The following is a 144,179-nucleotide window of genomic DNA, read 5'->3' as shown; positions in this document are numbered from 1 at the left end:
AATCATAATAGTGTGGGGAAATTTGGGTGATTATATATGCAGCCTACTAGGCAGGTGGCTAACTAGCCTTTTGCTCGTGCTTTACCTTATGTTTTGTATGCATGGATATTTGCTTGTAGAAACGTGTGTAAGATCTCCTGGGTGGATATTTTAATGAGCGGTAAGCATAGCAAGTTTAATGTTTGGTTTGTAATACAGATTGTACCCAATATCGATATGAGGCTCAAAGGGGCCAGCTCCCAGAAGTAAAGTTAAGAAAGAGAGCTGGTGGACTAGTTAATCTATAGGGAGAAAATGAGCCCTGAAGTCTTCACAGACTCAAGAACCCTTCCTGTGTATCGTCAATCTCCCTTGCATGGGAGAAATTGATAAGATTAAGAGGTGAGCCAAATCCTAGAGGTTAGATGTGAGGGATTTAACTTTGAATACTAGCTATTTTGCATGAGGCCATTTAACACTGTACTGGACCCAAGTAGATGCCTAGTATTTTGGAAGTAGGGTTTAGCCTCCATCCCATTAAAATTGATTTCATAGTTATGGCTTTCTACCTTGAATCCATCCCACTGCCTATGTCTCATTCTTATGGTGGCATGATCAATCCCAATTTCAGTTCTTTACTGTTTGTACATTCATAACCTTAACATTGTATTCACAGAATTTTTTGTATCTAATATGCTATGTACCTGTCATATAGTTTAAGCAATGTTCTCATTTAAATAGAATGATAAAACGGGAACTAATTTAGCCTAATATATTTCTATATCTGTTCATAATAGATGAATAGCAAATTTTATTCAGGAGAACCTGTTTAAAGCTTCTCATTTGGCAAACCTTTTAATCTAAAATGTGCAGATGTTAGTTGTATCTAATTGTTTGACTCCTCCATCACAGGGCACTCCAGAGCCTGATCACTGTCTGCTGCTTGCCTGCATGCCTTGTGATGGCTTCAGCATGAGTTACTGTATTATGTGTGGGAAAATGTAATTGCTTTCTCTCATCACAGAAGTGCAGCCACTTCTAGGGTGCAATACGGTTGCTGTTCAGGAGCACACATATAATTGCTAAATGATAATTTAGATTAAAAAGCAGAACCTTCTCTGCACTCGCCTCTCCCCACATTGTACACAATTGAAACTGTAGGGGAAATTTAGGTGGGTACAATGTTATTCAAATTTGAAGTTGATGAGGTAGCAAGACCTATATATAGACTCCAGCAAAGAATGATATGGCATTTTTAATATTGAAAGTGGTCAGGGCCTCTGTTTTGTATCATACTTGAAAGACTAGATGTATAAAACAATCTATCGTCCCTCTATAGTCATTGAAATATATTTCAATTCAATTCTGATAAATTAGAATATTTTATTTTCCAGCAGCATCCATGCAAATGTATTGATTCTAATACATTTATAACTTCATAAATTAGTATCTCAAGTCACAAATGTTTCTTTATAAGTAATCCATTAGGGGTTAATTGTCTTCTGTTACAGAGATTGTGCATAAATAAGAGTAAATGGAGACATTTCCGCTATATCTACTGAAGAAATACTACAGTTATTTTCTGTTTGCATACATTCCTTAAAGGTGGAATAGTGAGAAAGAGGCTGAGAAGTCAGGGGAGATATGCAGGATTTACACCAGCTGAATATTGGTTCCGTAATGTTTAGGAGACACATGAGCTTGTGAAAAGTTCAAACCAGAACCAAATAGCCAGGCCCCCCATATACTCTATGGGATCAAGTACCTTCTCAACTCCTTACCCCCACCCTTCTTTTATGGCAAGATCTCCTAAATTCTGCCGCAGTGTTAGTTTATTGTATCGCCATGAAATATCCTTCATTCCAATCCTGCTCACATCTAAACACAGCCATCCCCCACCAAAGGCTCATAGCTGAAAATACTTGTTGGTGTATAATTTGTCAAGATAACCTCAAAAGGGCGAATGGAATGTTACTGATGCCTGAGCTTGCCAAGGGCCTGAAGCAATCGCTCTGAAAAGTGTGAATTGCTTCAATAATCTAACGCAGGGACCCAGGGACTCTGATTCTGCAGCTGCAGAATTTGCCGTTTTCCCAAGTTACCACAGACTTCAGCATTTTTACGGCATAGGTCATTATTGTGTGGCAGCCAGGCAGCCAGCATTTTGTTTTCTGTCTACCTGCCTCATTAGGACCCCCAACACACAACCACCCTCCCATAGTTACTTGTTTCTTTGTGTCTTTCCCCACAAGAGGTCATTACAGTACATGCTTTCTTCAATGCTGTGCAGAATCAAGGAGGCAGAACTAGAGACCAGCTTGAAGTGAGGGAATGGTGGGAGCTAGAAGTATAGGCTGGGCAGGTAGGCTGCCTAGAAAAGAGAGCAATAGCCAAGGCCTAAGGAACTGAAAGATAATAAAACTCTCTTCTTCCTTTCCTGAATGAGGTGGCAGAAAAAGATTTTGAGCTGGATTATCCAGAAAACACTGTAACTGCTGAATTTTACACAATTGGTCCATTTGGAAAACATAGGGAAAAAATCCAGTGTTGAAAATCATGATTCACAACTATCAAAAATTAGAATTTTTTTCAAATAAAACTGGAACATGCTCCTGCAGCAAGGGGAAAATTCTGTGGCAAATTCTGTCTCAGAATACATAAGGCCCTGCATACAGCAGATCTTGCTGGTATTCTCTCGAACCTTTTAAATAATGCCCAGAGTCCAAGGCACACACTGATCCCTCTAAACAGATGTTTGTAGATCTTATAATTGAGAAGGAATTTGAAAGAACTGATGGGGTTTGAATCTCTCAGGGAGATGGATCAAATAAGCAGGATAAGGAATTTTAGAAAACATGTTAAAACTTTTCCTTTTTGGGCCACACTAGTCTGGCCAAAGTCCTGTTCCTAGGAAAATAAGTCTTCTTCAGGATTATATGGATGCAGATATTGCATTTAATTTTTTCTTTGCATGTTCATACAATGTAATTGCGGGTGCATGTGAAGTTTTAATTGTGAAGGGGGCATTCAGATCCGTTTGGGTTATTTAACTGCTTCTTTGCAGGGCCATGGTATGGGACTTGGGGGGTTGCAGCCAATTGCTTTTCCAAGAATTCTCCCATCCCAAGAAAATAGACCAATTGTATTTCATTTACTGGTGTGTCATTTTCTGTCATCATCACAAACACTACCAGAGTAATTGCACAGGTGCTATTAGCTGTATAGTTTGCAGTCGGATTCTTGTCTAGCTTGTCTCTGTGAGAGGACTCTGGTGAGTGGTTTTAGAAATTTGAGTCATCTCCTGTGGAAAATAGTGTCCCATCCCATAAAATTAACATTTCTGGTACCAATAAAAGTTAGGTTTAAAATCTATTCACTTTGAATGCAAAGATGTCACAGGGTACCTGGCCCCTTTTGGGGAGATGAGCCTCAGTCCTACCTATGACAAGATCTGCTCACCTCTCCAAATGGGAAAAATGGAGAAGGCCATGTGACCAGTCAAGCCTGGGGTATATATCAAAAAAGGCCAGTGGAGAATGCCTGGGGTCCTTTCCAGGACAAGAAAGCCAAATTCCAGGGCAGGAAGGCCTGGGAATGACTGGGAGGAGAACAGGAAGACACTCTCAAGAAAGACAGGCTGTGCCCAGAAGAACAGTGCACAAACTGTGAACGGAAGACAGCATCTCAGGGAGGAGAGGTTGGGCCCAGCCTGATACTGGGGTGAAGACTCTTTTGTTTTGATTTTCATCTGTTTTATGCCACCGCATTGGCAGGAGGTAACAAATTGGACTTTAGATGTGGAGTCTTTTAAATATTGTTGGAATGTGGTGTGGAGGGTTTAAGAAGCCCTGAAAAAAGGGAAACTGAAGCAGGGGTCTGCAGAGCCACCACAGGTCACAAGGGGGTGCATGTTACATGGCAACCCATTTACAAAGGGCAAAAACTTCAATTCACTTTTCGTAGCTACTTATGTAAGTTAGACATATTGTTGCAATGTTCAGAGAGAACAGAAAAGAGGCACCCAAACAACATAAACAAGTTCATTTTAAAATTCAAGTAAGTACTTACAGAACAATTTTTTCAATATTCATCTAGTTGTAGTTGCATAAGCAATTTTAAGCACAGTGTTTGGAAATGTACCACTCAAACACAGTTTGCTTTAAGGCTCTTAAACCTACCAGTACTGAATTTCTGCCAAACCCATATGTTTGGCCCTAATAAATATGGTATTAAGAAGGCAATTATTTGGTTGTGACTGAAAACTATACACTGGGTAAATCCTTCAGCTGTTTCTTCACTTAGTATTTCATATTCATATACAATGTGACAAAACCAGTATTCAAATATAAACATATTTATTATGCATTCAAATTAACTTCTACTTCAGTTTTCCTGAAATACAGGAAGGCTAAAAGAATTATATTGAGACTATTACTGCTGAAATGCAGGTGTGAAGTCTTTTCATGTTGCTAGTTTACTATCAACAGCATTCAGATGGTTTTTGCAGCTTAATTCATTTTGCAGTGAGTGCACTCAAAGTAATAAAGGAAACATCTAAATAATGCTCCTTCTAGGCTTTACACAGTCACTTTCTGGTTTGCCTTAATAACAAATGTTTTTATTATTAATGCATATGATAAATATTAAGGGCCACATTCAACAGCCTTCGAAGTAGATGGAAGAACAGCCCCCGTATGAACAGAGTACCTAAGTCTATAAAAGATTATAACACTGGGCTCCTTTGTCTTCGAATATGGCTTCTTTTCCCCTGTGCCAATCAATCGGTAATTTGCTTGTCCATTATGAGCAAAGTCCAAGCTTGTATCATATGAATGATCTCACTTATCCATTGATTCAGCATTTCTTTTCCCATGCTAACAAAATTCTACTACTCTTGGTGGGTTTGCACACATTTATGGTCAGCATTATGCCAAACAAGCAGGATTTTGAATCCTGAAGGATGACTGTGTTGGATCAAGATTTTCAGAAATGGGTAGCTTAGGTTAGGCTCTAAGCCCTCATTTAGAAACATGAATAGGTAGCCTGATTTTCAATGACCTGAGCACCTACAGCTCCCTGTTAAATCAATGGGAGCTGCTGGATGCTCAGCATGTTTGAAGAAACAGGCAACTTATTTAGGTGCTTAAAAATGGATTTAGGGTTTATTTTTATGTATTGAGCCAAATTTACCCTTAGCGGAAAATGAGCATTTTTTTTATGTCATCCTGCAGTGGGTTAGACAATGCACTTCTTCCAATATCTCTGATTTGGACCAGATATCTATAAATTGTGGAATAGCTTCCAAAGGAACTCAATTCATTGATTTGTTTAAAACTGGACAGTACAAATACACAAGACTTCCTAAGGTGCTGTAGTGAACCATCTTTCTTTGGCTGGGGTTGGACTAGATGACTTAACTAATCTTTTCTTAACTTTCATTTCTGTTATTACCTCAACAATAATTTGCAATATTGTATTGAATGGATTTGTGTTTTAACACCTCCCAGCAATGCTGAAATAAAGTACAAATATCTGGAATTTGCCATCTTGCACTGAGTGTTAGATTTGAGTTTCCAATATAGTTGTTTCAGAGTAGCAGCCATGTTAGTCTGTATCTGTAAAAAGAAAAGGATGCATACAGTGGAAAATATAGTGAGGAGATTTTATATACACAGAGAACATGAAACAACCCTCCCCCCCCCCGCTCTTCTGCTGGTAATAGATTACCTTTCCTGATCACTCTCGTTACAGTGTGTATGGTAACACCCATTGTTTCTTGTTCTCTGTGTATATAAATCTCCCCACTGTATTTTCCACTGAATACATCTGATGAAGTGAGCTGTAGCTCACAAAAGCTTATGCTCTAATAAATTTGTTAGTCTCTAAGGTGCCACAAGTCCTCATTTTCTTTTTTCAATATAATTGTGACTGGCATTAAGTTTTATATTATAGTTGTCTTTGAAAGTTGGGAGGAGTTAATCAACTGAAGAAAGCTAGGATAGAAGACACTAGATGATAAAAGGACAGGATGATAACAACCATTAGATTAGAACCAATAAAAGCGGTTGGGTCTAATTTACCGATAACAGTTAAGGCTGGCTATAATTGGTCTGTCATTTTTTATCACTGCAAAATACATTCCATTCTCATTACAAGACTTGTTGTTACAAGGCAGTTCTGAGCTGCCTTACCTTGATTCATTACTCTGTTGAATTCTATTAAAACCATAACCTTCATCTTCAGCAGAAGAAAAACATAATGGGACAAACGTATCCCTGATGTAACTCGTCAGAAGTAAACAGCTGTACCATGGATGCATATGGCCCAGTGTTTCTTAACTACATAGTATCTTCAGAGGATGTAGCTGCATGCCATTCAAGATTAAGAATTGCATTAAGGTTCAAATACTAAAGTCACATACCCATGTTTGAAAACTAATTCTTGAGGAAAGTGTGAGGGGTGGATGAGGTAAGAGAGGGATGGGGTAAGAGAGGGCTTTGAAACGCTTCTGCTTCAATTCTTTCTTTGCTAACAGACATAGCCACTAATTGAACCATTTTTCTCACATCAACCCATGATTTTTTTAAACTTGGCTCCTGTTATGTTTCAGTAACGTGCCAGGCACAGAGAAGACAGCAGAAGCTTTCAGAAAACACAATACAAAGGGAAGGCAGCTGATGTGCTGGAGCAGAGAAACACGATATGTTTCCATCCTGACAATCACCACCTCACCTCTTCATTTAAACAAAAACAGCTTTACTATGAGGCTGTATTCTAATTAAAGCTTTCTGAGAATAACTCACACTGTTGATAGGTACTAAATATTCCCAGTGTTGCAGGTAATTAACAAAGATGCCGTACTGTACAGCAAGAAAGTCAAGAAATCAGGGCAGCACTTGAACTAAAATAGGAATAAAGGGAGTAAAGCAGGTTATCCTGGGCTGGAATTTGAGTCTTTAGGCAAACTTTGCTGCTGAAGCCTCTTGTTATGTTACAACATTCTGTTTGAGATTAATAATGGAACATTACATTGTTATTGCCTGTCATTTTAGTTACTAACTTTTTATTAAAGATTAATAGAACTGTTGACAGTTCAGATTATTCTTACATGAGTATTAAACCAGTGGATGAAAAATACCAAAGATAATGGATACAGTGGAGTTGAGGCAGCACGGGTGAGGCTCTGAAACTCATGCTGTAAAGCTCATGCTCTCTTTGTCTGTAAATAGGGTCAACAAGCAGCTAGTGGTTGTATTGTTAATTCTGTTAATGTAAGAGGTTTTTGTAGCAGTTGAACCACAGCAACCCAATGCATATTTTGCATGACTTGTTACTTCTACAGTCTCACAGAAAATAATTGGATGCCATGAAAACTTAGCGAGCCTGAGACATGAGGCAATCATGGGATACAAGAATATTCAAGGCTTCACTGAATCCATTTACACTTTGAATTATATGCCTGTATCTATAAAATGCATTCTGGTGGTGTGCGAAATACAGCTAGCAAAAGTGTAGAGCAGGGCAAATAATGAATAATGAATAACATATCTAAAGAATTCCAGCTTTTTTTCTGTTTGTGAATTGTCTGTGAACAGATTGTTTTATTGAATATGTTTATTCCAAATTAGTCCCAGAATACTTTGAGAATAATCCTTGCTCTGTAGCTTGTACACGAGCAGTTCATTGAAAATATTCACTATTCAACACTGTACTATTTAGCCAGGGCACATAGATCAGATGGTACATTTCTGTCCCTAGAAGGGATGTCGCTAATTCTGAGAATCAGTGCAAATAGTTGAATTAAATATCAAATTCACTTTCTGATGTTTCTGTGGGAAAAAAAATACTTCCCTTTTTGCTCCTCTGTATATTAGCAGCTCAATTATCAGCTGCTCTCAACAGCTCAAAATGCTTAGAAAGGAGTACGAAATGGGAATCCTTGGGTGATATAAATCTAAGGTAAGATGGTTCTATGCCATCAATTGCTGTCTCCCCATTGCTGCACAGGAGTGTGTTGAGCCAATACGACACTAAAATATTCCAGGCTGATGTTGGGCCTGAACCAACATCGGGGGAGTGGAAGAATGGCTTAGAGGCACTTTTCTCCCTGCTTTCCTCAGCTGTTCAGCACTAAGCTATGGTAGGAACTGGCCTGAGATTTTAGTCTGTGTTCAATAATGATGTCTAAAGGAGCATTTAATTCTGCATGTGAAAAAATAAGTCTATTTTCCCAAGTAAACCCAAAAGTCAGCTGTGTGTTAACAAGGTTATTAGGCCAATGGGGTCTTTAACATAAACTTTACAGACAAAGATTGTTAAGGAAAGAGACATATTTGCTATTTTTAACCTGACACTGTCAGTGAACACAAAAGAGATAGTGTCAATGTCACTTCAACTTTAAGGGCAAGTTACTGCCAATTTGATATTAAAACTTCAGCACAATGTAAACAGAAATGGAATGTCATGCACCAGTAGGTGAGTTACAGCTGAATTATTCAATATGAGTTTGATCTAAAAAGGGGGAGAAATAGTAATGCACAAAATGGTTCAGGAAAAATCCTTAACATTTAGTTATCAGATTCAATAGTTTCAAGCTGTAATAAAAGGGTCTCTTAAAGATAAAAGTAGTGTTTTCCTATGAAACGTGAAAGTAGATATTTTGAAATATCTAAATAAAATATGAAACCCAACATAGCCAATATTATACCAAAAATTACATTAACAGAATGTTAAGATTGCAAAGTCAAGCACTCGAAAGTTAGGAAATGCTCAAATTAAGGCTGCCCGTGCAACCTGAATTTGGCTCCCATGTGCATATGCATTATAAAACAATCTCTGATTACATGATCACAGTATCATAGGTTGCACAAGCAATCTTAATGCTGGTATTGGGGAGAGGGATAGCTCAGTGAGTTTGAGTGGTTGGCCTGCTAAACCTAGGGTTGTGAGTTCAATCCTTGAGGGGGCCATTTAGGGATCGGGGCAAATATCGAGGATTGGTCCTGCTTTGAGCAGGGGGTTGGACTAGATGACCTCCTGAGGTCCCTTCCAACCCTGATATTCTATGGTTTCCTAAATTCTGACTGTTTGCTTTGCCACCTTAATAATGTTCTTTTTATATAGTGTTTGCGTGCAGTTTCCTAGATTTTTATGGAAGAAAGCTAAATAGACTGAAATTCCATCAAATGGCATCACACTGAAGTGACATAGGTCATCATAAGAACATAAGAAAGGCCATACTGCGTCAGACCAAAGGTCCATCCAGCCCAGTATCCTGTCTACCAACAGTGGCCAATGCCAGGTGCCCCAGAGGGAGTGATCTAATGATCTCTCTCCTGCCATCCATCTCCAGCCTCTGACAAACAGAGGCTAGGGACACCATTCCTTACCCATCCTGGCTAATAGCTATTAATGGACTTAACCTTCATGAATTTATCCAGTTCTCTTTTAAACCCTGTTGTAGTCCTAGCCTTCACAACCTCCTCAGGCAAGGAGTTCCACAGGTTGACTGTGTGCTGAGTGAAGAAGAACTTTCTTTTATTTGTTTTAAATCTGCTACCCCTTAATTTCATTTGGTGGCCCCTAGTTCTTATATTATGGGAACAAGTAAATAACTTATCCTTATTCACTTTTTCCAGAACCTTTAGATCCACTGCACAGACCTCTGCCACTTGAACTAATGGACTAACTGATAGCAATAGTAGGTTGTCATCCTCTATGTGGACTAGCTCTAGAGGATTCACTTTACCAATGAATTTCACAGCTGAATGCTGATAGCAGAGGAATGTGGCAATTCAAGAGGAGTATCCTCCACCAAGCATAGACTTTTCTGCCCATTTCCCCCCACCGAAGCCTGACCCCTTCTGTTCCATTTCCTCTAGCCTGTTCCTGTTCCAGTTCTGCCGTACACCACATTTATATGCTCACCCCCATACTAAAAACCTAGATATTTAACCTTACACGAACTCTCTTCATTGTAAAACTGTCTTGTAGGCCAGATTCTTTCATGCAGTTTGGCCACATTGCACTATGCCAACAGCATAATCTGGTCCTAAAGCCTGGGAGAGTGATCCTCTGGTAGTGTACAGCTGATGTACAGGCTCTTACACCACTCACCCTCTTTGTTGGTGGCAAGCAGGATGGAGGGGTAGTGGTTAGTGTACTCAGACTCTGCATCAGTACTTGGTTGCAGTTTGTTCCCTTGTGGCCTTTGCAGTCTGGCGTAAATTAGGACAAAGCTTGCAGGAAAAAACAACCCCCATTTCAATATTTTTAATGCTTCTTCCCTCCTAAAATTATGGATATGTATTAACTTAAGGGTTACTCTAGAAATTCTTGGGTTTTTGATCAAGTTGTCAAGGCAACTAATAGCCCAGACAAATGGAATGATTTTTTTCCCTTCTAGAAATACGCAAATTTAATCCTAAATGACAGCCATGATTATTAACCAACATTGTTCTCCTGCTTCCTAAAATGGTACCAAAATATCTTCAAAGCTACATTTGCCAATTTCCTAGTGTTCTTTAACTTAAACGCTTTTGCTTAGGAGCTCTGCAGGCCTCTGCACTTGGCTTAGCACCTGTGAAAGTTTGCAGAATTCAGATGTTCTAAGTTCTGTAGTAAGTAATTCCAAAATTAAACACTGCAGCTTTTAGGTTAAAAAAAAAACAGAATGTCTGAACCAGCTAAGATAAGAGGGAGAACAGCTAAGGAGCCATTTACTAACAGAGGACAAGCTAAGTTAGAAATGTAAAGAGGAGTTCGAGCGTGGACAATGCATAGACAGAGCATGCTGCACAGGGATTGCTTCCTGCAAAGGCAATCCAAAAAAATGTGTGATGTAATGTATGGTAAATGTAATGAGATGTATATGAAGGGAGAGGGATTTCTGGGTAACTTTGGATGTGTGGTATGCCCTGTACCCACCCCCTTATGCTTGAGTCTGATTAACTCAGCGTAGCTTTGCTGTGCGCCAAATAAAGGAACCCAAGTAATGGAATCTGGAGTTGAATTGAGCTTTTTGGATTCCAGAGAACTGGATGAAGTGTTCTCCCAGAACTGGACAAGGTATTCTGGATAAGCTACGTGGAAAAGTTCTCAAACAGTATATTTAGACATGTGATGTTGACAATTTGTGTTTTAATGGTTATAAAGCTTTAGGTTTTTGAACCTCAACATCTACTGTCTCTAAATAATTATTGTCTGACCCTCTCTCCCCAATTTTCACAACTGTGAAAATGTAATGGATTAAAATCTAAAAATCTGCTTAATTGATATTATACATCAAAATTATAAAAATAATTGAATTTTGCCTAATTATAAGTATACCCCAGAGAAGGAAAACAGCGACAATGTTATCCTCTGTTTTCAGAGTAGCTTTGTCCATTCTTTCCAATTTCAGTATCAGAGCTCTCTTTTGATTACATAAGTTACAAAATGTTAGAGTGTGTAGAGAGAAGTGTTCCTCAACACTTCCCTTTATATTTGAAAGGCTATTGTAACCTTAATTATGTGGAGGCTATTGCTTGATCATAATATATCTGGTAATTTCTTTATTGCTGCGTATTTAGTGCATTTTAAAGAGTGGGTCAAAGGATAACCAAAGGAATTTAAAGCTGAAGAAAAAGAAGCCTTACCAACAAAAACAAAATTATCAAGAGTGTTCATTTGTTCTGAACTATATTATCTCCCAGGCAACAGCCTCCCTCATTGCTGACATGAAAGCATTGTTATTGACACTGCCACTTACTAAAGGAGGTTCTTTGGTCTACTAGGTCAAATCTGCTATCAAACCGAATAGGTCTGGGTTGTTGTCGGTCTCTATCCCTCACACATGGCTTCAAATTATACACCATGCTATATTACAAACACACAGTACAGCTTTCAGGACCAAAATATAAACATTTTCAGCAAGGTACTAAATAAAGGTTTGTCTGCAAGTGACGTTTCCTTCTTTGGTTATGGAAAAGCATTTCTTTATATGGGACAAGAGCTTAATAAATTTCTCAGCTGGTCAGCGATTATACATAGAATCATAGAATATCAGGGTTGGAAGGGACCTCAGGAGGTCATCTAGTCCAACCCCCTGCTCAGAGTAGGTCCAGTCCCCAACTAAATCATCCCAGCCAGGGCTTTGTCAAGCCTGACCTTAAACCTCAAAGGAAGGAGATTCCACCACCTCCCTAGGTAACGCATTCCAGTGCTTCACCACCCTCCTAGTGGAAAAGTTTTTCCTAATTTCCAACTTACCTCCCCCACTGCAACTTGAGACCATTACTCCTTGTTCTGTCATCTGCTACCACTGAGAACAGTCTAGAACCCTCAGCCTCTCCTCATAAGTCATATGTTCCAGTCCCCTGATCATTTTTGCTGCCCTCTGCTGGATGCTTTCCAATTTTTCCACATCCTTCTTGTAGTGTGGGGCCCAAAACTGGACACAGGATTCCAGATGAGGCCTCACCAATGTCAAATAGAGGAGAACGATCACGTCCCTCAATCTCCTGGCAATGCCCCTACTTATACAGCCCAAAATGCCGTTAGCCTTCTTGGCACCAAGGGCACACTGTTGACTCATATCCAGCTTCTCGTTCACTGTAACCCTAGGTCCTTTTCTGCAAAACTGCTGCCTAGCCATTTGGTCCCTAGTCTGTAGCAGTGCATGGGATTCTTCCGTCCTAAGTGCAGGACTCTGCACTTGTCTTTGTTGAACCTCATCAGATTTCTTTTGGCCCAATCCTCAAATTTGTCTAGGTCCCTCTGTAAATACACACCCACCTACCCCAGTAAGGGTATGTCTACACTACGAAATTAGGTCGATTTTATAGAAGTTGATCTATAGAAAGCGATTTTATACAGTCGATTGTGTATGTCCCCACTAAGCGCATTAAGTTGGCAGAATGTGTCCTCAATACCATGGCTAACATCGACTCATGAAGCAGTGCACTGTGGGTAGCTATCCCACAGTCCCCACAGTCTCTGCTGCCCATTGGAATTCTGGGTTAAGCTCCCAATGCCTGATGGGGCAAAAACATTGTCGCAGGTGGTTTTGGGTACATGTTGTCAGTCTCCCCTCCCTCCATGAAAGCAATGGCAGACAATTGTTTCACACCTTTTTTCCTGGGTTACCCATGCAGCTGCCATAGCATGGCAAGCATGGAGCCCGTTCAGCTCACCGCTGCTGTTGTGAGCATTGTAAACACATTGCGTATTATCCTGCAGTATGTGCAGAACCTGGCTAGGAGCCGCCAGCATGAGGACGATTTGTGGGAAGGACATGGACACAGATGTTCCTGAAAGCATGGGATGTGGCAATTGGGACATCATGGTGGCAGTGAGGCAGGTTGATACAGTGGAACGCCGATTCTGGGTCCAGCAAACAAGCACAGACTGGTGGGACCGCATAGCGTTGCAGGTATGGGATGATTCCCAGTGGCTGCGATACTTTCACATTCGTAAGACCACTTTCCTGGAACTTTGTGAGTTGCTTTTCCCCACTCTGAAGTGCAGGAATATCAAGATGAGAGCTGCCCTGACAGTTGAGAAGCGAGTGGTGATAGCCCTGTGGAAGCTTGCAACGCCTGACTGCTACTGGTCAGTCGGGAATCAATTTGGAGTGGGCAAATCTACTGTGGGCTGCTGTGATCCAAGTAGCCAATGCAATCACTGACCTTCTGCTAATAAGGGTAGTGACTCTGGGAAATGTGCAGGTCATAGTGGATGGTTTTGCTGCACTGGGGTTTCCTAACTGTGGTGGGGCGATAGGAGGAACACATATTCCTATCTTGGCATTGGACCACCTTGCCAACCAGTACGTAAACCGCAAGGGGTACTTCTCAATAGTGCTGCAAGCACTGGTGGATCACAAAGGATGTTTCACCAACTTCAGTGTGGGATGGCCGGGAAAGGTGCATGACTCTCACATGTTTAGGAACTCTGGGCTGTTTGAGCAGCTGCAAGAAGGGACTTACTTCCCAGACCAGAATATTACTGTTGGGGATGTTGAAATGCCAATAGTTATTCTTGGGGACCCAGCCTACCCCTTGCTCCCATGGCTCATGAAGCCTTACACAGGCAGCCTGGACAGCAGTAAGGAGCAGTTCAACTATAGGCTGAGCAAGTGCAGAATGGTGATAGAATGTGGCTTTGGACATTTAAAAGATTGCTGGCGCTGTTTGCTGACTAGGTTAGACCTCAGCGCAACCAATATTCCCATTGTTATTGCTGCTTGCTGTGTGCTCCATAATATCTGTGAGAGTAAAGGGGAGACATTTATGGTGGGGTGGGAGGTTAAGTCAAATCGCCTGGTGGCCGATTTTGAGCAGCCAGACACCAGGGCGATTAGCAGAGCACAGCTAGGCATGCTGCGCATGAGAGAAGCTTTGAAAACCAGTTTCATGACTGCCAGGCTATGGTATGATAGTTGTGTGTGTTTCTCCTTGATGCAAACCCGCCCCCTTTGTTGATTTTAATTCCCTGTAAGCCAACCACCATTCCCCCTTCGATCACAGCTGGAAATAAAGTCACTATTGTTTTGAAACCATGCATTCATTCTTTATTAATTGAAAAAAAAAGGTGAGATAACTGACAAGGTAGCCCAGTTTCAGTGTGGGAGGAGGGAAGGACAAGGCCACATTTTTGATTTGCAGCCACACTACAAATGAAAACTGTTTGAATGACAGCCTTCTGTTGCTTGGGCCATCCTCTGGAGTGGAGTGGCTGGGTGCCCGGAGCCTTCCCCCCCCCACCATTCTTGGGCTTCTGGGTGAGGAGGATATGGAACTTGGGGAGGAGGGCAGGCTGTCATACAGAGGATGCAGTGGCAGTCTGTGCTCTTTTCCTTTCCTGCAGCTCCACCAGATGCCTGAGCATGTCCGTTTGCTCCCCCATTAGCCTCAGCATCGCCTCCTGCCTCTTCTCATCGCGCTCACTTAATTCTTTCCTGGCCTCTGTCACTGTATGCCTCTATGCATTCAGCTGTGCCCTATCAGTGTGGGAGGACTGCATGAGCTCCAAAAACATGTCATCGTGAGTGCAGTTTTTTTCACCTTCTAATCTGCAATAACCTCTGGGACGGAGATGATCAGGGGAATGTAGAAACATTTGCACCTGCGGGGGGATAAAAAGGGAGAGTAGAATTTAAGAAGATACATTTCTGAGAACAAAAGGGAGACTTTCACAGTGAATCAAGCAATTCATAGCAGACAGCACGTGCTTTAGGTACAAGGTCACATTTTCCCTTTTATATTGAGCTCATGCTGGTATGCTGACACATTACACACAGCTGGTCAACAAAATTCAGTTTCCAGGCAGCCTTGGTAAGCCAAAGGGTACACAGGGTTGGCTTCTTCCGCCTTCATAACATGTGGGAATGGTTTCAAACTGCAGCACCCTCCTTTCCCATAGCAAGCAATGCTTGTTGGGTTTCACATTTAAAAGGAGGGGCTGTGGTTTTTGGGTGAATGTGCAGCACACCCCTCCCCCCACCCCACCACATGGCTATTCTCAGGGATGATCCCTTTTAGCCAAGCGCAAACATCCCAGCATGAATGGGGTCCTTTTACTGTTCCCTTACAAAAATTCCCCTATTTCAACCAGGTGACCATGAATGATATCACTCTCGTGAGGCTAACACAGAAAGATAAAGACTGAATGTTGCTTGAATGCAACCAAAACTCAGGACCATTTACTGCCATGCTTTGTGCTGCAATGAGTCCAGACTACTTGCTACTGGCTTGGCATGGTAAAGTGTCCTACCGTGGAGGACGAAATAAGGCAGCCCTCCCCAGAAACCTTCTGCAAAGCCTTTCAGAGTACCTCCAGGAGAGCTTTGTGGAGATGTCCCTGGAGGATTCCCGCTACACCCCCAGACATGTTAACAGACTTTTCCAGTAGCTGTCCTGGCCGCGAATATATCCCGATTCTTCAGGGCAAATCAAACATTAAACACAATTGCTTTAAAACCCTGTAGTGTAGTTACAAATGTGCACTCAGCAGAGATGCCTTCTCCGGCTTCAGGGTCTGGGAACCCGCCTTGGGAGGGTATTGGCTCCAGGGTGATGAAAAGGTCCTGGCTGCCAGGGAGAACGGATTCTTTGCTTGCCTGCTGCACATTCTCCTCCTCCTCCTCCTTCTCCTCCTCCTCCTCTTCCTCATCCAAAAAAACCTCCTCCCTGTTGTGTGAGACTCCTCCCTTGCAGATGTTCACCGATAGTGGTGGGGTAGTGGTAGGGTCCCCCCCTAGAATGCCATGCAGCTGATCATAGAAGAGGCATGTATGGGGCTCTGATCCGGAGCGACCGTTTGCCTCCTTTGTCTTTTGGTAGGCTTGCCTGAGCTCCTTAACTTTCACATGGCACTGCTGTGTGTCCCTGTTGTAGCCTCTCTCCACCATGCCCTGTGAGATTTTGGCATATATATTAGCATTTTTTCTTTTTGATCGGAGTTTGGCCTTCACAGATTATTCTCCCCATACAGCAATCAGATCCAGTGTCTCCTGTTCAGTCCATGCTGGAGCTCGTTTGTGATTCTGGAACTGCATGGTCACCTGTGCTGCTGAGCTTGCCATGCTGACCAAACAGGAAATAAAATTCAAAATTTCCCGGGGCTTTTCCTGCGTACCTGGCTAGTGCATCGGAGTTGAAAGTGCTGTCCAGAGTGGTCACACTGGAGCACTCTTGGATTGCTCCCGGAGGCCAATATCATCCAATTGCTTCTGCACTACCCCAAATTCGACCCAGCAAGGTTGATTTTAGCACTACTCCCCTCACCGGGGAGGAGTAAAGCAGTTGATTCTCAGAGCCCTTTAGGTCAACGGAACGGGGTTGGTTGTGTTGACGCATTGCTTATAAAATTGACCTAACGTGGCTAAATTTGACCTAACCTCGTAGTGTAGACCAGGGCTAAGAAAGATTTATCATAAATTAAGAGGGAAATTGTTAAAATGTTGACAGCACTGCCACTGACATAACAAGAAAACATTGACTGAGGGAAGTGAAAATGGTCCAGTATTATTACATAAATAAATCCCAATGGATATTTACAGATACTTATTTAAAGTAGGAGAAATGCTGTTTTGAATCGCTAATTTTCCAATCTCACCGATGTATATAGCACTGCATGGGAAATGTGTCAATGCAGAGCTTGATCCTATGTGCCTATAAGGAAAGTACTAACCTAACCAAAATGTAACAGTGAAACATTGATAGCAATATTTTGGCCAAAATATTTACATAATGGACTATGTGATTCAGAGGGTAATTATTCATTCATATCTACCTTGGTATGACTACTTAAAATGTAAAGGAGTTTTTTATCTAATCAGTCTTAATGCATAGTGCCCAAGTACACTAAATAGGTTATATTTATAAAACACCCATGCACCATGGTGTCCTAAAACAAAATCATGGACTGAATTCATGAAATGTACAGTTGCACTTTGCCATTATTGCAAAATTAAGTGACTTCCCTTCTTCACCATCACTTGCCCCTTTGTGAAGAAGCCTTCTGTTGGCCTTTATTTTGAATGTACGCTGCATATATGTAGGGGCTGGTCTACACAGTGGGGCAACGTGCTCTACAGGGGTATGATTTCTAGAGCGCACTAACATGTTATGCTTTAATTGGTCTGTGTAGATCCTGCTGATGTGCTTTAATGTAGTGTTGTTTGAAACAGCACTACGTTAAAGCACATTAGGGAATCTGAAACTGTGGGAGATCAGACTATTGTTTTTAAAACAGCGGTAGATCCTTGGGATAGCCAAGAGACACGAACACCTTCTGTCTTCACATTGCAAATGCCACAACTGCTGTGTAAAAGTGAATGGATGGGAAGGATACACCAACACAAAGAAAAGTGTGGTCTTTAGCAGTGTATGTGGGAAAATGTGGGGCACATTTCGATGTAGAACTTGATCCTATAAAGAAAATCCCGACCTGAACAAAATGTAGCAGTACCAGTGGAGCAATGATACCAGTAAAATTTTTGCCAAAGAGTTTTACCTAACAGAATTCCACTCTCATTATGTCAAATCTTACAAACCTTTAATCACGGGTTTAGCCTGAGTAAGGTTTGTATGATTTGGCCCTCTCCGTATAAATGAAACATTTATTGTAAAGATTTACTAACTTTTTAAAGGAAACTGGCAGTGTGTTTACTTTATAGTCATTTTTAAATGTTTTAATTCCACCACATACAAAGGTGGTTTTAGTTTCACTGTAGGGCTGTCTCCTTATGATAGAAAGTGTACCCGAATAGCCTTAGAAAGTGAACAGCAAGAAGCAAATATTTAAATGTGTTACCAGTTAAAGAGGCACCAGATAAATACAGAAAACGGAATCCTTTTTGAAAATAAAAGATTGTAAATCCAGAGGGTAAACTGTTGAAATGGCCTTACTTTAATATCATCTCTGCCCTGGTAGAATTATGTTGTGCTGTAATCTATGTGATAAAAGTTTCACATGAGAGACCAGAGAAAATTATTTTGAAGAAGCAAACTATGTATGCACTGTAGAATGATAATGATAAACTATCATTGTTCATGACTAGATTATTACCAAGAAGTGACATTGGTTATGCATCAAATTCTATTCATTTATATTCATTTATAACCCATAAGTGCCTCATTCATGCTACAACATCTTATAATGGTGTATTTATAGTGGGCTGCCTTATGTGAGAAGTATGAAGTACAACCTAATAACAGTTGAAATAATATGACCATATTAATAAGGATGGTTCTGCTTCTTCTCCATAGTTTGAAGGTATAAGACACATCAATATATTTTACATTCATTGAATAATACAAACAGGTGGAGGCCCAGACTGTATATGCACATAGACCATTTGTGAGTCTAAGTCAGGCCTGTAAAAAGTGTGCACCCAATTGGGTGCACTTAACTTTGACCAACATGTCTCAAGTGTCCACAGCTGAAGAAGGAGTGATGTAACTATTGGGTTGCTGCTGGACAGCTAAAAACCTCTTGAAGAATAGACGTTAATGTTGCATTCCCCAAGTTCAGAAAGCAAATGAAAGCAAAGCGTCTACTCTATCCTTTTCCTCACTTGTTTAGAAAATTAGAGACCAAAACTTGTTTTGAAGGATGAAATAAGAAGAAGCCTGTAAATATTGTTGTAAAGTTGTGCTGAATGTCATGGTCAAAGCTGGTCATAAGTATGTGCCAAGTGTGAGTGTAGACAGGGTTTGGGGGTACCCGTCTAATACCATCCTTCACCCAGTATGCCCAAAAGGGGGGCATTACAAGAACCAATGGCTAGAAGAGGAAGTCAAAAAAGTTCAAATTGAAAATAAAATGCATATTTAACAGTGAGGGTAATTAACTACTGAAACAGCAAGTTCCAAGGGGTCTGGTAAATTCTCCATTACTTAGAGCCTTTAAAAATCAAGTTTGGATGACTTCCTAAGAAATATGTTCTAGTTCAACTACAAGTTCTTGGGCTAAATGCAGGAATGACTTGATGAAATTTTATGGCCTATGTTATGCAGGAAGTTTGACTGGATAATCATAATGTTCCATTCTGGTTTTAAAAATATATGAATCTACAACTCCACCTGCCTACTTTTGAAAGACTTCTTACTTTTGAAAGATTATCCCAGCTGTTCCTGAAATTTTCCATGTTCTGTCACCTTCCGGAAGGGGGGACTTCTAAAAACCTCCTATATCTTCTTAAATTACAAGTTTCCACACACTCTGAGCCAATCCACACAGTTGCCAAACTCTCTCATTTTCCCAACTTTGATATGTTGGTTATGAAAAGCTATCAGTTACCCCGTTTCTTTTTTCAGATGGGGCAGTGCAAAAAAATTTTATCCTTGGTTATTTTACTATTTGTTTTCTGATTCAAAAAATAAGGTTTCTTACTGAATAGAGATGGGCTTCAACTGAAATCACTAAACTGCTCAGTTTTGATAGTCCATCTCAATAGATAAATGAGAAGCCTGATGTGTGTTCAGGAACCCTACCAAACATTGGTGAAAGAATGACATAGAAATAGTATACAAGAGACTAAGAAACTTTCTAATCTATTTACATCTCTTAGATCATAAGACACTGTTACCCTTCCTACATCATGTAGCAGGAGTAGGCAGCACAATACTACAATAACTTAACTCATTTTGTTCCAGAAGAACACAGAGAGTGGTGAAGAAAAGTCCTCTTCTTCTCCAAAGGCTTTCACCTGAAAGATTCTGCAGGGATGCATACCACCTCCCCTTCTCTTCAAAGTCAACATGAGATCTCTTGGAGAGATTCTGAGACACTGCGGTCCCTACTGTCAACAATATGTCAAGGATACCCCCTTGTATATCTCAGTTTCTACTGACTCAAGCAACAGCTATGCTAAGATGCAATCAAGGAACTCTGGGTATGGATCAAGCTTCTAGAAATGATTAGACTATACCATAGTCTGACCACCTTTAGGTCATGCTGCAAGGCCTTCATCTCTGAGAAAGCTTTTCCATCATAATATAAAATGAAATTTATAAACAACTTCATCTGCGACTGCCCCATTAAAAACAAGCAAGAACTTCCCATAGGCAGGGGAGAAGAGTGGCAGACTTCATAAAGTCCACTAAAGACCTCGCTATGCCAGTCTATTAACCTTTGTGACTCAGATATTATAATTATGGGTGCTCGTCCAAAATGATAAAGATATACTCTGATGTAACTGTAACACTGAGCAGTTTTCACACAGGACCTAATTTTCAGAGGTGTTGAGCTCCCACAACTCCAGTTGAAGTTAATGGGGCATCTCTGAAAATCAGGCCTATAATGTACAGTTTGTGTTTTAAATAGCTACTTAATGATTAAAGCATTGAGCACAGATTAGTTTTGCTTTTGTAGCATCTACAAATACCATTAGGACAAATACTTTTTTATTGACACTTATGAATAGAACCTGATATTTCAAAATAAGACCTGTTTTTAGATTGTTCTTTGCAAGGTTTCTATATGCCTGAAGGCATAAAATAATGTCCCGTTATGAAAGTACTTTTATAGACACAAGGTAGGTGAAATAATGTATTTTATTAGACCAACTTCTGTTAATGAGAATGACAAGCTTTCGAGCTTACACAAAGCTCTTCTTCAGAGATGTACGCAGTGTCACAGGTAAATGCAAGGTGGAACAGATTGTTTAGCAAAAGTGGTCAACAAATACTTCAAGGGACCCCATTGGTGAAGTGGTGAGTTAACACCTCTCCAGTCAAGGGGTGGGAGGAGGACAGGGAAGAGATGGGGGGAAATTTTTATAATAAGCCATAAATCCAGCATCTCTATTCAGTCCATGATTTTTAGTATCTAGCAAAGTTATGAATTTAACAGGCTCGTGTTTTGAAGGTGTTGTGCAGGTTTCCTTTGAGGCTGAGGAGAGAGAAGTCAGATATAGAGTGGTTGCTTTGTGAAAAGTGTTACCCACAAGTGAGGTGGTGTTTTTGTCTTATCATTTTTCTGTGTGAGTTCATTTGAGAACGTAGTTAGAGTCTCGTTTTACAACAAAGTTGTTGTTGGGGCATTTAATTATATTTACAAGATCATGGAGAACCCTCTGATATCCCCCTCAAATACACTGTCAAACTCATCCATAACAATTTTACATGCAACCAAAAACACTTTGTCAAAAAACCATAGTTACTAGGATGACTCCCCAATATTCCAACCTGTTTATGAACCACCTGGAAGAAGAATTTTTGGAAAAATGCACCACAAAACCAGTGATATGCCTGAGATGCATCAATGATATTTTCATTCTCTAAACAAACAACCTAAACTCCCTCATGGATTTTCATCACATTTTATTAACTTCCACCCATCCATTAAATTTTCGCGAGGACATTCTCACACTAGAATCATCTTAATGATACCATGATCAGCTTCAACAATGGAACCCCACAGATAACTACTATATAAGAAACCTGGGGATCACCACACCTACCTTCACAGATCCAGTAACCATCCCAAACACACCAACAAATCTGTTATCTACACCCAGGCACTCAGATATCATAGAATATGCTCCAAGGACAAAGCCTGGGATATATTCCTGGATACACTCAAAATTGCCTTCACTAAACAAGGACACTCCCCTACAGAAATCTCATCATTGAATGAGCCACCCAAATACCCTGAGAGGACCTGCTTCAATATAGGGGCGGAAAACACTCTCCGACCACATACATCCAGTTGTCACCTACAATACTGAAACCTATATGGGGTGTCATCAAACAGCTACAACCCACACTCAATGGGGACTACATCCTGAGAGAAATCTTTTCTGAACCCCCTCCTCTGGCCTTCAAACAACCCCAGCCTCGCCAACCTAATTAGAAATAAGCTCCCTACAGACCGGGGCACAATAACTCAAAAAGGGACCAGACCCTGCCAGAACAACAGATGCAAAACCTGTAGACATCATTCCACCGCTACAATGATCAACACCCCTCACAACAAATTATCAAGATTAATGGATCCTACACACGCCTAACACAACCTGTGGTATACCTCATCTAGTGAACTAAGTGTCTCAACAACAACTAAGTGGGTGAAACCAGACAATCACTATATTTTCAAATGAACTCACACAACAAAATGGTAAAAGACAAAAACACCACAGCACCTTCAAAATATGAACCTTGGAGCTTAAATTCATAACTTTGCTAGTTACTAAAAAATCACGGATAGAATGGAGACAGTGGATTTATGGCTTATTACAAAATCTATAATCCACTTCACCCTTTCCACCCGGTGACTGGAAAGATGTTAATGGGCCACTTCATCTTGAATGGTCCCTTGAAATATATTAACTACTTATGCTGAATAATCTGTTCCACCTTGTGTTTAGCTGTGACACTCTGAGTACATGTTCCAGATCTGAAGAAGAGCTCTCTGAAAAGCTTGCGTCCCTCACCAACAGAAGTTGGTTCAATAAAAAGATATTACCTCACACACCTTGTCTCTCTAATATCCTGGGACCCACATGTCAACAACACCACTTCATACAAGTATTTTTATTGTTTGAACGCTGATATGCCGTATGTTGGATTTCTAAGGAAACATACCTATTTATACTGCTTGTGGCTGATAATGCCATCAGAACAAATTCTATTTACTGCCACATACATGGCAAATGGAAGCTGACACTTCTAGATAAAATTAATTTGGTTCTTGTAAGTTTCTTTACTACTATATCTCTGTGGCAGAAAGCAGAAATGCTTAACAATAAATATATATGAATGTTGAAACGTTATAGTTTAAGGTAATATCCATGTAAAATATAAATTGTAAATATTGTAATTCACAGTATCTCCTGCATCTGATACTGCCCACACATATGCACAGCCAGAGATTTTTTCAAGGTACCTGGCTTTGTTTGCTTACACAGACCTCAGATTACAATCAATACCAAAATATTTTCATTTATGGGTTAACACTGATGCCAGCCCCAGCTGTATTTTCAATGTAGTTCAGGAGAAATAGGGGTTGCAGCTGATCCAGAAAGGAACCTCTTTGGTAGGCAGCAGTTCAGAAAAGCATTACACTTCCCACCACAACACTGATGCACAGGAGGCTACCACAGCTGGCTTGTTCATGGGGAAGGAGAAGGGGCGGAATGGTTTCCTCAACTGGAAAACCCATTTATAGGTGCAGCTAGGGAGGGTCAGCATCCGGGTCTCCACCACCTTACATGTTCTACAGAGCAGGTGGAGACCTCTTTTGTGTCATCTCCACCTGCTTCTGAACACAGAAGTTCTAACTGTAGTAGCATAACAGTACCATGCCGTAGACACCCCATATGACATTTTAAAAGCATCTCAATTACTTAGCAGCCTAACTCCCACTTTCAAAAGTGATATAGGAGCCTTTGTCACTTACCTCTTAATCACATACTTCTGACAATAATGTAGGCCAGAATCATGGTCCACAGTTCAGGATTAAGGTCCAGAGGACAGATATACTATTCTTCCACAGGGGCTCCCACAGGAACCATAGTACAGAAGTTCACATAGTGGAGGCTAGGAATGATATGCTGCAACTCAAGTCAGTAGAGGATCGTAATGGGGGACCCAGACAAGACTATCCAGGTCAGGAGATGAACCAGTGGAGACACAGCTATGGCATCAAGCTCTCTAATATAGCTGCTCTAAGATGATGGGAGAGAGCTCTTCCACCAACTTAATCCACCCTCCATGATTGGTGGTAGCTATGTCATCTGGAGAAGCTCTCCTGTCAACGTAGCGCTGTCCACACCAGCACTTAGGTCTGTGTAACTTATGTCAGTCAGGGGGTCGGCTTATTCACACCGCTGAGTGACATAAGTTATGCCTACATAAGCAGTAGTGTAGAGACAGCCTAGCAAGGGAATAGATGTTGAAGAACACAGAATTGCCAGAAGAAAGAGGAATGCTAGCTAGAGATGTAATCCTCAAAAGCTGGGTATATAGGGTTCTCTGACCTGGAAGCTCAAGATAACCTTCCAGAGAAAGCTGTAAGCCCTGTAAAGGCAAAAATACCACCTTTTTACATGTTCTGTAAAGCATGCTGCACATTTACAGTTCCAGATGTTACCTTTGATCCCTCTCCCATACTCTAACTTTATTCTGATTTTAGAAAGATAGAAAATATATGGCACAGCAGGGGCACGCATGGAACTTTAAATTTGACCACTTTTGGAGGGGCATATTAAACACACACAAATGAAAGATTTGCATACCTCCCCCCATCACCTGCCTCATTTCTCAGGATTCCTGTGGCGGGGACACCCACAGCGGGGAGGCAGCGGCTCCCCGACAGTGTGTCCCTGCAGCCCAGGGCGGGAGGAAGCAGCAGGGCAGCTGGTTACTGCTGAACTCCTTCTCCCCTCACCCCTACAGCTGCTGCTTCTCCTTCCCTGCTGCTGGAGTCGCAGAACTGCTGCCTGCTTTGCAGACTGCCCACTAGGATGAATCAGGGCAGCGTGTGGAAATCCAACAGCAGGGAAGAGAAAGTTGGAGACCTGCAGTAGGAGTTCTGCTGAGCAGAAGTGGTCTGCTGTACGCTCCTCACATGGAAGCCCACAATGGCTATTCAGTTATAATAGTGGTTTAAACAACACTGAGACCTTTCTTCTGAATAGACCTATCTGTCTCTTCATTAGGCTTGTGCTCAAAAACAAACTGTAGTGGCTACTAGTTCCAGTACTTTTTATTCAGAATTATCGAGGCAATCTAGTCAAAACTAACTGCAACCTAATGTACTCTGCTTTAATTCATTTCACAATCATGTAGGTCACCTTAACCCACTCTGTAGCTTTAAGGAAAATCAATTTTCAATTATACTAGATTAATGATTGCAATATTTCTTTGTTAAGAATTTCATTTTCCCAGACGGAAACCAAATTATGAATAAAAAGAAACAGTGTTTATATTAAAAAAAAACCTTGAGGTTAGTAACAAGCTTCAGGTTCTCAAAGGTATAGCTTTAATGAAGAGTTTATATGAAAGATGTTATATAGAGAGAATTTTGGAAAGAATTTGGTACCATTTGTACTATCAATCATGCACCTAAAATATACCTCATTCTCAAATATTTCCTGTGTGAAGGGAAGTCACGCATTTTAATCCCAAAGTTACTGGCATTCCACACAAGTTTGGGCATGTCACTTTTATTGGAGATGTAAATAAAGAGCCATTTTAACTATAGGAATGACAATCCCAGAACTGAATGCCACACCATTTTAAGCTTCCTGCCTGGTAATTTTTTTTTCTGTCATTCTGGATCTTTGTCACACACAGTGAATCCCACATTTGTGTCTTGTGCAGCACAGATATCTATTTATAAACAGCACTGTCAATTTTGTTGGGAACATAAAAGGAAGTTTGGTTCAATTAAGTGCTTAGTTTCAGATGCTTGTCCGAAGTTTACCTGAGTTATAAAAATGTCTTGTCTGAATCTTGTAATGAACAGAATGTTGTTGCTTCCTGCTTTCAGTTGGGCCAGAAATACTTTTCTGTGGTATTTCAACACTTCTGCTTTGGGTTCCAACAGGAGCCCGAAAGGGCAGAGGTAAATGAAAATACAATGGGAAAGGTTTTGTGAGGTTTTTTGGTTTTGAGCATCAAGAAGAGTTCAGGACAGTTATCTGAATCAGATCCTTGCTCCAAAAATCCCCAGTCATACACAAATTGGGAGATGTGTGTCTTGGAATTCTGGAGGTAAAAACTTTATTAAAACATTACAGATACCTAGCAAACAATTATCCAAGTACACAGAACATACAGTTTCACCTTTTATAGCTAATGGTAGCTAGCTAGCTAGCAGATCGTGGCCACCTCCACACATCTATTTATGCAATTGAAGGCATTTATCACCACAGGATCTTGAGATGTTACTGGTCTGTACATTGTACAGTGCTGTCAAACTTCAGCAATCAGTGCAAGTTTCAGACAGTTGCCAGTAAGTTGGGCCTGGGGCCATACATTCTAGTTTATTCAGTTTGATCCCTGGCCTTGCACAGTTGCTTTATTTACTGAGACATGTTCATCCTGTGTACTGATAGAGGCAGAGGTACTAGGGGAAAAAATATATTGTGTTCAGGACCAGCTGGGGACCTACCCATGACCCTGACATATTTCATCACAGAAGGGGATGCAGAATTTAGGTTTCATCTTTACCCTTAATTTAGCCCCTTTGTATGTATGCATTTTGATACAGTCTTTGGTTATATGGTCACCTACTGCTTTTCCCATATGGCATGGAATGGACCATGCTCACTGAATGAGTAACTGTTCAAGGTTTTGTTTTCTCCTCATAGTTGACTTCTACAAAACAGACCCCAGGGTCTCAAGAGAGACACCCAGAAAATAAGCACATAATTAGTGACTACTGCTGAAAAGTTTGGTTTAATTGGCTTGCCTCACATTCCATAGGAAATCTGGCAGAGGCAGGGATACAATCTAGTTCTCCAGGGCAGTATTCAGCTGTCCAAACCATGAGACCCTCTTTTGTCCTCCTGCAGTCCTCATCCTCATTCACTACAAATACCCCTGTGAATGAAGCCGAGATCCTACAGTCAACAACCTTCTTCACCCTGATTCATCTGCAAAGCAGGTCCCTCCAGTGCACCAAAGGAGGCAGCGGTCCTGTTGGAAACAAAATAGCATGTGATAATGTGATGAAAGACTGTCATGATTAGAGCTGATTAACAATTTGTTGGAAATTACCCATCAAAAATGCCAATTCATCTAAATTGAAACTGTTTGTGGAAAAGGGTTAGGTTCGATAAATTTTCCGACATGAAAAAATGAGAAGGAAAAACTGTTGAAATGGTCAGAAAGTTTCATTTTGACTTTTCTAAATTAAACATTCTAGTTTTCTAGTCAAAATGTCTTTTCATTTCAAAATTTATGCTAATTAGACTGACAAAGGGCCAAGTTGAAACAGTGGTTTTGATTGACCTGAAATAAAAACAAGATGAAAAAACAAAAAGGTTTTTTTGGTCCACAGATATTTGATATTAGAAGAGAACACAAATAATACTAGCAGGAAACCCAGAGAGTTTCTGTAAATAATATAGCTCATAGTATAATATGAAATATTTGGCTTCTACCTCTCTATTAAACCTCACTGTGGGGATTTCACCATGCATTAGCATATCTGGATGGTTATGATATCAGCAAGTGTATGCCTTTTCTCATGGTAAGGCATCCAAATAAGGGACAGGGGAAGATACTATGAATGCACAATGCTTGGAATTTGTATTGGGCGATGTTTAGTTAATTTTAACATTTTACACACAAAATAGAAGAGAGTTCAATTAAGACATTTCACATAGTACAAGATATAAGACCAGAGTAGAAATTAAATTAGAAAATTGAATTTATTTTTTTCACTCCCACATTTTAATGTAACCGTCAAAATTAAAACACTCTCCAGAAAAACAGTTGCTTATATCAATTAATGGATAATTTCCTATATCATAGGACCAAATAAAATACAGCAAACCTAAACTTGTCACATTTGCAATCAAGTCTAACCAAATCAAATTCTACAGAGTCATTTTCCAATTTTGTTGAAGTGATTAATATTACTTCCTTCAAAAAAGCAATTTACATTTAGAATAGGTATTCCTATCAGGCCATCCTGAAAGATCCCCACCAGGCCCAGGTACCCCATGATTGCCCTAGGGCTAGTCTGTCACACATTCATATTTGGTTTGATACAGCTACTAATCAGGTCAGACTCTCATATGGAGAGCCAGTGGCACCTACATTCACTTATAGTTCCATTCGCTTTTGAGTTTGTAATCATCTCAAATCCAACAGCGTTTTAGGTAACTGAGTGGTGATGATATACCATTGCAATAAGCACCCTAGAAATACCTAAGCCCCAATTCTACAATGAAATCTGCATAGGCAGGCCCCTGCACTTGTGGGAGCCCCAGTGACTTCCTCAGTGAGGTCTGTGTAAGGCATGCACAACAGGGAGTGCACAAACAACACAAAAAGGAGTGCACAGTGGTTGAACTTTCTGGACAAACTACCCTCTGCCACCCTCCCCCCCCCCCGGTGTTCCCCAGAGGAGGAAGTTTTTACACACTCCCGGCACTTGCTGGTTGGGGTTGCTGTGATATGGGGGTGGATATGTTTTCTGGAGCTCTCTTTTCCTGCAGACCTCTGACACTCTGCTCTGTGCTGCAGGCGTGTACCGTACATTTGTATTGAGTAAGAATTAAAAATCCTGTGTTTTCAAATGACAGAATCTGCCCAGAAGAAGCTCATTGAGGATCAGGGCTTAACACAGATATTGGCCCTACAAAGGGAGTCAGAGCAGTTCCCCAGCTCTCAGTCACAGCTACATTTTATAAGGCGTTCTGACTTGTTCTCTACAGGTAATTACAGCAGCCTGGATAAGAGAATTCTCTTACTATTATTCTATCATTGGCTTATGCTTCATAGCTCCTAACCCATGTATATTTTTAAAAAAAACTTTTCTTTTTTTGAAGGATCAATGAGTTAGGGGCTCCACAAGTGGTGGAGAGCTCTTGCATGGCAGTGTGCCAAGCCCAGCAGACAATCTTCCGTCACTAGTGTCAACAACTACGGTTTGTGTTCCAAGGAAGTTTTAATTGTGTTTGCAGTAGCTGAAGAACAAGCTGTTTATAATCTATTCAAAGATTAAAGACATGCACTATCTCTGCCTGGGAGAGAAGAGAACAACCTGTAATAAATGGCTGGCGTATAATGAGTTGGTGGGGGCATTTTTCAAAATCTGTAGTATCAGTTGAATAGCATTTCTTGCAAGAAAGTGTAATATTACTGATTCAGCTCTGATGGTGTTTGGGTAATGTGAGTTTACTGACAGGTTTTAACTCCTTTGAGTCCAGTACTTTTGTGCTATTTGGGTCTAGGCTATTTTATATTTTGATGATTTGGTGCTATATTTGGAATAACACCAAAATCAGTTTTGTAAGGTTATTTTAATAGAGGGTTTTTCCTTTGTTTCCAGTGCTTTATCAGTGTCTATTCTGCTCACATGAGGCCCCCATAGAGGCAGTTGTCCCACTGAGGTCAATTAGGGTGACTAGACAGCAAGTGTGAAAAACTGAGACACTGGGTTGGGGGTAATAGGCTTCTATATAAGAAAAAGCCGCAAATATCGGGACTGTCCCTATAAAATCAGAACATCTGGTCACCTAAGGTCAATGGAAGCAATGCCTCCATCAAAGCTGAAGGATCCTACCTAGATGGAAAACAGAACTTTGTTTTTTAGCAATTTGAGAAAATGGGCCATTTATTACAGGTTGTTCTCTTCTCTCCCATGATAGCTCATGATAACATGAATGATATTCTTCACTGCAGTAACAGGGCTTGGATTTTTGGAGCCAGTTTGGTCCATCTCTAGTTCTAAGGATCAGTTTCAATAAGCCCCTCTTAATTGTTACATCAGAATTACTACCACTTTGAACACAGCCCACAGAACAGTTAATTTCCGCAGTCAGATATTTACATAGAACAAAAATGTTCATCTAGCTTTATTTGTAATAGCGGTAAATGGTTTCAATGAAGTAGGGTTTTTCAAAAGTGAGAAAGTAAAGGATATTGAAAATACAGATGTCATCCTATGAGACAGTAGGTTCTTTCCCCACCACCTCACAGCCAGCAAAATAAAGTCACTATTAGAATCAACATGCAACCCCCATAAGCCCTGCCCAATGTTAATGATACCTAAGAAGGAGCCTAGCTATCCTTCATGACAGCATCAATGTGTGCTGAAGAGGGGAGAGTAGGAAGTACTGAATGAAAACACCTAAGGTCTCTTCAGCTAGTCTGAGATTCGGAGATAATAAGATAAATCTCTTTCAATCTCATTTACTCTTCCCCAATACACAAAATCTTTGCTTGTAAGTAGTACAGGTGGGAGAAAATCAAACTTAGGAAAGAGCATAAATTCAGACTTCAGGTGTTTTTCTGCAGTCCTATTTTTATATCGGGCGGCAACAGATGATTGGACCTTGCACATCAGTTTTTCATTGGAGGAGAAAGCAACACCATGGAGTCTGCATATTTCCAGAATAACTTTATTTATAAACATACATCACTCCTGAAACAGAGTTAGTCACCAACAGTACTCAAGCAAACCCCTTTTTTGGGGATATCAGCCCAAACACAAATCCCTAGTTCCACAGGAGCAACTCTGCCTCAAGATTTGACTACTGTACTTAGAGATATTACATCAGAGAGCAAACTCCCTTGCTGCTTGCAACAGTTCCCATCCAAATAAACGGAATCAGAAAACAAAAACAAAAACCCTCAGCATTTTCTTTTTAAGCTAAAAACTTGCTTGCATGCTAAAAAACTAAACACAACACAACAGAAAAACAGCCTGCTGAGCTAATATGTAACATCACCCTTTGGTGGCTCCTGTCATAATATGCATCTCTGGAAAGACTAAATTTCATCATTAATTTAAGGGTGTGAAAAGGGGTTATAATGGAAAGTGTTTAGCAACTTTGACCACAATAGTTACCATCAGCACCTGTTACAAAATATATATTGCAATACACAATCAGTTAATTTAAATTTCAAAAATTCAATGAATAGGCCTGGAAAATGGGACCACACCAAACTTCTGAGTTGTCCTGGATCAACAACACAAAATCTATATTCCTTCAAAAACAGCCTGAAAATTGAATTTAAAATAGGAAACATACAAGAGTACCGTATCATGTAATTTTTTTAACAACTTACAAGTGAACACAGAAAATCAAATTAAAATGTTTTTTTTTGCCTTTTTTAAAGGGGGCATTGCCTCTTTTTACCATTACAAGAAAATTCACTCAATATATATTTTATCTGATGCTTCCACCATTGCAACTCTACTGGGAGGTAATATCCATAACTTGAATTGCATCCCTGACAGAGGACCGGATCATAACTATGGCCTTGATCTTGCAGCTGAGCACACGGGGTCTGTCTGAGCAGATGTCATTGAAGGGTCATGTCGTATGTCATCATCTCCTAACTGAAAGCCTGCAGCAAAGGCGAATACTGATAAGACTGAATAATTTTAATATTTAAAACTCTTTAACAATGTTTACTTATGTGTATTAATTTTACAGTCATGGCAAAAGGCATAAGTTATATGCATGTAGTTCTAATGCCAATAAATGGCAAAACAGTAATTATTATTTTTGTACTCAAGTGCTTCCTCATTCTGTCTTCTTTACATGTATGTTTATAGAAGATGTCTTCCTGATTTTCCCCAGCAGTAATAATGGCTGTATTTTGAAAATTACTGAAGATTCTAAATATGGTCCTAAAGTAGATCGCAACACTATAATTCCCAGAGCTGTTTATTTAAGTAAGAGGAGATTCCAGATATTTAGTAAAGTCATCCCAGTTTTCCCTTTCCCCTCCTCATGACAGGATTCCTAACTTGGCCTCAATCCTGCAAACTGATGCATTGGGGCAGACCTCTGTACCTTTCTGGAGCCACTTTGAGTTCAGTGGGACTTTCTGTGCATATAAAGGTCCACACTAGCACATCAAATTGCAGGACTAGGACTGTAGTTATTTTTTTTAAATATTATTTTATTTGTTGTTTAAGAGATCACATTAAATGATCAAATTTGTCCTTTTTGAGAATATATTCAACATGAAAAGGCAAAGAAACACATGGCTCAATGAGTTACAATGACTCTTCTTTAGTCATAATTAAGACAACAAAGCAGCTCACAAGGGCCTCAATCCAACCTATAAAACTGTGCATGTAAATTGAATCTTACCTACATGCCTCCAGCTTTCATCCAGACCACACCACATGATCCATTGTCTACAGCCAAGCTCCACAATACAACCGCATTTGCTCCAACCCCTCAGACAGAGACAAACACCTACAAGATCTCTGTCAACCGTTCTTACAACTACAATACCTACCTGCTGAAGTGAAGAAGCAGATTGACAGAGCCAGAAGAGTACCCAGAAGTTACTTACTACAGGACAGGCCCAACAAAGAAAATAACAGAACACCACTAGCCATCACCTTCAGCCCCCAACTAAATCAGTGCATCATCAAGGATCTACAACCTAACCTGAAGGATGGCCCATCAGTCTCACAGATCTTGGAAGACAGGCCAGTCCTTGCTTACAGACAGCCCCCCAACCTGAAGCAAATACTCACCAGCAACCACTCACCACACAACAAAAACACTAACCCAGGAACCTATCCTTGCAACAAAGCCTGTTGCCAACTGTGTCCATGTATCTATTCAGGGGACACCATCATAGGGCCTAATCACATCAGCCACACTATCAGAGGCTCATTCACCTGCACATCTACCAATGTGATATATGCCATCATGTGCCAGCAATGCCCCTCTGTCATGTACATTGGCCAAACTAGACAGTCTCTATGTAAAAGTATAAATGGACACAAATCAGACGTCAAGAATTATAACATTCAAAAACCAGTTGGAGAACACTTCAGTCTCTCTGGTCACTCAATTACAGACCTAAAAGTCGCAATATTACAACAAAAAAAATTAAAAACCAGACTCCAATGAGAGACTGCTGAATTGGAGTTCATTTGCAAACGGGACACAATTAATTTAGGCTTGAATAAAGACTGGGAGTGGATGTGTCATTACACAGAGTAAAACTATTTCCCCAAGTTTATTTCCCTCCTCCCCCCCCACCCACTGTTCCTCACATGTTCTTGTCAACTGCTGGAAATGGCCCATCTTGATTATCGCTTCAAAAGGTTTTTTTTCTCTCTTGCTGGTAATAGGTCACCTTACCTGATCACTCTTCTTACAGTGTGTATGGTAACACCCATTGTTTCATGATCTCTGTGTATATAAGATCTCCCCACTGTATTTTCCACTGCATGCATCCGATGAAGTGAGCTGTAGCTCACGAAAGCTTATGCTCAAATCAATTTGTTAGTCTCTAAGGTGCCACAAGTCCTCCTTTTCTATTTGGGATTGTATGTTAAAACCTGGCTGCTGCTTTCATTCGGGCTGGAAGCCATTCACTTTGCAATGAGGATTCAGGATAAATTACTTGAGTGCTAATAGTCCTCCAGTGCCTTCCCATAACTCCTTCTGTATGCCAAAAAAGATAGACAAGTTCTCCCACAATTCACTAGGACAGAATCAGTGACTCATCTTACTGCAGCACAAAGAATTATGGGATATGCTCCCAGAAGTACTAGCAACACACATTGGGAGTGTAGCACCAGTGAGGGCACAGCAACTGTAGGGCTTTGGCTAACCCAGGCTAGGCTAACCTAGTTGCTGTTCACCTAGGCTAATGCTTCTGTGAAGACTTATCCTCACCCTCACTACAAGGTACATGTCACATCACTGATAGTAATCATCATCATAGAGGTCACTATTGAAAAGTAGTTTGGTTGAGATTGCTTGCCCAGATTGCTTGTTTATGCTATGGCTAAACTTGCTTGTAAAAGTGAATATAACTTTCCTGCAATACAAGGGCAATCATTCATAAATGGCTCTGCATAATTGCTAACATTTGGAGAACTCTTAGATATGCTTTAAATCAGTCCATTGAGAACACAGAGTAAAACTCTCCCATAGCTATTGGTTTCTTTTAATGTAAGACTGATTATTCACCACACCCACCCTTATTGTTCACTGTGATTTTTTTTTGTAGCCAGTTAGTATGCACCCAGTTTTCTAATGTGAGGCTTTCATTGCAGAGTATAAATATCCCACATTTGGATATTTGTTTCAACCTGTAGAATAGACATTTATACGCCATGCCCCGAAGCTGCTCTGAAGTCAACATTTGGGTACCTAAATAGTGGCCTGACTTTTTGAAATGTTGAGCATTCATTAACTCCCACTGATGCAATGCTAGGCATTCAACACATTGGAAATGCTGATCACTAATTTAGTCGCCTAATTGTGAATTTGGGAGCCAACTTTAAACCCTTGTTTATTTTTAAAAATCCTGCCCTTAAACTGTATTATAAGTACCCAATGTGGTATTTGGATGCCCTGTTTTAAGGATGCCATGCTTTAAACCTGGGCTTTGCATATAACCCAGTTGTCCTTGTATGTTACATCAGCTGATTCAAAACTCCCTCTTGTTCAGTCTGGTTGGTAAAATTGTTCAATCTTATCTTGTCTATTAGTGATACATTAGACCCAAGATGGCTTTTTCTGATAATTAAATTCTTCAGCTTTATCCTTTCCAGATGAGTCTTGGCAAGCTCTACTAACAGCCATTTGAAGATTAAAGGTCTCAACTTCTTAAGTTATTGTTGATTTGTCCTTATAAGCATACGTTTCTTAAGTCTTTCTACAAAGATCGCAATCTCATAAGCATTTATGACATGGGAATGGGATTCAAACAACTGGACTTTTCCTTTTTCAAAGTTAGTTGTTTATGAAATGTTTTGGTTCAGTAGCCAACCCAAAGAAAAAAAATGTTTTGTAATGACCCAAAAAGACTTATTTTTTTGGCAAATCAACAAAAGTAAAAGAATAAAAATTATTTCAGATCAGATGAAAGGAACGGTTCATTTAGTTTGACAGGTTTTTTAAAAAACCTTTCTGCATTCTAATAAAATTGAAGAAAAATTCCAAATGAAGAGTCTTCAAGTTGTAAAGCTGAAGCAAAACATGTTTACTTTTGGAATTTTTGGAGGGGGCGACAGAAAAATTGGGCAATTTGACATGAATTCACAAAGTGTTTCAGTTGACCCAAATGTTCATTTATTTGGAGAAAAAACAATCGCCTGAAAAAATGTTCCCAGCTCTGTTCAAGAAAGACTCCTAGCCCAAGAGCAAATTCTGCCTCTCTGCATGGGCATGAGAACCCATCATAGATGTGATGTAATTGGCATGGCTTCATGAGGAGTTGGCAAACCTATACAGGGAGACTACACTACCAGAACAACCAAGCACAGTTCTATGAGCACTCATGACATACATGGACAGTAAGGGGCAAGAGGGGGCAGGGGAAGAGAAGTATTCAGGGGAAAGCTGGTTGAGAAAGATGTAAAGCTGGAGAAACCACAACTCATTGCAATTGTTTACACCAAGACAGCAAAACTGCTACAGAGTGGGTCCACTGATGCCACACAGCTTGCTGGTAATGATTCTTGCCCTTTCCACACTTCCTGCTCCTGCAGCTCCTCATGCTACGCAACCTAGTTACTTGGAAACAGAATTTACTTGCATGTTAGAAGTTTCCCAAACAACCAGCAGTGAAGAGATTTCCATGAAAGCTCCCTTATTTTGCTATGCTATCTGCTGAGAGTTACAGAATAGAGTGGCTTCCCTTTCCTAAACTGAAAAGTGTTACGAAATTTGGCGTAACAAAAATTCATGAAATCCTGTTAAAGCTTTGTAAATGTTAAAAAAGGTATTTAATTGTGAAAGACAAACTGGGAACAAGAACATCCAACTTCACAGCATTTCCTCTTGCAGTGTAAGAGCAAACTAACAGGATTTGCTCTTGTACAGTGCATGTGCGAAGTACTGCATTTTACCATATGCTTAAATGTGCAGTGATCCAGGACAAGGAGTGCAGGGAAACCTTGTTTTGTATTAATGAAAGCACTGCTGATCAGTTGCCAGATTACTCAGAAGTAACATCTAGGGCCCTAATTCTGCAAGTTACTCCATGCATGTAGATCTATGTCCCAACGTGAAGCCTATATGACATCATTAGGACTCTGCAGATACAGGTGCATGCCTGCATGGGGTAACTTGTGAGATCAGAACATAGAGAGAGCGGCCTTGTTAGCTGTGTATTGGGGCTAAAAAATAATTCTTAACCAACCTGGAAAGTATGTGTGTGTTGGCGGCGGGAAGGGGGTGGAAATAGCGTGCAGTTCTATCTCCATTTTACAAATGGAAGGGAAAGGTTAAGTGATTAGCCTTGGAGGTCCTGCAGTCCAGGAACTGGACTTTCACCAAATCTGAAAGCCTACATTCTAGTTCTGGTCCAGACACTGATTTACTGCTTAAGCTCTCCACGCCATAGTTAACATCTGTAAAGTAGAGATAATACTGATTTAGCTGACTACTTCATCTGGGAACTGTAAGAATTAGTTAAGTATGCCCAGATTTTCTCCAGTCCCAAAGTGCACTTGGCCCAGTGTGGGGGAATTAAGAGAGCCAGTTGCCTATAGGCTGCTCTAACTTACACTAGCTAGTTATGGCCCACAAAGCACCATACATCGTTTGAGAGTTGGAAAAGTGTAGGCATACCCGACCCCTTTTGACAGGATGCAGAAGATAAGAGGGCATGTGGTACAGGAGATGGCTACACTGGGCTCACATCAGGTGAGACGTGTCCCATGGTGGGGAAGTGACTGGTTAAAAACAAGTCCTAGGCTTCGCACCACCTCAATAGACCAGGCAACAGGTTTCGAATGAGCATTCACTGAAAAATGCAGTTTGTAGAAACCAAAACTTTCTTCAGATTCAGCACAAAGTTACTGAATAGTTTCAGAAAAAAAAATTCTTGGCGATAAATTCACAGGGAGATTTGGGTGCTACTGCTTCTCCCCCTTCTTTGTGCCCTGTTGCCTCATGGCTGGAATACTCCCCTGGGATGTGGGAGTCCTGGGTTGCAGTCCCAATTCTGAGTGAGTGCAGTGAGTGAGGCTATAGAATCATAGTTCCACTCTCGGAGGCCCAACGACTATTTACGCAGTGTATACAAAATAGAGCAGCGTCAATAGGAAAGATTTAGAAAGACGCACCCCAGAATACCCTATAGACCAGTACTTGGATCATTCACCTCCCAGGGGAGAACCCTAAATCCAAGTCCCTTTTTTGAATCATGCTGAGGGGCGGGGAGAGGGGAGGACTTGCACCCAGGTGGTTGTTCTAACTGCGGGGCTATAGGGGGCAGTGATACCACTAGTTTTGTGAGTGAGTTTCCAAATTTCCTTTGCTTTAATAATAAAGCAGGTAAAAATGCCTGAAATGGAAACAGTACTTTGTCAGCCCAGAATGAATTCTTTTGTTCTGCTGAACATTAGTTGCAGATCGATCCAAAACAATGTATTTATTTAACAGTTTCACCAGTGAACTGGAAAACAAAACAAAACACAGTTATGCACTTAGCTCTGCACCGGAGGAACACAAAGTGGCCAGAACAAGGGGAAACAATCGGCCACTTAGTGTCTATGCAGTGCTTTGGAAATATAAGGCAAGGCAGATCTGTAATTAAGAGTCCTCTGCACATTCGAGACTCAGAGAACAGCATTTTAGAGGAAAAAGCAAACAGCCAATCCTGTATCCTGCCTCTATTGCATTTCACTGAGCCTGTAGCAAGTGGTGTGAAATTCTCAAAATATATAAGCTGAAATGCAGTGGGAGAGTGTGTCAGGAAGAGTGAGGGTTTGGCAGAAACATTTTTAGCAGAGATAGAAGTTGCTTTAAAAAGAGGAAACACAGAGTTGCAGTGAAGCTTTTTTGATTCTTCTGCATGAGACGGTCTAAATACCAGCTTTTAAATATATAGTCTGTTAGGCACCACATCTTCCAAACCTAGTAGCATTGGAAGTCTGCGCAAGGGTCCTGTTGATTTCAGTGGAGCCAACATATTACCCCATGGGAACATTCTCAGAGTCAGGGTTAGCCCCAGCATGACTGCACAGAATTTTCTTTACCCACTGGGGGTAACATCCTGGCCTTCAACTGGCTATTTTCTCTATCTCAGAGACTGCTGAAGCTCAGTTATGCTGATTGTATATCGTTTTTGAAAAAAAAAGTTAATATTGTACTCATTCTCTACACATATGCAATCTTAATATGGATTCCCACAATCAGGAGTGCAGCTTTAATTGATGTCTACCCAAAAAACTGGTTTAATCAAACTGGTTTAATGACTGGTAATGACTTGTTTAATTGCAACAACATAAATTCTGCTCAATGAGGTAAATTCAGCTAGTGTCAAATAGTTAAATGAAGTAGGTTTGAAATTCTATTCTCTTTTCCTATACAAGCTGCCAAACAAAGTGTTAGGGGCTCCCCAAAAATAATCTTTCCATCTGTGATAATGGCTGTGTACCAGGTGCATGTGTTTATGAAGGGGAGTGAGGGACTGCAGAACCTATTAATTTGTCTTTCCTGTTTAACCAGAACACTCAGTCAAGAAAAGCAGAATAATTACTTTGCAAACAAACATTAAATATGTACACTAAATCTGTTTATAGCTTCCTCCTAAAAATTATAGTGTTTGTGTATATTTATACACATTCATATATATAATGGTATGTGTGTGTGTGTGTATGCACACACATACACAATACTACAACAATTGAAGTGGTTGACATTGGATCAGGACCTCATTAAGACATCCACTCTTGGGAACAGTATTGAAAGTTCCGATCTTCAGACTGCACCAAGAGCCAAGCAACTTGCTCTTCAATAAGTATGTATAAGACTTGCTGGATGTGTTAGCAGCATCCAGACAGGATGAACTTCAGAGGCATGAATCAGGAATTTTAAACAAAGGATTCCCATGGGCCTACTCCAGACTATCACTGGGATGCTTCAGGGAATGGAAGTGACAGAGGCTTTAATCTTCAGTCCACCAGTTAAAGAATGGCTCAGCTTGATAAAGGTAACCCTACCAGATGCTTCACCATATGAAGTGAACAGTTGGTCTTGTTCAACAGCAACTGGAATAAGTGCCCATATCACACCAAAAATTACTACAAACAGTATTTAACTCCCTTTCTAGGAGCCTCAGCAGAGATCAAGAAGAAGGATTTGTTTGAGTTCCAAACTTTGATTAACCTTTACGTAAATAATCAGCTGAGATGTCCCCTGGTGATTTTAATTTGCTAGGAAAAAATTGCTCCCCTCAATCCATTGAGGTGAGGGATTTCAAAGCCACAGTATAATTAGCTATCAGTATTAGAGTAGCAGCTGACCAGCTCTAAAAATAAACTAAATTACCCAGGGGATCGCACGCTTCTTAGCTTCTGTAGTCTGAGTGTAACACTGTACGGAATTGTGAGACACTTTATGTTATTATTATTAATATCAATATTATAAAATTGCAATTACTCGTGCCAGATATGCCATGTAAGGTGTCAGTGAAAATCCTGTGATTTGCCAAGCTTGGTAATCTTGTTTATATGTTTGTATGACCTTTGTTTTGTGAGTTATAGATATATATGGTATATCTGTATTTCAATTCTTGTGCTGTGTTTCTGGGTGACACCCCCAGACAGAGTGGCATCCACATTAAGCTTCCTGAAGGCCCATCAAGGGACATCAGCTGTACAAGGAACCCATTGAAAAAAGCCTAGGGCTACACCTTATGAGTCAACAAGAAATGTAAGGGCATGCCTCTGGATAGAATTCTAAGGCTTTTCCAAGCTGTGTGCTGTGAAGCTTGTGTTTGGGACAAAGGAAGTACAAGCCACATGGCAAAGGATATAAAAAGGTAGCTGTATCATCTCCATTTTGTCTTCAATCCTGCTTCCTACCTCTGGAGCAACTTCTCTACACACTGAAGCATTCAACAAAGGACTGAATGATCCATTGAAGGTGTGGGTGTGTTCCAGAAGTACTTTCAAGCCAGCAAATTCACCAATACTGCTAAGAACCTGATATATGGACTTTGAAGTCTTATGTATGTATTTGATTGCTACGCCATTTAGCAACTCTCTTATTGCTCTTTCTTTTCTTTTGTAATAAACCGTTAGTTTAAGACACTAAAGGATTGGCTGGCAGCATGGTATTTTGGGTAAGATCCAAACTAATAATGAGCTGGTAATGAGGCTGGCCTTTGGGGTCAGAAGAATATTATGTATAGTGAGCAGAGTTTTTAAATAACTTCTCATTGTACTGGACCTATGTGCTGATTGGGAGCCAGAGAACTGGAATGAAATAAAGGGGTCCGTGTGATTTCCTTTTTTAGCTTCTTGATAACCAGTGTGGGGGATCAGGAGCACAGTTTGTGACTAGTTGGTGCAGTGGTAATCCACTCGCATGCCGCAAGACAGTTTGTTTACATTGACCGTCCACAGGCACAGCGACCTGCAGCTCCTGGTGGCCACGGTTCTCCATTCCCGGACAATGGGAGCTGAGGGAAGTGGCGCAGGCTGCAGGGACGTGCTGGCCACCACTTCCCGCACGTCCCATTGGCTAAGAACGGCAAACCGCAGCCACTGGGAGCTGCAGGGGGCCATGCCTGTCGATGGTCAATGTAAACAAACGGTCTCGTGTCACACGGCCTGCAGGTTGCCCACCGCTGGGTTAGTGAGTCTAACTTGAGTGTTAACCACCAGTTTTTGGGAGAATCTGCTCTCCTTTTTGCAGCCTGCCCTCACCTTGGCATTTTCAGTGAGGACTACCTCAAGTACCAGGGCTCACACCAGCGAGTCCTTGAATTCCTCCATTTCCCCCACAAGTCCCTCATGCCATGGTCTCTATGCCTCCCATTCCCTCCTCCACATCTCAATTCCCTTCCCCAGGGGCCCATTTTTCCTTTCCCCCCTCTCCATTCCACATCCCTGAAACTATACCCATGCACCCAGTTTTCCCCTCTGAGTTCCTGTTTACCTTATCACGATCACTTCCAATCCCTTGCACGTCTCTGCTTCCTCCACCATCTTTCTCCCTCCTCACAACTTCTTGCTTCCCCCAGCACTACTACTCTATCCCTCCAGTCCCTGCTGATTCTCCCTACCCTCACTCTTTCCCCACTCTGCTTCCTGCCATCCCCTATACAACTCTTATTGCTAACAGAGTCCAGCCTACAGACACTATCTTCACAAAGCAAGTTCAGCCACTGCCTCAGATATGTTTGCATATCAGCAGCAGACAGAGATTTCTCTGTCTGCAGTCTCAGGCAGTCTATGGCTTTGACCCTCCTATGAATCAGGCTTTTCTGGTGTTTCAATTTGCACCAAAAATCAATACAGTTGTGCCCACTGATGCCTAGAACATTCCCTGGAATTTTAGAATTGACCAAATGCAGCATTCCAAAGGTTATAAATAGATGCCACTGCATGTCAGACATTATCATTCTGCATCAAGTAACTAACAAAGACTGGACCCAGTTCTTGCACTGAGTGGGTAATTACTTACACCCATATAAAGTGAATTCACCAGTGGTAGCATTTTACACAGGTGTGAATACTTAAGTTACAAGACAGTAAAAAATCAGGCTAGAACAGCTTTTAGTGAAAGCTCAGCACTTGCTGCATACAATGAAACCTCTGACAAGATCCAAAATGAGGACTGAATTTTTGTTTCCCTTTCTCAGTTTTCTCCTGTTTGGGATATTAAACCAGTACATTGTTGCAAGATTATGCGGTGCGAAAGTTACACTCTCCAACATGCAGAGTCACCCCAACAGCTGCATTTCCTGTGTTTGCTGACACCTGGGTAAACCAAGCTGGTGTCAGAGAGCTTCATTCACCTCTGCTTAAAATAGTAACCAGGAATGCCAACTGAGCATGCTCGGCAATCTTTTTCAGTTGCTTATAACTTTATTGTTCAATTAAATTTCAGACTTGGTAGAGACATGGGGCCTGATCAAATGCTCTATTAAGTCAGCTGAAGTCTCTCTGCGGACATTAACAGGGCTTGGATCAGGCCTATATTTCTTACATTTAACTATTTACCAGCCACATTTTTAAATTCAGTCGGTCTTGAATTAAAAGTAAGAAGATTAACCAAAGTGAAAAAGTACTTTCCCTAAATTTAAACTAAAGTGTGACTGAAAGATTTTGCATACAAGGGGGAAAAATAAAATAAAAATTAAATTGTGTGGAAAACTATTGCCTGAAAGGTGAACACAAATGATAAGAGACTCTTTTTTCAGTCTTAACTATAATAATAGAATAATAGATATGAGGAGCTGGAAGGGATCTCAAGAGGTTGTCTAGTTCTACCCCATGCTGAGACAGGACCAGTGCAACTATTATAGTACTGTTATGCTGAGAGGTATTAGTGGCTGCATGAACCACAAACCCCTTTCAGATTGGATGTGAACACACCCTTAATTAACATAACTGTGAGGATAAATTATGCACAAGGTGCTCCCTTCCCTGCCCTATGATACAAAAGGGTAGTGAACTCAGCCAGCATTTTGGACTCAGTGGGTGAAGGGGTGTGGCTGAGTATTTTAGGTGTGTGGGAAGGCAGAACAGAGAGAAACTGAGACCAGACAAGAAGAAGGAGAGGCAGAGGCAAAAAGCAAGAAAGCCAAGCAATAGCTGGTGAGTTCAGTGTCACTCTGGAAAAAGCTAGCGAGAGAGCTTTTGCATGTGTTGGCTAGAGAGGCTAGGGGTAGTAAGCTAAGAAACTGCTGTGATGGGATCCCCCGGGGTGCAGCCTGGGACTGTAGGACCACTGTGCTCCCTTTAACTTCCTCCTTCCTGGGCTGTCTCTCACAGTGCCTTGCTAGAGACCAGCAGAAAACCCCTTCAGATGCTGTTATCACTCAGAACAAAAGCATGTGGAGCCCCACACCCAGCTATATTGCATGAATGCTCCCAGAGCCACTCATGAATCACACAGAGAAAGACACCAGAGCCAAATTCCCCCTAGCACCATAGCTCAGGAATATACTATCTTGCACTGCTCAAGATGGGCAGTGCAGATTTATTAATTGGTTCACCTCTTCAACAGTGGAAAATGGTTATACACCAGCCTTTGTCAAACCTGAGCAGATTTGCCATACACTTCATACAAACTCACTGGTAAAGATAAACCATGAAATAAATTTATTGACTATAAAAGATAGATTTTAAGTGATAGGCAAAAAGTCAGAGTTCGTTACCAAAAGAAACTCTCAATCCTATTCGACTGGGCAACTTCTAGATTAAGCAGTTTTTCTCACTTCACTGGATATTGCTTAATATACAGGTTTGTTCCTTAAACCTGGGTCAATCTCCTCTATTGGAGCCTTGTCTTCTCAGTGTCTTAATTGCTTGCAGTATAGGTCGAGGCAGAAGAGTAAGCCAAGCCTGGGCCCCCTGTGTTCAATTTTATATCCTCAGTCCATGTGCTTGTAGAACAGAAGTCCAAGTATGTCTGGGAGGCATTGCTGAGTCTCCAGGCAACGTTGAGCAATCCCCCTGGTGTGACCTCATGCAGGTGAGTCATTGCATTGTAGCTCCCTTGATGGACAATGGTTGTTGATGGGTTGTTTCACACCCCGTCTGGGTATTGGTTACTTTCCTTGCTGTTGCCTCTGGGGAGCTAATATCTGGCTGATTCCCCAACTTACAGCATGTTTTAGCTACAACCATAGAACACAATTCTCATAACTTCACATGCAATAATAATACATATATATGGATAGAGAAATGACTTTCAGCAAATCATAACCTTTCCCCCTGATACCTTACAAGGCATGCTTTATATGTAATATCACAATTATATACAGACGAGGAATATGGAGGGTTACAGGATGCTCCCACAAGGTACGGAACGTCACAATTGCTCCTTTAGATCGTGGTTCTTTCTACATTTGGAGAATGTATGTTCCTTATAAATAAACCAGATTGTATCAAAGGAGATACCAAACTCCAACATTTTCTACTTCCAGGTGGAACATCCCCAGACCCCAAACGTTGACTAGCTTATAACAACCAACCTATAGCACCTTTCCCACCTCTGATTAATACAAGTAGGAAAGGAGGGTATAACTACTGCTGCATGAAACTGCCACTGTAAGATACATTCAGAATCTTAATATATAGCCCCCTCCTTCTCTACAGTATGTAGGTTGTCCTATCAAAAGGAACTGTCTGTTCCAGTAGTGTGACAACTCTTTTCTTCAGCACACCACTCAATCACAGGTAACTGCTGATTTTAGTTGCTAGAACTGTATCCCAAATTAATAAGAAAAGATCTTGTTATATAGGCATATTGCATGTCTTGGTTCTGCAGCTCATTATAATGTATTCATTCTTATTTAGGAATAAGTGTTTCATTATATTGTTGTACAGTATTTTAGAAACAGTAGTTTCTAAATGGCTGACCTCTGAATTTTCCATCTTTATAGTGTGCAGTTAATTAGGATGGTTGTGGAAGTCCTTACCTAACATCTGCTAGTGGTAATAGGAAATCTTATAGCCACTGTGTTGGCAATTTTTGTGGTATCCCGTCATCATTTTAAGTATAAAACTACACTGTGACTATTTTAAGGAAATACAGCAGAATTACTTCCTGTGTGTATAAGAGAGATCTACATATTTTGACTCAGTTTACAGATCCACAGATCAAGATGCAGTCCACAGTTTACACTTGCTTCTCTTGGTCTCTCTAGTGGCGCCATCTGTGGAGGTTATACCACCTATTAGGCAGGAAACTCTAGCAGGAAGAGAGATGGGAGGCAGATCCAAAGACACCCACACAACATGATGCAAGAGAAACATTGAGACATGATAGAAGAATAAGAGGAAGTAGAAGTTAAAAGAACATATTTAACCAAACAAAATACTTTTACACAGGTCAAAATTAAACAGCGGACCTCACAGCACCAAGATAGGGGCAAAGATTAGAGTGGGACTTAAAAAAAAATAGTTATTTAGAGGGCTAGGACTATTCACAGTTACGCAAAGCCAAGATAAAAAGGATCAGGAAAATAAAGCCTGACACTTCTCGACATTAAGCAAATATTTACTGGCTGGATTAATAAAGAGCTTCTTCAGCATGTATCATAGCAGGCCAACATATACAAAAAGGCCTTGACATTGGAATTCTTAAAAAAAACAAACCCCTCTTCCTCAAGGTTTTGTCCTCTCAAGTGTACGTGTTAAGAATGCAACTTCTTCCCCAAACTGGTAACGAGTCTCACAATTTATGCCAAAGTCTTCCATCATTTTGGAAAAACCTACCCAAGACCCTCTAACTCCCTCCACAGTATTTCCTCTGTTGAAGGCAGTTTATATCCTGCCCTCTTTCCCAGGATTCCTTCTGGATGAGTGAGAGAGACAGGGGAGCCTGTCCTTGTTCCCTCTTCAGGGCTCTACTTTCAAATCCTAGCTAGAATTAGCAGCCTCAGTCCACCATCTGCTACTTTGCAACTACTTCCACTGTCTCAGTAGTTGTTTCCTTTGTTCTCCACATTCACATTTGTAGTGAAGAATCTGGAGACTTTACCCCTTGGTCTTAAAGGGACAGTATATCATTACAGGCATGTTATTGCATAAGGTTTTCATGAACTTCTGTTGCTCCTTTTAGAGGAGTTTCCCCTTCCCCACCCTGTTTTGCCCATCAGAAGAGCCAGCTTCTCATGGTTTGGAAGGAGGAGCCAAGAGTTGTGTGGAAGCCCATTGGTTTCCATGCAACAGAAGGGGCTGAAGGCAGCTGTCCATCAGGCTGAACAGATTATGGAAAGAAGGATAAATGAATCGTACAAATTATTGTCAGATGGTTTCCTTATGAATTAAGTTAAGGCCTAATCAGACCACATCCCTTGTGTCTTGTCTTTCTTCCTGCACATCTGGAATAATTTCTGTCTATTCCCTTTTCCTTGAGCAACCCTGGCATTTCCACACACAAAGCTTGTCTCCTGGGAGTTAGCTCACAGCACAGTCCCTATGTGGTCTCCTGGGACTTGTATGCCTCAGAAAGCTCTACATATTTTCAGCAGGCTGGGCCAATAATGGTGGAATAAAGCATGCCTTCTTTTGTTGTTCAACCATTTTCACTTGTATAATGATGTGAAATGACGATGAAAAGGGCTTTGGGTATCAGTTTGATTTTTTTGTCTGCTGAGCTGAATGATTTCATCAGAATACTTTTTAAATGAAGCCCAAAATGAAAAAAAAAAGGACTATTAAATTCTGAAAGGTAAAAGTTTGAAAATATGAAAGAAGGTCTCTGACTGTGATTGGGATAGGGTGCACCGATGAGAACAGATGCTCTCAATGACCATGTTCTATGTGATTTCTGACCTTAGACAAGCCCAGCACTGTTATGGAAATAAAGATAAATTATTCTAGCTATCTTTGTTGCAGTCTGATGTGCAACATCAAGGATCATCTTTCATGAGTTTTGATGGCTTTTAAGTTTATTACCACTTGATAACTGAGAACTGTAGCACACCAGAACAAGAACATCATAATATTAACAATAATTAGCTATACGGAAATGTTTGTTTGAAGCTCAACTTTACTGGGGATTATGACTTCTTGGATTCAGTATTTTACATTGGAGCTAAGTCTATTTCATCTGAAAAATAGCCCAGCTGGCCATCAACTGATGTACAGTAATGTAGAGTAGTAAAGACCTGAACATTTTACAGTGAGAAGAAAACTTGAATATAAGCACTAAACTATAATATTGCAAATCTCTGTGGGAGGGCGCGTAGTATAGCTGCATCCAAGAATCCCATAGGGATTGATGTGACATTGGTATCTGCTATGAAGCAGAGCTGTAGGAGCTTAGAAAAAACCTGCCTGGTGAGCAAAAGCTCTTTAATAAAATAAAATTCTCAAAGCTGTTAACTAAAGAGAGTATAATTAAAGATACATACTGTTAATCTAAAATATACCCAGTCTTTTTATAGGCACAGTATGTCAAAGTGGGAACCAGCATATTTTAAAGTGATAGGTTAAAAAAAAATAACACTCAACTTTTCGCCTCGCCCACCCCAGCCTAAACTGTAGGATTCCAACACCTAGGCTCCCTTTGAAATTTAATAAACACATTTAAAAATGTCCTGCTCTGTCTATGCCCCCTAGCCAGACCTTTTCTCTGTATTCTCCTGTTTGAACCGCGGGGATTTGTAAGAGCAAAAATAGTGGGCCTGATTCTCTCTAAATTATACTGCTAAGTATCAAGAGTAACTCTATTGAAACAAGTGTAAAAACAGTAGTAGTGAGAAGAGAAACAGGCTCAATTAGAAGATTATGAATCAATAAATGGTATTTCTAATCATTAAAGTTAAAAAGGCAGATGAGCAAAAAATATGTGTTGACAATTTATTAATGTCAAGTTGATTTGGTGCCAGTGTCCTATCTGTATTGCAATTCAATAGTTATCACTAGAACTACTCCTTGTGTTGTGTTTACCTTTGAAGTTTATCAGATGTTTGGCAGCAAGGCATATTAACCCTTTAGAGCAGTAAGGAGGAGAGCATGTTGATAAAAACAAAACAGATATGGGGCAAAATTATCTTGAGTTTACCCAACTCTATTCTACAACCCTCCTATACATGCTCTTTCTAACATATATATGTAGAACCCGACATGTTGCAAATTTATGTTAGGGTGCTTAGAGTACTGGAACTGAAATATACTGTGTAGATGTGAGAGAAGAATTCAGCCTGTGGAATGGAAGGCAACACCCATGCTGAAAGAGAATTGTGGAAAGCCACTTTAATAAAAGTGGAAATTGTCCTTGATCACAGGGCCAAGGGTAGACCATTAAGACAGAAAAATTCACCCGGGGCTCAGCTTTCTATTCTATTCTATTCTATTCTATTCTACAGAAGTTCTTATGCCATCCTCATCACCACAGTATATGAACACTTTCCAACAGTGCATTAAGCAATATGGCTAACATCTGTCATATATTTCTCTCACCCTCTCCCTAGGGAGAGAATTGTCTGTGTAGTGGAGTGTTTGGTTTTTGTAGAGATTTTTTGTTTTATTTTGTTATGTCTTGTTTTATTTGCTTAGCAAACGTATACACTGCTGCATGTTTGTGTTAGAGAAGGCAAAACTGAAGAACTGCACTTTGCACTTGGAGTGGAAGGTGGTAGTTTTCCATTCTTGTGGGAATTCCACTGTCTTGGGCCAGCCCCTCCATGTCTCTGTCTTCTGCACAGACGAGCTTTATCCTGATGGTAGAAGGTTCTATTGTGCCAGAGGACTGGAATTGCTGACCACTGACTTCATCCCAAAGCTTTAGTTAATCTTTAGATATCCTTGGTCCAGGCCATTGAGCACCATTAAGACTAAGACTGAGACCTTGAATTTGACTCAATACTATATAGGAAGTCAGTGCAGAGAGGGTAGGGCTGGGCTGATAGGCTTGGGGTAACTTGCACTGCTGAGAAGAAGCATTGCAACATTCTGTATGAGTTACAGTTTCCTAAAGGCTTGGATTTATGTCCAGATATATTGTATTGCTGTAGTCCAGCTGGGAGATGACAAAGGTGTTTAGAACCAAGGCCATGGCATTGGCCACCAGGATGGGAGAGAGTTTACAAGCAAACCAGAGACGGTAGAAAGTATTATGCATAGATGCTGCTGTGTAAGAGCTTAGTGTCAGCAAGGAACCCAAGAGCACTTCTAAACTACAGACAGAATTAACCACTTGTGGGTGTGTACCTTCAACCAAAAGAGAGTACACTGTGGCTGCAAATTCTTCAAAGTGATTTCTTCTGTTCATCAGTATAACCTCTATATTGTTTGGATTAAGCATCAAACAGCCATTTTTCATTTCCAAGCACTGGGTTATCTGATGGTGGTGATATGGTTTTATGTAATGAAGGATAGGTAGAACTGTGTGTCATCTGCATATTGACACAACATTCAACATTCAACTGATGCCATCATTCTCAACTGATGCAATCACTGTCACTTACTAAAATGTCAGAACACCTACAGGAAATCAGCACTAGGATGAAGAGCAGCTTGCTCAAGGCAAGACAGAAGGTATGGTGGTTGGAAAAGGGAAACACTTTGAAGTAGTAGCTGCAATGTTAGCTCCATCTTCCATTGAAAGCATACTGTCCCCATTCGTCAGATTGGTGTGAAGCCTCAGGGTTCTCTTGGACTCTTTACTAAGCTTGGAGGACCAGGTAGGATCAACATCTAAAAAATACCTTCTTTCAAATCTAGCTTGCTAGGAAACTTTGTTCCTTCCTCCTGGACCAAGATCTGGCCAGAGTTATCCATACATTTTCTTTTCCCGGATGACTACTATGCATCACTGTGTCTAAAGTATATGTAAAGACAATGCACAAGCTCCACCTCAGAATGTGGTTGCCACCTTCTCTATGGCGTAGGCCAGCATGAGCACAATAGGCTCATCCTCAAGTCCACCCGCTGGCTGTCAGTCAGTTTCTGATGCCAGTGTAAGGCTTTGATCCTCATTTTCAAAGCAATGAATGGATCAAGACCCATATATGTTCAAGACTGAATTTTGATCTATCAAGCACCATCTGTGCTCCTCTGGGACAACACAGATCTCAAAACCCAAGGTAAAGTATATGAGTGCTGGGAATAAAGCATTCTTGGTCAAGGGAATCCAGCTATAGAAGTAACTTTGAGGAGATTATGTAAATCCAGAGTTGAACCATCTTTAGTAAACACAGCAAAACCTTCCTCTTTGAAAAAGCCTTTCCACCATAAGAATGAGACTCTCAATGTTGACATTCCCTTCATGTCCCTTCATGCCCCTGCCAAATAACCCAGAGAGAGAGAGAATTAATAAAATTTTAAAAATCAAAACCAAAAACTGTACCCAGCAGATATTTTATTTCTAAAAGGGAGAAGTGTCCGAGACTCTATGAAACCTATTTGTGACTTCGCTATGACTATTGATTTTACATGGAAGATGCCCAGATACTATGGTGATAGGCAGTAGTAGAAAATCCTGAAATAGATCAATAGATAGATATTTCTGGCAGCTGAGTCCATGTCATCTTACCATTTTACTTAGTGGCTGCATGTTGATGTTGAATAGGAGCAGAGAGAGAATTTATCCTGATGGAGGAGATTTAGTTTTTCATCACTGATCTTTGGATGCATCCCTGCAGGAAGGACATAAACCATTTTAGCACATTTCCCTGGACACCTGTCACCTTTTCAGACAGGACAGCAGTATATCATGTGCAACAATGTTTAATACTGCAGAGAGGTCCAGGAGGATGAATAAAAGCTAGGCAGTCAGCAGGCAAAGGTCAGTCAGTCAGTCAGTCAGTCAAGAAAATTAGGAGCAGGAGAAGAAGAAGAAGAAGTCAGAGGACAGAATCATAAGAAGCAACTGCAGGGTCACAGCAGTAGCAGTGCTGCTGGGACAAAGCAGAACGGGACCCTGTCAAAGCAGAGGGAGAGAAGAGTGCGAAGAGTAAGCCTGCTAGCTTTAGTGCAAAATACAGATAGAAATAGGAGTATGTGTCTGTATTAATGAGTATGTGTATGTATGTTTGGGTTAATAAAGATGTGTGTTCGGGTTGTGACTGTTACATTGCTTCATATGTATAAAGTTTAAGATTTAAGATTGCTGTCAGCAACTGCAGGTGACTGATCACCGCATACAGAATGCAGCCGCTTAGTATTGCTCGAACTATATATTTATGGTTTGGATACTTTTAACCTCAAGAATTGTGCTAAGGGATTTATGTTTATGTTTTGATCTATGTTAAAATTAATTGTGTCAGGGAAGATGAGTTACACTAACTAAAGAAAATACTTTGTTTTGGAAGAATACTGCCTGGATGTCAATCAATTATATTGGAGGGCTGTATCCAGGGTCCTTCCAAGGGTAGCAGGTCTAAGTTGTACTGTGAAGTTTTTCCTAAAAGTGTTTCATGCAAAGCTCTGGCAATTTCTCAGGGGGAGCAGATAAATGGGACAACTGAAGGGAACCTCTGGTAAACCCAGGAAGGCATAATAGGTAAGCTATTGTGGGGGTACTGTGAATTTGTTTTGTGGGGTAACATGGCTAGCTTCTCTATGAGCTTGCTAAGGAACAGAAGCTTTGATACTGTGTGGCAGCTGGCTAGAACAAACATATCCATACCAATATATTCTTCAGTGTTGGTTGGACTACTTTGTGTTTAAAGGAGGAAGCGAAGATTCCTTCCTGAATGAAGCACTGGCTATTTCAGTCATGAGTGTCACCAGTTGTTCATGACCATCATCCACCAGTGAGGAAGGACATGGGTTAGATTTACAAGTCTTGAGTAGGATCCTGTAGGGTATCCAGTGCTTCCTGAGGAGTGAATGTACTGAACTCTGGGAATACAAGAAGTCTGTTTTTTGGCCATTGTAGGGGAAACAGATCTATGCTGTTTGAGAAACTTTCATGAATATGCATGATCTATATAGCAAAGATGATTGATCTTCACAGCATTTGGTGCTTGGTTCAGTTGCAGGCTGTAGATACTCAGGATTGATGAAGTGGTTCACCACGCCAGATAACTCCTTAAGGCAAGATTTGGCAGAGTCTTTTTCTTGGGACACATCCTCCTCCTGGATTAAAGTGTGGTCAAAGCTTGAGAGTCCTTCCATGGAGCACCAAATAGTAATATAACTAACAAAAGGTTCAATTTCTCTTTTTTTTAGTTTGCAAACTTGCCCGCAAGATTTTCATAGTAAAATTCCACCCCATGTAATCAAATCTGGAAAATCTGTTATTTTTCCAGTTTTGCAATCAGATTTTCAATCACGTGTAAAAGAAGGCAAAGAGAGGAAACTTTTCCTGTCTGTAATGGTGAGACCACAAGCGGCTGAGTGTTCCTGTTCTCAGTGTAATAGAAAAAAGTATGGCAAACAGCAACATCTCTAAGAAACACAGATTTTTACGGCAGGGGTGAGCCTTAAACCGCCATCCTGGAGTGATGAAGTAGATGGTTTCTTCCTTTATTTTTAATCATATAAAACTTTTAAACAGAGACATGACATTGTAGAAAGGCAGGTGTCAGGCACTTGGAAAAAGAGACAGATTACCAACTGGAATTGAAAAACGTGATCCTCAGGCATGGCCAATGAGCAAATGGAATTAAACAATTAATCTTATATCTCCACAACCTGTTAGCTGTACCAGAGGTTGCAAACAAAGTAACATTAACTGACTGGAATTAAAATTGTGGGCCCTTCCCACTCACAATTTGTAACTAAAATCTAAAAGTGGGGCAACCCCCACCCCACCCCAAAAAAATGCCAGACAGTTGACAGCTGATACTTTAGGTGTCGTTTAGTTGAAGGCACAAAACAGACAGGGCCAAAATGAATCAGATCATCACTTGGTGTAAATAAGAATTGCTCCATTGACTTCAAAGGACAGTGATTAATTGACACCAGCTGAGCTTTGGCCAAGTACCAAAATGAGGTTTATGAGGAGTGGAAATAAGGGCAGAATTTAATCCAGAGATTTTCCTTATGCTTCCTTGTCCTTGCCTTGTGATACCTTTCATTTGCTCAGCCACTCTTAAAGAAATCACTGTTTTTTGTGGTTCTGTCAGATACTGCCCAGCCACATAACCACCTCCAAAGTAGTGTATCTGTAAACAGTTCATTTCACACTTTCTTTTTAATCAGGGAAATAATGAATAATAAACAATGAATAATGAAGAGTGAAAAATACTGAATTGGGCCCACTGTGTACAAGGTTCATTTAATTCATTATATTATATGGTAAGGAGTAGCGCTGCAGTTTCAATTTATATAGACAAAATACTGTAAGATCTAATGGCTTTGATCCTCTAAATAATGATTATGGCTTTTATGAGCCATCAGCTGGGCCCAGTTTTCATGTCTAATCTATATGAATGAGCTACCATCTCTGTGAATCAGATCATTAGTAGAGATTTATACAGATAATATGATGATTTATTATGGTGCCATATAAGATCTCTAGGTGTAGTTGTTGCCTTGATTTCAGGCATGAGTGGTGTCAATGATTTGCTTGAACTAAATAGTTTGTCACAAGAAACAAAACAGAGATTGAGAAACTGGGAAGTTTATTGCGAGTAAATTAATCTGATAAGAATAGATCAAATAAAGCCTTCATGCAAAGATTCTCCATTGGGGTAAAATAATTTGTTAAATAAATTCAAGAAATAATACAGAAGATATCATTCAGTATATATGGAAATAAAGCAAGCTTTATCAATGAAAAAAAGCTGCTAAACGTTGCACAGTCAGCTAATATTAAGTATGTTACAGTTTATTATTACATCAACCTAAGAATAAATACACACTCAATCTTGCAATTAACTGCATGTGTGTGCATTCCTTTAGCCAACTGCAGGATCACATCCTAAATGCCTACAGTTTGCATCAGTGGTTAGCATCTGTGGGTATAACTACACTGCAATAAAATACCTGTTGCTGGCCCATCAACTGACTCAGGCTCACAGTTGCTGGGCTGCGGGACTGTACAATTGCAGTGTGGACGTTCAGGCTTGGGCTGGAGCCCAGACCCATGAGTGGGAACAGTGCCAGCATCCAAGCTCCAGCCCAATACCAAACATCTACATTGCAAATTTATAGTTCCGTATCCTAAACACTGCAAGACCAAGTCAGCTGACATGGGCCAGCTGCAGGTGTTTTACTGCAGCGTGGACAAACCTTGAGAGTGCCAGCTGTGGGCCTCAAGCAGTTAATAATGCTGGGCCCAGTACTGCATTACTTACCCAAGCAAAGTTTTCATTGACATCAATGGGAATTGTGTCTCGGTGAGGACAGGAGGACTGAGCCATTGATGCACAAAGGGATTTTCTTCTTTCTACTTTCTTCTTTCTCTAGAGCCCTATGTTGGTACAGGACTGGTCACTTTCCAGTGGGAGCAGGATTCCAGAAATATAGGCCTCATAAATAGAAAAGCATTAGCACAGCACATTATATATCTTTGCATTTCTTAAATTATACCTGTGAAATACCATGGTTTAATGGGGCACATAGTTGGTATGTTACTCATTTCACATTAAAATGGGATGATTTACAGTTCCTGATTATCACTTAAATAATACAAGAGTCTTATAGCTTTGTTTTCTTTAAGCACAAGAATTCTCATGCATATTGGTCACCTAGAGAGAGAGTGGTAGAACCAGAATGGGTTGAGACTCTGATATATCATACACTTTAGGTGAGTAGAGGGCCTGGCTTTGCTTAGGTCAGACAGACATTATTAGTTACAACTCTGCTAAACAAAACTAATGACAGGTTTCAGAGTAGCAGCCGAATGCATGCATCCGATGAAGTGAGCTGTAGCTCACGAAAGCTTATGCTCAAATAAATTTGTTAGTCTCTAAGGTGCCACAAGTACTCCTTTTCTTTAAACAAAACTAAGCAAATATTCTGGTTCTGATTTCTTGCATTTCAGCAGTATGGCACCACTATACAAAATCCACTTGAGGTGTAATTCTCCCCTGTGCGAAGGACCACTGTTGTGATAATTGGGCCTACAGATTTATCCTAATTGTAAACTCATTTGGTGAAAAGTGGCTAAAGGTTCATGAATTGTCATGATAATCTGTGATATACAACTGTTTAAGAAAAAATGCTAGAAGGAGACAGAAAGAGTCTACTGTTACCACTCAAGGACTGTGTTAAGATTATGAGTGGTAAACAAGAGGAGCAGAGGACTGGAAATCAAGCAACCATAATTGGTGTATTAGAAATTAGGCCTAATTGGTGGACAAAATAACGAGAAGATGGATTATTTCACCCATCACCTGTTTGGGGCCCTTATAAAGAGACTTTGGAGAGAACAGATTAAGAACTATTGCCATCACCATGGCTGCAGGAAGGATGTTGCCATGACACCAGACCTTGTCAGGGCGCAGATGCTTGACCATCATCACTGAATCGGCCGGGACCCCAAAATGATACATGTGAGATCCTTCCCTCTCACCCAGGTGCTCATTTCTGCTGCATATCTTCCTCTTGTCCTATCTCTCTCTTTCTCTCGACTTTTCACCTGACCCTGAAAGCACTGTACTGCACAGCACCAGCACAGTGAAATGAGATGACCCGTCCAGCTCTGCACAGCTGGAGAAGGACAAGTGAATAAGGGGACATGGCCAGACCAACCAGATGATGTCCCTAATCAGGGAGGTGAGCTGGGGTCCAGAGAAATAGCTGTTTTGGCCAATCTGCCAGCCCAAAGCATATTTCATGACTGTCCATCAATCAATTTCAGTTGTAATGCTCTTTACCTCATTTTGATTCTTTTTCTAAATATTAGAAATGTATCATTGTTTTGTGACCTCCCAGACTAACTTCCTCCCCCCACCATTCTTCTCCATTCTTAAAACGTTTGCTCATATATATAACATTCTGCATTCAGCCAATTTACATGTGGTGGGAATACTGGATGAGCTGGTACTCAAACAATCAGCGTTAAGAAATGGTTTATAATCACCTGTACTAGTGTCCATAAGGATCATTCTAGGACAATTGTCCTTCCTGTTTCAACTGGCTTATCTACTATGACAATTACAATGGACACATTAATCATATCTAACAGATACAGTTGGACAAAATACAGTACTATCTGGCCCCATAAATGCCTGGTTGTAGCAATCCAACTATATGCTCTATACTCATTCCTTCCCTCACATTCTCATCTCATATTTTTATTTATACTATTATACTATCACTAATGTAAGCACAAATTTAATTTATACTATCTTTCCAAATGTAAGCATATAATATAATGTAGTATATAACAAAGCATCTGTCTTAAGATGCCCTATTAAGAAACTTAACAGCCAAATTTATTTGCAATGTACATTAGACTAACTGCAGTGTATATATTATCTTGCTTGATCTTTATACTGATTTTTTGTGTGAAAAATAGTACAGAGGTAAAAATAAATGTATTATAGTGATATTTGTTTTAATATATGCATAATTGTTATGGCATTCAGACTACCAAATGATTACATGAATGCAACCACATTATTTTAGTGGATGAAAGCATCTGAAAAAAAATGTGACTATATGATCAGTGGCAATAAAGTTACTTCTCTTTGCCTGTATTAATTGCTGTGTGCAGAACTGTGTACTTGTCTAAAATCTGCTCCTGTTCAGCAGCTGTGTAATCTTTCATTTTAATTAAATCACTTTGAAAAGGTGCAGAACAGAAGTTCATAGCACCCACTTGAGTATATGAATCAGGCCCATTATGATGTGCAGTGTGCTCAGACACTCACATGCTCCTTATCTGATTCCATGGGATAACAAGAATTATCTGTAAGCACAAGACTCACTTGGCCCTAAGTCAATATGAATACATGAAATTTTGTAACCATTGCATTTATTTCTAGAGTACTGTTGCAGTTTTACATCTCTCCTCAATAGTGTAATTATTATATCTATCCAGAGGTGTCTTGTGAAAGCTAAAAAGGGCTGTATGGAAAGTGTTATCAAAACCAAATGATTTTTCCTCCACTCTTTGTGGGAATATTCTTTAAAAGTACAGAAAGGCTGCTGAAGATCATCTTTTGCTATTAATGGATAAATAATTATGTTCAGATTTACTGTTTGCTATTTTAAAAAAACTAATTAGCTCATTGTGAAAAAAAATAAGCCTTTAAAGTGTCTCTAGGTAAATGATGCGAACACATTATGTAAATATTTGTCTATATTTTTAAATACATTTGATTAGATTGTGATTCCACAATTGTGCACATATTCTAGCAGATACATTTGATGATAAGAATATTTGTCAAAATAGCCCATTTTAAGCAAATACTATAGAATATTACAGAGTGTGAAAAGTGAATTCCCAAACCTGAATTACACTCAGCCAGACAGGGCAGAGAAATATACCCACGTGACCTGCAAGTCCAATCAAAACCAACTTACAAAGTCTGATTTTTGACTGTCAAATTCTTGTAAAGAAATGCTTATGAACAATCTACAGCCTAAGAATTATTTGGTCAATGACTTTTAATAAAGAATTCATTTGAGGGATGCTCCTCAAAAATAAAAAGTAGAAAAATATGTCAAATTATTCATTTCAAATTACTTTCCCATCACTATTAGAAAGCACATAAAAGGAAGAACGATATGTGTGCTTTCTTCTGTCTTCTTTTTTTACTAGCAAGCAATCCACACACTTCCTAGACTTCTTGGTTTTTCTTTCTTTACTTGCTATCTTGAATACTTAAAAATAGTCATTGAGTCAGAGAGAGATTGAGAATGATTCAATAGCCTACTGATTAGCACATTCTCCTGGGAGACCTAGATTCCAGTCCTTGCTTCACTGAATGTTTAAGTAATTTATTAAAAAGTGGAACAGTATGAACAGGAGAGATTAAGAGAGCGGTCCTAGAATAGCCTATAGCCCAGTGGTCAAGGCACTCACCTAGAAGATAGGAGGCTTCAACTCCTTCCTGTCAATCAGGCAAGGTGAGGATTTGAACCAAGGTCTCCCCCATCATGAATTAATGCACTAACTAGTGCAGTATGGGATGGGTGGGTATGGCCCTGCTACCTCCTCCTGTGATTTATGCAGAACCTGATCTGGTAGGCATGTTCTTAGCTGCCTCCAATCATACCTGCTGGATTGATCTCCACAGGGAAGATAAGTGGAAGAACAGCTAGTTTGAGTAAGACTGCACCACGCCTTTAAGCAGGCGGGAGGATGATTTGCCTGGCTGGCCAATGAAAGGTACAGTGCTTTATGGTTGGGGGGTGGGAGGATGAGAGGAAAACTGCTGCAAAAGAAGACAAGGGGCCAGCATGGCGACACTGACTCATCCCCTGGGAACCGGATGCGTGGGAGAGTTTAAAAGGGGCAGCCCTGTGTCTGAAGCCCCCTTTTACATGGAGCAGGCTGAGGCAGCACCCACTGTTCCTCCCCTGTAGGTACTGAAATACCAGGTTTGGTCAAGACCTGCTGTGGGCATTACACTGGCTGCCCCTTTTTTGGGAAGGAATTTTCCCCTTCCTACCAGATTGGCCTAGGAGGAGTTGGGGTTTTTTGCCTTCCCCACAGTGGGTTAGGGTAGGGCTTTGTTGAGGTGTGGCATGAAGGGCAGTAGGCTATATGTCACAACTCATTTTGTAAGTTTAAGGTGGATGTCCAGTGCAGGTACTCCATAGAAAAGGTATACAGTGACCAGATAGATGGCTTGGAAAAGGACTTAAAAAGGAGGTGTTTGTTAAAGGAAAGAATGGTGGTGGGGAGGCTTAGGGGCTCCTATGAATGGTACATGAAGGAGCCAAACCCCCTTTCTTATAGCCTGCTTTAGCCCTCCTACAATGTGGGATGGATGGTAAGGTCCTAGCAATGGACTGGCTGGGGGGACCTGGATGGAAAAAGAGGGGGAGCTGGTGGAATCCTCCCAGATAATTATGGAATAAACATGGGGTTACCTGCACTGTACTTTTATCTGCCAGGTAGTCCCAAACATCTAATAATAAAGTTGCAGACTGATTAAACCCATATCAAATGTCTCCTGTTCTTTCAGTACAGCTGGACAATCATGCCTGGGTTCTAGCACTGAGCAGTTCAGTGGCATTAGGATTTAGGAAGGTTTGCACATGCCACTGGAAGAAATATAGGTGCCTATATACTGGTGGAAATGTAGGTCCCTACAGGGTTAGGCGGCAGCTGAGCAGGTGTTTTGAGGATATACATTTTGGACTTAAAGAAAAGGAGTACTTGTGGCACCTTAGAGACTAACCAATTCATTTGAGCATAAGCTTTCGTGAACTACAGCTCACTTCATTGGATGTATCCGATGAAGTGAGCTGTAGCTCACTAAAGCTTATGCTCAAATGAATTGGTTAGTCTCTAAGGTGCCACAAGTACTCCTTTTCTTTTTGCGAATACAGACTAACACGGCTGTTACTCTGAAACCTGTCATTTTGGACTTAGGTGCCTAAGGTGGCAGACAGACACTTAAATCCCTTTGTGGATCTAGTCCTAGCGAATTCCATTCTGTAAAAGGAAAAAAAAATTAAATCCATAAGAATGGTGCCTTGGATGGAATTAATCCCATGAATATACAGGGCTGCTGCTTCTCTAAAGATTAGGAGCCAAATCCTTCAATCTTTATACAAGCATATCATCCATTGATTTCAGTGGGAGTGCTGCCTGCATAAGGACAAGTAGGCCCAGTCTGGCTCCTATCAAAGTCACAGTATACGCGATTAGGGACTAAGTAAAGATTGCGCTAACAGGAATGAGATCAGTAATGGTTAATATGTTGTATATTGGGTTTTACATTGGAAAACTTTAAACTTCAAATATAATCAACTTTTTTGGACAGTTAATTAGCTAGGTAAGGTCATAACTTAAGTGAAAAAGTGTTGCTCACTACATCCTGGCCAAATTCCAAGGTAATAATAATTAATTAGATAATTAATTCCTCACTACCCAAATTTTCCCTTGTAGGTTCAGTTGAAGAAGTTATTCTTCTCATCTCTTAATAATGATCATGCAGCATTGCTGGAATAGAAAGGCTGTTATTTTGCACCCAGAAGTAACCACATTTCAATTGTGTGTGAATGATCCCTATATAAAATACAATGTGCAAAGTTCTTTGGGATCTTTCAAGATAAATGGTGTTATATTAATATGAATTATTTATTGTTATAATTAACTTAGGGTTGTACAATTTGAGATAACATCATAAAATGTTGAGAAAGATTTTAATAGGATTCTACATGGATTTTTAGGTGTTTACATTATCTCCACTAACCTTTCTTCTGGACTAGATTTATGATTTCTTTTTAGATTATCATTTGTAAATCGATAAGATTTATATTAATATTATAATATGCTACACAGCTACAGGAAAATAATGCTTTAATAAATTAGTATTATTGAATCACCATGGGCCAGGCATTTTTTCTGGGTAAGTACTACAGCCTTTGTCCCTACAAATACATTAATAATAATAATTAATAAGTTTTATTTGGGAGGAAATTATGGCACAGTATCTTTGATGGAATCAAAAGGATGCTGTTGGTAAATAGGGATATCTTTTTTTGTTACCTTTCTTCAGTTTTTTAATTAGTCGTTTCTACACTAGATAGATATATTTTAGAGCTATTTGGCCTAATTCTGCCCTCACGACCGTTGACAAAACCCCACTGGAGTTGTAGAGTCACACAGGTGTAGCTGAGGGTAGAATCTGGCTCTTAGTATTCTATTTAGGTTATTAATTACCTTTATAACCACTGACAGAAATTCAGAAATGGTATGTCAGGAGACCTCCTACTATCAACGTAGACTCCTTTAGACCTGGTCTACGCATATGCAAAGGACTCAGCACAGATTACATGTTGAGGATGTGGAAGAAGAGGTAGATTACAGTAAGGCAGGGGTTACTTTAATTTACAGCTCCTTCAGGTTCTTCATTGTGTTTCACCCAATTATGCACTCTTACACTTAAGTAAAGCATGGCTAAGGAATACTAAAGGGAGTACTGTGAGTGTAAGATGGACCAATTTACACAACTTTGTGCACCCCATTCTGAATTTGGCTCATTTACTGATTCAGTTTAAATTTTTATGTCCAGTACACAGAAGAAATTTAGGTTTCAGAGGAAAAGCCAGAACTTTTCAGCTGTGAAAAGTGTCCAATTTTGTCTGCACCTTTCAGATATTTTACATTTATTCGTATAAGATTAAAACCAAAAACAAATCTTCCATTTCATGCAGTTTATCATACAACTAATTTATGATTTCAGAAAGAACTCAAGATTATTTCACCATGGACCCTGATCCTGCTGCTCTTTTTCAAACAGGCAATGATTTCATTAACTGATGTTAATCGGGGATTTGATGGCAAAGACTAATGGACTTGTAGGTCAACCAGACCTTTTGGGGGCACAGCACAAAACCTCACTCTGTACTAACAAAGTGGAATGTATTCAGCAAAAGACAATAAAAATTACCAGTGGATTGAAAAGAATGAATTATGAGGAAAGTACATATCGCGTGTATAAGAAATAGCTAATGTGGAACATAGTATAATACTCTTAAAATATTTGAAGATTAATTATTTAATGTGGTACACCGATACATATGGGAGTAATGGTACAAAATTATGGGCTGAAAAACACCAAAAAACCTCATGAAAAATCCTCCTGACTTGTAATGCATTAGGCTAGGGAACAGTCTCACTAAGACAGTGGAGAAAGTCCCCTTGCTTGGGACTTTGATAAGAATATTGGATAAAACAATAAACTATGAACTTCCCTGGTCTTGTATATATTTAAGGCACTTATCACCTAAATATATGTGTTGAACATTTTATTGTAGTAATAAATTGTGCAGTAGCTGAAGGATGGATTAGATAATCCACACATGTCCTGGGTGTGGTGTTCTGTCCCATGTAGTGGCACCGAGAGAGAGAGTTAAATGAGTCCAGTTGGCTTTTAGCTCATGCTGTAGCAGCTCATGCACTAGGCTCCACAGGTCCCAGGTTCAATCCCGCCTGCTGACGACTGGGGTCTGTTGGTGTTACAAGTGGGGGCTTGCCGGGAATTTCAACTGGGAAGACTCTGCAGCTCAGGATGCAGGTCTTCAGCTAGGGGAAGTATGTAACCCACACACCTCTCAGGTGGGGTGTTCTGTCCCATGTAGTGGTGCTGAGACCACTTAGAGAGTTAAATGAGTCTGGTCTACAGCCTTAGCTAACAGCCAGTTGGCTTTTAGCTCATGCTTTAGATGCTCATGCACTAAGTTCCAGAGGTCCCTGGTTCAATCGTGCCCACCAGCTACCAGGGTCTGTTGGCATTACATGGGCCTTCCCATGTCTAATGTCTATACTTTTAAGATTATTTGCCCTCTTTGCAAGAGCTTTTGGAGATTTTAGCCCAATATCCTGGCAAAATTACAACTTGGGTAATTACATTGTGTGCACAAATGTTCCCCTAATCATTTCAGTAGGAGAAGTTTTTTCCTTGCTTTCTCTCTTACAATCACTTCTTTGTAGCATTTCAAATTCAGGACTGTTATATCTCAGTGTAAACTGAAGGTATCCTCAATGGCCAACCCTTGACCATTCCTCCATGTCTGTGAAAGGACATTGACAAAGCAGAACTGTCACTGTTTTCCTGCAGAGAGAGAGAGGGTAGGTAGGATTTTGGTACTAGCTACATCATTCATAGAGGGGCTTGGGAGCAGGAGTAGTACAGGTCCAATGTGTCCATTATTAGATAGGTCCCTTTTGGTGGAGGTATACATTAGCTGTGGAGGATACTGCAACACATCTCCTTCCCTGTCCCCAAACCCTTGAGTAAATCCCCATAACACTCCTCTTCCACTTGGACTATGCTGTAGTTCCAGGATTTAGTCCTGCATGCACAGTCTGTAGAGAATATTGGTACCATTCTAGATGAAAGTCATTATGTACAAGGGGAGCATTATTATTTTCAAAAGCATTACTTTTAAAGAAAATGAAATAAAACTCTGAAAATAGAGATCAAGGGGCTGAGGTTTTGGGAGAAAGTGGAGAACACCATAAAATAATTTATATCGTTAAAAAATATTAGCTGAGCTGTGTGGTGCTGCAGATTGATCAGCTGTGGGTTGTGTGAAAATAGGATTGCCTGGAATGAAAGTGTAAAATTCAAACCATATCTCTTATTGATATGCAATCACTCAGTAAATATGAAATACAGATGAGTTCTCTGTGGTATCTCCTTTTCTTTTCGTACTTCTCAATTTATTTCTTAGTGCCTATTTCTCAAACCTTTCTATCCAAATATGTTTCATACAATATGTCATTGTTTTCTCCATTACGTCTGTTCTATTTCTCGTTTGCTTTTTTGATGTTGACTTTTATTTTCTCTCATCTTAAAAGTGCCTTACTTAAAAAATGCTACTCTAATTTCATGTTTTCAAAACATTATTATGCTACAAAGGTAAATGAGCATGTGATAGGGAGGGCTAGGCAGTAAAATGCCCACTTCTATCTGTAGGTACCTAAAATTATTTCTGCTCCCTGATAATCTGTCTTGATTATTTGGACCACCAGTTGTATTACCTACCAGCTTCTTGGAGTAGCTGGAAGGTTGAAGAGTGAAAGGAGGATGACTCCTGTAAATCTCCAATGGAAAATGCTGACACTTGAATAAAATAAAGTGAATTTTCCTGCTGGACATAAGCCAAGCTATAATCTGACCCATTATTCAGGGCTACATTTTATCTCCGAGACCACCCCTGTCTGCCAACTTGCTGGGCTGAGAAGGAATCCTATAGGTACTGGAGCCTGCTTCGCTCTCTGTTGATGCCCATCTGCCTGCCTGAAATAGCCTAGAGTTTTAAGATTGTGGAAAGAAGCCTGGAGCTTTGTTATCTTACATCCATTGTATTACTCCCCCACTTGACCTCTATCCCGGCAAAGTAGAGCAAGTATGACCCATTCCCTAAACAACCACTCAGCCACCAGTACAGGGGATATATGCCTCTGACTGACACAGAATTTGTGAGGGAGCCTCTGTTAATACCTGAGCAGCATACCACTTGGTGAATCCTGCCTCCATTGGAGTCAGTGGGATTTTTGACATCCACTTCGCTGAGGCCAGGATTTCACGGGCTTTCTCCAGCTCTGCTCATCTTGCCACAGTTATTCATTTTTGTAGACTAAAATAGCCCTCTTATCTTATCCAAGAGACATCCCCTGGTTGTCCCTTGCTGGCAGAGGGAAAAGGAGTTCCTACCTTCCCTACATTTAGGAACCCCAATCTGGAGCCCAGAGTATGGGCAATTGCACCTCCCAACACCCCTCTACTGCCTTCTCAAGATCACTTTTTCTCCCTCAACTCCCTTTCTATTATGCTTTTGCATGCAACATCATTCCATCAGCTTCTCTTTTTAGCTGTGCTACTTTAATCTGCAGTACAAACAAAAGGAGACAGAAACTCTTTCCTGAGGCACAGTGTTAGGTGACCTTCCCCTGGAAGAAGAGAGAAGGAAGAATGACATGACCTAAATTACTTTTGTTTTAGATAACATTGACAACTCTTCTGTCCACTGTCTAACACTTCTTTCTGTCTGGAGTTTGTCACAGGTATCTCTTCTGTTTCCAGTCTCAGATGGGCAAGACATTTTTTAAAACTCTACACATGGCTGACAAAAATAACTAATATCAAGTTGATCAAAAGGGGCTTGATCCTGTACCACTGAAATCTATAAGAGTTTTGCTTTTAACTTCCATGGGAACAGGCTAAAGACTTAAATGTCTTTCCTCTTTACTATCATCATACCACATGACAGGATGGTAAGATCTCCTGCCATCCACCTCAGAAAGAGGGGTATTTAATGAGATGGAAGGTTTATTGTCAATCAGTAAGCATTGCAAAGGGTGAAATGTCCTTTATTTTCTCTAAATGTAGATGGTCACTCTCTCCATCAGCTTCTCTTTAACTGGCAGTGATTGCTTAGTATCCTAGAGTCCTTTAGGCAGGCAACATTACTAGGGACACAATGGTGTGTGTCTGGATCACATATAGTAGTAATCCAAATATTAAAACAGAAATACCAAAAGTAGTTCACTAAATAATCAGTCAACTATTTCTATTTATTTATATGGTTCCCATCTTTGTTGTATCTGAGCACCTCACAAGCACTGATTAATTTATCCTCACCACGCTCATCAAGTAGATCGTAGTAGTTTGCCCATTTTACAGATGGGGAACTAAAACTCAGCGAGTTTGAATGACTTGTCTAAGGTCACACAAGAATTCTGTCGTCTAAGTGGGCACTGACCTAAGATACAAGTAGAGCTGGGTGAAAATTTTTCAGCAAATAATAAATTCACCAGAAAGTGGGAGATACTGAAACTATTTATGAATTTGGGTCATATTCAGTTGAATGATTTTGGCCAAAGGAAAAAAAAATATTCAAAACAGACAAACCACTTTGACCATTTAGAAACAATTTATTTGGACCATTTCAGAATGAAATGTTTCACTTTTTCATTTAAAAATATTTTGTTTTGAAATTTAGCAATTAAAAACAAAGAGATGAAAGAAAAGTTGGTTTGAATGAAAAGTTCAAAAATGAAAAGTCAACACTTTTTATTTCAAAATGACTGAAACATTTTGTTCGACCTGATATGACCCTCTATTTTTGTTTCAGTGAGAAATTTTTTTTAAAAAAATCAGTTTTGATTCAAACTGAACCAATTTTTTTTCCAAATGTTTCACCTCAGCTCTCATCAGAAAAAAACCCAATTATTTGCTCAGTTTTAACCTGAGTCTCAGGCTGGTGTCTTAACCATAAAGCTGTCAACCCTCTCTTTACCTCCTTTACTTAAAAAAAAAAAGTCCATATTTTCTGAAGTTAAACTTAACCTTTCATTCTTAATTTGACTTGTGAATATAAAGCACATACAGTATCTAAACCAGGTCTAAAGGAATAGCAGAACTTTCAGCACTGGTAACATCCATTATATTTTTCACAATTAAAGCTTTTCATAACTGATATGTTCCTTCATTATCATACCTGTTACTTATTAATCTTAATCACAGAGAAACAGATTTGCTTACTTAAAAAGCAAAATATTCATAATGTAATGCAGGGTTTTATTTGCCTCTCACTATACACTCAAAAATAGGTCCATTTTTGTGGAAAGTTCTTCTCTGGGGCTCATGTTGTTCAAGTGAAACAATTCTTTATACCAAATAAAAATGGACTCCTATGCCGATGGGCTTCGGAATTAAAAAAATTCAGTACATTTCATTTTTGTATGTTTTTAGTGTAAAAATATACATTGTTGCAAACTGTGAACAACCCAAAATTCGAGGAGTCATAGAATCATGTGATATGAAGCAGTGGCCACTCTTATGAGAATGAAAACATGAAAATCGTGGGCCATACTCTCAGAATGGGTAAATCAACATAAGTCAGTTTACAGCAGCTCAGGATCTGGCCCTGTGCATACTGCCCAGCTCTACTCATACCATAACACCACAACACATATTCTCTTCCCATCTAACAGCTCCTTTGACTGTCAATATTCCCAGGGGTCTTTCAAGAGCTGTGGCTCTGGTACGTACAAAAACTAATATTCCTTCTTTTATATAAGACCTTCAAGCCACTGCAATATCCATTTTCTCATATCTAGCAGCATTACTGTTTACATCCAGTTTTTTTTTCATTTTCCTAGTCTTCCTGCAGAAAGTTTCCAGCTACCAATCAGGAAATACTATACTATACTATACTATACTATACCCCTACTATACCTTAACCCTTTGCCAGACCCCACACTGTTACACTCATTCCCAATTTCCCAAGACATACCAATGTACCCTATTATCATAATGACATGGCCCCTTTCACATAATGGCACTTAGCAAGCACTTCACACTAGTTTTAATATGCAGACAAGTATTCCAAATTGCAGTATATGCTGCATTCAGATTGCTGAATGCACTAGGGGACTTCCAATATGAAGTGTGCATAATCCAAATACAAAGTGACAGTACAAAAAACAGTCATGGAAGCCTAATTAGCTAACAAATTAGGTGTTGTCAAGACAGTTACTGGTAAAATGAATATTTCAGTAATATTCTCTTTTTCTACAATTCAAACTCAAACATAACTAAAATTAGCATATTGTTCTTTTCATGCTGGTCATTGGAATTCTCTAGTCTTGCCTAAGTGAATACAAAAGCTAGAAAGTTTTTACTCTCTTCCTTTAAGTTATTGGAACTGTTATGCTTTGCATCAGGTCAGTCAATAAGGGGATGAAGGAGTCAACTCAAGGATCACAGAAGTGTAAAATAATTGGCCAGATTCCAGTCTCATTTCCATTGGCGTAAACCCTGAGTAATGCCATCAAGTTCGGTGGAGTTGCTTGGGATTTTCACTGGTATAACTATGATTGGAATTGGGCCCCTTAGCTTTCTGACATATTTTATAGCCTTTTTATTAACTATTACTAACTATATCGTTCTGTAAACTAAGTTTAGCCATGTGGAAAATCACAGCTGAAGAAGGGAAACTAGAAGAGAATAAATGATATTTAATTCAACAAAGTATAAACAGTACTGTGTAGAAATAAGAGATAATGGACAGTGGGGGAGTAGGTTTCAGGCATTTCCAGTTGTTCCTCACCTTTGTACTTATCCTTTTCTGTTAAATATATTTATAACCTTTTCACATGAAGACAATAGCTTCCTTTTAAGTGACATTTTTAGACCAAATTCTGCAGATGTCCTTCCTCCTTGTCTAAAATGACTGTCATGTTGCAATAAGTACAGAGATGTTAGCCGGTTTTGCTAAGATCAATATATAAATTGCCACACCAAAGAAAGCATTACAATGAAGATTCATATAGACTACTATCAATAATCAGGAATACACATACTACTTGAACAGGGATATGCAGCATGTGTATATTTTCAATGTCCAGGTGAGATCCTGACAATTGTATGATACTTCAGGTTCAATAAACAACCTTGACATTCAAGAATCCCATTTAGTCATCAGGTGGAATAGTCAAAGTCACAAGACTGGAAACATGGAAAACAAACACTCTTTGTTGTAGTAACTAAGTATATAATATCATATCATAGTTTTACAGAATTATACAATAATATATTTATATCAAACAATTTGGAGGACATTTTATGCTATTAGATAGAACAGTTGGAAACTCGCTATATTAAAACAACACTAAGAGTGAGAAATCAAACACACAAAAGAAGCCAGCAAATTCAAATAGTTCCACTATTGGTGTAAGTGCATTAACTCAGCTACAATGCACATTTAAGACAGTACATGGTATTTGCTAATAAACAGTAGCAGGCCAGATTCACTTGGAATCTATACTGTCTTCCACCTGGGTAGCCCTACTGTCGTGACCCTGACGGGGGCAAGTCCTGTATTGGGGGGGCGTATGTGTTGAGACTCAGAATGACTTTGGTTAAGGATGCAGAATCAGGCACTCAGCAATGCAGTAATAATAAAAAAATTGTAGGCTGTAATTTCTGTAGCATAACAAAGGATATTTTTAAAACAGGAACCCATACAACTTAGTCAATAGATCTTTAAAGCAGTCTGGAAACAACTAGTAGATCAGAGGCACTGTAATGTATAAAGACAGAAAATTCAATACAAGAGGTGTGCAATCTTCCTTCTTCCAAAGACAAGCTGTCTTAAAGTTCTTGATCTTAGATATGGGGCAGTTAACAATCTGAGGATATTTGCTTTTTTTGAAAGTGTTACACTGTTGACTCATATTTAGCTTGTGATCCACTATGACCCCCAGATCCTTTTCTGCAGTGCTCCATCCTAGGCAGTTATTTCCCATTTTGTTTGTTTGAAACTGATTGTTCCTTCCTAAGTGGAGTACTTTGCATTTGTTCTTACTGAATTTCATCCTATTTACTTCAGACCATTTCTCCAGTTTGTCCAGATCACTTTGAATTTTTATCTTATCCTCCAAAGCATTTGCAATGCCCAGGTTAGTATCATCTGCAAACTTTATAAGTGACTCTCTATGCCATTATCTAAATCATTGATGAAGATATTGAACAGAACCGGACCCACAACTGATCTCTGTGGGACCCCACTTGATACGCCATTCCAGCTTGACTTTGAACCACTTAAAACTATTCTCTGAGAATGGTTTTCCAACCTATTATGTATCCATCTTATAGTAGCTCCATCTAGGTTGTATTTCCCTAGTTTGTTTATGAGAAGGTCATGCGAGACAGTATCAAAAGCCTTACTAAAGTCAAGATATATCACATCTACCACTTCCCCCCATTCACAAAGCTTGTTACTTAGTCAAAGAACGCTATTAGGTTGTTTTGACATGATTTGTTCTTTTCACCTTATTATCCTCTAGATATTTCCAGATTGATTGCTTAATTATTTGCTTCATTATCTTTCCAGGTACTTGAAATTAAGCTGTAGGTCTGTAATTCCTTGGGTTGTCTTTATTCCCCCTTTTATAGATGGGTACTATATTTGCCCTTTTCCAATCCTTTGGAATCTTTCCAGTCTTCCATGACTTTTCAAAGATAATCCCTAATTGCTCAGATGTCTCCTCAGTCAGTTCCTTGAGTATTCTAGGATGTATTTCATCAGGCCATAGTGACTTGAAGACATCTAACTTGTCTAAGTCATATCATTTGGAACATGATAAAGCTTATCAGCTCAGAGCTCAAGTATGAAACTGCAGAAAAACCTGAGTGTCTCTGGATTAAGTTTAGAAGTGTGAGCAACAAGGGTGATGTTGTGGTGGGAGTCGGCTATAGACCACTGGACCAGGGGGATGAAGTGGACGAGGCTTTCTTCTGGCAACTCACAGAAGTTACTAGATCGCAAGCCCTGGTTCTCATGGGAGACTTCAATCACCCTGATATATGCTGGGAGAGCAATACAGCGGTGCACAGACAATCCAAGAAGTTTTTGGAAAGGGTAGGGGACAATTTCCTGGTGCAAGTGCTGGAGGAACCAACTGGGGCAGAGCTCTTCTTGACCTGCTGCTCACAAACTGGGAAGAATTAGTAGGGGAAGCTAAAGTGGATGGGAACCTGGGAGGCAGTGACCATGAGATGGTTGAGTTCAGGATCCTGACACAGGGAAGAAAGGAGAGCAGCAGAATACGGACCCTGGACTTCAGAAAAGCAGACTTTGACTCCCACAGGGAACTGATGGGCAGGATCCCCTGGGAGAATAACATGAGGGGGAAAGGAGTCCAGGAGAGCTGGCTGTATTTTAAAGAATCTTTATTGAGGTTACAGGGACAAACCAACCCGAGGTGCAGAAAGAATAGTAAATAAGGCAGGTGACCAGCTTGGCTTAACAGTGAAATCCTTGCTGATTTTGAACACAAAAAAGAAGCTTACAAGAAGTGGAAGATTGGACAAATGACCAGGGAAGAGTATAAAAATATTGCTCAGGGATGCAGGAATGAAATCAGGAAGGCCAAATCACACCTGGAGTTGCAGATAGCAAGAGATGTTAAGAGTAACAAGAAGGGTTTCTTCAGGTATGTTAGCAACAAGAAGAAAGTCAAGGAAAGTGTGGGCCCCTTCCTGAATGATGGAGGCAACCTAGTGACAGAGGATGTGGAAAAAGCTAATGTACTCAATGCTTTTTTTGCCTTTGTCTTCACGAACAAGGTCAACTCCCAGACTACTGCACTGGGCAGCACAGCATGGGGAGGAGATGACCAGCCCTCTGTGGAGAAAGAAGTGGTTCGGGACTATTTAGAAAAGCTGGACGAGCACAAGTCCATGGGGCCAGATGCGCTGCATCCAAGAGTGCTAAAGGAGTTGGCAGATATGATTGCAGAGCCATTGGCCATTATCTTTGAAAACTCATGGTGATCCGGGGAAGTCCCGGACGACTGGAAAAAGGCTAATGTAGTACCCATCTTTAAAAAAGGGAAGAAGGAGGATCCTGGGAACTACAGGCCAGTCAGCCTCACCTCAGTCCCTGGAAAAATCATGGAGCAGGTCCTCAAGGAATCAGTTCTGAAGCACTTAGAGGAGAGGAAAGTGATCAGGAACAGTCAGCATGGATTCACCAAGGGCAAGTCATGCCTGACTAATCTAATTGCCTTCTATGATGAGATAACTGGCTCTGTGGATGAGGGGAAAGCAGTGGACGTGTTGTTCCTTGACTTTAGCAAAACTTTTGACACGGTCTCCCACAGTATTCTTGCCAGCAAGTTAAAGAAGTATGGGCTGGACGAATGGACTATAAGGTGGATAGAAAGTTGGCTAGATTGTCGGGCTCAACAGGTAGTGATCAATGGCTCCATGTCTAGTTGGCAGCCGGTATCAAGTGGAGTGCCCCAAGGGTCGGTCCTGGGGCCGGTTTTGTTCAATATCTTCATAAATGATCTGGAGGATGGTGTGGATTGCACCCTCAGCAAGTTTGCAGATGACACTAAACTGGGAGGAGAGGTAGATATGCTGGAGGGTAGGGATAGGATACAGAGGGCCCTAGACAAATTGGAGGATTGGGCTAAAAGAAATCTGATGAGGTTCAACAAGGACAAGAGTCCTGCACTTAGGATGGAAGAACCCCATGCACCACTACAGACTAGGGACCGAATGGCTCGGCAGCAGTTCTGCAGAAAAGGACCTAGAGATTACAGTGGACGAGAAGCTGGATATGAGTCAACAGTGTGCCCTTGGTGCCAAGAAGGCCAATGGCATTTTGGGATGTATACGTAGGGGCATTGTCAGCAGATGGAGGGATGTGATCGTTCCCCTCCATTCGACATTGGTGAGGCCTCATCTGGAGTACAGTGTCCAGTTTTGGGACCCACACTACAAGAAGGATGTGGAAAAATTGGAAAACATCCAGCGGAGGGCAACAAAAATGATTAGGGGACTGGAACACATGACTTATGAGGAAAGGCTGAGGGAAGTGGGATTGTTTAGTCTGCGGAAGAGAAGAATGAGGGGGGATTTGATAGCTGCTTTCAACTATCTGAAAGGGGGTTCCAAAGAGGATGGATCTAGACTGTTCTCAGTGGTAGCTGATGACAGAACAAGAAGTAACGGTCTCAAGTTTTAGTGGGGGAGGTTTAGGTTGGATATTAGGAAAAACTTTTTCACTAGGAGGCTGGTGAAACACTGGAATGCCTCTAGGTAGGTGGTGTAATCTCCTTCCTTTGAAGTTTTTAAGGTCAAGCTTGACAAAGCCCTGGCTGGGATGATTTAGTTGCGGATTTGTCCTGCTTTGAGCAGGGGGTTGGACTAGATGACCTCCTGAGGTCCATTGCAACCCTGATATTCTATGATTCTATGATGATCCATTTAGATTTGGGATCAGTAAATTAGACAGATGAATCATTTGAGACAAATGAACCAATGACTGAGCAGCCACAAGGTGCTGTAGAACCCAAAAGGAATTGTCTTTAGTCAACCCATGAATAAAACAGATTTTTCCAAGACAAAATGAACCACTTGAACACACAAGGAGGAAAATGCTGAACCTGATTCTCTTTCACTTGCATGGGTTTTACATTGGTGTAACTTCATTGATTTAAATGTAATTGTTCCTGGTTTACACTGCTATAAGGGAGATGAGAGTCAGGCCCAGTACAAATAATGATTAATAATGATGGATACCAAACCAATAAGACAGTCCAAACAAGTTTAGCTGCCATGGGATGCAGGCAGATCCAGCTGTAGGCATAAGCAGACTAAGTAATTGCTTACAACCCTGAGCAGCGACAGCCCCCCACCCTCATTAAGTATTAGTATGTGTTTTGTCGGAGTAGGGCAAAAATATTCTTGCTTAGGGTCCCCTAATGGGCTAGCACCCACTGGAAGTAGTGGAACTCACTGGGACAAGCAAATCACAGGTTTCAACAACAGACAGTAATGACAGATTTTCCAGTAAATGTTGCTGAAATATCACTTATAGGTAGGATCATTCAACACATAATCAGATAAAGTGAAGACAGAAGGGCTAAGCTTGTCTTTTAGACACATTTTTATATTTCAAAGTTCATCAGTTTGTATCTACGGCAAGTGTAGTGTAAAATAAGTGGGAATCTCAGTCAGACAACTAGGTTACTGCCATTCTGGAATGCAAAATCCATGTAAAGTACAGGGACACATGGCACCTTCACTGGGGAATAACAACATGGAAGGGTTAAACCCTGGGGATTAGAAGTAAAAGAGTTAAGGTTATATTTGTTTCTGAAATATTTAGGCCAGCACAGAGTGGGAAGAGGTGTGTCGTTGGTAAAACTCAGCTGGTACAATATAGATCAGCTGAGGAGTCCAAACAAAAGCAGCTGGACCCCAGCCTTTCTCCACAAAGGACCATTCCCTTCACTGTGAGTCTCTGGCCCAACCTCTCCCCAGGCAGCACAGCTCCCTTTGGCACTCTGGATTCTGTGCCCGCTCCCTATTTTCATATCAGAGGGATGTCAAATAGCAAGAGTGGATAATACTGATGCTACTAATTACCTTGCATGAAGACAGTCTGCAGCTAAAACCTGGGAGTGAGCTTAGAAAATTGCAGTGCTATTTCTGCCTCAGATACAGACTTCTCTGTAACGTTGCGCAGGTTACTTCACCACAGTTTCCCCATCTATAAAAATGGGGCTAATACTTACTATAACTCCGAAGGATGTTATGAAGGTTAATTTCAGCATAGCAGGTGCAGCATAAATAACTAAAGTTCAGGTTGCATAATGGTTTCCAATTTAAGCAAGCAGTTTTAGTTGCTTATAACATGTTCAAATGTTGATATTTTGGTCTAAAATTTTCTAATGTTGTCTCTGCCCAAAATGATTTTGTTTTACAGTTTAAGACAATATATAATTTTTATGGAAATTTTTGAAATATTTTATGGTTTGGGTTTTATTTTTATAATTTCATACCAAAAGAACCTCCCAATTTTTCTTTAACTGGTAAGTGAGGACAAGAGGGAGAGAAAGGTTGAAAACTGAAAGAAGGTTGGTTGTTAAAAATCAAACCCTTTTTGTTTTATAGTCTTTCATTAAAATTAAAATGTCACAGGTATGTGTAACAATATATTTGATTACCTTGTCATGTGTTTCCACTAAGTATGTAAAGTTTGCCACTAAGTGCATGTCTTCATTGGGGATCTTTGCAACCCTCTTGTGTGGACATGCTGTACTGGTGTAAAAAGTGAGTTGCACCACGGCAATTTACCCCAGATAAGAAAGGGTACATCGGGATAAGAGGTGCAAGTCACTTTTTATACCAGTCCATAACCTCTACACTAGGGGGTTGCACTGGTGTAGTTACATTAGTTTAAAAGTAGTGTAGATAAGCCCCAAGGCAGGCTGTGGTGTGCCTGCTGTGTGGGTTTCCTTAGCTTTGAATCAAAAAGAGTAAAATGAACCTCGTACAGTGCGAAGGTTGTGGGTGGGCTACTGTGTAGTTTGTAAGGGGCTTCAAAGAATGGCTCCCTATCATAGACCTGAGGAACTATGAAAAGCAGCAAAGCTTCAGAATCCAGGAGAGTGAAACTCTTCCTTTTATGGTTTTTCTTTTCTCCCATCTTTTACTTTTTAAAGTAATATAGAAAATCCGTAGAAAAGCCATGTTAAGAGAGTTCATGTTTCATGCACAACCTTAGCTCCATCCCCTATGAACGTGGAAGAAGGATGGTCCAAAGCTCACGGCAACAGCCTGGCACTTGAGGGGGCCACTGGTTCAACTGCATGCTTTCAATGTCATCTTGCTCAAATCTTCTACTGTCTCCATACCTCAGTTCCCTGTTTTCAGTTCCTCCTCTTTGTCATCCTCCCCAAATGCCCCAGGAACTTGAGGCACTCCAGCCCCAGAGAAGCCTGCACTGCTAGACCAGTGGAACCAGAACCCTTTGGACCCTATGTTAGTACTTGTTACTAACGGCAAATCCTCGTCCCTGCATGTAGCTAGGCTTGTCTTGAGAGATTTCATAGACATTGGCAGGAGAGCCACTCCATCATAGAATCATAGAAGATTAGTGTTGGAAGAGACCTCAGGAGGTCATCTAGTCCAACCCCCTGCTCAAAGCAGGACCAACACCAACTAAATCATCCCAGCCAGGGCTTTCTCAAGCCAGACCTTAAAATCCTCTAAGAATGGAGATTCCACCACCTCCCTAGGTAACACATTCCAGTGCTTCCCTACCCTCCTAGTGAAATAGTGTTTCCTAATATCCAACCTAGACCTCCCTCACTGCAACTTGAGACCACTGCTCCTTGTTCTGTCATCTGCCACCACTGAGAACAGCCGAGCTTCTTCCTCTTTGGAATGCCCCCTTCAGGTACTTGAAGGCTGCTATCAAATCCCCCCCCTCAGTCTTCTCTTCTGCAGACTAAACAAGCCCGGTTCCCTCAGTCTCTCCGCGTAAATCATGTGCCCCAACCCCCTGATCATTTTCGTTGCCCACTGCTGGACTCTCTCCAATTTGTCCACATCCTTTCTGTAGTGGGGAACCCAAAACTGGACATAATACTCCAGATGTGGCCTCACCAGTGCCGAATAGAGGGGGATAATCACTTTCCTTGATCTGCTGGCAATGCTCTTACTAATGCAGCCCAATATGCCATTAGCCTTCTTGGCAACAAGGGCACACTGCTGACTCATATCCAGCTTCTCATCAACTGTAATTCCCAGGTCCTTTTCTTCAGAATTGCTGCTTAACCAGTAAGTCCCCAGCCTGTAATTGTGCATGGGTTTTTTCCATCCTAAGTGTAGGACTCTGCACTTGTCCTTGTTCAACCTCATCAGATTTCTTTGGGCCCAGTCCTCCAATTTGTCTAGGTCACTCTGAACCCTATCCCTACCTCCAGCGTGTCTATTTCTCCCCACAGCTTTGTGTCATCGACGAACTTGCTGAGGGTACAATCTATCCCATCACACAGATAATTAATAAAAATGTAGGACAAAACCGGCCAAAGGACCGACCCCTGGGGCACTCCGCTTTACACCAGCTGCCAACTAGACATTGAGTCATTGATCACTACCTGTTGAGCCTGACAATCTAGCCAGCTTTCTGTCCACCTTATAGGCCATTCATCCAATCCATACTTTTTAACTTGCTGGCAAGAATATTGTGGGAGACCGTATCAAACGCTTTGCCAAAGTCCAGATATATCATGTCCACTGCTTTCTCCATATCCAGAGAGCCAGTTATCTCATCATAGAAGGCAATCAGGTTGGTCAGGCATGACTTGCCCTTGGTGAATCCATGTTGACTGTTCCTAATCACCTTCCTCTCCTCCTAGTGCTTCAAAATGGTTTTCTTGAGGACCTGCTCCATGATTTTTCCAGGGCCTTAGGTGAGGCTGACCGGTCTGTAGTTCCCCAGGTTCTCCTTCTTCCCTTTTTTAAAGATGGGCACTATATTTGCCTTTTTCCAGTCATCTGGGACCTCCCCCGATTGCCACGAGTTTTCAAAGATAATGGCCAATGTCTCTGCAATCACATCAGCCAATTCCCTCAGCACCGTTGGATTCATTATATCTAAACCCATGGACTTGTGCTTGTCCAGCTTTTCTAAATAGTCTTTACCCTGTTCTTTCACCACTGAGGGCTGCTCACCTCCTCCCCATAAACGGTGTTGCCCAGGACAGCAGTGTGGGAGCTGACCTTGTCTGTGAAGACTGAGGCAAAAAAAGCATTGAGTACTTCAGCTTTTTCCACATCATCTGTCACTAGGTTGCCTCCCCCATTCAACATACCTGAGAAAACCCTTCTTGTTACTCTTCACATCCTTTGCTAGCTGAAACTCCAGTTGTGTTTTGGCCTTCTTGATTACACCCCTGTGTGCTCGAGCAATATTTTTGTACTCCTCCCTAGTCATATGACCAAGTTTCCACTTCTTGTAAGCTTCCTTTTTTGTGTTTAAGCTCACTGAAGATTTCACTGTTAAGCTAAGCTGGTCACCTGCCATATTTGCTATTCTTTCTGCACATCGGGATGATTTTTTCCTGTGCCCTCAGTAAGGCTCCTTTAAAATACAGCTAGCTTTCCCAGACTCCTTTCCCCCTCATATTAGCCTCCCAGGGGATCCTGCCCATCAGTTCCCTAAGGGTGTCAAAGTCTGCATTTCTGAAGTCCAGGGTCCGTATTTTGCTACTTTCCTTTCTTCCTTTTGTGAGGATCCTGAACTCGAACATCTCTTGGTCAGTGCTGCCCAGGTTGCCACCCACTTCTCCTTCCCCTACCAATTCTTCCCTATTTGTGGGCAGCAGGTCAAGAGGAAAACAGTTCCCGGTTGGTTTCTCCAGCACTTGCACTAGGAAGTTGTCCCCAACACTCTCCAAAAACTTTCTGGATTTTCTGTGCACTGCTGTATTGCACTCCCAGCAGATGTCAGGATGATTGAAGTCATGGCTAATGTAGCCCAGAAGCTGCAGTAATGTCTGGTTATCACTGCAACTTGAGAATAATGTCTGTAGAAGTGTAGAAGTGTAGAAGTAGAGTGGTGGACCCACTCATTCTGCCCCAACTTCTCTGAATTTTCTCACCACTCTGATTACACTTCATTGGGATGTAAGGGGGTTATAAGCGCACAGTGCTCCATGATGCTCCACGGGAAGGAACGCCCATGGTGAATCCCAGATATCCTGTGTTTATCTGCAGCAGAACCTGACCATTCCCACTGGGTCTGGGAAACCCTTTGAAGGACAGGAAGATTTTGTCTTAAAAGTTTCTTTAGGTCTTGCTGTTTTTAGCCATTGATCAAATGTGTATGAGATACTATCGAAATATGAGTGAAGTATTTATGCTAAGAAAAGATTTAGCTCTCCTTGGAAAAGAAAAAAGATAGCAATTTTAGGACAGTTGAATCTCCATCTTACATAGAATGGTGGACTTATACTGACAAGTTCAGGTAGTTGGCACTAACTCTTGTGTTATTAAATGGTTAAAATTACACATAATTTCCACCCGAACATTTTGAAACTATTCTTTGCACATTTTGTCAACACATTATCAATGACTACTTCAAGTACAAGAGGCAACACATTGAATGGCATATGCCAAAGGGACCTTATCTGTCATAACATGCATAATCCACTCTCTTTACCAGGCTTTATAGCTGCATCATGTTTTTGCAATGCCAGACATTTAATTTTATGGCTAGAGCATCTTCTGTTAACTTTCCATGCGCTAAAAGCTCAAGGGAAAAACGGGGGCAAATTCCTTGCTATATTTACCTTGATTGCTTCTGGAGGACCCGGGAAAATGTTGTGGACATTTTTACTATCAATTTGTGCATGGCTATAAAGTTTAATGGTTGATTTACTGAAGGGAGTGTTCTCACCAAGAATGAGAGTATGAGAGAGAGAGAGAGAGAGAGAGAGAGAGAGAGAGATTGAGAGAGTGCATGAGAGATAGAAAGTGAGAAAGTCCACATTGTACAAAAGTGCTGCTAATTTATTTTCCATCTCACTAACAAGGTGCTCTATAATATTGCTGCAGCTGTAATGAGGAAAATGGATGTTCTCAACCTCTGCTCCATTTAACTCCTGCAACTTAGAAAAGTCACGATGTGTGGGAAAAGACTTTATTAGTACAAACTATATTTTATCCTGAAGTAGCATTCAGCTTCTGTGACTGAAGTAGCTTGCAGCCCATTTCACGCACAAAATCTGCCAAAATTCTTTCCTCCTTTCCTCTGTCACTTTCCCCACAGAACAGAATGTGCCTCTGAGTCATCATATTCATATATCTTCCCTCTTAGAGCTGTGGAGATTTTTAACTGTTACACTTACCTTCATACAGTCCAGGTTAATAATCAATGTACCATTGACTTCAGTGGAGCTTTTCCAGTTTGTACTGGCTGAGAATGGAGCCCATTGGGTTGTACTATGAAATGATTACAAAGGAAAGCAATGTGAGGTACTGCATGTAAGGTTAGAGACATTTTAACTCACCTATGCATGGCATAATTAAGGCATCACTGGAATACTGTGTACAGTCCTGGCTAATTCACAATTAAAGAGATAGTGGTAAAGTAAAGAGAAGGAAGAGTAACAAGTCTGATGAGAGTGGAAAGCTTTGGAAAGGTTAAAAAATGTAAAATATTATGTACAGAAATAAAGAAAGAGGGAATGCTTAGTACCCTAGATTTGTCCTTGAGGGAAAATAATATAAGAAGGGAAGAAATATTCCAGGACGACCAAGGATGTCTGTCAGGAAGTACGTCTTTAAAGTGGAGGAAGGCAAGTTTAAATTAGATAGGAGGTTACTGACAGCAAGAGCAATATGACAATGGAAGAGATCTCTGCCAAGAGCCGTTTCTGAGGTACCATCAATAGAAGTGTTCATCAAAAGATTCAGTTAACACTATGGGGAACAGGGTAGGGGATAATCTGTTCTAGGTGCAAGGGTTTGGACCTGATGACCTCTGAAGTCTGTTCCAATCCTAACTTTGATACATCTATTGTATAGGTGAAATACCCTTAAAACCCCCAAGCAGGCTTTAGAATTATTCCTTTTGTTATAAAACCAAATCAAGAATATTAAATAACTTTTGGTTTACTTTTTAAGTAAAGATTTTGGTGAAGCGCTACTGAAATCCTGAACTACGTGGGCCACCTGCGGGGATAAAATCACCTGCTTTAAAATTGAATTGTTTACATGGCTGTAGCTTTCATGTGAGTTTTACTCATTACCAGATCCTCTTCACTACAGTATTATATCTTATTATAACAGATCCTGATTTTGGTTTTTAATGATAGGCGGAAATATAAAAAAAATCCTTCTGCAAATGGACTGTAGAAATTCATCGCCAGTCTGATGATGAAAAAAAGTAGCAGCTATAAAACCAAGACAGATGGTAGAATGGGGAGGAAAGAGAGGAATGTATTGGCTGGTGTCAATCTCCAAGCTGGATTCCTTAATGATATTGTTTGAGCTTAGCTTTTTCTCTTTTTTAATTGAATTTAGTGCTGGCGAAAGATGTCAGATCAACAGCCATGGAGAATTAAATTCTCTATTTGGTCCTGATCCAAAGCCCACTAACGTCAATGGAAAGACTCCTACTGCCTCCAGTGGGTTTTGGATAAGGTTGCTTATCCACAAAGCAGGAACAAGCAGCTGCTTCCTTTCTGTGCCAGTGCAGAGAGACTCAACTCTGACTAGAAGGGAACCATCTCTAAGGAGGAAAGTATAGTTCACACTCGAGGCCCATTGAATCCTTTGTTTCTCTTCTAAAGTTGCTGCTTAATGCTAATTGTCATGGAATATTTTGGTGGACATGTCTCCACTAGGAACTGGATTGAAACCAACCACTCATTTCACATAGGCCTCTGGACAGATATCATAGCTAACTTTTGCTCACTACCAGATATGGCTAAGCAAACATTGAAGAGTGCAATTGTAAAACAGACTCTGCAAGGGCCATTCACAGAAATAGGCAGTGAGTCAGTAAATTCTAAATCACTAGGAAACTCAAGGACTACAGATTCTGAATCTCCAACATTTTTTACCAATATCCTCCAGGAGCTACTATCTCAACTGGTTCCTACTTATGCCGCATAAGACACTTAATATCCTTTCCACCACATAAGAACATAAGAATGGCCATATTGGGTCAGAACAAATGTCCATCTAGCCCAGTATCCTGTCTTCTGACAGTGGCCAATGCCAGGTGCTCCAGAGGGAATGAACAGAACAGGTAAACATGAAGTGATCCATTCCCTGTCGCCTATTCCCTGCTTATGGCAAACAGAGGCTAGGGACACCATCCCTGCCCATCCTGGCTAATAGCCACTGATGGACCTATCCTCCATGAATTGATCTAGTTCTTTTTTGAACCCTGTTATAGTCTTGGCCTTCAGAACATCCTCTGGCAAAGAGTTCCACAGGTTGGCTATGAATTGTGTGAAGAAATACTTCCTTTTGTTTGTTTTAAACCTGCTCCGTATTAATTTCATTTGGTGACCCTGTGTGCAGTGGGGGAAATGCACAGGCTGGCTCCTCTTCCTCTCTGCCGCTTTATGGTAATTGACACCCCTGCATGCACGGAGGAAGCGGTCCATGAGTTTCAACTTTCCCTACTGTGATTGTGACTGACCCTAAATAATTACACAGGGTGCAAATCGAGAGCCCAATTTTGCCACCTTTTGTCACATGGAAATCAATTTGAAGGTACTATTCAGTGAGTAATGCTAGCAAGATTGGGCACTGAATTATCAGTGTGAGCAAAGGTAGCAAGATTGGACCTGAATTAACGAATATGCTTAGCTCTAAATAATTGCATGCTGCAGCAATTACAATGCAATTCAACAATAAGCAGTAACTTCCTTCCATCTCATTTTCAATATTTTTTGGCATGAAAAACACAGTCACACTGTATTAACACTTCACACACCTTAATTAAATCTATAGTGTGTGAAATGGTACAATCAGTAAGCCAACTGTCAAAAAAGGATCAGTATAGAAACAATATATTACTGTCAGGTGGAAGGCAGCACAGCAGATATTTATTTTCCATAGAGCTTTATAAAAATGGGCTAAAACGAAATCTATGCACCCTTGTCTGCTTAGTCCCATCAAACTATTTCCAGGAAAAACCCTATATTTTGCTGTATCTCAGCCTGTGTTGCTTGAGACATCTTTCATTTTCTACAATTTCTGCTTTCTTTTTTGCATTTTCAACTGTCTTCTCTGATGTGCTTACAGTCACCTTTTACATGCCAATGTGAATATACGTAATCTACAGAGAGATCAAGCAGCACTGCAAAAGCATGTACTCCCTTGGTTTCAGTACAGCGGGTAGTTAACTATGATTACTCTTTATTTATTCTGCACCTGGAAATAGGCCCAAATATTTGTTTAAAAAGTCTGAAATAGTATGTAATTAGAAGACTGTCTAATTTTAATGTCATACTAAAGGGATTGTATTTCATTTGTATAATGCCTCAAAATAAAACATTCATACATATCTTTGAGTTCTCTGAATACAGCATTTTTTAAATGTAATGGTAATTATGTGGGCAGAATCTGGCCCTGTGTATTGGGAATCTGAACATATACATTAGCAATATTACAAGATGCAATAAGATAACAGAAAAAAAGTCCAACAAATGTGGATGAAAGAAACCCATCCACCAGAGTCTAAGCAGCTTGCTGAACCTAAGAGGAGCCTCTGTTGAGGATGGATAGAGGTGGAATCAGACATATCCCCAAAAAACAAAATTTGTGGTCCTGAGTCCATTGAAGGTAGTGAGAGTTTTGCCATTGATTTCAATGGGAGCATCAGTGGGCCCCCAATTTAATTGCGCTGTCTGAAGGCATTTGAAAATGTAAATGCAACTTTTTGCTCTGTTTATGCTCACTGGGGCAGAGACAATATCTTTGCTATGTGGGTGCATACAGTGTGTGAAGGACAATGGGGCTCACTGGTACTACCACAATATGACAAATAATAACGGAACACCCTACATCAGAAGATAACAAAACAAAGCAAACAGGTGCTGTTGCCTGCCCTGGGCTACTGCACCTGCCTTGCACGTAATATCACAAATCTGGGATGTATCTAGAAAAGCTCTTTCTAGGAGGCCTCACCGGAACATCTTGAAATTTGAGTGGTATCAAAATCTGGTCCTGTTCTGAATGAGCAATTACTCTCATAAAGTAGTTCCAGTATGTCAGAAGCACACTTGGAAAAAATTCTGCTGGGCTTTCCCCATAGGGCACTGTTGTGATTGTCAGCGTGGTCAATATTGTACTTACCTTTAGCAACTGAACATTGTGGGGTTAATGTTCAGAAGCCTCATGTCCCTTCGGCAGGCACAATAAGCACTTGTGAAGCAAGCACCTTTAGCTAAATTGCAATGTATATCCAAGTACTTGTACCTCTGCTTACTGACTACAGGCACAAATTGAGACACAAGACTGACATTTTTATTATCTTTTTAATCTTGAATGTCTCTCCTAGGTGGGTGCAAAAATGGTGGCTCAAGTTGTGCGTGTACAAATTCTGGGCTAGATTCTTGAGTGTCAGTTATTGTAATATCATTGACTCTGACCCTCTGCCTTTAAAAGTAAAACAGGAGCCTTGTGAGACTGAGATATGGATCTGATTCTCCACTGCCTTGGACCTTGCTTAGCAACTGTGCAAAGTAGGTATCAGATCAAAATGATAATACCTTATACTCCTCTTGTACACACTAGCCTGGTTTTAAATGACTACACAGACTGCAAGGCCATGCAGAATCATACTCTTTCATCTTACACTGTCTTGATTTGTAAACAATATGGGCTAGATTTACACTGATTTACATCAGCAAGGATCTGCCTCCCCATCCACTTATTTTTAAACTGCGGGCTCTAATTACTTGTATATTTACATTACCAAATGAATGTGGGGCGAGCATGCAACTGCAAACTCAAAGATTTTCTTTTGCAGCAATTATGGACTCTGGTGCATAGGAGGGAAGCCTTTGTTTGAGTTTGCATATTGCTCTCTAATCCCGGTCCTAGTTTATTTTTAAAGAGCAGCATGAAAGCAGGATTTTTAAAATGTCAATGTATATTGTTAAATGCTAATATGATGGAGCAGTAAGGAACAGGGTGTGAAAAAGGAAGAAAGTGAAGATTGCACATACCTACTTCAAAACACAGATGGGAGTTCAAATGTGCGATGTTTTAAAATATCTTTCTAAAGTGCATAATTTTTCTTTTTAAAGAAAAAGTCATCTGATGCCTAATGTCACCCATTTTTCTATAAATTCAAAGTGGTACTAAGAAAAAAAATCTGTCCCTCACAGATGTCTTATTGTACTTATTGACTCCCATATCAGCCTTTTTTAGTTACGAAGGCAACCTGTCAGAAGGAGAGGAATAGAAACAGTCATGGATATTCAGGACACTTGAAAAAAATGCACCTTTCCATTTGTGTTATGAGTTGTGTCATAGTAGAATGTTGTGGCCATGTGATTCAGTGAGAATGCTGCTGTGTTATTTGTGGCCCTACTGCATGTGCATTCGTGTCTCTTGTGTGTGGGTCACACATCTGCCACTACCCACTGGGGACATATGCTTAGGGCCATTATGCCTCCAGCTTCTTCATGCCTCTTTTTTTAAAGGAATGAGGTAGTTTTGAGTATGTTTATGATATCATGTTTTTCTACTCTGTTCCTTTGCATTTGATTTCATGGCTAACTTAACTCCAGCAATAATGTGATACTATGATTAATCTCCCTGGGTGAAATCCTGGCCCCATTGCCTTCACTAGGGCCAAATTTCTTCCATTGTTTTCAATGTTCTTTGTGAGATGTGTGGATGGAAGTGTTTGATACATGAACGCTGCATTTGTCTCTCTGTTCTTTACTCATCACAAGTTAGGAACAGCTTTATTTCATAGTATACAATAGCTTAAACTGAAACATAAACATATTTAAGACAATATAGCATCATGCCATTTAGCCATCTATTCACCTTAACCACACCTTATTTCTACAGTAACTTGCTAACATGGTTCTATTGCAGTTTCCATCTCACAACCTTTTCCTGGAAGTGGCATCTTACCCCATAGATACTGTATTCCCCCATACATGATTTTCACTATCTTTTTTAAATGTTGGATGAAATCATGGCCATATAGTGTAGCATAGCATAATATAGTGCAATACAGTGTTAGTGTGTGTATGTGTTACACCTGGATTAATAAAGATGCCTGTATGTGTGTTGATTGTAGGGGGAAAGAACATTTTACCTTTTAAAAATTACTTTCAGCTACCTGTGAACAACTGATTACTGTAAGCAGGGAGCATCCAATTAGTATCCTTTTAACCTGTAAGGCAGGGGTGGGCAAACTTTTTGGCCTGAAGGCTGCATTGGGTTTCTGAAATTGTATGGCGGGCCAGTTAGGGAAGGCTGTGCCTCCCCAAACAGCTAAGCATAGCCCATCCTCCACCCCTTATCCGACCCCCCCCCCCGGCTTCTCACCCCCTGACGGCCTCCCGGTGACCCCTGCTCCATCCACCACCACCCCTGCTCTCTGTCCCCTGACTGCCCCCAGACCCCCTGCTCCATCCAGCCTTGCCTCATCTTCCTGACTGTGCCTCCGGGGACTCCTGCCCCCACCCAACCACCCCATTCTCCCTGATTGCCCCCAGACACCCCGCCCCTAACTGACCCCTGCTGCCCCATCCAATCCCCCCTCTCCTTCCTGACAGCCTCCCCCCAGGACCTCTGCCCCCATTCAACCCCCCTGTTCCCCGCCCTCTGACCGCCCTGACCCCTATCCACAGCCCCAGCCCCTCACCACCCCCTGAACTCCCCTGCCCTCTATCCAACCCCGCCACCCCGCTCCCTGACCCCTTACCATGCTGTCTGGAGCACTGGTGGCTGGCGGCACGGCTGCACCAGGGCAGGCGGCTGCACCGCGCAGCACAGAGCACCGGGTCAGGCCGGGCTCTGCAGCTGCTCTTTCCCAGGAGCTCGCAGCCCCGCCGCCCAGAGCATTGCGCCGGGGCGCAATAAGCTGAGGCTGCGGGGGAGGGAGAACAGCGGGGGAGGGGCCGGGGGCTAGCCTTCCAGGCCAGGAGCTCAGGGGCTGGGTAGGACGGTCCCGTGGGCTGGATGTGGCCTGTGGGCCGTAGTTTGCCCACCTCTGCTGTAAGGCAATATAGTTTAGGGTGCTCTTTAGCTTGTTATGTTTTTATGTTTTTTATGTTTTATGTTTTTATGTTATGTTTTAGCTTGTCTGTGTTTTATAACATCAATGAGGGATTTGTGTGAGGGATTTATGTTATTTGTGTTTTAGATTATTATTGTATTAGGGATTATTATTTGCACCAATGAAAAGGGTAATGCTTGTGTCAATCATTTATCGGAAGGCTGTAGTTGGGTCCTCTGGGAGTAACAAGTCTGAGCTGTTCTTAGAAGTTTCTAAAACATGGAACCCCTGGCAAGCCCAAAATATTCCTCAGTCACCCTGAAGACCCATCCCTTAGGAGAACAGATTGGTGGACAAGTGGGCTGTTTTTGAGGGAACACTTGGTAAGCCCAGGAGGGGGTAAAAGGCAAGCTATTCTGGGGGGTATCCTAATTCTGTTTTTAGGGTAATAGTTGAAGCCCTTTGTCTGAAACTCCCATTGAAGACAATGCGGGATCCATGCATGGAGGTCTAACAAGATCAGTGCAAAACACCTAAACTACTATCCAGGTTCTTGTGCAAAGCCCAAAGTATATGAGGGTGCTGGGGGCATGCCTGGGGCTTATGGGAAGGAGGTGGGGACAGAGTGCTCTGTTATGCTCCAAAATATTCTTGGCTGCTAGACCAGCACTTTGTAGCCATAGGAACTCAAGTGGACTGCTCTATTTTTTTCTGGGGGCTTGGCCCTTTGCATCTCCCCCAAAATAAGACGAACAATGCGGGTGTAAAGCCATCTTTCCTCATTACTCTTCAGATCCTGTTACACATGGAGTTTGTACAGAGCAGATAATCGAGCCAGTGTTTTTTTCTGTGATGCAAAGAAGGACCCATAAAGGATTTGGGAGGTTGAGACTACCAAGTATTGTACAATGTTAGCCTATATCTAAAGAGGCAAAAAGGCACACACGAGCCATGATATTAACCCACTGTGTTATCTAGTTCTATTCACCACGTTGTACCAGTGCTTTTTTACAGCCCTTCTCATAACTTCTACAATTTACCGGGACGCATCAGACTTACCAGTGTTGTAGGGGAATCCCCTTGCTAGCAGTGAGTTCCAAACTCCTACCCCTTGCCTTGGATGGAGATCTCTCCTACTGCCTTTTTGGGAAGCAGAAATTCACCCAGAAATTTCTCCAGCACCATTATTAGTAACAAACACTCATCAATGGTTACCTTGTTCAGAAACAAATACTCCCAGTGCCCTCAGTCACCAGCTGGGGGGGCCTCCTTCTCTTTGGCCCCTGGCTGACCCTCATATGCAGCACTATACAGGTTCCTTGGGGTCACATGCTCAGGTTATTCTCTGGGGCCATGCCCCGACAGTGAGCTTATTCTCAGCCTGTCATGTTCCCCTGCAGCAACCACCTGGTGCTCTCAGTGCTACATCCTGCCCTTCCTTCCTAGGAGTATTGCAACAGTAAGTTGGGGTGGGATTTCTTTTCATCTCTCTACCCAACCAGGGCTCTGCACATGTGGGGAGGCCAGTTTCTCTTCTTTGCTCATCCCCTTGCCAGCCAGAGCCCTGAATATAAGAACATAAGAACGGCCATACTGTATCAGACTAATGGTCCATCTAGCCCAGTATCCTGTCTTCTGACGGTAGCCAATGCCAGGTGCTCCAGAGGGAATGAACAGAACAGGTAATCATCAAGTGATCCACTTCCCTTGCAGGAAGACCAGCTTTCACAGCACTGCTGCTGTTCTGTGGAATGGAGCTTTACACCTCCACACTTGCGTTTTGTTTTCTTGATCAAACTGTTGCCATTCTGTTTGACAGGAAAATTGTTAGTCTAGATACAAGGGGCAAATTACAAACATGAAATATTTTAAAAGTTCCCCTTTCCCCTCACTTTGTATATATGTTATTGACAAAGGCAAATAGGACAATGTGGGCACTTTTCTGGCAGAGACTTGCAAAAAAAAAAATCACCAAAACAAACAAAACCACATCCTAGCACTCAATAGCTTGTTTATGTGTCTGTCATTCTGAATCATCAGCTGCTCTGCCACATGCTCTGCCATTCTTTTGTGTATCAAGTTGTGCTTCTGAGGGATAAAAGAAAACAGAGCTGAAAATCAAGCTGATGGACAGAATGTTCACAGACAGTATGGACAGAGTCAACACTTGCAGATTAATTCTCTGAAATGTGGAGGCAGATGAATTAATTAAGTGAAGGGTAAATCAAAAAGGCAGGCTCTAGTAGCACATTACTAGCAAAAATAGTCTAATTTTCCTGCAGATGAGGGATTTTATATTTTAATATTATTAAAGCAACACTCTATTTTCCATCGTGTATTTCATATAAATTATCATAAAAAGCTTTACTCAGTGAAATAACACAATTACAGAAATAGAAAGTATCAGAGGGAGTGAGAAATCAAGTATAGACAAGGGAAAAGGGTATCTTTCCAGTTCACACTTGAAATAAAATATGAGTAAATAAAGTACAGAAATACTGGAAAGCTTATTCCAGATGGTAGGAGTTGCAGAGAAGAAGGCACTCAGAGCAGCAATGGAGAGAACCTGCGGAGGTATAAAAATGAAGGCAATGACAGATAAGGATGAGTAGAGAGAGGTAAGAAGTACGCCTGAGGAAATCCATGGAGGGTATTATTATTATCAATTCTATGTCCAGTCAAACATGGTTGAACCTATATATTATATTGATACTTAAAAACAGTAGCACTTGTAAGAGGAATTATATACACCTTTACAATGAATAGATGTGTGTGGGAAAGTCTCACACATAAAGTATGTATAAAGATAGATTGTAGTAGTCATGCACCAGAACTTGAATACAATTTCTATAGTTAAAAAAAAAAAAAAGGAAGAACACAGGATTAAACTGCATTACAGAGAGTATAGGAAATGAAACAATGATACCATTGCAACAGACTTCTCGAAAATGAAAAAAGTAACAGAAGGATAAAGTAAATATTACCTGTTGGTTTTATTATCCTGTATTGAGACTATGCATTTATCATGCACTGTAATTTTCAAATCTACAACTTTTTTGCAGCTTCATTATAGGAAGAGTTGCTAGAACTGCCTATTAAGGTTGCCTGTGATAAGGTAGGGGAGATAATACTTTTATTGGACCAACTTCTGTTGATGAAAGCTTTCAAGGTTTACAGAGCTCTTCTTTAGATCTGGGGCAGGTAATCAGAGTGTCTAAGCTAAATACAAACTGGAACAGATTGTTTATCATAAGGAGTTCACACATGCTGTAGGATATCACTTAAAATGAAGTGGGCAATTAACAGTTAGCAGGCAATGGGGGAGGGGAATTACAAAATGTTGTAATGAGCCAGAAAAAACAGAGCCTCTGTTAAATCCGTGTTTTTAGTGTCTTGCAGAGTTATGAATTTAAGTTCTCCAGTTCAACTGTTGAAGGTGTTGTGCAGGTGTTCGTTTTGTTTGAGGATGAGGACTGAGATCCCTTCAGAAGTGTTCACCCACCAATGACAGGGTGTTTTTGTCTTTTGCCATTTTTCTGTGTGAGTTCATTAAAGGGCATAATGATTGTCTTGTTTCTCCCACATTTTGTTGGGGCATGGAGTGAGCTGGATGGGGTATACCACATACTGTGATAGGCATGTATAGGACCATGGATCTTGCCAGATACGTTGTGGGGGGTGTTGTCCATTGCCCTCAGGGTTTGCATCTGCTATTCTGGCAGGGTCTTGTGCCATTTTGAGTTGCTGTGTCCTGGTCTGTGGGATACTTGCTTCAGATAATGAAATTAAGGGAGTTGTTTGAAGGCCAGAAGAGAGGGTTCAGGAAAGATTTCTTTCAAGCTGTGGTCACCATCAAGTATGGGTTTTAACAGTTTGATAATACTCCATATGGGTCCCAGTGTGGTGTGCTAGTGACAACTACGGGTGTGCAATCAGTGGGGTTTTTCTTCTCTCTCTCTCTTTTCTGTATGGAAGCAAATTCTCCCAGGATATTTGGGTGACCCATCCATTATGTGATCTACATTTCTGGCGGTGTGTCCTTGCTTAGTGAAGGCAGTTTTAAGTGTGCTTAGCTGTGTATCCCAGAGTTTTTCTCTTGAGCAAATTCTGTATTATCTGAATGCCTGGCTGTAGCTTATAGATTTCTTGGTGTGTCAGGTGTGGTTTCTGGACCTCTGGAGGTAAGTGTCGAAACCATGGGTTTCTTGTATATAGTAGGGTTTCGTAGTTGAAACAGATTGTGATGTCCAGGAATTTGATACTGATCTGGGAGTGTTCTAGAGAGACTTTGATGGATGGGCGGTGGCTGTTGAAATTGTGTGGAAATCTTTGAGGGAATTTATGTAGTCTGTTCAGAGAAAGAAGATATCATTGGTATATCTCAGGTATGTATCATTGGTTTTGTGGTGCATTTTTCCAGAAATACTTACAGAAATACAGAAGGTGGGACATGAAGAAGCTGGCATACTGGGGATCCATCCTAGTGCCCATAGCTGTTGATAGGGTTTGGACAAAGTGTTTGTTGTTAAATGTGAAGTTGTTGTGGGTGAGAATGCAATGGATGAGTTTGATGATGCCTTTAGGGTGGATTTCCAAGTGTTGAACATTATCTTGGAGATATTTGAAGAGGCAGAAATTCATCGTTGTTAGGGATGTTGGTGTATAGCAGTGGTTCCCAAACTTTAACAACCTGTGAACCCCTTTCACTAAAATGTCAAGTCTCGTGAACCACCTCCTAAAAATGAATATTTCCAGGGATTTTCTCCTTTACCTGAGTATAAATTATAAAAGCAGTGATCTAAATAAAATTTAGAATATAAAATTTGTTTTTATGACATGCTTATTACACACTATTTATTATTTATCATTACAGTATTTTTATTACATCATGAAAATGGCAACACTCTTCCAAGATCTCACTTTCGTAGCTTGTATCACGTTGAATAAGCCTGTTATAAGACAAGGCTCCTATGTTTCGTCAAGGAGTATCAGATGTGAAACAGAAGGAAGCTATTTAAGAAGCCAGCTCAAAGAGTTCCTCCCGCACAAGCATTCAGGTCTTGAGCAGTCCAGGCAAACAATGCATGTTAAAACAAAGCTTAAACTTGTTCTTCATAATAATTTTAAAAACAATACTAGCTGCCTATTTAATTTTAAAAACAGCAAAAAATATCCACCTCCCTTTCCATTTCTTATAAGGTATCTTGAAGTTTAAATCTCCTCAGTGTGATAGATATGCTTGCTTTGATGCTCTTGGAAGTCCACGGAATCTGGGCTGCTGGCCCCATGCTGCTTGGGGTCCCCAGGGACAGCTCTGTTCGCCATTAGGGAATTTTTTCCTAAGAACCCCCTGTAATATTCCTGAACCCCCTGTAATATTCACGAACCCCAGTTTGGGAAGTGACATCCATGGTGGCAAGGGTGGTTTTCTGGAAGAAGTCAATAGTTCTTGGAGGAAGCTGGCTGACATGGGATTCTCTACATCCCGATGGGATGCCTCTTCATGGCTGTGTCTGGGGAATAGTTCTGCCTGGTCTCATGCCCCCTCCTGTCTCTCATTTGCCCTGCATCCCCACCCATGCTCCAGGAGTTCCAGTGCTTCCTATTTATAAGTCAGGATGCTCCCTCTTCATGACCTGGCCAGACTGGTCAGGTCACTATAGCTTTCTCCATCCAGGCTACCAAAGTCTTATCTGCACTGGCTGACTGGGTATAGTTCCCAGTCCTCCAATTCAAGGCCATGCCACTTCCCCAGTGGCTGGTAAGAGAACCCAGGCCCACCCACTACTCTGGGATCCAGCCTAGGGACCCAACAACCAGCAGCCAAGCTCTGTGCTGTCCTAAACATTATTGATGTTTCCCTGGCCTTTTCCTTGTCTATCTCTATCAGACTTCTGCTCCACCACCCCTCTGGGTGAAGCATTCCTTCAGGACCAGGATTCCAGGGCTTCTACTCTCCTCTGGGTTTCCTCCTTTCCCTCTCCAAGCCCAGAGAATGACTGCAGGTTTCCACTCTGCAATCCTTTTCTTCCCTTTCTTTCTGCCCTTAGTCCAGGTCCACCTGTTCCTGCTCAGCTAGCCTCCATCCTCAATAAAGAATTGCCTATCAAGCCTAACTCTCCCTCAGGTATGTCTTATCAGGTTGCTTAAGTCCCCTCTGAGCTGCATTAGCCCTTCCCAGGCTTGTGTGAGGTGAACATCCCATCACACTGACCCTTTGTGTGGTGAGTGGTTTAAACATAGATTTTATGAGTCCTGATATTCCTTCAGTAAGAATGCCATGGCCAGATATGATGGGTCTGCCTGGGTTCCCTTGTTTGTGTATCTTCATGTAGAAGGTCCCTAGGGTTGGCTCATGGGAGATGAAGTTGTAGAGTTTTTCTTGGAGTTGTTTGGGGGAAAATTTGACAGTATCTTTAAATTCTTGTGTGAATTGTGGTGTGGAGTCTTCCTTGACTCCATACCACCATGGTAGGTGGTGGCAGAGAGCTGTCTGTTGGCCTCATTGATGTAGTCATCATGATTAAGGACAACAATGACACCCCCTTTGCCTGCTCATTTGATCGCTATCTGGTGGTTGGATTTCAAGGACCGTATAGCTATTTTTTCAGTGATAGAGAGATTGTGGTGAATGTAACATTTGTTGAGGATTTCACAGTGAATTTTTTTCCTGAAGCAATCTACGTAATGATCCAATGTGTGTTTTCATCTACTGCGGGGTGTGTGTGTGTGTGTCCAGTCAGATTATTCTATTTTCTTATGACAGTTGATGGGTATGTGGTAGTTGTGGATAGTCTCCTCTCTGTTGTGAAAGAATTCCTTGAGACAAAGGTGGTGGGAGAATTCTTCTAGTTCTCCACATGTTAGTATGGAAGTGGTAGGGCAGAAATTTAGTGCCTTGGAGAGTAAAGATCTTTCAGGTCTGGTTAGGGGAGTCTTGACAGGTTGATAATGTTGTGGTGTCATGTAGTGTCTGTGCGGTGGGTCCTGGAGTTGTGCTTTCTCCTTTGGGTGGTGTTCTGTTGGTTGTCCTCCTTCATGTTTGAAGTTTCCATTTTACATAGCTAAATTCAATATCTTCCATAGTTGTTTGCCATCTAGGACACATTATACATACATTATATAGGAGTGTTGTTCTTAGTTATTTGTATTATACTACATCATACAGGATTCAAATGATCAGGGCTTTACTGTTCTGCGAGCTGTATGAATAAGTAAAAGGAAGACTGTCTCTGCCCCCAGAATGTAGGTATCAACTGCTTTAGAATCTGAGAATATCTGAACAATAAAAGGTTCATTACTGTACCTTAAAGTAACAAAATATATACATATATGCAGATTTTAAAATCCCCACTAGTTTCTAGTTATCAGTTATAGATATTTGGTTAGTGTATTCCTGTACAAACTGTCTAAATTGATGCTGGAATAAACAAGTAGGTCTGGGTGAAATTTTTCAGTGGAAACGTTTTTTCAGCCAACACTTGAGATTCAGTGACACCTGAATTCACAAAATGTTTATGTCAATTTCACTTAATTGTTGTGGTTGAATTCCCTCCCCCTCATCTACCCCAAAAAATCCCCCAAAAGTTAAATTTTTGTTTTGACATTTTTTGAAACAAAATGTTTTGATTTTTCAATTCAAAATGACTTTTCATTCCAAAAGTCTCTTTAATTTTATATTTAAAAAAAATTAAGAAATGCTAAGAATCAAAATGAAATGGGACAAATTAAATGTTTAGTATGACCCAAAATGATTTTGTTTTTGATTTTTCAGAATTGCCAAAGAAACAAAAAAACCCTCTTATTTTTATAGCTTTACAAATGATGGCATTCTGGATGCAATGTTAATGTACTAGGGAACAAACTAGACTCAAATACTTTGGATGTATGCTAAAGTAGTAAAATGCACAAAAGCTGCAGGATCAAGCAAAGGCTGAGAAAGCCAAGTTAAACAGTACAGTGTGGAGAAGGATCAAGGAGGATAAAGCAAAAGGAAATGCTGTGTTGGGCAAGCTGGTATTCAAATACCTATAGCTGCAAAAATAGCAACTGGCAAAGTAAAATCAATCTGTAAAAATGTTCCCATTTATTTAAAGCCAACACAGAATGGAAACCCCATTCTAATCCCATTTTTCCATTTATTGTCATGAATCTATAAAACCAAGCAAGAATCTATAAAACTGGTTTTAATTTAGCGTGCACTTTCCCTGATTCTGCTTAAAAAAGGAAAAGTGTTAGGAAGGATTCAATGGCTTACTGTAATCCACTAAGCCCTGCTTTTTACCAAATTAGTAGTATCTCTTTAAAGGAGATCCTATGAAAACTGAGTTTACTTCACAATGGAAAGGAGGACTTGTGGCACCTTAGAGACTAACAAATTTATTTGAGCAAAAGCTTTCGTGAGCTACAGCTCACTGCATCGGATGCATTCAGTGGAAAATACAGTGCGGAGATTTATATACACAGAGAACATGAAACAATGGGTGTTACCATACACACTGTAACGACTATTACCAGCAGGAAAGCAGGGGAAGGGGGAAACCTTTTGTAGTAATAATCAAGGTGGGCCATTTCCAGCAGTTGACAAGAACGTAAGGAAGGGCGGGGGGGGGGGGGGGAATAAACATGGGGAAATAGTTTTACTTTGTGTAATGACCCATCCATTCCCAGTCTTTATTCAAGCCTAAGTTAATTATATTGAGTTTGAAAATTAATTCCAATTCAGCAGTCTCTCGTTGGAGTCTGTTTTTGAAGTTTTTTATTGAACAATTGCCACTTTTAGGTCTGTAATCGAGTGACCAAAAAGATTGAAGTGTTCTCTGACTGGTTTTTGAATGTTATAATTCTTGACGTCTGATTTGTGTCTATTTATTCTTTTACGTAGAGACTGTCTGGTTTGGCCAATGTACATGGCAGAGGGGCATTGCTGGCACATGATGGCATAGATCACATTGTTAGATGTGCAGGTGAACGAACCTCTGATAGTATGGCTGATGTGATTAGGCCCTATGATGGTGTCCCCTGAATAGATATGTGGACACAGTTGGCAACCGGCTTTGTTGCAAGGATAGGTTCCTGGGTTAGTGGTTCTGTTGTGTGGTGTGTGGCTGCTGGTGAGTATTTGCTTCAGGTTGGGGGTCTGTCTATAAGCAAGGACGGGCCTGTCTCCCAAGATCTGTGAGAGTGATGGGTCGTCCTTCAGGATAGATTGTAGATCCTTGATGATGCGTTGGAGAGGTTTTAGTTGGGGGCTGAAGGTGATAGCTAGTGGCGTTCTGTTATTTTCTTTGTTGGGCCTGTCCTGTAGTAGGTAACTTCTGGGTACTCTTCTGGCTCTGTCCTTCTGTTTCTTCACTTCAGCAGGTGGGTATTGTAGTTGTAAGAATGCTTGATAGAGATCTTGTAGGTGTTTGTCTCTGTCTGAGGGGTTAGAGCAAATGCGGTTGTATCGTAGAGCTTGGCTGTAGACAATGGATTATGTGATGCGGTCTGGATGAAAGCTGGAGGCATGTAGGTAGGCATAGCGGTCAGTAGGTTTCCGGTATAGGGTGGTGTTTATGTGATGATCACTTATTAGCACCGTAGTGTCCAGGAAGTGGATCTCTTGTGTGGACTGGTCCAGGCTGAGGTTGATGGTGGGATGGAAATTGTTGAAATCATGGTGGAATTCCTCAAGGGCTTCTTTTCCATGGGTCCAGATGAGGAAGATGTCATCAATGTAGCGCAAGTAGAGTAAGTGCATTAGGGGACGAGAGCTGAGGAAGCGTTGTTCTAAGTCAGCCATAAAAATGTTGTCATACTGTGGGGCCATGAGGGTACCCATAGCAGTGCCGCTGATTTGAGGGTATACATTGTCTCCAAACATGAAATAGTTATGGGTCAGGACAAAGTCACAAAGTTCAGCCACCAGGTTTGCCGTGACATTATCGGGGATACTGTTCCTGGCGGCTTGTAGTCCATCTTTGTGTGGAATGTTCGTGTAGAGGGCTTCTACATCCATAGTGGCTAGGATGGTGTTTTCAGGAAGATCACCGATGGATTGTAGTTTCCTCAGGAAGTCAGTGGTGTCTCGAAGATAGCTGGGAGTGCTGGTAGCGTAGGGCCTGAGGAGGGAGTCTACATAACCAGATAATCCTGCTGTCAGGATGTCAATGCCTGAGATGACGGGGCGTCCAGGATTTCCAGGTTTATGGATCTTGGGTAGCAGATAGAATACCCCTGGTCAGGGTTCTAGGGGTGTGTCTGTGCGGATTTGTTCTTGTGCTTTTTCAGGGAGTTTCTTGAGCAAACTCTGTAGTTTCTTTTGATAACCCTCAGTGGGATCAGAGGGTAATGACTTGTAGAAAGTGGTGTTGGAGAACTGACTAGCAGCCTCTTGTTCATATTCTGACCTGTTCATGATGACGACAGCACCTCCTTTGTCAGCCTTTTTGATTATGACGTCAGAGTTGTTTCTGAGGCTGTGGATGGCGTTGTGTTCTGCACGGCTGAGGTTATGGGGCAAGTGATGCTGCTTTTCCACAATTTCAGTCCGTGCACGTCGGCGGAAGCACTCTATATAGAAGTCCAGTCTGTTGTTTCAACCTTCAGGAGGAGTCCACCCAGAATCCTTCTTTTTGTAGTGTTGGTAGGAAGGTCTCTGTTAGTTAGTATGTTGTTCAGAGGTGTGTTGGAAATATTCCTTGAGTCGGAGACGTCAAAAAAAGGATTCTTGGTCACCACAGAACTGTATCATGTTCGTGGGGGTGGAGGGGCAGAAGGAGAGGCCCTGAGATAGGACAGATTTTTCTGCTGGGCTAAGAGTATAGTTGGATAGATTAACAATATTGCTGGGTAGGTTAAGGGAGCCACTGTTATGGTCCCTTGTGGCATGTAGTAGTTTAGATAGTTTAGTGTCTTTTTTCTTTTGTAGAGAAGCAAAGTGTGTGTTGTAAATGGCTTGTCTAGTTTTTGTAAAGTCCAGCCACGAGGACATTTGTGTGGAAGATTGTTTTTTTATGAGAGTATCCAGTTTTGAGAGCTCATTTTTAATCTTTCCCTGTTTGCTGTAGAGGATGTTGATCAGGTGGTTCCGCAGTTTCTTTGAGAGTGTGTGGCACAAACTGTCAGCATAGTCTGTTGTGGTATGTAGATTGTAATGGATTTTTTACCTTCAGTCCTTTTGGTATGATGTCCATCTGTTTGCATTTGGAAAGGAAGATGATGTCTGTCTGAATCTGTATGAGTTTTTTCATGAAGTTGATAGAATGGAGTGAGTACTGACATGTTGTGTGCTCCAGTCTCAGCAAATCCTGCCCTTCTTCCATGGCTGCAGAGGCTCTAGGTACAGTGGAACAGGTATAGTTCTGATACACAAGGGAAAGAACCTGGAAAGACCACATGGGGGTTATGGACCCTTTACAGACAGCAGAGCACAGCTCTGTAGCAACTAGATGTGTGTCCCTGTGACACAAGCTTCATGGAATGAGGGAGAACTGGGGTTAGATTAGTGGATCCACTGCTACAAGGAGGAGGAGTGCAGAGCAGACTCAGATAGTGCATCCTCAGGTGTGAAGTACCAGACATGGAGTATCTCTGCAGACAATGGGAATGAAGGATTCCTTTTCCCTTGACCTGTGCAAAGTATGGCTCCTCAGCCTTGGCACATAAAGCAGGGGTTAGCCAGGACCGATTACCATATCTTCCACCACATATTACACAAGGATTTAAAGTATTCTCCTGGCATGAAGACATTTTCTTTTTCCTTTTTTCTCCCCCTCATTATATATCTTATTTTTGTTATTTTTAAAAGGGAGCTAAAATAGATGTGGGAGATACATAAACAGAAACAAGGCTATTCACATTAGGTGGAGCTGTGCCCAAATGGAACCATACTGGAATACTGCTAGGGAAATGATCTACTGAGGGACAATTTGTGTCATATAGCCACCTACCTGTGTAGGGGAGATGTGAAACTGCTACTTCAGGGGAGCTGGACAAAGCCAGGTCTGGTGAGCAGAGGGAATGCATAGGCTTTACCATCCCTGGAGAGGCTGCTACACAGGTCTGTTAAACTAGTCACACTGACTAGCCCCACCTCCTCACCCGTGCCCCTCTATGGGGGGGGGGGTGAGGAGGCAGTTCCAGTATTTCCCTAACCACAGCGGGATTATAAGTGGCCTTTGGGCTAGGTGTGCAGGAAATCATTGGAGGAGGCCTTTGAAGGACCAAGCCGTCTGGCTGAAAATGGTGGACATTGTCCCTGTGATTACTGATAATCCAGTTCTGTCAACTCTTGCAATTTTATCACGAGTCTTGTGATATTTGGTGTTTTCTTAAAGTCTTAAGTCCAGGAGCCCTGTGATTACAAAAGAGTCTCACCTTTCATTTTTTAAGTAAGTTGATAGCCCTCAGTTGTGGAGAAAATCTTCAAAACGTTGCTCCAAAAGCCCCAAAACTAGAAATAAAAAAAAACACAACTTTTTTTCTGAATCTCATGATTTCTAAACCAATCTCACAATTTTGGGGACCTGACTCAGGATTTTGGAATGCTTGAGGGTGAGCAATAATGTAAATGTACCAGAAAGATATTATAGGACTGCATAGAAGCTTATTCTTTTTAAATTGCCCACTTCATCTGAAGTGGTCTCTTAACATGTTTGAACCTCTTATGCAATTTGTCCCACCTTGCATTTAGCTTGGACACTCTATTTTCCTTCTGCATATCTGAGAAAGAGCTCTGTGAAACTGAAAAGCTGGTCCTTTTCACGAACAGAAGTCGGCCCAGTTAAATATATTAGCTCACCTACCTTGTCTCGCTCATATCATGGGACCAATACTGCTACAACAGTGCAGACAGCTTATGAAACAAAGCATTTGAATTACCGGGTAGTTCTCCTACAGCATTTTCTCTGAGGAGGACACAAGAGTTCTCCAGGTATAACTGAACCAAAGATACTTTCACACTTTCTCTCCTGGGTACTGCTTCTGGAGACTTGAGACTTATGGGACTTATGGGATAACAGTTCCACGGTGAATGAAGAGGATGGCAAGATAAAATGACAATATAAAAATTATTTCCTATTAAAATATATTCCATTGTACTTTTCCCCCAATTTTTGCTTGTTCTTTATCTTGCTATTCACCTGTATGCCTGTTAGTTAAGCACTAACATTTTCTCAGCTTGCCCAGAATATAATAGCTTGCCTTGTTTTGAGTTTTGCTTCCATTGATTTTATTTTATAAATGCTTTGTTATAAAATGTCAGTCATATAACTGATTTTATGTTCCTTAAAAATACCTTCTTGCCAGCAGCTAATAACATTACATTCTCTCAACATTGCAGAAGTTAACTCTTCCAGTTTTAATTACTTTGTACAGAAACAATTATCTTCTGAGGGTTAGAAAAATGTCACACAAGCATTAGATAATTCGTATTAGTTGGGCCTCCACTTTCCTCACACCTGCTTAACCAAGGAAAGAGGCAAGAGGACCCCAATGGACTTTGAGAATCAGCAAATAATTAAATAGACCTTGTTGAAATGTTTTTGTATGAAAGATTTCTTGGTGAAAAATGCAGTTATGTAAAAACTAATATAGTTCAAAGGAAGGTGTTAATGCCAAACAACAACAACAACACTTTTGCACGGGAAATGTCAAAATGAAAATTTGAAACAAAATTTGAAACAAAAAACCAAAATATTCTTCTTTCATTGTGTTTCAACTTAAAATTTTGTTGCAGTTTCTTGATTTAATAACTGCAAATGAAGTGTCTATTCAAACAAATATTTGTTTTGAATCAGTTCAAAAGTTTCTGTGAGAAAACCAAATTTTTTTCAACTGAAAAATTTTAAACGGATATTCTAATTTTCCATAGAAGGATAAAAATTGCAGGAATTTGACCATAAAATGTTTTCCTTTTATGATAGTGTCCTTTCTATGTAGAAAAATAAAATGTTTATATACCAGAAAACATAATGGAAAAATATTCGAAAGCTAAGGGACCAGAGGCTTCAACTAGTGTAAATGGATGTAGCTCCATTGACTTTGACAGTTGCACCAGCCAAGGGTCCCACAAGAAAGTTAACTTCTCCATGTTGCAAATCCTGTATATTTTATAATTTAAACAGCAATACACTGAATTGTGCATTTATAAAGACAAAGAGTAAGGAAATAGTGAACAACTGATACTGCCAGGCAGGAGCCTTTAGTCAGGGCCTGTCCCCACTCAGGCTTCTCTCCCAGCCACCTCCCAACTGAGCTGGGCTCTCACCTTTATCCCTTCCCTCCAAGCCTGACACCTCTTCCAGGTGTGTTGGGGCAGGGCTGACTGAGCCCACAACAGCTGGTTAACCCTTTTCTGGGCAGTGTGGGGTTTTAGTGAAATCTTGTGTTTCAATTTGGGGGGTTATCTACCAAAAAATATAGAGGATTTCCCCCCACACACACACACACATTAGGACAGCTTTGCATTAATCTACCAGCTGTCCTAAAGCTGTCTGAGCTGGCCACGTTTAGGGAGAACCTTGGCATTAGAGACCCAATGTAACAGCTCCCTTGCCATATACCCCCTTGGTGGCACAATGGGCATAGCCAGGAAAAAAGGTGAATGATTGTGATGTTTCTGTGCCTATCAGTCCCTGCTTGCCATTACAGCACTTGCAAACACTGGGGAAATAAGCTGGTATTGGATGGGCCCAGGTTGGGGAGAATACAAAGGTAGCTTGAATCTACATTTGTACATATATCCCCCCCCCCATACTTGAGATGCCCAAGTGCCCCCTGGCCAGAGAAGAAGATCAAGGTCAATATCTCTAATAGAAAACAATATGGTATTATTAAAATAAAACTTGTTTTTCTTTGGTTCTGAGTTAAACAGTAAAACATCTAGGTCCATAGTCTCCCCCATCTTTCCTCCATTGTGTAGAGGGAAGCAAAATCACAGAAATGCCCTAGATGGTCTATGCTGAAGGTCAAAAGTCTACACAAAATATTCTTCTCTTTATGCAGTCTTCACTTGCTCCTCCTTTAAAAAAAAGCATGTGGTTCATTGGCCTCATTTGATAAAGGAGAAGTAGCAAGGAAATGGGTGTTGGTTGCAGTAGGAAAAGTCAGGTAACAGCTGTTCGACATATCATGTCTCAATCTTCAACATTATGGACTTTCTACCTACATAACAGGGGAAATGAATGTTCTATGCTGTGAGACTCCCATCAGAGAAGCCACAAACTGTAAGCAACTAAAGGCAACATGGCCACTAAGCAGCTGTTCTGATAGTGCTTGAGGCAGCCCTTGAATGAGAACAAAGGTGAAGGGGATCTCCCGACTGGAGCTTAGTTCCATGGTGTATGCAATGTATATTCTCACACATGTTGGTCCTATACTGTTCATGTTATGGAGAGAGCACACTTTGTCCACTGTGCCAGTCCACTGGACTATCCTCTTTGCATGGACTATCCAGTAAATCTCTGGGACAATCAAATTCATTTAGATTTCTGGGTAAATTTTCCCGTTCCGTGGATTTCTGTCTGGGAGGGGCATATATAGGCCACAGCAATTTTACTAGCAGAACTCTTTATTACCAGGTCAGTCACTCACTTTCACACAATTGGCCATTAAATGGAGGCAGCGAACTCTTGGAAACAAGTCATTAAAAAAGATCTTAAGGTAATTAAGTATAGTACCGGTAAATCAAATAAAAAAGTAATTTAGCTTATGTAAAGTGATTTATTGGCTCTTCTTTTATACTGCAGTCATTATGAATGTGAAATTTTCAGACAAGTTTGCTCACCAAGGACACTGACAGTACAAAACATCATAAATATTCTTGTAATATTTTCTGCAGTGAAACATGTCTCCCAACTGTAGGTGCCACAAAAGCAGACAAGATGCTGATAGGCAATGATTACTATTCTTTGAATATGTGCAACATATGATAAATTATTTATCAAAAGGAAAATGGATATGATTATGCATTCCTAAAATGTGTTTTCTCTTCATCTAAATAGCAAATTGAATTTAAAATAAGGCTAACAGCACATAGAACAGCATATCCGAATACAGCACTGTGGACAGAGTAGATGTGTAGGTACAGTGTATATTTAAAATTACAAGTCTGGTAGTGTTTCCAGTATTAACTGTGTTTTATACAGTTAAAGGGTTATAACTTGACAGTCAACATTTGCTCTGAGCTAAAAACTCACTCAACAAGTCTTAGCCAGGGACAACATTTTACATGAAAATTGTACAGGGAAAAATGGTTCTTGGGGTGATAAAAGTTAACAAAACCATGTTTTAAAACTATCAGTCATTACATACCTAAGATGGATATATGTGTATCGGTCCTGCATATAAGTTATATTTCTCAATGAGCAGAAACAGTTCTACAGTAAATAAAGCTTCAGAAAAATCTTGTTTATTATAGTAGTTATTCGACTGGGAAGCCAACAGTTCGGAAAAATCTTAATATGAATTTTAGCCTCTTTCCTTTACATTTCCTATTGCCATATGTTTTTCATCTTAAACCAGCACTACTTTGAATCACAGATACAGTACCAAGATGACATTCTTTAAGAGATAATATATTGAACATGTACTGTCCCATGTGGAAGAGTCAGCTAAAGTAATTTCATTGGCAGACTTTGATACTTAAAATATTGCTTCATGTTTTCCAATGAAACATGGGATTCATAACTTCTCCAAGTGATTTTTTTCCCCCTGGTACAGTAAGATGCTATTCATTATAGAGGTAGCTGTTTAAATAAATAAATATGAAACAAATGGAAGAAACAGGACATTGATAGCAATGAATATAAATCAGAAATTAAGAATTGTAGAAAATTCATAAGCGAAACCAAGAGACGCAAGGACAAAATCAATGGTCAGCAGTTAAGGACAATAAGAAGGAGCTTTTTAAAAATATATTTGGAGCAAAAGGAATCCTGAAAATGGTATTGGTACATTACTCGATGGAAAGGGTAAAATTATCAGTAATACTACAAAAATGCAGAAGTATTCAATAAATATTCCTGTTCTGTATTTGTGGAAAATACAGATGACATCATCTCATCATTTGGTGATGATAACTTTCTTTCCATTCCACTAGTATCTCAAGGGGGTGTTAAACAGAAGCTACTGAAGTCAGACATTTTTAACTAGTAAGTCCAGATAACGTGCATCCAAGAGTTTTAAAGGAGCAGGCTGAGGAGTAAATAAACTTGCTGGACAGTAAATGTTGATTTTCAATAAGTCTTGAAGCACTGGGAAAGTTCCAGAAGACTGGAAAAAAGCTAATTTTGAGCCAGAAAGATGACCTGGGTAACTCAAGGCCTGTCAGGCTGACATCTCCTGAGCGAGATAATGGAGCGGTTGACAGGGGACTTGATTAATAAAGAACTAAAGGAGGGTAATGTAATTAATGCAAATCAACATGGGTTAATGGAAAATACTGATACAATTTGCAGATGACCCAAAAATTGAAGAAGTGGTAAATGATGAAGAGCACAATTCACTAATTGAGAGCAATCTGTATCACTTGGAAAACTGAGCACAAGCAAATAACATACATTTTAATGCAGCTAAATGTAAATGTATACATCTAGAAACAAAGAATGTAGGCCATACTTACAGGATGGGGGACTCTCTCCTAGGAAGCAATAGTTCTGAAAAAGATTTGGGGATCATGAAGGATAATCAGCTGAATATGAGCTCCCAGAGTGACACAGTGGCCAAAACAACTAATGAAATTCATGGATGCATAAACAAGGTCATCTCAAACAGAAGTAGAGAGGCTATTTTACGTATGCATTGGGATGACCACTGTTGGAATACCGTGCCCACAATTCAAGAAGGATGTTGATAAATTGGAGGGGTTTCAGAAAAGAGCTAAAAGAATGATTAAAGGATTAGAAAATATGCCTTCTAGAGATAGCTTCAAGTAGTTCAATCTAGCAGAGAAAAGGAATAACATGATCCAATTGCTGGAAGTTGAACTTAGACAAATTCAGAGTGGAAATGCATACATTTTTAACGTTGAGAGTAATTAACCATTGAAAGAATTTACCCAATGTAGTAGTAGATTCTCCATCAATGACAATTTTTAAATCAAGATTGCTTGTTTTTGTAAAGATATGATCAAGGAATTATTTTGGGGAAGTTCTCAGGCCTGTGTTATACCAGAGGTCAAACTAGATGATCATAATGGTCCCTTCTGGCCTATGAATCTATGTATTATTATTATTTTATTTATTGTATTGTTGTTGTTGTTGGACCAGAGTGCCCATGACTTCAATGTGAATGCAGCCTAAGCAAGGACTGAGTATTTAGCCCACTATTATTGTTACACACATTTCTAAATCAACGTTTTAAATTATTATTAGCAATGTGTGAAATATAAAGGTTTAGTTATGGCTGAAAACATGTATTTAAATATATATTCATTTAATATAGGTCCTTAAATGCTGTTTTGGTTTTATTTCCCCCCAAAACAAGGCTTAGTGAAAAAAAGGGGGGGTTCACAGTGTTTTTCTTAATGTTTTATGCATCACTGATTTCTTACTGATTACTGGTATTGCTTACTGGTTGTTGGTTTGCTTTTTAGTAAAAAACAACATTTGAAAAAAAAAACCCTACAGTCCTCCTTCCTATTGATGCTAATGGGAGTTTTACTTGCATAAGACTGCAGAATTAAGTCTTTCTGTTTAAAAAAGCTTTTTCCAAATTAAAATTAATTTAGTCTCTCAAAAGCTACTGTAGCGACAACTCTTGCTATTTAATAAAACATCTGTCTCACAGGTCAATGTAAGAAACAATTATGGGCTGAACTCACTTGAAAAGTCAGGCACCTCTGAAAATAAGGACTAATGATGCTGTCATAATCATAGGGGTAGCCTAAATTCCTCCTTACCTGTAAAGGGTTAGAGAAGCTCAAGGCACCAGGAACCATGGGGACAAAGGAACAATGGGGACAAAAGATATTTTCAAATCTGGTGTGGGGGCGGGGGAGGTTTTATTTTGGGTTCCTTAATTTTCTGTGCCATTCACCCTTGGGACTAAGAGGGACCGGACATCAATCCATGTTCTCCAAATCTTTCTGAACAAGTCTCTCTTATTGCAGAATTGTAAGTAACAGCCAGGCAAGGCATATTAGTTTATCTTTGTTTTCTCAACTTGTGAATTTTCCCTTTGCTAGAGGGAGGTTTATCCCTGTTTTGTTGTAACTTTGAAACTAAGGCTAGAGGGAGTTCCTCTGTGCTCTTTGAATTTTCTGATACTCTGTAAGGTTAACTACCAGCCTAAGTTTACAGAGGTGATTCTTTTACCTTTTTTTCTTTAAATAAAATCCTTCTTTTTAAGAACCTGACTGATTTTTCCATTGTTCTCAAGACCCAGGGGTTTGGGTCTTTGATCATTTTGTAACCAATTGGTTAGGATATTATTCTCAAGCCTCCCCAGGAAAGGGGATGTATCGGCTTGGGGGAATATTTTGGGGGAATAAGACTCCAAGTGGTCCTTTCCCTGATTGTTTGTTAAATCACTTGGTGGTGGCAGTGATCCCAAGGCAAGAAGGGAATCTGTGCCTTGGGGAAGTTTTAACCTAAGCTGGTAAGAATAAGCTTAGGGGTTCTTTCATGTGGGTCCCCACATCTGTACCCCAGAGTTCAGAGTGGGGAAGGAACCCTGACAGATTCCCTGGGGATAAATTAGGTACTTTGCCTACCTGACAGGTGACTACTGACAAGTTGGATTGTTATTATCAAAACTGCAAGCCCCAGTGTGAGTCTTCATGACTAACATTTTACTGTTGACCAGCTTTGTAATGAGATAGCCAGAAGTGTCAGCATTCCCAACAGCATTCTCAACCAGCACTTTAACATGACATAAAAGCATTGCAACCTCCTGGCCAACAACCATCTAGACCAAACTCAGAGGTAGGTTGAGTATTTGGGGGAAGGAAGGAACCCTGGATTGGAGGTTCAGTTACAGCCTTGAATAACTGTTTAAATTGGTGGCTGTACCACAAAAAGAAATAAATACTGATATGTGTATTTAAAGAAAAAAGGCAACAGCCAACCAGCAGAGGGATGAGATACCAAACAAAGAGGTGACCCAGTCACTGTAATCTGTCTCTGGGGTATTTTCTGAAATAGAGAACAAAGATGATTTTGTGACTCAGTGATGAGGAAAGGTTAAAGGAGTTCTGATGGGAAAAGAGGAGAGACTGAAGTACAGTGAAGCCTGCACATGAGACCATACTCCTGTTTGATGTTACTGCCACAAAGTAGCCCAGAATAATACAACTCAGATCCCCCTTTAAACAAAACCCACTTCTGTTAATTAATCACTATATATATTGCACTGGAATCTATAGACTCCAACAGAGTTGGGGCCTCATTGTGTTAGGCACTGTACATATAAAGAGTCACAATCATGAAGAGCTTTATAGTCAAGACAGACAAAAGGAAGGAGATAATAACACTTCCTATATCCTTTCTATAGTGGGGAGACTGAGGCACAGAGACATTAAGTGACTTTCCCAACTTCACACTGAGAACGTGTACCAGAGTTAGGAAATAAATTCAGATCTCTTGAGTCAGGGCTTCAACCATAAACGTAGCCTTCCATTCTAAGCAATTGATTTTTGACAGTCCTTTTAGTGGTCACTTAAGACAGGGTTCACTGTAGACATTTTCAGATGAAGAAAGGGATAGATGAAAATAGAGATTCTTGTTCCTTCTGGCAAGGTGTTCAGAAACGGGCCTAATGAAAAAATCATAAAGCTAGGAATAAATAGAGAACTCAAGAAGAATTAGTTCTTGAAAGAGATACTGAAGTAAGGCCAAATTCTCTGTTCAGATGTGTGCTTGGCTCTCAGTGCGTTCAGTAAAAATATGATAAATGTACAGGAAAGTAGGATTCAGACTCAGTAATAAATAAATACAAAGGGTATGAATTCAGGAATTAATTCAGGGAAGTCCTGTGGCCTGTGTTACACAGGAGGTCAGACTGGATGATCACAATGGTCCCTTCTGGCCTTGGACTCTATGAATCTATGTCAGCCAAATGGCCTTTTCATGTTGCTAAAAATGTCTTCATTTCACCAGCAAAGCATTATGCTGTTCTACTGCTGTTCAATCTCATCTTGCCTAAAGCAGCTGAAACTACATCTTAGTGAGGAGATGTGACACTTCTGGAGGGTACCTGTAAAAAAGGATTTTCAGATCCTAAAGAAGTGGTAACTTAATTGTTTATCTCCAGGTAGTGTCAGGAATAAATCAATGGGGACACAGCTCCTCTGTCGGATAAATGGTACAAACAAGAGTGCTTTTACCTAAAAATACACTTTCATTAGGTCTCAAGCACATACACACACATATGCTGTAGCAGTAAGTTCAGAATACCCCAAACATTTTTAGTTACCGAAAATCTGAGATGTTTTTGAGTAATCGACAGCCAGGCTTCTGGGGACCCTCCTTCCACTCAGCTACTGGGGAGTTCAGGTGTCAGCTCCTTGCCTGAAGAAAAGCTTCCTTGGACTGCTCCAAAGTGTATTCTTTTGCTTAATCTTTTATAGCTAACTTAAACCAAGCACATAACTCATAGTGACTCCTTGAGGGTCACCATAGTAACCCCTAATAGGTCACCAATTCTCCTAATTTCAGCAAATTACTCATTATCAAAGCATGTCTGGTATTTCTAGTCATAATGAGAATAAAACTTATATGTCAGGGCTCTTAAAACCAAGGTCGGCTGTCCAAACATTCCTCCCATTCTCATGATACGTTAACTCTCTGTCCCATCCTCCCATTCTGATTAGCAAAACTGAAATCATGCAGCTGTTTGGCCATGCCTCTCAGAGCCCTAAGAATATTGCTAACTATGTGGTATTTGGTTTTCAGCTAGCAGTGGCTGGACAAACAAAATCGCTGACTGCAGTAATGCCAAGTTCTGGGGTTACGTACCCAGGGTTGTGAGGCACCTTGCTATGACCTGCCCTTAGCGTGAGGAAGCCTTGTTTGTGCCTACCAGAAACCATCCCCCTGACTCCACCAGCCACAGGTAATACAAGCACTCCCCTATAGGCCTGAGCAGGCCCCGCTGGCTCTCTACAGGTTTACGATAGGCACAATCCAACCCTTGAGCCCTCCAAGGAACTCCCTGAGTGTCCAGCTCCTGATCCACTGGACACTTACAGTATTCAGAGATTTACTGCTTCCAAAGAACCTGTACAGCCCACCAAACTAGTTCCACCTCAAATCACTGCTCTGCTTAACACACAGTACTTAGATATGTTTATAGTAAAATCATATATAAGTTTATTTTACAAACATTCAAGTAATAGCAAGTTAATGTACTGGAAACATATAAAATAAAATCATAACCCATTCTAGAACCTAGACTTAATTAACTAGATGCTCTCATTCTTGTAGAATAATGCTCACCCAAAATCCTTGCAGCATTTTACAAGCAGGCTTGGCTGTGATTCGTCATTCATGAGACAGACAGGCAACCAGCTTGTCTCCTAGGTAAAGGATCCAGTGTGTTCCTTTGCCTCCCAAGCTACACAAAAGTCTCACCAGGATACACCTCCTGATGTTTTGTTTCTTCCTGTAGATTTTCTGTCTTGTAGATTTTGCAACCTGTGGACTGTCCCCTGCCTCACTATGCAAATAGGTTTCCATTGTGAGGCAGACAACCAGACAGGGAGATAAGTGTCTGTTATCCTCTGTTTGAAGGGAACATGTCTGAGGCATGTCACCTCCTGGTGACGTGCCTTAACTCCAAGACCTTAAGAATATAATTTCCAGTATAAATACATAACTCCATAAATATTATCTGTACATACATATCACAATTGTTATGATGACCAGTGCAGTACTGGCTCTTGGTAAAGACCTTACATGCCATGCTCTAATGAATTATTATGCATATATCTGATCTATGGAAACTCTGTAAAACCCTGTGCAATCCCTGTGCCATCTGCCAGTTGGCAATAAGAAGTCCCTGGACCATAGGATAAATGTAGAATATTTACTTTCTTTGCATTAAAAATGGTTTATAAAACCTATACCAGCTATGAGCTAAAAGCATTTCCTGGCTAATTAGTAACATCTTGGGAAATCCAATGATTCAGCAGGAGCCCATTAATCCTCAGGAAATTAATGTCCTATGCCAAGGTCATTATTGCATTAAAATACTTTCAGATCAAAAATAAGAAATCTTGTACAACTAACTTACTAAGCTTATTGCTTACATTATAGAACTGAGGACATATTCTCAAATTACATTGATGCAGTGGGCATCCATGAGTCATTGGAGTTGCACCAATGTAGGTGAGAGAATTTGAACCCTGAGCTCCTCCTAGTTAATTCACAGTGTCGACCTGTAAAGCAAATGTGTTGTTCAGCTTCCCATATTTAGGACCTGTAGATAACTGCATGATTGGAAAATAGAGCACATGATGGACTGGAAGAAAGCAGGGATAATCCTCCACCAGCAATTTCAGTTGTTGGAGTTGCTCTTCCATAAAATAAAAGCAATGGGAAAAAATCTCTGCTGATGTAAACTCTGGAGCTCTGGTGACTTCAGTGAGTCTTCTTCAGTTTACCCCAGCAGGGGGCTTGCCTCATTAAGTATAGTATGTCATTACTTTGTTTTCAATTAAATGAAATCCCATAACCTTGTAGAGTGTTCTGTGATACTGCACATTTTAAACCAAATCAGCAAGTGCACAGTAGAAGCTCTATTGCAGCCCATGGTAGGGTCAGTGCAGACTGCTACTCTTCCCTAAGAGCCATTTTGCCTCAGGCAGGCACAGGGCCTCTTGGAGTGAAGGGATAGCATAGCTCCTTGTCACTACTCTATTGCAGCTTGCAATTGACCCCTAACATATAAAGACTTGATATAAAATGTACACTACTATAGACGATCATATAATTGTTTCTGATTTCAATTAATTAAATATAAAATGTAGGTTATCTCCACCATCTACTTTCATGTAGGGTGTCTGCCATCTACATTCTCATCTCCCAATTTAGGAAGGGTTAGCAATGCAAGTGGCACTATTCTGGGACTTTAAAGGAGCCTGAGGGAGTTAAGTGCCCAATTCCCATTGACTCTCAATAGGTGCTGGGTACCTAGTGTGGTGGAAAATTAACCACGTGTTGTGTTTGAAATCAGAATTGTCTGAGGTTTTATTCAGGTATACATATACAGGGCGAGTCAGCCATAGCTGCTCTGTGTAAGCAGAAAATACAGGAGTTTATATAGCTAAAAACCACAATTTGTTAAGCACACATCCTTTAATAGCATTTTCCCTTATTTGGCATATAGTGCAAGCTTTTAACAGTAGCTTTTCTTATTTGGGATATAGCAAAACAAGCTTTTCCTGTTATTGACAGGTTGTTCTTTGTGGTTAATGGGTCTTTCCTAATTTCTAGCTGTTAGGGTTACATTTCTTAAACTGTGCTGTTGCAACTGCCCCACAATGGAATTTTCCCCAGCCTTTTCTTATGCTTTTACACACACAGTTAGCTTGACCAAAGCTTTAGGCCTACGTGGGAAGTTTAGGCCTACTGGATTTTTCCTCCACACTAGCTTCCTTAGGCTCTTTTGAAAATCCCAGCCAAGTAGAGCAAAGAATTCACATAGGCTAATCCAATGTGCTGAGGGTCAAAGAGACAGCAAGGGAGGGTTCTTGTCACCATGCACCCCCTACCTCCTGCCACATCTGTTCATGCCTCAGCATAATTTAGTCCTAGATGTTCAATGAAATTCAGTCAAATTACAATAAAGGTTATCTTTTAACTAAATGGGAAACAACCTAAAGCATACAAAATGGATCCGATGCATCCCTAGAGTAATTTAATTGATTTCAGTAGAGTTATTTAAGGGATTACTCTGGCACAATATGTTTAATAATGAAGGTTTTGTGCAACTGTTCATAATTTTTTATAAAGATTATGCTCACATACTTAACAGTACAATACCCTCCATTTCTTGGGAGGCTAACAAGGATCTCTCAGTGCTCATTGGCTCCTTCTAGTGTAGTTTTCTGAAAGAAGAGCATTAAAATTTAATTCAGTCACAGGCTGGTGAGATATTCTAAATAAACCTATGTTGAATACTAAATTTAAATATATATTCTCTAAGATAAAAAGAAAACATGTTGGAAAATAAAAAGATCACACAAAAAAGTGGAAAAACAACAAAATTTGGTTCTAATATGAAATGCCCCCAAAATGAGCACAAATAGATATAAAAGTAACATTTCTATGCAACTGGCTACTAAAAGCATATAGTCTAATTGATAAAGCACAAGGCTGGGAGCCAGAAGGTCCTTCTGAGTTCTGTTCCCAGCTATTCTGTGATACTAATTGGCCTTAAGTATGCTGCAGTGAACTGGCTAGTGTTTAAAAGTACTATTACTTTTTATGCATTAGAATAAGAATGGTTTGACCAAGATCTAAGTTATGAGAAGAAAATTAAGGAGTTGCACTTACTTTCAATGGGAAGAGAGAAAAACTTAAGATAACCTAGTAAAAACTTTCTAAAACATAAAAGGGATTGATAAAATTGATTGGATGTGTTTTTCACACTGGTAAGGATTTCAAGGACAAGGGCACAAAATATGCAGAATCATGCTCAGATGTGGTAAGTACACTTGACCCGACATGCGGTATAGACGTATTAGACTGTACAAACAGAGCTCTCTCTGGAGCTCAACTCAGAAGAGCGCTCCATTTCATGGACAGTGTAAAGTAATGAAACAGCTGCCACACACTAGTTACCCAATAAGATTATAGTCCTTCACAGTACTTTCCAGTGTATTTCTTATTTCTTACCCAATGCCTGACACTATTTTTAATCTATTGTCTTTCTTCGGGTTTTATAGCATTCAGTGTTATAAAAGCTAAGGTTTTCCAAGAACATGTATCTGTAATAGACAAAAATGTCACAAAATAATTCCCTTTAAAAGGAGGCTAAACTGAATTCTGGTTGAAGAATTTTTGAACTTTTAGAGCTAGATTGTGAGCAGTTAATCAATCACATGGGGCCTGCTCATGCAAGTAAATGACTTGCTAAGGACACATTCTAGCCCTCTAGCACTGTGCTTTTCATTACATTCTTTCAAAACCACCGTTAGAATAGTTTAGGGCATTTTCAAATGCAAGTGCTAAGGTGTGCCCTGTTTTGTTTACACATACACTTTCCAATGTGTGTGCACAGTTTTGCCTGCACATATTGACATATTCACAAGCAAATTAGGGTTTACATGCATGTTTGTAAGCATGCATGTCAGGGGCAAGCAGAAGTATCTGATTTCATTTGGACCACATTTTGCAAATGGCATCAGTCCTTCCCAGTTATTTTTGGTGTACATTGTTGTGCATGCAAATTACGTGTATCATTTTTTGCACAGTACCACTAACGAACAAAAATTATGGAACTTACACACACAAACCCATTTGTCACTTACTTGCATTCAATATGTATGCAATAAATGTATGTAAAAATGATTGCACACACCAAGGTGTTCAAGCACAAAATGTGTTTTTATTGGCTATTTTATAAAACATGTGTGTGTGTGTGTGTATATATATATATGTTTTGCTACTGACCTACATTTTGTTACTTTTTCTTATTTTATTTCCACCTTCATTTCTGACTGTTAGGTTCTAAAAGAAATCAGGTTGTAAACTTTGTTTCCTCCCTTCCTCCATATCCATAATATTGTGCAGCTGATGGTTTAATGATGTAATTAATTACATCTACTATATGCTTAGAATAATTTTAGCATCTTTAGCAAATTGTTTGCTCCTTCTCTATGAAACCTGTAGCAAATGTATGCATTCTCTCTGGTTGTCAAACGAGTATGTGTGACTGGATCTTCAGCACGAGCTTTAGTTTCTAAAATATGCTGAGGAAAAACTTTCAAGGAGACACAAACGAGATGACATTTTGTATATGAATGTATTTCAAAATGCATTTTAAATAGGATGTAGAGGAGCTGCTAATCAAATTGCAAGAAAAACTTTACACATCTAATGTAGGTGCAAGGAGATACTTTACATCATCATAAAATTCAGTTGGCCCTTTGTGCCAATAAAAGCCTAATGCAAAGAATGTTAGCTACAACTTAAAGCCTACAAGAGTATATCCATAAAATGCATCCCATTGTCCCTCAGGTAAAAAACAAATTAATCACAAAGGCACTAATCTCCTTATAAATATAGATATGAAATGTAAAATAGTATTGGGTGAAGTTCTCCATAAGGAACCTACAATAAAAATAGAGATATTGATATGGCCATTTTGCAGCAGATAACAAAAACAACAAAACACTGGAAAACAAAAGCACTTAAAACTGGGCAAAAAGGTTTAGAGGAAAGTTAAGAGAAGCTAGAAAAATTCATAGGAAAAACCTTTCCACATCTTATGATTAGTAGTGACTGGCTGCACATTTCACTGTGGGCCATCCTACAGGGGAACAAACGAAATAGCAAGGCACATCACATGAAATGTTATGCAAATGCGTAATTAGTATGGAATCAGAACCAGAATGGAAAAACAGGATAGTCTGCCGTTTGGGGTCTTCTTTACAGTCAGAAAGCTTTTATTTAAGAAAATAACCTTGGAGATCGCAGTGGAAATAAAATAGGTACAGTCAGGGTCGGCTCTAGGTTTTTTGTCGCCCCAAGCAAAAAATTTTCTGCCCCAAGTTCCGAGAGAGCAACTGCCCAAGCAAAAAAGAAAAAGAAAAAAGGAATGCCGCCCCTGGAATTGTGCCATCCCAAGCACATGCTTGCTTTCCTGGTACCTAGAGCCGGTCCTGGGTACAGTGCTGACACAGGTTAGTAAATGCATTATCAAGAATTCATCTCACCATGTTACTATGAATTATCATTGCTTTCAATGTAGTTACCATGTAGTTACTGTTTTTTTTCCCTTTTATGTGTCAATTTTAAAAATCAGTCAAAATATAAATAATGAAAAATTGAAGAAAAATTAAATTTCCCACTAATGAATGTCTAATTCCTTGTCAGGACAGAATATTAAAAAGAAAGAAAATACACAAAGTAAGTGAGCAGAATTTAATATGTTGCTTGATCTTAATTATGTTTCAGTCAGTGTAATTTATAGTCAGAAGGTCACTAGTATTGTTTTGGAGAATGCAAAACCCCAGAGAACCAACTGATAAGTATGAGACTACAGAACAGGCCTATTCTTGATCCCACTGAAGTCAACGGGAATTTGGCCAGTGACTTCACTAGGATAAGGATTTGGAATATTACTGTGAATTATTCTTCATAAGCAAGTTTTTCTGGTCTGAGTGATTACATTATTTAAAATCAAATAAATGAGAAAGCGAATAATTCCTGATTAAAGGAGGCCTTCTAATAGTAGTCAATTTATTTCCTGTTTAAAATATTGAGTTACAGATGTTTCAAGAATTGAAACAGTTATTAAAGGTGTAAATTCCTTATCTGATATACAATCAAGTGACACTCCAGAGTCATAATGTCAATGTAGTAAACTGTACTGATGTTAAGGGAAAGTGCTCAAATTAACACATGGAAAAAACCTGAAGTAATATTACAAAAAGAATTTTTTTTTTAGATGAAGTGATTTCAGTTTTGTGGCTGACTTTCCAAAATTCCCTTTAAAAAGGAGAATTACAAACAATGGCACAATAAAGGACATTATACTGAAATGTGCATCTTACATAAATCAGATAAGATGGAGCGACTACAAAGTAGAAAGTTCTGTGGACTGTCTGTGACCTTGGCAATTGATTAAAATTCTAAATTCAATCTTATTCTAAGATGCAATCAAGTAGGCTTGGTACTATATTTATGCACAGGAAGTGATTCTGAGACTGGCTTTCTCTGAGTGTTCATGTGCTTTTGCTGTGCTGCTGAGACGAGATTGTGTATCTGAAAGCCTTGTAAATAAAACGTGGTTAGTGTACCCTATCCTGTGTGGATCTCATTTTTGTGTGCAATCTAAATGAAGATAATATATGGTGTCAGAATTAAAAACAAGTTAACTATGGCATTCGTACAGAATAATAAAAGAAATGTGCTTCCTATGGACTTTGAAACTGGAAGGACTGCAGAGAACTGGACTAGACTGAAGGAGTTACTGGAGCGGATTTTCAAAGGATCTGAGGCAGTCAAGTGGTCTGCAGCCCAGAAAGCTGCTAACTTTCTAACATATATTAGGCAAAAGGCAGGTATAGCGGCAGAGCATGAGTCTCTAATGCAGCAGTTTGCAAACTTTTTGAGCTGAGCTTACGATTTTTGTTTCCATCCCCTCCCCCAACCCAGACAAAAATAGACATATGCAAAAGTATGCTTGATAGCCTACTCATAAACCTAACAGAGACCTTAACACAACTTTAATTACATTACCTATACCTGTAAGTTTCAAATACACAGATACTTACCAATGGCATGGCCAAGGCTTCCTCAGCTGGGGGATGGTTGTACCTTGCCGCCAGGCTGCACTGCCAGGGACAATACCTGCCCTTCTGCACCTCCCCACTTGGGTTTCCAGGGTAGGGGAAGGCAGGTATGACTGTCTCAGGGGGAAGAGCCAGTGCTGGAGACAGTGCAGCAGATGTTGACACTGACCCACAGGCTGGATGGCTTGGTGAGGAGAGTCGGGGGGTGGAGTTGGTACCCCCTCCCAGCCCCCTTTAAGGGTTAGCCTGGGTCATGCCACAAAGGGTTGGCACAAGCTGCCTGGCATCACTGCTCGCCCCCCTAAATGTCCCTTCATGCCCCCCCTAAGGGGGCGTGCCCTACAGTTTGAAAACCTCTGCTCTAATAGAAAGCTCTCTGAAGCAGACAGCTCATACAGCCTGTCTGGATTTCTCCTAGATGAGACCTATTGCTTTTCATACAAAGGGAAATTTTCTACAAGAGAAATCAGAGACCTATTGAACAAATTTATAAGTGCTTAACCCAGCTATAGTTGATAACAGAAGAATGTGCTTTCACAGATAGTGCTAATATGCTGAAGGATAGGATCTTAATGGGATCAAACGCACAAGAAATACCAAAAAAATTACTAATAGAGGACACTTTAACATTTGCAAAAACCATTAGAATAGCCTGAACAATACAGGCGTTAAAAGAACAAATGAAAGTACTTCCTAACTTCTGTCACAATGTGCAGAGAGGTACAACCAGCAGTCAGACATGCACACAGCAAAGAGATAAGGGTGCAACAGCAGGGCACCAGCCTTATGCAGCATTGAAAAAAATAGCATGTAAAAAAGACACAGGCACAACGAGTTTGCTACAGATGTGGATGTGGATTGCATCATGCAAAGCAAGAGGAATGACCAGCACTTGGGAAGATATGCATGAAGTGCTACAAAGGAAACCATTTTGCACAAGTATGCCATGCAAGCACAGAAAAATACAGGGCATACAGTACCTGCAACTGGAAAAGGACAAAAGACACAGCATTCTTTTAGGCTATAATACAGAATAGGGAAAAGGATAGTGATAAAGCGTATTTAACTATCTTAATCAGTCCATGAAATTCAAAATTGATACTGGGGCACAAGTAAACTGCATCCCTGAGACAGAATGCAGGAAATATCCAGCCTACACCATAACACTAACATCATCTGTATCAGTGATACTGGAAAGATATGGAGATTCAATACTCCTCATAGAGGTGACATGCAATGTTAAATGCACGTACAAGAGAAAATGTTAAAATCTAGATTTCTATGTATTAAATATGCCAGCAAAAGCAGTATTAGGACTGATGATTTTAAAATCATTAAACTTGATAAAAATCCAAAGGGCAGTGGAATCCATAAAAGGACCTCGCACAGAAAAGGAAATTTAGAAAAAATGTCTGGACGTGTTTGAAGGCATGGGATGTCTACAAGGATATTACAAAATCAAGCTGTCTACAAATACAATGCCAAAAGCACTGTGACATTAGCAATAAAACGCAGCATGGAGAAGGAACTCTAGGATGGTACAATTGGGTATAATTGTAAAGGCAGAGGCACCATCAGAAAGGATTAACATCATGGTCGCAGTAGAAGAAAAAAACACTGGTGCAATCCGGATATGCGAGACCCTCAAGACCTAAACAAAGCAATAATGAGTAACACTATAATCAACCCATCCTAGATGACATCACTCACAAGCTATCTGAAGCAAGTGTATTCAATGTACTAGACGATCAGTCTGGATATTGGCTGATCAGACTGGCCAAAGAGAGGAGCAAGTTAATCACTTTCAACACTCTGATTGCAAAACGGTGCTTCAGAAGAATGTCCCAAAGGACATCTGCATAAGAGATATTCCACAAAAAGGTACAGGAAATACTACAAGGATTGAAAGGAGTCTAAGTCATTTGCTATGACATTCTTGTACATAGCAGCACCAAAGAAGAGCACGACAAAAACATAATAGCACTACTCACAAGATACAGAAAGTGCAACATAAAAATGAATCACAGGAAAATGCAAATCAGTGTAGAGCAAGTGAGTTTCTTCGGTCATATCTTAGAAAAAGGAGGCCTCAGACCTGATCCAGATAAAATGAAAATGCTAAAACATTAAAAGCACCAATCTCCCAAAGGGAACTGGAAATAATATTAGGGATCGTGATCTACCTAAGAGATTAGCAGAAATGAGAGCATGTCTATGAGAATTGGGAGAAGGGAGGGACCAGGATAGCAATCTGGACAAGACCTTCCAAAACATGAAGGATGACTTCAGCATCAAAACAAAAGAAAAATACTACATTGAAAACAAGGAAATAACACTACAAGCAGCTGCTTCACAAGAAGCAATTGGAGCAGCATTGTTACAGGAAGGATCTCCAGTGACATACACATCAATTGCTTCCAATGCACCATAATTATGCTCGAATAGAAAAAGAATTATTTGCCATTGTCGCGGGATGGCAGATATTTAATCAGTACCTATGGCTGCACAGTAAAAGTCAGAACCAATCACAAATTCCTAGAAAACATTATAGACAAACCTCTAGGTTCTGATTTCAGTGCATGACCTTAAAGCTGCAAAGGTGTGATTTGAAAATGAAATACAAGCTGCGAGGAGAAATTCCTGTAGCATATCTTCTCTCCTGCAATCTTGTAAGCACAAGATGCAAAAGAGGAGTTAGACTTGGAGGAACAGGTGAACATGATATACAGCACTTACCAATGTCTACAAATAAGCTATATGTAAAAATGAGAGAAACAAAGAGTGGTGATGTGATGAATCCTTTAAAAGACGCAATAAGATCAGGATGGGCTGCACAAAAACTACAATTCCCATGACTATCAGAGTCTTTTTTTCATTCCAAAAGAGAGTTTTCTATGGAGAATAAACTAGTTCTGAAAGGGGAGAAAAAAGTAATTACAAAGAAACGGTGTCTGGAGATACTGAAAAAGATTCATGAAGGACACCTTGGTATGGTACTATGCAAAAGATGGGCAAGAGACACAGTTTATTGGACCAGCATGAATGCACAAATAAAGGAAGTGGTCAGTGATTGTTCAACATGTGCAAAGGACCACAGACAAAACTGTAAGGACCCCATGACATTTTGTAACACATCTAACAGAGCTTGGCAGCTGATGTATTTGAACACAAAGGAAACCTCCAGCTGCTGATAGCTGGTTATTATGGTCATTTTTTCAAGGTAAGTCAACTATGAAACATGCTGGCCAGCACTGTAGTGAATCCCACCAAAGCAATAACTTGCTAGACTTGATATTCATGATGAGCTCATTTCAGATAATGAATCACAATACAAACAGGAATTTCACAGATTTGCAAAATACTGGGGTTTTACACAGATGTCTAGTAGTCCATATTACCCACAGTTCAATGGTCCAGCTGAAAAGTCTGGAAAATAGCCAAGCAGATACATACCAAGGCATTTGAAGACAGTCAAGACCCTTAATTCAGCTAACTAAACTACTGAAGCACAGCTATGGAAACAGAGGCTTCCCCCAGATAGATGTTGATGAACAGTATGTTAAAATCATATGAGACAGTATCAAAAGCCTTACTAAAGTGGAGATATATCCCAGCTGTTGTTTCTCCCCTACCTACAAGTTTTGTAACCATGTCAAAGAACATGACCTGTGATGCTGCAATAGCAAGTAAAGAGAACACTAACTGTATATCTATTCAGGGGACACCATCATAGAGTCTAATCACATCAGCCACACTATCAGAGGCTCGTTCACCTGCACATCTACCAATGTGATCTATGCCATCATGTGTCAGCAATGCCCCTCTGCCATGTACATTGGCCAAACCAGACAGTCTCTATGTAAAAGAATAAATAGACACAAATCAGACATCAAGAATTATAACATTCAAAAACCAGTCGGAGAACACTTCAAACTCTCTGGTCACTTGATTACAGACCTAAACGTGGCAATTCTGCAACAAAAAAACTTCAGAAATAGACTCCAATGAGAGACTGCTGAATTGGAATTAATTTGCAAACTGGACACCATTACATTAGGCTTGAATAAAGACTGGGAGTGGATGTGTCATTACATAAAGTAAAACTATTTCCCCATATTTATTTTGTCACCCTACTGTTCCTCACATGTTCTTGTCAACTGCTGGAAATGGCCCATCTTGATGATCACTACAAAAAGTTTTTTTTCTCTCCTGCTGGTAATAGTTCACCTTACCTGATCACTCTCGTTATAAAGTGTATGGTAACACCCATTGTTTCATGTTCTCTGTGTATATAAAATCTTCCTACTGTATTTTCCACTGCATGCATCCAGTGAAGTGGGTTTTAGCCCACGAAAGCTTATGCTCAAATCAATGTGTTAGTCTCTAAGGTTCCACAAGTACTCCTGTTCTTTTTACTAAATGTAATAGAAACAAGCCCTTAGAACTGACAACCAGTCAGAGAGAAGAGACAAAACAATTACAACTGACACAAGCACAATCACCAGATGACACTATGGTTGTGCCTACAATACAAGAAGCAACACTCACTCAGGTATGGGAGAAGATTTCAATCCAAAGAGTGGAAGGACTGTGACACATCCTAATGCTGTTATTAAGCAGGAATATTAGTAATGGCATCTCCAGACTTTTTTTGGTGATGGAGGCGATGTATTATATTCATGTATAGTTAAATAACTGCTGCACAATCTCTTTAAGATGGGCATAGGAATTGTCCCTAAGACCAGCTCTCTCTGAGTATGTGTGTACTGAGCTGTGCTACTGAGAGCACCGTATGTATTTGAAAGCCTTTAAAATAAACCCAGTTTCGTTCACCCTATCCTTTGTGGATTTTCGTGCCTATGAACAGTCTAAACAAACACAATATATTTACAGAAATTAGATTCACAGGCCTGGATCCTCAAAGGTACTTAAGCACCTAACTCGCACTGGGGTTTAAGCACTTAAAGACCTTTGAGGATTTGAGCCATAGATAGGGTTGCCAGGCATCCAGTTTTCGACTGGAATGCCCGGTCGAAAAGGGACCCTGATGGCTCCATGCAGCACTGCTGACTGGGCCGCTAAAAGTCCAGTTAGCAGTTCTGCGGGGCTAAGGCAGGTTAGTCCCTACCTGTCCTGGCTTCGCGCTGCATCCCAGAAGCGGACAGCAGGTCCGGCTCCTAGTTGGGGGGCCCCCGGGGCTTTGCATGCTGTCCCTACCCTGAGCACTCCCATTTGCCAGAAACCACAGCCAATGGGAGCTGGGTGGTGGTGCCTGCAGGTGAGAGCAGCACGTAGAACCTCCTGCCCCTTCCCCCCACTGCCTAGCAGCTGGACCTGCTGGATGCTTCTGGAGTATAGTGTGGAGCCAGGACAGGCAGGGAGCCTGCCTTAGCACCGTTGCACCACTGACTGGGAGCTACCTGAGGTAACCCCGAGCTCCAACCCCATGCCCCAGCCCTGAGCCTCTCCAAACCTGGAGCCCCCTCCTACACCCAAAATCCCTCATCCCTGGCCCCACCCCAAAGCCCACACCCCCAGCCCAGAGCCCAGCCCCCTCCTGCACTCTGAATCCCTTGTCCCCACCCCCAAGCCTGGAGCCCCCCTGCACCCCAAACCCCGCAGCCCTAGCCCCACCACAAAGCCTGCACCCCCAGCCGGTGCCTTCCTGCCCCAACTCCCTGCCCCAGCCTGGAGCCCCCTCCCGCACTCTGAACCTCTCATTTCTGGCCCCACTCTGGAGCCCACACCCCCAATTAGAGCCCTCTCCTCCTCCTGCACCCCAACCCCCTGCCCCAGCCCGGTGAAAGTGAGTGAGGATGGGGGAGAGCGAGCTACCAAGGGAGGAGGAAAGTAGTGAGTAGGGATGGGGCCTTGGAGCAGGGGCGGGGCCTCGGGGCAGGGACAGGGCTAGGGTGTTCAGTTTTGTGGGATTGGAAGGTTTTCAACCCTAGCCATAGAGTTTAAGGCCAGAAGGACCATTAGATCATATTAGTCTGCCCTCCTGTATGTCAGCAGCAAAAAGGGCCAGGTTCAATATCTAGGGGTTCCTCTTAACATTACAACACAGAACCAGCTCAAGCCCCCACCCAGTAATCTGGGAAAACTTAACACCACCCTTGGGCACCTGTAAGAGGCCAAACTTCCCCACTCGCAAGTCACTGAGTCACTGAGTATAACAAAAGAAAACTTTTATTAAAAGGGAAAGGAAACCAAGCATTAGTCTGGGAAAGCACCACCGGCACGTTCAAAAGCATGCAGTCATACCATGCAAACATCCACCCCAGAATATGTTGGGTAGTGTCTTTTGCCTCTGTTTCTTACCTTGTGGTGTGAAAGTCTGACAAACAAATGTTCTTTTAACATGCCATTCCCTTCTCCTGCCACTGCACCCCACTCAGAGTTGCTGTCCTTGGTCAGAAATGCCCAGAGTTCAGAGGTGCATTCACATCAGTTCACCTCCCACCCTGGGGGGGAGGGGAGAGAGGAGGGGCAGGGGTTGAACTATACCTCAGCTGCAACTGCCACTGCCACAAGTGGCTTACAGTTGCTGCCATTCACTCTGTGTCACTGCCCACTTCACTGCCATTCACTCTTCCACCATTGCCCACTGAGCCATCACTTTCTCTGCTGTCACCTGCCTCTCTACTGCAACCTCTACAATGCCACGTCTTGACGTCCCACCCCTTAGAATCATAGAACCATAGGGTTAGAAAGGGCTACAAGGGTCATCCGGTTTAACCCCCTGCCAAGATGCAGGATTTGTTGTGTCGAAACTAGGGCTGTCAATTAATCAGTTACCTCATGTGATTAACTAAAAAAAATTAATCGTGATTAAAATATTAACCACGACTAATCACAGTTTTAAACTGTTAAACAATAGAACGCCAGTTGAAATGTATTAAATATTTTTGGATGTTCTTCTACATTTTCAAATATGCTGATGTCAATGACAACACAAAATACAAAGCGTACAGTGCTCACTTTATATTATTATTTTATTAGAAATATTTGCACTATAAAAATTACAAACAAAATAAATTGTATTTTTCAATTCACCTCATAAAAGTACTGTAGTGTAATCTCTTTATCGTGAAAGTGCAACTTACAAATGTAGAATTATTTTTGTTACATAAATGAACTCAAAAACAAAACAATGTAAAATTTTAGAGCCTACACATTCACTCAGTCCTACTCCTTGTTCAGCCAATCGCTCAAACAAATTTGTTTACATTTACGGGAGATAATGCTGCCCGCTTCATATTTACAATGTCACTTTTGTAATCAGCATTGCAACGTATTTATGTGCCAGATATGCTAAACATTCGTATGCCGCTTTGTGTTTCGGCCACCATTCCAGAGGACATGCTTCCATGCTGATGACACTTGTCAAAATTATCTGTTAATTAAATTTATGACTGAATTCCTAGGGGAGAACTGTATGTCTCCTGCTCTGTTTTACACACATTCTGTCATATATTTTTAGCAGTCTTGGATAATGACCCAGCACATGTCGTTTGTTTTAAGAACACTTTCACTGCAGATTTGACAAAACACTAAGAAGGTACCAATGTGAGATAGCTAAAGATAGCTACAAGGTTTAAGAATCTGAAGTGCCTTTCAAAATCTGAGAGGGACGATGTGTGGCGCATGCTTTCAGAAGTCTTAAAAGCACAACACTCCGATGTGGAAACTACTGAACCCGAACCACCGAAATAGAAAACCAACCTTCTGCTGGTGGCATATGACTCAGATAATGAAAATGAACATGCGTCAGTCCACACTGCTTTTGATTGTTATTGAGCAGTGCCCATCACCAACATGGTTGCATGTCCTCTCGAATGGTGGTTGAAGCAAGAAGAGACATATGAATCTTTAGCGCATCTGGCACGTAAATATCTTGTGACACCAGCTACAACAGTGCCATGCGAATGTCTGCTCTCACTTCCAGGTAACATTGTAAACAAGAAGCGGGCAGCATTGTCTTCTGCAAATGTAAACAAACTTGTTTGTCTGAGCAATTGGCTGAACAAGAAGTAGGACTGAGTGGATTGTAGGCTCTAAAGTTTTACATTGTTTTATTTTTGAGTGCAGTTATTTTTTTGTACATAATTCTACATTTTTAAGTTCAACTTTCATGATAAAGAGATTGAACTATAGTACTTTTATGAGGTGAATTGAAAAATACTTTCTTTTGTTTCTTTTTTTACAGTGCAAATATTTGTAAAAAAAAAATAAAGTGAGCACTGTACATGTTGTAATTTGTGTTGTAATTTAAATCAATATATTTGAAAATGTAGAAAGCATCCAAAAATATTTAAATAAATTATATTCTATTATTGTTTAACTGTGTGATTAATCGTGCGATTAATTGCGATTACATTTTTAAATAGTGCGATATATCACAATTAATTTTTTTAATTGCTTGATAGCACTAATCTACACCATCCAAGACAGATGGCTAACCAGCCTCTTTTTGAAAATCTCCAGTGAAGGAAATTGCATGACTTATCTGGGCAATTTGTTCCATTGTCTTACTGTTCTTACAGTTAGGAAGTTTTTCTTGAGATTTAATCTAAATCTGCTATGCTGTAGTTTAAAACCCCTTGCCTCTTCTCCTGCCCTCTGGCAAGAGATAACAATTTTCTCCATCTTTTTAAGGCAACTTTTCACGTATTTGAAGGAACTATCGTGCCCCCTTTAATCTCTTTTCCAAACTGAACGTACCCACATCCTTCAGCCTTTGCTGATCTGGCTTGCTCATCTTTAGATCCTTTCCAGTTTCTCTGCATTCTTTCTATACAGTGGTGACCAAAATTGGACATAGTACTCTAGCTGAGGTCTAACCAGCACAGAGTAGAATGGTACTATCATTATTTGCATGCTATGCCTCTGTTAATAAAACTCAGAACTGCATTTTTTTTGCAACAGCATCACATTGTTGACTCATGTTGAAGCTGTGATCGACCACAACTCTCAGATCCCTCCCAGCAGTGCTGCTGCCAAACCCATTATCCCCTATTCTGTATTGGTGCATTTGGGTTTTCTTCCCTAAGTGTAACACCTTACATGTATCTTTGCTGAATTTCATTTTGTTGTAGCCCAGTTCTTCTATTTATCAAAATCCCTTTGCATTTTAGCTCTATGCTCCAAAGTCTTTGCAACCCCCCAGCTTTTTGTTATCTGCAAATTTGATCAGTATGCTCTTTATTCTACATCCAGATCATTAATAAAGATGTTAAATAACACCAGATCCAGAACAGATCCCTGTGGAACCTCACTAATTCATGGAATAATGCCAGAGACCGCCTTGCAATCTGACATCACTCCATAAACAGTTGCTCTTTGTTTGTGGATTATGTATCCACTTAATGGCAATTCTATTGAGCTCATATTTCTCCAGGTTACTTGTAAGAATGTCATGTGGTACTGTGTCAAAAGCCTTGCTAAAGTCCATGTATATTTTGTCCACCACATTCCCTCTATCCACCAAACCAGTTACTCTGTCAAAGAAGGCAATCAAGCTGGTTTGGCATGATTTGTTCTTAGTAAATCCGTGTGGGCTGCTAGTGATCACCCCTTCATCCTCCAGGTATTCGCAAATGGAACGTTTTATACATTGCTCTAGTAGCTTCCTAGGTATCGAGGTCAGACTGACTGGTCTGTAGTTCCCGGCTCCTCCTTTTTCCCGTTTTTGAAGATGAGCGCTACATTAGCCCTTCTCCAGTCTTCTGGGACTTCGCCTGCAGTCCATGAGTTTGCAAATATTATTGGTGGCTCTGAGATTTCTTCAGCTAATTCCTTCAGCACCCTAGGATGAATAGCATCAGGTCCTGCTGACTTAGAGTCATTCAAATTAGTCAGGTTTCAGAGTAGCAGCCATGTTAGTCTGTATCCGCAAAAAGAAAAGGAGGACTTGTGGTACCTTAGAGACTAACAAATTTATTTGAACATAAGCTTTCGTGAGCAGATCTCTGACATGTTCTTTACTTATCCTGATTTGCATCCCTTCCCCCTTATTGTCTGTAGCCTCATTAGTTGTCACTTTACCCAGCTGTCAGTGATTTCAGCAGTTAGTGCTGAACCTCACTGCTAGTGCAGGCTGTGCAGTCTCTTTCAACCCACTGCACTAGGCACCGTACAACACAGACAAAAAGATGGCTCTGCCTGAAGGAGCTTACAATCTAAGTATAAGACAGGCGACAACAGATGGATACAGACAGACATGGGAGTACAGGTAAATAATGAGGCAATATCTGACAGCATTACTATCATTCCTGAATATATATGGTCAATCTTATTTACTGGTCAAATATATTCTGATGAATATATTGTTCAGCAAATGCTATTTTTATTGAATAATTTAATAGATGAATAATTTTATTGATCATCTCTAAAGCTGGTCAGATACACTTGGACAAAAATAATTTGACAATTAACAGGAATATTCATCAAATAATTCTACTAATAATTTTTCTGGTATTCAAACTGCTCTAATTATGAATAAGTTCCCAGAAGACATGGGATTTACCATGAAATTTAGGTATTGTGTAAAACACAAACACAGGGCATGCCCTGTCCACAGCACAAAGCATGAAATATTCCACTAATTGGAAATCTTAATAGAAATATACAGACTGTGTGGTATTAACTTAATTGAGCCCACTGAATCATCAAGGCGAATATCTCCAAGAGTAATAGCAAGCAAAATATCAGACAAACATGTATGCACATTAATCTGAAAGAGCTGATCTTTAATAATTTAGGATGACATTTTTTAATATCATAGGGTGAACTTCCTTCCTATACAAAGGCCAATGTACTATTTAGTTCTATTCTGAGTTTGTCATGGGACTTAACTAGTGGAAAGGCCTATGCTGGCTCTGAATTTCAGCTTTTGTGAAGAAGCAAATGAGACTGGGCATGTGTTATGCATTCCAGTGGTATTCTTTCCTTAACTTTTGCTCAGATATTAACTGCTTCTTTATAGCTACTGTGTTAACAGAATTACTGACCATCTTTGAAATGCTGACCAGCTTTATTTCTGTGGTATAGATACTGAGTAGATACTGAGTAGGACATTGATCATAGTTTTGAGTATCAACCTCGGATGGTGAATGAGGAGCAGCCAATGGATAACAGCTTTTAAGTATCATAAAAAGTCACTAAACCAGACGGCAAATGTACTACTGTTTACATTTTTTAATGCATGCTGCAGATGGTATGAAATTATTCCATCTTGTTTAATAGAGGAAAACATAGCAGTTATAAGATGACCCTTGTCTTTTTACTCTTAGAAATTGTACCAATTTACATTTAGTAATTGAGGTAGCAGTAATACTTTTGCTATCCTAATCAGTGGTATTGTATATTTGTAGCATATGGATGTAATGCTTGAAGTACTCCCTTCCTTGTTGATGAGACCAGGAGTGGAGGAGGATCTTGGATAAGGAGGGCAGGAACTGGTGGGAAGACTGGGTTCTGGAGTCAGGCAACTAGGCAGGATTCAAGGTGGCAGCCAGCAAGGGATCTGTCTAGTTGCTCAGACAATTTCCTGTGCCTCCTTCTGGCTTAAGTCATGCATACAAGTCAATTGGCAGGGCCAGACATCTCCCCCGGTCAGAAGCTTTGTTGGCAGAGCCCTTGGTGAGCTTGAGCTTGTGGGCAGAACCCTTGGAGAGCTAGTTCTGTTAAGCTGCGGGGTGGCAGCCATGGTCTGAGTGCTGCATAGATACCCACAGGCTCAAGTGTGAGACCCCATTATCCATCCCCTCCCTCTCTTCCACCAGTGTCAGGGACTGTGGGTCTTAAACCTGGGTCCTAAAGGCTCAAAGGAATGAGGCAATTCCCACTTGCTAACAGCTGCCAGAATAGAAACTAAACTCTGACAGAGGATGCAAGTCCGGGGATCTGACTGATGGAATGCTGATGGTCCTGTCTGGTTCCCAGCTCTCCTTTAAACCAGGAAGTTGTCAATGCAACTGTTCCCCCTGCTTAGGACTGCTTCCCTTGCACTGCCTGACTCCAGACACCTGCCTCTCGGTTTGCCTTCTGGCTCATCTCAGACCCTGACCTCCTGGTATCTGACTTGACATGACTCCTGCTTCCTGCTCGGACCACTAGGTAAGACCACTCACATCCTGATTGTGACACCCGGGCACTAATGGATTGGGTTTTCTGGGGCAGTTTCTGTGGAAGATGTTTACCAGATCAAGTGTGTGGACATTCTCTGCTGGGTCCCAGGAGCGCTCTTCAGAACTATGACCTTCCTAATCCTGAGATACCAGAGTCTACCCCATCTGATTCTAATGTCAAGGATCTTGTAGACAATATATTAATCATAGTCTTGAATGTGTAGCGGCAGGTGGGGGGGGGGGCTGCGGTGGTTGGGAGAAGTGAAAGAATGGGTCCTAAATGTGGGGGTTCAGGAGTAGAAAACCAAGTGTATTCTGAGGGAACAAGGTAAGTTGAGTGACCAGGTTAATTTGGCAGCAAATTCAGTAGGGGTCAAGGAACTGATAGTCCAATTTACAAAATGGCCTGTCTGGGTGCAGAGGTTTCATTTGGGTCCCTACCATTGTTGACAGCCTGTATACTGTTTGTAGCTCTGCTTGGGGTCCCCCAGGTGCACTTTTATGTCAGCTTGGGTTTGGCATATCTGTTGCATCCAGTCCAGGGCTGCTGGGTTGTGGGAAGCTGTGGGTACCTTGAGATAAAACTGAGGGTAGAACCCATAGTTTGGGGGTGGAAAAGGTCTTTGCCCCATCATGGCATGTTCTGCATTATTATATATGAACTCTGCCTGAAGTATCAGTGAGGAACTGTCATTATGGTGGAAGTTTATGTAGCATCAAAGATACTGCTCCAGGATATGGTCTTCTCTGCTTGACTATTTGTCTGGGGGTGATAGGTGAAGGAGAGACAGGAATGGATACCCTAGTCAGGAGAGCTTCTTGCCAGAAGCAGCAGATAAATTGTGCATCATGGTCAGAGATGATTTTCTCCAGGAGGCCATAGAGGAGGACGACTTGATCTGCACAGAATCAAACAGTTTCCTGGGAGGAGAGTAGGCCAATGCAGGGAATGAAGTGTGTCATCTGAGTGAGGTGGCCCACAACTGCCTGAATGGCCATGAACCCTTTGGACTTGGTTAGTTCTACTACGAAATCTAGGGCAATGACTCTCTGGGGGCTGGGAGGAATCTCAAGGAGTTACAGGAGTCTGAGGATTTTATGGTGATATACCTTGGAGCGGGCACATACATTGCAAGAGGCCATATAGGCCTGTATTGTGGCCTGCATGCGAAGCCACCAGAAGAGATGAAAGACAAAAGCTATTGAGTTTTAAAGTGACCAGAATGTCCTGCCAGAGGACAGTCATGACATACTTGTAGGATTGGAGTCCTCAGAGCCCCGAGGGGGGTGGGAGCATATATATGTCCTTTCATTTAGGTTACCCCACAGCAGATGTCATGGCTTCTTGCTCATCAGGAGGGGTCCTGTGGGCCAAATCTGAGAATATGAGGGTGAGCAGGTCTTGGCAGGGAGCTGCTCTCAAAACGTGATAACCCAGTGGAGGTGCCCTGTTATAATTGTCTTTAATGTGTGCAATGTCACAGGAATGAACGACTAATGACCTTTGGCTACAGGGAAACAAAATCCTCACAAAAGTATGCAGACCCCACAGTATGTGTCTGTGTTCCCTCGTGTGCATTTCCAGCATCTGCACAGGTTGTGAAGGGGTTCTAGGCAAATATCATCCTCTGCCACTCTGCTGTTCCAAGATGTGTGCCCATATGTCATCCCCCATTTTCTTTGACCACTGGGGATCAGCACCAGCGTGCATTTGAGTGAAATTTGGCTTCCTGGACAGCTTTTGTAAAGCAGACTTCTCCTGAGCCTATTCAGGTTAGAAGCACTCCCCTTTATCCTCACAAATGTTAAGGAATGCACAGCAGGCCATGATTACGCTAATGGCATTGGCCACACTGGCATCCAGATGGGTGCGTAGGCAGTGCTAACAAGCTTTCAGTTTACTAAATGTGCACTCCATGACCATTCTGCAGCCACTGAGCTTGTAAGTGAATTCCCATTTCCCAGGGTCATTGATGTTGAGGTATAGTTTCATGCACCAAATTAGCAGCATGTATGTGGGGTCCCCCAAAATAATAGTGGACACAGACACACTGTACAGAACAATATTGTTACTGGGGAATAAAGTCCCTTCTTCCTCCTTTAAATACAGTCCTTATCTCTTAAGCACCCTGGTGTCATGAACCTTTCCAGTGTTTTCCACATTTGTATTCATTAATTTGCTTCTGTGGTTCCAAGCTTTGCAGAACGAGCAAACAGTAACCTATTTGGTTCACATACTCACTTGCCCCCCTGTGGTGGCTCCATCCTCTCCAATCCAGCTATTGGTTCTGGAACTTTTCTTATTCTCACCACCCATGGACAGATCATGGTAATAATTGCCTCACAAATCTGCATAACCATGACACCAACAGTGGATTTTCAAACTCCAGAGTGGTTTGCAACAGACGGAGCTGTCTAGCATTGTCAGCTTCCACAGGGCAATAGCCACCTGCTTCTGAACCAGCATGGTTTCCCTGAATTGAGTGTTCTAGTGTTGGAGGTTTGGTGTAAGCTCCTCACCTAGCTCCAAGAGCATCTGTTTCTTCATTTGGAGGTTCTGACGCCACTGCTGGCCATCTCAGGTTTCCAAAATAATGTCATCCCACCACACTGTGCCGGTTCTTCTGCACCAGAAGTAATGGTCCACTCAAGAGCATACTGTGGCAACACCAGCATTCACTATATCCATACCATGTTGTCATAAATATAAAGGGAAGGGTAAACCCCTTTGAAATCCCTCCTGGCCAGGGGAAAGCTCCTCTCACCTGTAAAGGGTTAAGAAGCTAAAGGTAACCTCACTGGCACCTGACCAAACTGACCAATGAGGAGACAAGATACTTTCAAAAGCTGGGAGGAGAGTCTGTGTGTCTGTCTCTATGCTGTTTTTGCTGGGGCTAGACCAGAAATGGAGCCTTAGAACCTTTAGTAAGTAATCTAGCTAGGTATGTGTTAGATTATGATTTCTTTAAATGGCTGAGAACAGAATTGTGCTGAGTAGAATGACTATTTCTGTCTGTGTGTCTTTTTTGTAATTTAAGGTTTTGCCTAGAGGGATTCTCTATGTTTTGAATCTAATTACCCTGTAAGGTATCTACCATCCTGATTTTACAGGGTGATTCCTTTACTTCTATTTACTTCTATTTCTAATAAAAGTCTTCTTGTAAGAAAACTGAATGCTTTTTCATTGTTCTCAGATCCAAGGGTTTGGGTCTGTGGTCACCTATGCAAATTGGTGAGGATTTTTACCAAACCTTTCCCAGGAAGTGGGGTGCAAGGGTTGGGAGGATTTTGGGGGGAAAGACATGTCCAAACTACGTTTCCCAGTAAACCCAGTTAGAGTTTGGTGGTGGCAGTGGATATTCCAAGGGCAAAGGATAAAATTAATTTGTACCTTGGGGAAGTTTTAACCTAAGCTGGTAAAAAGTAAGCTTAGGAGGTTTTCATGCAGGTCCCCACATCTGTACCCTAGAGTTCAGAGTGGGGGAGGAACCTTGACACATGTAAACTGAATTAGTTGTCATTGACTCTCAAGGTCAGGCATCTTCAACATGTCAGAAAATTCTGCCTAAATTCCATTCAGCATCTTGTCGATAACCTACTCCAGAACCTAACCCTTTGTCCCACAACAAGGACCAGGGGCTCCATGTCTTCCACCTAGTTCGGCAGTGAATAATGGTTAGGAGGGATGTGATCAGGAACTGCCATAGGTCAATATGTAAAGGCAGGGGACCATACCAACACCACACAGGAAGGTGGTTCGTAAAGCGTCTCCCTATGACGCACAGAACTGTGGGATACCACCGCTGAAATGGTAGCGCTAATGTTGCATAACAGCAGTGGCATCGTGGACACGGAGATAAGCATGTGCACAGTGTTATACCTGTATCCAACATAACACAACATAATATGGACACGTTGCGCGTATGGGGAGCATACTGTACAGTGTCCAGTACTCAAGTATTAGTGACATTGTATACATAGCCTTAGTGTTTATGCAGTGCATAGTACAGTGAGACCCCAGTTTCAGTTCAGGCCTCTAGGAACCATTGTAATACAAATAAATAAGAAGTTAGGAAAGATAGCGAACATAGACAAAGGGAGGAAAAAGAACACATCAATCATAACTAAATGATTAAACCCCATGTAAAGATCTGTGGGAATATACATATAGTACACAGATGTCATGATAATCAGATAGCTGCATATATGTGGAAAAGAACTCATGGTCATCTAGTCTGAAAACACAGACCCTCTACTACTCAAGGCAAAGGAGAATCTCTAATGGTTGTCAGTAATATTAAACTTGGTAGGTTCTCTGCAAACTAGACAGCATAAGGTAAAGATACCCACGACCATTTGAGTAGATCTAAGTCTATGAAATAAATGACAGAGGAAGAGATACTGTACACCCAAGGCCAGCATAATACGTATGACTAAGCATGTGCAAAATGTTCATTTGGCATTTCAAACCTGCTTGGAATCAGGGTTGGTTTCTAGTACAACCATGAATGTCAGCTCAGGTCCATGTATATTCAGCAGACCTGTGCTTATGTAGTTCACACAGTCCATCCCCTCTTCCTGCAAAGGCACTCCCTTAAAGATGGCTTTACCTGTCCTCCCCATGTTGTAGGACCCAGGGATCCCTTTACTTATCTTTGTTATTTTAAGGACTCTTAAGGGTCTGCTTGTTTTCCCCATCAGGGGCTCCCTCCACTGGGTCTTCAGATGACAGGAGGTAGCATTTCCAATGCCTTGGGGATGATGGACTGCAAAATAAGGGGCACTGCTCTCCCATTCAAGGGGGGGAAACCACCTGGATCTTCCTCAGACTATAGGGAAACTGGAGAGATTAAGCAAACCCTTTGCTACAGGCACCAACAGCTTTGAGTGACCTAAAACTGGATAAGTAACTGGATAAACTCCAGAGTTCCTCAGGACCATCCAGATAAGGACTGTCAGGCTTCAACTCTGTGGAGCACAGTAGATTGCCTAGCTAGAAAACTACACTAGCAGCCTCTCACTCAGTGCAGCAGATGATGGCAGCAAGAAAGGGGGTGCTTCTCCTCTTTCACCGCCATCCAGAAAATGAGTCTGGCTGCTTCCTGCTGCTCCCCAAAGATGTCAGGTTTGGGGACATTTTTTCCCTTAGCTGCAAATTATGGAGCACAGCTAAGTGGTGCTTCCAGGAGAGCCCATAGAAGGGAATTAGGATGGAAGGCCATCTCACTACACCTGAAGAAAAAATGTGGGAATTCCTGTGGGGAAAGGGGAATATTTGGTGATGAGAATAGAAAATAATGTTCTTGAAGTTTTGGCGCCTCTAGAACGGAAAAAGCTAAGCAATAGATATAAAGGTAAACAGAGCTCATGATGTTAGCATTGGGGAGCCCAACTTGACACATAAATTAGGTATGGAACACACATATAGACAGAGGTGAGAGTTTCTCCATGAATGGACCCTGCAGGGGCTGGTTTGTGTGTGGCACATGAACCAGAACCATCAGGGTTTCTTTCCATTTAACATTAATGGTGTGGTCTCTCTTTTCTAGTTATTTCTTTTAATTTTTTTCCACTGTTTTATTTTGCCTCGGGGAAGCCCCTTCAAGCAGAATTCAGTTGAACAATGAATTCACTTATGCGTTTTTCACTGGTTAAGTATATTATTATATCCATGAGATGGTTGATATTTTCCCCAAAAGTGCTCTTCCATGATTCATCGGTTTTCATGACTGTTTGGTAGTTCAAACCCCTGTCGCTCTCACTTTATATATGCTAAAACATCATTATTTCTCATAACAGCAAGGCTCAAGATCATATTCTTAAAGATGATTATGATAATTCTGATCTCTGAAAAAAATGCTACTAATCTGTCAGTGTCTTGAATGATATGTCCTAAGCATCTTTTGTTTTGTCTGCTGAGGCATTCAAAATACCTTGGAAGCTGGATTAAGTGATTTTTCATCCTGCATCCTCTGTCTGAAGCAAAAGCTGTTATGTATCAGAAAATAGTGAAAAGCACTTAATACGAATAATAAGTTAGCAACAGGGGTGAGGGAAACCAATTAGAACCTTTCAGAAACATCTAGATTTTTAAAAAATATTTAGAACTTCCTGGAAGAAAACAGTAGTTTTAATGAGAAATTAGTCCCTGAGAGGCAATTAAGATTTGATTTACTAAGTAAACATAGTTGCACTATGAAAAACCCACATAAAAGAAACTCTGACAGATAGAAATTTTTTCTGGATAGTTCTTGGTGCATTGGAACTTCCATCCTTGATAGGCTAAAGGTATTCTGTCTATGTACATGATTACTTTGTAGGTCCACTGACCTTACTAATTCTTTTCAAGCTGTTTTTCATTTCTGCTCTATTTACATATTCAGATTAAATTTGGAAGCTAGCTGTGCATTTTTTACACACTGAACTCCTGTTGAAATAAGTGGCTTTGAATGTGAAAAGAATGCAAAATCTGGCCTTTATTGAGCAAAGCTTTGAGGGAGGGAATATTAATATTATTGTGGGGCAGAGGAAAACATGCTGGTCTAGAATCTACTCAACATCTACACTGTGCTCAGAGCAGCTCAAGGGGTGTGTTCATACAAAGGTGGGTTTAATTCAACTGATTGGCTCCCTAAACCTTGTGTCTTTCTATACTAGCTGCCTATATCCTTCAGGAACTATTCCAAGAACTGGGGATAGCCATGGTTAAGGACAACCTGACTTTGTCCCTTTCCTTTACCCATGGTTCCCACATGAAAGTGAGAGTTTTGTTTTTTTATGTAGGAGTTGCTACAGTGGCCCTTTGCAAACTGAAGATTCTTCCAGGTAAGGTGATTCATCCTGATGCTAGGTTTATGGTGGTTTGTGCAGCATATCACAAACAAATCAAACAAAACAAACAGTTTGTTTGTGATTGATATATGAAGGTTATAAATACTGAGGGCAAGAGAAATTATTTAGTCTAGTGGAGGGTGGTATAACTGGAAGAAATTGGATAAATTCAAGAAGGGAAGAATTAGGATGAATGTTAAGAAAAACTTCCTAATAGTGAGCTCCAAGATCTGTTAGCTCTCACACTTTCTCTGTTGCAGCAGCTAACTTTCTCTCTGCAATATGTCTTTTTCCTTTTTTGATGTGATGACTTCTATCGTGTGTGTCATGACTATCAGAACTTCTATTTGTCTCCCAATCATAATCTCCTAATTGGTCATTGAGGTTGCAAAGTTTGCAGATGACACTAAACTGCTCAAGATAGTTAAGACCAAAGCAGACTATGAAGAACTTCAATAAGATCTCACAAAACTAAGTGATTGGGCAACAAAATGGCAAATGAAATTTAATGTGGATAAATGTAAAGTAATGCACATTGGAAAAAATAACCCCAACTGTACATACAATATGATGGTGGCTAATTTAGCTTCAACTAATCAGGAAAAAGATCTTGGAGCCATTGTGGATAGTTCTCTGAAGATGTCCACGCAGTGTGCAGCATCAGTCAGGATGTTAGGAATCATTTAAAAAGGGATAGAGAATAAGACAGAGAATATCTTATTGCCTTTATAGAAATCCATGGTACACCCACGTCTTCAATACTGCATACAGATGTGGTCTCATCTCAAAAAAGATATACTAGCATTAGAAAAGGTTCAAAGAAGGGCAACTAAAATGATTAGGGGTTTGGAACGGGTCCCATATGAGGAGAGATTAAAGAGGCTAGGACTTTTCAGCTTGGAAAAAGGGAGACTAAGGGGGGATATGATAGAGGTATATAAAATCATGAGTGATGTGGAGAAAGTGAATAAGGAAAAGTTATTTACTTGTTCCCATAATATAAGAACTAGGGGCCACCAAATGAAATTAATGGGCATCAGGTTTATAAGAAATAAAAGGAAGTTCTTCTTCACACAAAGCACAGTCAACCTGTGGAACTCCTTGCCTAGGAGGTTGTGAAGGCTACGACTATTACAGGGTTAAAAGAGAACTATAAATTCATGGAGGTTAAGTCCATTAATGGCTATTAGCCAGGATGGGTAAGGAATGGTATCCCTAGCCTCTGTTTGTCAGAGGGTGGAGCTGGATTGCAGGAGAGAGATCACTTGATCATTACCTGTTAGGTTCACTCCCTCTGGGGCACCTGGCATTGGCCACTGTTGGTAGACGGGATACTGGGCTGGATGGACCTTTGGTGTGACCCAGCATGGCCATTCTTATGTTCTTATGTTCATAGAGCAGCTTGATTTACCTCAGATGCATTTATTATTTTAATGATTTGCCAAGTAGTTTAAAAGAATAATTTTCACAGTATGGATTATTCATGAACTTTTCACTTCAGCAGTTTGGGGTTTGTAATTCATGTTATGTGACCAGCCACTGAAATCAAGTGGTATTGGTCCCACTTCCTAATATTTTAAAGAGAATAATGATGAATAGCAACTAATGCATTTTTCATATAATTTTTTTCACAAATAATAACTGATGCTAAAATCCATGTAGCATTTTGGATTTCTGAATATTTACACCAATACCTGGCATTTGGCTGCATATTTGCAAATAACAAATAATACACCACTATGAATCACGGCAAATGGAATTCAGCAGTTTTATTTGCAAAATGATGTACACATATTTATTATTTTATTTTTTTAATTATTTGACCACCTGTAGTTTCTATCCTATGGCCTACATTGCCAATCCATAAATTGTGCATTATTGAATTATTGTGCCAGGAAAATCTCTCTCAGTTCTCAGCAACTTGGCTACTTTCTAGGAAGAAAATGCATATGTATTGGCTGTTTTCTAGGGGTTTTATAGCTCAGCTAAGGGGCACCAGTTCGGGCAGCTAGGAGCAATGCCTTCCCCCGCTTCTTGCTTTAAGAAATCCTCATTGATATCCAGCCTTTTCTCCTCTATGTTCTAAATTTTCCTTATCAATGCAACTTTTTGACCCATCAGTTCAGGACCAGCAGAGAAGAGTTGGATTGGCTGAGGATAGGGGATGTTCAGGTAAGAAAAAGAATGCAGATGAAGTGGGATAGATAGACTGGAATAAATGAGACGGATTGGGAGAGGCAAGGAAGGTGAAAGTGTCACAGAGAGGGAGAATTGGGTTGAGGTTATCTCTGTGCAGCAGAGCGTATTGAAAAACAGTTTGCAGGATTGGGGTGGCTCCTTTCTGTTGGAAGGAGAGATCACAAAATGGAGGAGTGACTTTAAACCAAATCAGAGCTGAGGAACAGGAAATCAAGGTTAGCTGTACTCAGTATATCAGTGCACTGAAGTAAAAAAGAGTTAACTTGTCCTCAGTACAGTAAAGGTTAAAGAAAAACAATCAGATTTTACATTCAGTGTTTTCTATGGATATAAAGAACAATGAGTATTAAAATTTAATTTATACTAGAAAAATGGCAGATGGATTTTGTATGATACCTACACGATGTGTGAGATCCTCTGAGGGTAAACTTGACAGCTTTTTATGTTTTGTAGATAGTTTTTATGGTGATAGTGTCTAAAATGAACAGTAGGGGGTAGATTGAAGTCGGGATTAACCTTGCTGGAATCACTGCTCCATATTCAAAGGGTATCTTGATGGAAGGCTGTTATACTCTATCTCCCAAATCCAGTCAAATTGAGTAGAGAGTAGAGTAAAAAATCTCCTTTTGTAATACTGTACCTTGTCAATAAGTAATATAACATTTTAACTGCAGAATATATCTGTGACGAATTAGACTATAAAGGCATTAATTGCCTGTCAGTTGCAGTATTTCATCTACCAAGGCTAGGATAATCTTTCTTCATATGTAATCATCTAGACCTGCACTGCTGTTGGGTAGGAGTGATCCTCCTCTTCCACATTGTCCCGGGTTGTTAGTTCCCACTTAGAACTCCCATTACACTGTAATTTATTTTGTCTCCTACCCTTATAGCTTTATTTTGAAATATTATTAGAGAAATACTGGTGGTTACAATGTCGCAGAATCCAACAGAGTTAAATTATCACTTGTGTTTGATATTTCTCAGTAACAAATGATCGCTTGTTCATCAGGGAGGTTAACACTTGTAATCACAGAATTTAAAAAAAATATTACTCCTATAAACAAGCTCAGCCAAAAGACTGATACAATATTTTGAATTTGTCTGGGAGTTTGCCATAGGCAGTACTGATGTAGGACAAGCATCTGCAGCTGTCAACATTCTCTACTTGCCTGCTCACCATTCACTTAATGAAAAGTTTTTAAGGACCAGTACTGGTGCTAAAGAACATTTAGAGTCAGATTTTTAAAGACAGGGATTCACAGTTGTGCATATACATTTGCACAACCTAACTTATGCATGCAGTTACCTAATTTGTATGCACAAATCAGGTCCAGGCACCTGACTAGCCACAAATACCTGAACTCCATGAACAAATTGTGGATTTTCATATGTACACTCCTGCCTTTAAAAAACAGCCCTTTACTACAAAATACAAGGGATGCAAGCATTTAGGAAACCTGGCCAAAATGCCAATCACCCTGTGAGCAGGATCCCTGGGGGCCATATTGAGATTGGTCAATCAGGGCAAACTGCAAAGAATGGGGCAGATGATACCCAAAACTGGTGGTTATTCTGATACTTAGATTTACCAAGCCAGCAACAAAACAGCTTCTACAATACCTTACTGGTTACCAAGAAGCGAAAAACACAGTTCTCTTAAAGCAACCCTGCCTTGAGCACCCATCTAGACAGCCAAGTCAAATGTGATGAGGATTACTGAAAATCTCATTCATCATATAAAAAGTTCTTCCAATTCCAAAGGATTAGACACGTTACCCATCAGGGTAATGACTATTTCAGGTCTTACCCAAATACATGCCTGTAGCCCATTCTTATTAACTAAACTAAAATTTATTAAAAAAGAAAAGAGAGAGAGAGTATAGGTTAAAGATCATTATAGATACAGATATGACTAAAGTTCCTAGGTCAGTTTCATAGCAGAGATGGTGAGCTTTAGAGTTGCAAAAAGTTATTTAATAATTAGTTCCATAGGTTATAGTCCAATGTCAGGTTGATCCAGACTGGAGTTGGAGATCTCAGTCTTACAACTCAAACTTCCCCTGATCAAGCTTAAGCAGATCTGAGATAACAGGATCAGGGCCATAGAGTTCTTCTTATAGTTCTCTGGCAGTGTCTTGATAGCATGCAGTCCTTGGGTGAAGCATTGTGGCTTTCAAGTAAAATCTCCCATTTTCTATGTATACACAGGTAGCTAGTTGCATTCATCAGCATAAGATAATTATCCATCTCCCGTCATTTACAAGTAGTTTACTACAAAATTCAAAGAGAAATAAAGACAATGATGTTGTTACACCCAAGCCTTGTCAAAATGTTAATATTCCCTTTTGATCTTTAAATCAATAGAACATAGTGACAGACAGGAACTGTCTGATTACATTGTTAACCTCTAACAAGATATGGGTAAACATAGACAAATACAATCACTGTCTTCTTCTAATTCTGTAGCAATAAAAGTCTACATTTCAAAGCTCTAGTTTATCTAAGATGGAATGGCCTTAATTACCATTTACATACTTTTTAATATGTCTCTAAAGGTTGAATCTGGGTCATGTAGCCTGCTAGTTGCTTAGTCCTTTCTGGCTCAGTGTCACACACCCTTACTCCTACTCCCTACTCATTCATCTGGGTGCACTTAGTCTTGGTAATTTCATTTGTTTCTAGAAACCTCACAGCCAAGAGTCTCAAAAGTTACTAGTGGTTTTGGGGCTCAACTTGAGACACTTTAAAGGAACCTGATTTCCAGAGTATGGGGCCTCAGCACTTTCTGAAGACAGGCTCCTTTAAGGTACCTCGAGTTGACTATGCAATAACTCTTTGTGAGAGGAAGCTTCGTTTAAGGCTTGTGTAATCAAACACAGTTTGCAGCAAGTCAGGATGTGACTCTACCCTGCACTAATCTTCCACGCACTGCTGTGTGGATCCTGCTGATATGCATTAAACAGTTGCCTAGCACTTTAAGTGAATTGTGTTTCAGAGGACGGGAGATCAAAGTGCATTACAGACCTTTTAGCATGGCAGCAGGGTATGCACAACATTTAGGGTATGTCTACAGTTAAAATGCTATAGCGGTCCAGCTGCTGTGCCAATATATTGCTTCAGTGTAGACACCCTCTACAGAGATGGGAGGGCTTCCCCCATCACTTTAGTTAATCCACCTTTCCAAAAGGTAGTAGCTAGGTCAATGGAAGAATTCTTCAGCCTACAGTGATGTCTACATCCCTGAGAAAGCTATGATGATGTAGGGTTTCAGTGTAGACAAGCCCTTAGTGTGTGGCAGGCTAGTGCAAGTGTCATAAATATAAAGGGAAGGGTAAACACCTTTAAAATCCCTCCTGGCCAGAGGAAAAACCCTTTCACCTGTAAAGGGTTAAGAAGCTAGGATAACCTCGCTGGCACCTGACCAAAATGACCAATGAGGAGACAAGATACTTTCAAAGCTGGAGTGGGGGAGAAACAAAGATTCTCTCTGTATGTGTGATGCTTTTGCCGGGAACAGAAAAGGAACGGAGTCTTAGAATTTAGTAAGTAATCTAACTAGATATGCGTTAGATTCTGTTTTGTTTAAATGCATGATAAAATAAGCTGTGCTGAATGGAATGTATATTCCTGGTTTTGTGTCTTTTTGTAACTTAAGGTTTTGCTTAGAGGGATTCTCTATGTTTTGAATGTGATTACCCTGTGAGGTATTTACCATCCTGATTTTACAGAGGTGATTCTTTTACTTTAATTAAAATTCTTCTTTTAAGAACCTGATTGCTTTTCATTGTTCTTAAGATCCAAGTGTTTGGGTCTGTGTTCACCTATGCAAATTGGTGAGGATTGTTATCAAGCCTTCTCCAGGAAAGGGGGAGTAGGGTTTGGGAGGATTTTGGGGGGAAAGACGTTTCCAAGCGGGCTCTTTCCCTGTTATATATTTGTTAGATGCTTGGTGGTGGCTGCAATAAAGTCCAAGGGCAAAAGATAAAATAGTTTGTACCTTGGGGAAGTTTTAACCTAAGCTGGTAAAAATAAGCTTAGGGGATTTCATGCAGGTCCCCACATCTGTACCCTAGAGTTCAGAGTGGGGAAGGAACCTTGACAGCAGGGTATATGCACACCCTGGCTTGCCACAAACTAGGCAATATCTACATTTCAAACATTACAGCTGCAGCTATGCTGCTGGAGTTCTTCAATGTAGACACTTACTAGAGTGACGGGAGGCATTCTCCCATTGGCATACGTAATCTGTCTCCTTGAGAGGCAGTAGCTAGGTTGATGGAAGAATTCTAGTGTTTTTGTGCTGTCTACGCCACAGGTTATATCAGCTTAATTTTGTCTGTCAGTGGGGGTGGATTTTTCACACTTCTGAAAGATGTGGCTATGCCAGTGTAACTTTTCAGTGTAGACTAGCCCTAAGTGTTCATTGTAGATGCAGGTTTGAGCCAAAACCTGTTCAAGTCAATAAAAAGATTCTCATTGACTTTAGTGAGTTTTGGATCAGGATCTCACTGATCCATGGCAGGGAGACTTCATTTTTGTGTACTCATTGATTTAGCACCATCAGGCAAATATAGACCAGCTCCATGGTAGAGCCAAGCTATATCATTTTAAGAATCTAGTACATGTTGACACAATAACTCTTCTCAGTTAATCTATTAGCATGAATTTTAGGTTTTTATTATGGTGTTAACACTTAAGGCAGGACAAAAAGAAAGCTGTATTTGTATAAACAAGTGTATACGCTACACCTAAAATTAATGTCAACGGTAGACTGTATGTTGACTGTATATATAAATTTTCTCTCTCTCTCTCTCTCTATATATATATATATATATATATAAGATATGTTAAATTCATACTGAATCTTTCTATTTTCTCTTGTACTAGCATCTAAAGGATGAAATAAATGTTCTGGTACTGTAAGTGTTCTAAAGTATTGTACATTTCTCAAAATGTTAAATAGGTCTTTATACTTATGTATTAAAACTATTTGGTCAAAATATTTTGAAAGAATTTTCCTTCCCTAATCCTCCAATATTAGTGAAGGATGTTGTTTATAATGTTAGATTTTCAGTTAGAATTTTGCCTAGAACTAGAAACACATTTTAGATTTTATCACATTGCTGGTGAAGTCAAGTATTTTGCCTTTACTATATATCATATATATGTATGGCAGATACACTTTCTCAGGGTTGTAATTTTAAGGATTTATAAGAAGAGGTGGTTTATTTATTTCTTCTTTAAGATGAAGAGGATGTAATGCATTTTAGTGCTCAGAGAAGTGAAGGATTGATAGAATGGGCTAGAATGAAGCCTCTGTCCCTAGCCTCTGTTTGTCAGAAGGTGGAGATGGATGGCAGGAGAGAGATCACTTGATCTTTATCTGTTGGGTTCACTGCCTCTGGGGTACCTGGCATTGGCCACTGTCGGTAGACAGGATACTGAGCCGGATGGACCTTTGGTCTGACCCAGTATGGCCATTCTTATGTTCTTATGTACAATGAATAGTTGCTATGTAAACATTCCTGCATAGTCATGTTGAAGCATCTCTTCCATGTCCTAAAACAACCCTTCTGTTATACCCCTGTATATCTGAGCAGGGACTGGCAATTTATTCAGAGTGTGTAGTGGTTTTACACTGTTGACAAATTCTATGCAACATATTGTAAAACCCCTGTTTATTTGTATTCTACATTCATATTTGAACCCAGATCGACAGAAACTAAAGGCTGGTAGATTTGGCTTAGCCTCACAGTGACTACATTATTTTATAACATTACTATCATATCTACTATTTGAATATGAACTGTTAATAAATTGTCCATGTAATGTCCTCATTATAACTAACCTTTAAATACATTGATGAGCAATAGTGTTTTAATGTTAATTAATTTGCCCTTTCACCTATTAAATGTAATTGTACTTTCACTTATAGGCAAAGTATTAAACTGAACTGTATTTTATAATCTTGTTAGTATTCATGCTTTGTTAATGAAACTTGATCAACCAGTTACAAATGTTGAGGTTTTTGTAGGTAGCTCACATCTGTTGTCAGAAATAATTAGATCAGGTGCCTTTCCTGACAAGGGCTTTAACATTTGAGTAACCATGTCATAAATGTCACTTTACATAATGCTAAGTTTTTTAGTTGGTGGTGTATTTGCCATGAGGTTTCAAAGTGGAACTTTCGTAGTAATAGTCCCTACTAGAGTATTTGTGACTTTCCTTTCTGATTTGATTGAGAATGAGATATTCAGTTCAAGATGATTTTTAATAAAGGTAATTCTAGGAATTATGGGCGATAATTATACCATGCAACCTCAATATCATTCTCTTTTAAACGTATATGCAAGTATTACTGTTAACACACCGACAATATTACATTATATGTTGGAGCACATCTAAAATTACAGATTACTTTTCACACTAATGGTCCCATTAGTCAAATAAATGTACTGACAAATTGGGAAAGAGATTATTTTACACCAGGGTTTTCAGAAAATGTGGTATCTGCTAGACATCCCCTATCCCTCTGTCATGACTTTGAAACCTTTTTAAAAATGGATTTAATACCCATGAAAGCATTGTAAACTGCATTGTAAAATAGAGTTATTTATTTTTCTACACTATAGGTACCATAGACAATGGAAGTACAAACATTCCCTCTCTGTCAATATATGTCTATCTTAACAAATGCTAGGGCTAGTTTGGAGACAAAGATTTTTAGGGATCTCTCCAACCATTTCTTCACAATGATTCAGCCGGACTGGTGTTAACTATAGTGGAATCATTACTATGGATCAGCTGCCACCATGTCATCTAATCCTGCTCAGAAGAGATCTCGGTGGACAGGGTGGTACAAATGCTGGTAGCCAATCTCACCACTGCTAGTACCCAGTACTAGAGCAATTGTATGCAGTTACCTAAATGTTCTGAGTGTAATCAAGGCCTATGAGTGAGGAATTAGTTCAGTCTCTACACCCATTTAAACCATGGTCACTCTTCTGTGCCTGCCAAGAAGGTAGCAATTAATGCCAATGTATTTATTTATTTATTTAACCAAAGCATCTGTCAAAGTGCTCTCTGGGTACTGCACATGAGTAAAGTATACACCCATTAAAAACCATACAGCAAAAAGAAACCCAATTATATTAACCCCATCACACAACCTAATAAGTTGATGAACCAGAATTTAAAGAGAAAGCCACATGAATATAATGGGGATCTAATGAGCAACATAGTTATACCGACCTAAGTGGCAACATAGCTACCATCTCTCACAGAGGTGAATTAACTAAGCCTACTGGAGAAGCTCTCTCCCATCAGCTTAGAGTGTCTCCAGTAAAGCACCACAGCAGTGCCGCTGCACTGATGTAGCTTTTTAAGTGTAGACTTGTCCTAAATTATCTCAATGGGATGAGAATCAGCCTATATCTCACTGCCCCAGCATTACCCAGAAAAAGATAACGGGCTGGGCGTGGTTCCACACCTGTGAGAAGGAGTGGGACACTAGTAACTCCAGGAAATTTCCTTCCAATGATCTACCTAGTGAGGCTACACCAGCAGGGCCTTGGCAACTGGGGTCCCCAGAATACTCTGGGATTGAATTTAAGGATGCAACCCAATTATTCTGTCTATTGAGGGACATCACAGCTGCTTGTGACATCCCAGGACTAAGCCTGAACACTGGAGACTATGGGAAGGGAGCTTCCAAATCACCTCACACTCATGTCATAGTACCTCCTTCCCAGTTGCTGCTCTTACCTGTGTCAGATCTGACTGTGAGATGGAGTGCTCCCACCTGATTACTAGACAGATTCCCTAGAAGTAATATTCGCCTTATGGGGTAGAAGCTTTATTTTGAACTAAACTGTTAAAGAGGACACACACAAAACACCAAACCAAATAAACTAGACTTATCTTTCTCAGAAACAACCGAAAAATGGCAAAAAATAACTTGTTAGCAGGTTTCAAAATATACTAAGCAATTGAAACGTTTTAAGGTATACTAAAGCAATCTTTACACTACTTCCAAAACCCAAATGAAAAGACATACTAAACTATTCACTCTATATGTATACATACAAAAAATTTCTCACTTTAAACAGTAACAGTCTGTTTTGTGGAGTGGTGACACTTGGCTTTTTGGAGTGAGAGTTCCAGAAGGGATGTGTGTGATGAGGGTAAGGCCCTGCCCACCAGGTTATGGCATCACTTGGAGTTCCACACAAATTCTCACAGCAGTGTCCAGAGCCCCCTGTTTTTCTTTTTTGTGCAAGGTCAAAATCTTCCCCTACAACAGAGACCGTGGTTCAACAGGTCACTAGATGCTGTTCCATAATGGGCTTTAGTTAATGAAGACCCAACTCCAAGTGGGTGAATGCACCATTCACTGCCCTCCCCGCCAC

At 40.5% G+C, this 144,179-nt stretch overlaps 1 long non-coding RNA gene across 2 annotated transcripts; it reads right to left on the bottom strand.

The window, feature by feature from the left end:
- Positions 1–43,180: 43,180 nt before the first annotated feature.
- LOC125630321 (uncharacterized) lies at positions 43,181–106,670 on the bottom strand. Of its 2 annotated transcripts, none has more exons than XR_007354629.2 (6): positions 106,561–106,670; positions 97,525–97,600; positions 78,308–78,401; positions 53,805–53,978; positions 50,093–50,195; positions 43,181–49,841 (listed from the first exon to the last, which is right to left on the bottom strand). It is a non-coding gene; the product is annotated as an uncharacterized LOC125630321 (long non-coding RNA). The 2 variants fall into 2 exon arrangements; XR_007354630.2 differs by having other exon boundaries at positions 43,181–43,721.
- Positions 106,671–144,179: the final 37,509 nt, after the last annotated feature.

Source organism: Caretta caretta, chromosome 1 (genome assembly GCF_965140235.1).
Source record: "Caretta caretta isolate rCarCar2 chromosome 1, rCarCar1.hap1, whole genome shotgun sequence".
In the NCBI taxonomy this organism is placed as follows: Eukaryota; Metazoa; Chordata; order Testudines; family Cheloniidae; genus Caretta; species Caretta caretta.
Note: the sequence above shows the minus strand (reverse complement) of the source record. Positions and strands in the feature narration are given on the sequence as shown.